Raw genomic sequence first — 144,179 nt, forward strand, 5'->3', positions numbered from 1 at the left:
ACATGCGGATGTCTTCCATGTACTGCAAAAAATGGAGTTGAATTTGAAGAGTGGTACCTAAAATTGTGGGCAAACTCTGCCCATGACAATAAATCGACCCAGTGATCTTGAGAAGAAGAAACGAAAAGTTTAAGAAATGTTTCCAATTCCTCTCAGTTTGGCTATTTGGCTGTGGGTGATAGGTGGAGGAAAACTTTAGTTTAATTCCACAAGAGGCACATAAAGCCCTTGATCTGACACTATCTCCTTGGGTAGTCCATGAAGACGGAAGATGTCATGATCAAACATTTTGGCCCACTGTGGAGCAGAAGGAAGTCCCACCAAGGGAATAAAATGGGCCATTTTTGAAAAACGTCCACTACCACCCAGTTAGTATTATGTTCCTTGGAGGGTGGTAATTCAGAGATAAAATCAAGAGTCCAAGGAACATCAGGAATAACCAAAGGATGCAAAGGGCCAATAACTTTGTTGCTGTTGTATTTATGCTGAGCACACTTGGCACAGGAAACAATAAAATTCCAGATGTCTTCCTTCATAGTGGGCTATCAGTAGGAGCGTTGTAAAAACTTAAAAGTTTTGAGGATGACCGAGTGGCAAGCAAACAAGGAGGCATGAGTCCAAGTTAATAAGTTACTATGCCACTGAGGTGCTGCAAAGATCTTTCCAGGGGGAGGAGGAGGCAGAGAAGGAGGAAGCAACTGGGTGAGAGCAAAGACAAGAGGTTCTAGAATAGGATGAACTTGAGGTTGTTTATCTTCTTCCTGTGGAGGGAGAAAGGACTGGGAGAGTGAATCAGCCCTTTTATTTTGTATGCCAAGACGAAACTAGACTTTAAAATCAAAACTGGAAAAACAATAGACCAGCGTGCTTGTCTGGCATTCAAACGATGAGCTGTCTTGAGATAAAGAAGACTGTTATGATCAGTAATGATAGTAATAGGAAATGTATGCCTTTAAAAAGGTGTCTCCAATTCTCTAGTGTCAATCTCAAAGCCAACAATTCTTGATTCCCTATGGCACAGTTTTTCTCAGCCGGGGAAAATTTATGAGAAAAGAAACCAATGGATGATTCTTTCCATCTTCAGCCACTTGAGACAATACAGCTCCCACTTCTACAGAAGAGGCATCAACTTCTAACGTGAAGGGTTTTTAAAGTTAGTTTACAAAGAATTGGAGCTGTGGAAAAAGCTGTTTTGAGGGCTTGAAAGGCAGCCACCACTGTCGGAGGCCAGCAAGATGGGTTAGCACCCTTCTTAGTGAGAGCTGTGATGGGAGCGACAATCGTAGAAAAGTTTGCAATTAATCTTCTAGAATAATAAGTGTAGCCAAGAAACCGTTGGATGGCTTTCAAGGAGTGTGGTTGGGGCCAGTCTTGGATGGCTCTTAGCTTGTCTGAATGCATTAGAAGGGAATTTCTCAATATGATGTGCCCCAAAAATGGCATGGAGGACTGTTCAAAAAGGGATTTAGAGATTTTCCCAGAGAGATGATGACTTCAAAGATGGGACAAAACCTCTATGACATGTAGGCAATGGGATTGCAGGTTCTATGAAAAAAATAAAATGTCGTCCAGATAGACTACAACAAATTTGTAAAGGGCATCTCAGAAGATTTAATTGACATAACTCTTAAAAACTGCTGGTGCATTACACAAGCCAAAAGGCATCACCAAGTACTCATAATGGCTGTCTCGCATATTAAAAACGCTTTTCCACTTGTCCCCTGTTTTGATACGGATTAAATTGTAGGCTCCACAGAGATCCAATTTAGTGAAAATGGACACTCCATGGACCTTGTCAAAAAGCTCAGAGATGAGTGGCAAAGGATATCTTTTCTCCACGGTGATTTGATTCAGCTCATGATAGTCTATGAAGGGTCTGAGACATCCGTCTTTCTTCTCAAAAAGGAAGAATCCGACCTCACCAGGAGAAGAAGATGGTCTTTTAAAACCCTGGCTAGGTTTCTTTTATGTAGTCAGAAATAGCAGCTGTTTCCAGAACCGAAAGAGGGTAGATACGACCATGAGGTGGCATCTTTCCAGGAATAAGATCAAAGCCACAGTCTCAAGGGCGATGGGGAGGCAATTTGTTCACAGATTGTTCACAAATAACATCAGCAAAATCTTGATAAGGTTTTGGCAAACAAGAATCTGGTTTAGAAATTATTTGATCAAATGTAGGAAGCTTCGGGGAAGATTCAGTAGAGACTTGTTGGGTTCATACTGGAACAATATGAGGAAAGCACTGGTGAAAAGAATTGGATCCCCAAGCCAGGAAGTGCATGGTGGACCAGCCCAGCATGGGGTTATGGATTTTCAGCCAAGGCAGACCTAAAACTAGAGCATGGGGAGTTTTAGGTAGAACCAAGAATTCTAACTACTCTTGATGTACTGTAGGCATCCTACCCAAAGTGAAACAGGTAGAGTAACTGAATATATAATGTCTCCCAAAAAAATACTGCCATCTACCCCAGAAAGAGTCAACTTGCTTGGAAGAGGAAGAACTGGAATTCCTAGTTTATGTGTCAGAGTTTTGGAAATAAAATTCCTGGCGGCTCGTGAGTCCACCAAGGTTTTAATATTTTTTGTTCGAGTCTTGAAACGAATAGACTCCGGTAGAAGACTATCCAGCAAATGGGAAGGTTTAGTTAATATGCCCAACCGGACGTTCCCAGAGTCAGTTAGGGTCTCTCGTTTCCCAAGAGAAGAGGACAAACTTTAAGAATATTATCAGGGGCCGCACAGTAGAGGCAAAGCTTGTTCTGGAATCGGCAGCTCCACTCAGCCGGAGTCAAACAAGACCTGATAATCTGCATAGGTTCCTCTTTAGTTGGTGCAAGAGAGGAAGAACATGCGGCTGGCATAAATCGATCCTTGAAATGATCTTCACGCCTTTTACTAACCTGCTAGTCGACTGAATGGAGAGTAATTGACCGGAGAGTTCCTGGAGATATTGAGCCACCTGGTGTTGTGCTGCCTCCTGATCTTCGATGCGAGATCTTTTTAATGCCCCTGCACCCTGCGATCCAGCGGCTTCCATAGGGCCTGTACAAAATGTCACGCTCAGGCTATACTGACCCTCTGCTGAGGTATTAGAAGACGTGGACCCAGGTTGAAAAAGGAACAGGGGACGAGGGGCCTGGATAAATGACTTCCTCATCCACTTGTACCAGATGTTGGATAGACCTGACCAAAGGCGCGGAGTCTAACTTACTGGGAGGTGTTCACCAGTGACCCCTCCAAGTGGGATTTGAGCTTAAGCTGCACCCAGCAAGCAAGTCGCAGCCCTTTGGTCAGGTATCCAGCACCAGTGGGAAATGGAAGAACACATCACATGGAAAGCAAAGGAAAATTATACTGGAAGTTTGTACTGGGGTGATGTATTGAGTACACACTCTGTTGATCCAGACACAAGGCTGACACAGGAGATGGCACTAGGAGATTGTACTTGGATGACATACTAAGTACATACTCTGTGGCTTCAGATGCAGGACTGGCACAGAAGAATATTATGAGATGGTACTTGGATGATGTACTAAATACACACTAGATGGCTTCAGGTACAGAAATGGCACAGGAGAATGGCATGATGAGCTTGTACTTGGATGACGTACTAAGTACACACATGGTGGCTTCAGGTACAGAACTGGCACAGGAGAATGGTATGATGAGATGGTACTTGGATGACATACTAAGTACACACACTGTGGCTTCAGATGTAGAACTGGCACAGGAGATGACTCAAGGAGATTGTACTCAGAAGACATACTGAGTACACACACCATGGATAAACAGTAGGAACAAGTCACTAGAAGCAATGGAGCTTGGGACCTGGAATGCTGCAACAGCAAGTCTTTACTGGAAATAATTACATTGTACAGGCAACTTCCTGTTGCCCAGAGCCCGGTTAAATACCCTAAGGTAGCAATCCATTGGAGGATAGTGTCAGCTGACAGCAACCAATGCTACCATTGGGTAAAGGGCTAATCAGGATATAGACTGTCATGGCTGCATTCATGACAGTAACTGCAGAAACCACATCACGGAGCAAGCACATGGATGTCCCAGCAGACCCCAGGTATAGTCCTCAGCGCGTCACTCGCCACCGTGCCTGGCGTCTGACCGCTTGGGAGGTCAGGGGAAGCCAGCGCTGAGGTGAATAACGGCTGATCCTAATCCTCAACCTGACACAAACATTTTATCTGGCAGCCTGCCACTCAGCAGATATAATGGGCATATACTGTGAGATATCTCACAGTGTACTGGCTCCGATAAATGCGCTTCTCCTTAGAGAGGGAAACATTTCCCCATTCCTTCCCTGTGAAGGAACAGGGGAAATGTCTGTCGGTTGGCCGTGGCTGGACATACGGACATCAGATACAGTCTACCTGACCGACTGATATTTTCAGATTGGTCAACCGCATACACTGTGCAATTATCTGACTGATCAGCCAATATTGAGCGGATTGGCCAGATAACTGTATTATGTATGCCCAGCATTAGTCAGATCAGGCTTAAGGGGGAGATAAATCAAGCTGTAAAAAGAGTGGAGAATAGGACATGTATAGGAAGTTTCCCATAGCAACTAACCAGCTTCTAGGTAGCATTATCAAATACATAATATAAAATGACACGTAAAAGCGGATTATTTGCTAGGGTCATTCTCCATTGTCTCTGACACTCTTTTCCTAATTGTGGCCACACTAACAACCATTAAATTATAATTCTACTGCTATTTTCAAATATTGTACTGTTTATATGTCCATGGAGAATGTTTCTTCAACACTCCTGCATGCGTCTTAGCTAAATTTAAGTAAAGAGCCTTGGACGTAAGGTACTGTAACATAAAAAGTAATGTGGCTTATGACTAAGAGTAATAAAAAAAATGTTACATTCTGTGGCAAATGAAATGTCAAATCATAAAAATATACACATTTTCTTATAAATATGGGTCATAATGTTTTCATTGGAAGATCCAGTTTGCATGTGAGCTGGCAGGGTCTGTTAACACATCACATATACTTAAATAATGGGAGGATATGTTGCGAGTGAGAGAAAAGAGGAGTGTCTTTGGAGCCAGGCTGAAATGAATACCTCCTTTCAACACAGTATCCAAATGCCTGAAGCAGCAGAGCGTTGATCTGCTCTCGGTTCTCTACTCCCAGAGATTGCCTAAATAGTTGCACACCCTCCTGTGCATGCTTTTATCTCATTCCTGCTTTTATCTTCCCACCTGCAACTGAAATCACGTTTATGACTTCCAACTGGATCATACACTGACCTATTTAAAGTAAGAGAATGAACTGTTTATTTTTATTATGTACAAAGTTTACATTTATTGTCACATTTTATATGAAAACTTTATGGAGAAATGTATTTAATTTTTATTTATTGGCTGTGTGATATTATTTTCAGAATGTTTTGCAAAAGTTGTTCATTGTTAGTTTGCAAACTCAATGTTTTTATTCCTGCATCAAATGTATCCATAGATATTTAACAAAACATAATCTGTGAGTCATTTTATTTATTTATGTGCCAGCAATGTACTCAGGCATGCCAAGGTAGTATTAGTTACTAAGTACGGGTAGGTCAGAGTTATTGTAGGTCAAGGACCTTTGCAACCCACTATATATAATAACTTTGGACTATTTATGTATTAATTTGTGTATTCAAATGCTAATTATAGTCAAATGTTATACATTCATTGGACATACCTATTATGTTTTAATATAACATTTATAGAAGTCAGAATTACTGTAAATTAATGCAAAATTGTTTTATATTATTATATTATTGAAAGCTACTTTTTAAGCTGCATATACACACAACGATTTTGTTACCAACGATTTTATGAACGATTATCTGACAGATTTTTTAAAGTGTAATGAACGATTTTTTTGAACTACAAACGATTTTTGCATATTCCCTTACTGAAAATCGTTGAGTAGACAAGTCTGACTGAACTACAAACTGCAAACTACAAATGTGAACGCGCATGAACGATTATCATTCATCGTTTGACTCAGAAAGTGAACGATTTTTTCAAACTATTATCGTTAAACGATATCGTTTAGCAAATCGTTGTGTGTATATGCAGCTTTACTGAATCTGTGACAGGTAACACATACCCAACACTTACAATTATCCAAATACAGTGTATGTAGCCATTGAGCAGTAATTAATTAGTAATTAGTATTAATTATTATTATTAGTAGTAGTAGTAGTAGTAGTAATTAGTATTAGCATCTATTTTCATTTTATTTATTTTTTAACTACAATATTCAGTGTTTTTTGGTGTTTTTGCTAAGGAAAACCATACAATAACATACAATTTAACCAAAACTAACCCCACCAGGACCATTATTCCCAAATAATAACAATATAACGCAATGATGACTGAAAAAAATGGGTACAGTCTTAATGCAATATTTAAAGAGAGGGGAATAGTGGCATATCCCTGTCGCAGGGTGGTGGTTGCTGTGTCCAACCCACAGCCACCTGACATTACTTTCCATTGGTCTCAAAAGGGGTCAAAGCCCTTCAGAAATGCCTTAAAGCAAGGTCTCCCCAATTAGTCACTTGACATTGTCCCCATTGTGAGTTGTTGATGCAATCACCAATCCCCTCACCTAAATCTCCAACACTGACTGACAAAAGAGAATCTAGCATTCTGACAAAAAGACCCGCCCCTGCTCTGCCGTCCAGACTCATTCAGAGTCGGTCGAAGCGGCCGCACGGTCGTACACCACCGATGTTCACTATACTGCGCATGCGTACAGTTTGCAATGCGCGTGCGCAAACTAGCCGCTACGATCAGAAATTTCTCTCTCCTTGAACACAGCCAGGTCGGTAGTTTGAGTGACAGATTGAGGCATTTCTGGGTGGTAACAGGGGAAGGTGCTTGAAAACGGGGAGTGGAGATCCGAACGCAGGCGTGCCTAATTATGCGGACGGTGTTTTGTGGGAGTGCATACGGTTTATGGGAGTGCATAATTAACAAAGTAGCGTCATGGTACATGTGATATGGGAGGTTTTTACACTGACATGATCGTAGAGCTTAAGAGAGGGTATGGTCAACCTTAAGCTCTACGACCAGTTTCGATGGTTGCCGATGGTCTCGTTTAATCCTTATATGCCCGGAGATGACGTGCAATGCGTACGAGAAGGGGGCGTACTTTTTTGTCTTCCGACCGCTTCCTCCCCTTGGTCGGCCAACTACTGATCCGAACTTAGGGACGCAACTTGCGAGGGAATCATTTGCATATACGGCCCCTTTTCGCGTACAACCGTGCGGCCGCTTCGACCGACTCTGAATGAGGTCCTATATGTGGCGGTGCTCCTGTCCTCTCCTGGGATCTAGTTATTGACTACAGAAAAAAGAAAGACTCTTGTTTTGTGAACTATTACAAGGAAATAAAATAAGTTTAAAGCATAACTTTTGTTAATCAAGTTAAAATATGGGTGCTTTACACGTGCATAACAGAGTAAGCCATATATGAAAAAAAAAGGGAATACTCCAATGTGGCTTGATATAACTTAAGCAAATATATGATTTAAAAGTAATATAGATCTGTCAGGAAGAAGTTTACTGTCTGTATAGCTAGTACAGCTTGTGTGTAATTGTGGTGAGTAAATTATTCTGCAGAACTTCTTTTACAGAAACATAAAAAATATTGTAACAGATAATGATAGATATTGGGGTAATTATAAATAAATTGAGCTTTTGGGGGAAATAGAGTATGTATATATATATATATATATATATATATATATATATATACACATACACACACACAGGTTGAGTCTCCCATATCCGAATATTCCGAAATATGGAATATTCAGAAATACAGAATTTTTTTGGCATGACTGAGATAATGAAACCTTTGAGTTTTGATGGCTCAATGTACACAAACTAGGTCTAAGGCACAAATTATTAAAAATATTGTATAAAATTACCTTTAGGCTGTGTGTATAAGGTGTATATGAAACTAAAAGGACTTTCATTTCTGTACACAAACTTTGTTTGAACCACAAAATTATTGAATATATTGTATAAAATTACCTGCAGGCTGTGTGTATAAAGTGTATATAACACATAAATGCATTCTGTGTGTATATTTCCAAGATATTTCATTATGGTATGCAGTTATTCCAAAATACAGAATATTCCATTATCCAAAATACCCCTGGTCCCAAGCATTTTGGATATGGGAGACTCAACATATAGACATAACAATTAAAGATGATAATAACGGTGGTAATATTTCATATTCATAAGTGTACTTTCTTAGAAGAAATATCATTTAATTATACCCAAAGTAGTCATCATAGTCCCTATATAATAGGGAATCAAAATCTCCCCATTAGATAACAGGGGTACATAGATGACCACAGTGTTTATCACCAACAGAGTATCAGCAGAGAATAAAGTTTTAATTGTGTCACCCCTGTGTAACGCTGGTGACTCATGTAATTGCTACAAAAGCATACACTGTTACAATCCTAACTAAACCGCATACGTTGTTGTAATAACAGACAAAATGTCAGGTATACGAGGATGCCATACATAAACATTTTACACATATGCTGGATGGTAATAATTCGTTAAGAACGATATTGTTGTGACACCCTCTGTGTTCATTATCTAAACAAAGTCTGTACACATATAAGTTTAACTAAAAATATGAGAGTAATCAGGGTTAAGTACAGGATCTCCTTGCTTCTAATGCCCTTATGTGTTCCTGGTAGCAGTGAACAAAAATGGTGAGAGAGCAAGGAGTCTGCCCCTGATATGGAAATGAGGTAAAGTGCAGGTGGATCTGCTGTTGGGGAAATCCTGGGTAAGTATCCTGTTAGCAAAAGCTAGCACAGGATTAGCACTTCTTCAATGAGAGTTCACTAAGAAGGTGAGTATTAAAGATTGCAGTATATGTGTGTCAGATACCGTTTACATCAGAAGGTGAGTTCCCAATATTCGCTCCTGTGGTCCAGTCCATGCGCAGATTCACTCTACTGGTCAGAAGACGCGCGTTTCGCCCCTGATTTGCTTGGTAAATTGAGTCCTGTACCCATTGTGAGTTGTTGACTTAATGTATGCAGGGCATAATCACCAATCCTCTCACTTAAACTGCCAACACTAACTATGACAAAAGAGAATCTAGCATTCTGACCCACCCCTGCCCTGCCATCCTGCCCCCTCCCCACTATACTTGCCAGTGCTCCTGTCCTCTCGTGATCTGTCTCATCCCATCTGTGGTGGGAGACATTGGAGGGGCATGTACCCCTGCTCTCACTGTACATAATGGAGATTGCAGAGACTACACTTAGTAATTTTATAGATACATATTATGCGGAAAAATAATATTGAATACCCCTAAAACATATAACCACCATAAATAAATGATTTATTGTCCAATATAAATGCCTTGATTCTGTTAATAGTCAGACATAATTCAGCAGGACTTCTCAACACTGATTCTCCTCCCTTGGTTTCTGTATAAACCTATTGTTTGTCAATTATTAAAGCAATTGACAAGGTGTAGTGCAGAATGTGCCTTTACATGAATATGATATTAACCATACTTATCTACATTTAAACTATGCTAGAAATCTTATTGTGCCCTTAGATGGTGCTGGATATAAAGTGAAAAACAGTATAAGATATTAAGACAATACGTATTCTTATGAGAGGTGTCTTTAATTGTCTTTAATCGCCCACAATCCTTTTTGTGTAGTTTCAAATAATCACAGAGGGCTCCACATGATGCATATGTAAAAAAAACATAAAAAATAATTCTTAGCAATATGGAAATATATATATGTTTCTTTCAACTTCGTCTCTATTTTAGAACAGAAGATCATAAATATTTTGCGTACCAGACTCACATAACAAAGTGTGAATCTGTATATATCTGGGTATCTTTTATCTTCCCACTTTATATGATAACCGTGCGTTTGGTCAAAATAAGTGATCAGCCCAGCGCAGAGACGGTACTGCGTACCTTACTCACATTCAGTGTACGCTAACAGTGCCTGTAATGGTTTCTTTTCAGGTGTCATTCTTTAACCCTTCCATCTTCCATCATTCAGCCATACATCCTCATCATGTAAAGAAAGGGGATGATATATGTAGCTGAACAGCGATTTAATTACAGAAGACAAAACATAAATATAAAAACAAATATGAAAGATCACGACCTGATATGTTATGGAAGTGAAGTCCGGAATTCACTATCTCCTCCAACCAGGTTGATGCCTTAAATGTCAAAAAAAATTTATATAGCCAGAGTCCCGTAACCGGGTGGGATCCAGAAGGTTGGACTACACTCCAAGCACTCCCAAAATGTGTGAGTCTCCCGACAATTGCGGGAGAGTATACATACAAGTATGCTCAGCCAGTGTCGGACTGGGGCATGAAGGGCCTACCAGGGGATTGCAATAGTAGGGGCCTACTGAAGGGGCGTTACCATATGCCAAGGTTGGTGTAACCAGTGAACAGAGAGGCGTGGCAATAATATGTGCAAATAGATGAAGGAGGAGTTAACTAACAATAGCCCTTCAAAAAGCCAGAGTCAGTTCCAGATTAAGGTCCACATGGACCTGGAGCTGAAATTGATTAAGGGCCTATTGTGTGCCACTACAGGGGGTGTGACTAGTGATGTGAGAGTGTGACAAATGCTGTGTGGTTGTGATCTGCACAGGATGTGTGGTTTGTGCCATGGGGTGTGGCTAGTTCCATGGGGGGTGTAGCTAGTGCCTACCTCAGGGTTGTTTTAATAGCAGTCTAGGCCCTGAGCAAAGCAATGCCCTGGGCCCTTACCCACCCATTCACAAGAAAAAAAAATGTAAATGGTCAATAAAACTAAACCCTTCTGCATGCCCATCAGACCTCCCACACATGCAGAGTGACTCTGTCTGACTGGTCTGAAGCCGGCGGATGAGTGAAACTGGGACTGAGGTGAGTACTCATCACCTGGTGGTGATTGAGGTTAGATTAGAAAACAGTGCACCAGTGACTGGTTTATAAAAATATCACAAATTTACCAATTGGCTGAGGCTGCAGGGAGGCGGCCCCTACAAGCTTCGGGCCCTTGGGCAACTGCCCAACAAGCCCAATGGAAGAGATGGCCCTGGCCTACCTTCAACTACTTTAATTTATAGGGGCAGATTCATTTAGCCACAGTGTTTACTGCGCAGGTAAAGCTCCGGATTTAATGGGCGGAACTATTCAATTATTATGCATTTTCCCTATGAGGTAAACCTGTGGCTAGCTTGTGTTGTTAACCCATAGATTTCACGTTAAGTGTCTAGAATCTATGGGTTGCCTCTCGCGTTAAGCCCCAGAGAGTGCATTTAACATGTTTTTTATGCATTAAGAGCACCTTCTGGGGCTTAAAGTGCAGGGTAGTGAGCCTTAATTGAATAGCTCAGGACGGAGCTTTAGCCGAAGGGTAAACCCTGCAGCTAATTGAATCTGCCCCATATTGAAGCTATAACAATAACTTTTTTGTGAACGGGTATGTACTGTATAGTCTGTCTTTCCTTGAGTGCTAGAATAGTTTAGATTAAAAGAAAAAAATCGAAGATTGCTTACTGTTTATTGCCATATTTCTATAAGTGTTCATCCCACATCCCTAGTCAATGCTGTAAATTAATAAACTAATACGCACAGTAGTCAAACACACAAGTCAGGAACTTCCAGCACTTCAGAGACAGTGCTGGCTGCTGCTGGTTCTGTGCTCTGTGTAGCACAAATTCATACCTTGTGAGCAATGGGTGGGTGGGTGGTGTTGGCACCATGGTCTTCAGAGTTGGCGAGGTAAGGGAGAGGCTCGCCACCCTAAACATTTGAAAGGCATGGCACACCGTGGACGGTCAGGGACTATGCTTTACAGCAATAGGCTGCACAGGGATGCAGTCAAGAAGCCAACGGTCAAAATGCTGACCACCGGCTTCCTGACTGTGTAATCCTGACGCCTATCATTCCCTACGCCGGGAGCCCAACGCCTGGCATACTGAATGAAGGTAGGCCGGGTGGCAGGCGCGGACAGCCGCAGGGGGGGAGGGTTAGGTTAAGGAATCCGGGGGGGAATTAGGTTAGGCACCCCCCTGGGAGGGTTAGGGTTATGCTAGGGAAAGGGGGGGTTACGGTTAGGCAACCCCGGTGGGAGGTTAGGGTTAGGCTGCGAGGAAGGAGGGGTTAGGTTTAGGCACTTACAGGGGGGATTAGGGTTAGGTACTGGGGGGAAAGGTTAGGGGAGGGAAAGGGTTAGGATTAGTGAATTTACTTACCCCATCGGGATCTTCACTGCCGGTCTTCTGCTGTCGGGTTTTGAACCACCGGGCATAGGTCCGGCGGTCATTCATACCGATCCCAGCTGCACAGCCCCTGCAAGGAGGCTGTGCAGCCTATTGCTATAAAGCACAGTCCTTGACGGTCTGTGGTTGCCACTACAGTCCCTGTGCGCACAAATAAAATAAGAAAGAAGTAAGGAGGAGGGGAGGCGAGGGGGAGGGGGGGCGCAGGGGCTTTGGAATGATTTCATGTTGCCCCCCCACAACATAAAATCATTCTGACTTCCCTCGTTGGCGGCCTGGGTTCTGAAAATAGTGGGTCCACATCAGCCACCAATTGTGCCAGTCTGACCCTGCATGAGTGTGTATGTATCTGTGTGTCTGTGTGTGTGTGTGTGTATATATATATATATATATATATATATATATATATATATATATGAAAAAAATAGAATAGATCTGTGGCGCTACTCCTTAAATTGTTCACTCTCAAGGGTAGGTGGTACTATTGGAAGTCTTTTTCCTTCTTCTAACAATATGTGTCACTATACTCCTTTTTAGCAAGCAGGTGGCAGCTTAGTCCTTGAAAATGCTGATTGGTAGGTCAGATAATCTAGGAACAAGGGGGGGACCAGGCCAAGCGCCTGATAGTGTAGTAGTTAAAAATACCATGAATTAAATGTATATATATTCATATTCTTCTACCATAGATATACTTCTTCTATCTAGCTAGATACACCATCCCTATACATCATCTATACCTACCTTATATGACTTGAATGGACTCATACTACCTGGAGGTACCCCAACAGGAATTGATCGCTGTGACTTATAAGATAAGCTACTTTTTCTTGTTTGTTTTGTGTGTGATATGTGTAGCTTTGTATATTAAAACTGAATATTTACAAAATATACCACACTATGGAAGCAAATTATTCTGCTCCAATAAGGTTGTAGCTATCTGGTCGGTGATTTCCTGGGCGATGAAACATAAGCTGAAGGTCATGTCTGACGTGGAACCAATTTTGAGAGCAATCTAATGGAGGGTATCCACTAGACGATTTTATCCCTGTCCAACCTCTTAACGATTTTCCCTTGAAGTTTCCCTTGAAATATGATCTTCCACTCTGAACAATTTGCAAAAGATTTGCACAAGATTTGCAAAAGATTTGCAAATGATTTGCAAAAGATCTAACAATAAACTATGGTCCTGATTCAGACCCACTCGCGAGCGGCTGTCCGCTCGCAAGTGGGTCGATGGTCTGCACTGAGCATGCGCAGGACGGCGGGAGCTCCGTCGTGCGCATGCGCCAGACGCGACGAGCGAAGGACTTTCCTTCACTCATTGTGTCTGATCAAAGGGGGCATGCTGTCGGTGTTGATTGACAGCACGCCCCCTTTGGTGGGCGTGCCGGGGGCGTGCCTCCCTGATGGGGGCGTTCCCAAGGGAACGCCTACCGTCAGAAGCCGGCCCACTGACATCACTAGTGATGTCAGTGGGAGTGATTTTGGCTCTGACAGAGCCAAAATCACTCCGGGCCTTGCGGTTGAAAACCTCAACCGCAGGCTCCGGCTTGCAGTGGCGATGGTCGCGATGGTCACGACCATCGCGGCCATCAAACTGCACGCTCGTATAGGCTGTGGGTGGTGACCCACAGCTATACGAGCGTCCAGGAGGACGCTCCATAATTATGGAGGGCGGCCCTCATTCAGAGCGTGCGCTCTGCTCAGAGCGTACGGCTCTGAATGAGGGCCTATGTTGTTTTAATCTGTGATTGAGAGCTTTCAGCTATAGTGGGCAGACAGTGGTTCATCGTTTGATCGTTCAGCGTGAACGATGTGTAAACGATGTGTAAACGATTTGTAAGCAATCAAGTGAAATTGACCTGCATGTTCAGTCGATGGAGGAGACGATCAAACGACCAGCGGGAGCGCGCATCGTACATCGTTAGAAACAATTACTGCACGATTTGCAAACGATGTTCAAATGATGTTTGAACGATTATCGAACGATTTTATCATTATCGTTCAATCGTTCAACTTTATCGTCTAGTGGATACCCCCCTTAAGGATTGTTTCCTTATATGCTTAACATACAAGTATATCTATGGTACACACATATGAATATATATACATATAATTCATGATATTTTTATCTACTACACTATCAGGCGCTTGTCTTTGTTCATATATATACTTATATATGCATATACATACATAGACAAATATACACATATATATAGACAAGTATATACAGAGACAAATATATACATATATAGACAAATATATGTACACATATAGACAAATTATATTTTATATATATATATATATATATATATATATATACATACATACATACATACATACATTAAAACATACACACAGCCCCAGATAAAGATCACACTCACACAGAGCAGGCAGAGCAGCACCAGATATTACACTGACCTGTGGGGATGCATGTAGCTGCCCTGTATCCATGTATTCATCTGCTTGGTATTTCCCTTGTCATACTGCAGCTCCACGTTTTTCATATGTGCCCACTCTAGTCTCCTCCCTGCTCATTTGCATTTGGAGGACTGTGAGGAAATGGTTGGAACTTGGAAACCCATGAGCTCCAGCATCCCGTGGGTGGGCGGGGCTTCGGTATCCCACGGGTTGGCTGAGCTTAATTGGCTATAGGTGGCTGGCCGGGTGCTGAATGGGAAGTGGTCTGGATCAGTGATGCTCCACCGGCCCCCATTGTTAATCTGGCCGGGCCTGATGGCAGTGAACCCCCCCTTCACAGCCCGCAAAGCCCCACCCCCTCACAGAAAGGAGCGTGGCCAAACACTGAGGGGCCCACCGGGGAAATACCTAATTCTCTGGCAGCCCAGTCCAAGCCTGTGCTCAGCACTTAAATAGTAATATAGCCTTGTACCAAAAATGAATACAGTATAATTAAGATTTCTAATACAATTGTTTTATGGTTTTACACTATATCACTTTATGTATCTTATGCTGCACTTTATGTTTGCTGGAATTCATTTCTAGAGGTTTTCAAATATCGTGGTAGGAAGTTTGAGGCGATAGACAATCTCACAGGATACATAGATAAGTCTTACCTATAATATTTACCAGGGCCGTAGCTAGGGTAGTGCGGCCGGTGCCATCGCACAGGGCACCACTGGTCAGGGGGCGCTGTTTGGGCCTGTGAAATTTTTGTTTATTATCATTCTTGCTTGTAGCTTCCTCTTATTTCATCCCTAGTATCTCCTGGCGTCTCCTATCTCTTCCCTGGCCCTTCCCCATGAAGTCATGGCCCTTTTTTGGGTGCATTATGTCCCTTTGAAAAAATGAGAGGGGCGCCAATGCTCTTTCTGGCACAGGGCACCAAAAAGTCTAGTTACGGCTCTGATATTTACTGACTATACATTTAAGTGTTGAGCACTAATATGAGCCAATTTGAGCCACTTCTACACAACACATATTTCATGTATAGATATTATTTAACATAAAAATGATATCTACTACTAAGCTTTGCAAATACAGTACATGACAGAAGAATGGGAAGGTGCAATTCCCTCCACATCAAAGTCAATAAAGAAGAGGATGGGAAGCATAAGCACATTGCTTATATATCTCTATAAGCGGGATGTAATGTCCCTTCCCAATCTCCACTTGCTACTGTATCCTTCATTGTCTCTGTTATTCCTGGATTTCCTATTCTAATAAAAGGAATCTGTAGGTTTGCCTCCCAGGCTAGCAAGAATTTAAAACCCTAGAAGATACCACAGATTCGCTTCACCACCGTATTGGTGCTCCTATTAAAGACAAAGCTGTGAAAATTATATTGAGCCTGTTTTAGAAGCAAATGTAGTGACGTCACTTGGCCTTGTGATCACGTGTGCCTTGTTTGAGGCGGACCAGGGCGTTGTTTTGGTGGATTGTGGGAGTGAACTTATTTATATGTTGAGCTGTTGGGAGGTACAGTATGTTGAAGGATTTAAAAGACTGATCATATGTGAACATTACAAATTATGTGATCAATATTTTACTTTAACACATGTAATACAATACACATACGGTATATTTTACCATCTCTATATATAAAAAATAAAGTCCCCGGTTTAGGGGTCTGTCTGATCGTTTGAGCTAATCTCTAGAAACACTGAACGGATTTGTAAAGATTTCGGTTAAGCAAGTCACAGAAATAAAAACTTGCACCAAGCTACAGTACTGTATAAAAGCTGGCCAGAGTGCTGAAACAGCAAGAGGGCATCTGAAGCTGAGGTTTAGAATGAAGCAAGCCACAGAAAAACTGTTGTGCTGTGTGAGTGACTTACTACTGCAGCTGCTGCAGGGCCAAGGGCTGCACTCTAAATGCCTCTCTGAGACAGTGAGAGCCAATCAGAGATAGCAATGTGCCCTGTTGCTTAGCAGCAGCCTAGGGAGGGGAGGGAGTCAGGGACTGAGCAGGGTCACATCTAAGGAAGGCAGAGAGTGAGAGACAGCCTCCAATGAACTCATGAAGATACCCTGATGCAGACACAGTAGCCAGGAAAGAGTTAGGGAAGGCATAGCTATCAGGAATTTGGAAAAAAAAAAAACAATCGGGGCACCATCAACTGATTGCCATTCGATGGTGGCAAACATTGGACCACCACCATCAAATGGTAAAAACACTACAATTGGAACAGAAACAGTGATAATTAGTAGCCATCGGATTCCGATGTCCATCCCTACACTGAACCTGCAGGTGGACTTAGGCCACCACACCTCCACCGTGAAGGGCTCCCTCTCCATATGTTTCCACTGAGCCACATGCCCTCGGTGAACCCATGTAAGTCAGTGCTGTTCTTGGACAGGGGCACTACAGTGAAGAAGCTCAATAGGAAGACCAGGAAATGCAGGGTGCACTGTGCAAAGGGGACATTGTTTATTGCCATGTTCGGCAACTGAGGAGCGGTGTGCATGGAGGCTATGGAAATATACAAAGATCACCCAGCCCCGGGGACATGCTGCTGATAATGCTTATGGTAGCTGTAATACAAATATCTCATCCATGATCTTCCTGCCCTTCTCAGCACAACCCAAAGGCCGGGCCCCAGCCAGCTGCAGGGCAGCAGCAGTGGGGGTTGTGGTGAAACTGGTGAGATGCAGGGGGCAGGAGTGAGAAGCAGGTGGTTGTGGTGAGATTCAAAGGCATATGGTGTGATGCAGGGGGCTGTGGTATGAAGCAGGTGAGAGAATCAGGGGTCTGTGGTGAGATGCAGGGGGCTGTGATGACATGGCATAGGTTGTTATGAGATGCAGGGGGCTGTGATGACATGGCATAGGTTGTTATGAGATGCAGGGGGCTGTGATGACATGGCATAGGTTGTTATGAGATGCAGGGGGCTGTGATAACATGGCATAGGTTGTTATGAGATGCAGGGGGCTGTGGCAAGATTAAATTGCTCCTATGCAAAGCCAGGGCAGGTCGCTCAGATAAAATAAATATTTGATTATGCAGCATTTCCAATAAAGATTGACATGCTAATAATACATTTGTATTATATTTATTTATTTATTTATTTATTTATTTATTACCAGTTATTTATATAGCGCACACATATTCCGCAGCGCTTTTACAGAGAATATTCGGCCATTCACATCAGTCCCTGCCCCAGTGGAGCTTACAATCTATATTCCCTACCACATGCACACGCACATACACACAATAGGGGTAATTTTGTTAGGAGCCAATTAACCTACCAGTATATTTTTGGAGTGTGGGAGGAAACCGGAGAACCCGGAGGAAACCCACGCAAGCACAGGGAGAATATACAAACTCCACACAGTTAGGGCCGTAGTGGGTATCGAACCAACGACCTCAGTGCTGTGAGGCAGTAATGCTACCATTACACCATCTGTGCTGCCCTAAGAAGCATTGCCATAGTTAAGGTGTATACAGTACAGTGTGGTATTCATAATTGTATAGTCAATCCCTTATATGTAAGGTGTTTAGACTACAGTATGATACTAATCACCTTTTTCAGCCCTCCTGGATAAACAGATAAACCAACCAAAGGTGGTTCATGGGATAGAAAAATACATCTTATAACAATGTTTGGTATGTGTTTATTTAACGGTTATCCATTAAAAAGTCTGCTTTGTAATTTACATATTATGCACAGTATAACTACTGACATTTTAAGTTGATTTAACATTTTCAACACAACTCATATAATAACAAACATTTTTGTTTGTTTGTGTTTTGTCTTTGGAGGTTTGGATAAAGCTGGCCATACACCAGACCAACTTTCCTCCAACCATCTAACTAGTTAGTTGGTTGAAATGAAAATTCGGTAATGCATGGGGGCAATGCAATCAGCTATTTGCTCCCAAACACCGGAAAACGGACGAAAGCTGTTGTTCAGACAAGTTTTTTAAATCAAAGATTTAACCAACTTGCTTGAATTACCTTTTTTTGTGCTTTCTGGTGTTTGGGAGCAAATTGCTGATTGTCATTTGCTCCCATCCATTACCAGATTTTCATTCCAATCAACCAACCAGTTGGATGGTTGGAGTTGAAAGTTGATCTGTTGTATGGCCAGCCAGCTTCAACCTTTCAAACTTTTAACTTCTAAATAAATCTCACACCATGGCATAGTGAGCACTCAGCAACACCAGCTAGCACGAGAAATGCGATCACTTCAGTAGTAGCACTTTGCTTGTTTGCATAATTGATTTAGAAGAACAGATTGCTGCAAAATCACATACAAATCACTTGTGTAGTGTTATAATAACTTGTTAGCCAGGATTAAAAGGTCTCTTCATTTGTTAGTAACACTGAGCCTGATTCATCACGGATCGCAACTGCAACACCGTACTCAGATCGGCTGATGTTGCATACAGTGCATGCGTATGCATCGCAGTGTCACGTGTGTGAGTTGGCATTGCGATCATACTGTAATCACTTACACAGATAAAAAGCCATCACAAATCAAGGGATGGGTCATCAGCATTTGGGGGTGGTGACTGGGGAGTAGTTGGAGAAACACAGGCGTACCTGTCCGTTTGAACGCCGGTACATGGCCATACAAAATTAGCCACTGCGACGGCATACGCAGCTTGAGTACTCACTGCGTGCGACGAGGTTAGCAATTTCTGAGTAAGGTCAGACCCATTGTGCATGAGCGGCCGATGTTCCTGATATATATGCAGGATTGAAAGGTATTACAGATGTGTGAAAGCAGTAGTGGGCGTCTCTATGCTCTTTGCGATTGCATTCATTAACATATTTTCGCAGCAGCCTGCATGCGTAAATGCAGTTACGATCGCAATAGCGATCCATAGTGAATCAGGCCCTCTGTCTCTGCCATATGCACCCATCTAAGTAATTATATGTATTTATTCATTAATGCTTTTTGTGGAATGAAATATGGCTACTTCAAGACTTTCTATAAAGGTGATGCATACAGCATTATGGTATGCGTTCAGCATCCAGGTGGTCGGGATGCTGAAGTTTACATTAACTTTGGCAGAATACCGACGCCAGTCAGAATCCCAGCACCAGCATCCCAACCGCCGGGATGCCGAAGGTAAGTAATGGGGCAAGGGGAAGGGTTAGGGTTAGGCACTAGGGGGAGAGTTAGAGTTAGGGTAAGGTTTATGGTGCGGGAATGGGGAGGTTAGGTTCAGGCACTAGGGGGGTAGGTTAGGGTTAGGCACCAAAGAGGTAGGGTTAGGGTTAGTGTAGGGAGAGGGAGAGGGTTAGCATACTGACCAGCAAGTGTTGGTATATTAACCCTGTAGGGATCCCGGCATCGGGATTCTGACTGCCAGGATCCAGACTGTCGGTATTTCATACCGATTCCCAGCATTACTATATGACTTTCATGTGAGTTAATCATACACTTGTTGCAATATCTCTGTGTAGCTAATGAGCAAAAAAATAAATTCTCTTAAGCTGGGTACACTGCTATACAATCATTGGGCCGTTCTTTCGATTTCAACTCATTCATTTGACATCGCAAGAGTGTGTACGTACCTTCCATCATGTTTGTTGGATAAAAACTGGTGGAATTGAAGGATTGCATCTTATGCACTATTTAACATTCATCCGATTCGATGGTGCCATATTGAACCAAAAGTGAAGTGTGTACGCACTTTCCACCATTCATCCGATTCATTAAATTTTTCTCACAGGTCGGATCTTTGTAAGACAAGACCCCTGGCATTCCGCACTCCATGACTGAACCTGCATAGTGTTCCAATCAATTCTGTGGTTGTGCTTACGCAGCCATGGGTATCCGACTATAATCTCATGGGAAGCCTTGAGTATGATTAAGAAGTTGATATGTTCAACACGAAGGGCTCTAATAGGTTTGGTTCTTTTAGACATAGTTCCATTAGGCATAGGTCTACCATCGATAGAGGTCAAGGAGATAGCATTATCCAAGGTGACGCAAGGAATTTATCATTTATCTGCCAAACGTGAGGACATGAAATTTTCTGCTGTTCCAGAATCCAGGAGGGCAGACACAAATACAGGACTAGACTTAATGTCTAGAGCTATGGACAAAACAGAGTCATTCTGCTTTGGGGATGGAAGTATTACTCCTACGGGCGTTTCCCGGCTTGCGGGTACAGGAAGTTACCAGGTGACCCGTGTCTCCACAGTATAGACAAAGGCTCTTTTGAATGCGTCGTTCTTCTTTAGAAAGACGGGTATGATTAACCTGCATTGGTTCTTCATCTGTAAGAGAGGGAAGAGAACGGGTAGGAGGAGGTTGAGGAAGAGGCCTTAAATGATCAGCTCTGTGCTTCTCAGCTTAGTGCTCTCTAAAGCATATATCAACCTTGGTTCAGAGGGAAATGAGATCATTAAGACTTGAGGGTAAATCACGAGTGGCTAGATCATCTTTTATACGATCCGATAGTACGTGCCAGAAGGCTCTTCGTTCCATCTGAGCTCTGATGCCAACGTCTGGAACTGAATGATGTACTGACTGACAGGACGAACACCTTGTTTCAGATTCATAATACTGGTTGAAGCAGAAGTGGTTCTTCCAGGCTCATCAAAATTCCTCCTGAATGATGTTAAAAATTCTAGGTAATTATCCAGTAGCCACAGGTTCTCAAACTCGGTCCTCAGGACCCCACACAGTGCATGTTTTCCAGGTCTCTTCACAGAATTAAAAGTGAAATAATTATAAGCACCTGTGGATCTTTTAAAATGTGTCAGTGAGTAATGAATACACCTGTGCACCTGCTGGGTGACCTGGAAAACGTGACCTGTGTGGGGTCCTGAAGACCGAGTTTGAGAACCTCTGCAGTAGCGGATCTGAACGCTCCCAGAGCACGGAAACCCAATCTAAGGCTGAGCTGGACAATAAAGACACAATATAGGCCACTTTGGTTTTAGGAGTAGGGAAATTGAAGGGTTGTAATGTAAAATGTACATCACGATGGTTGAGAAATCCATGACACAGTTTAGGATTGCCATCAAACTTGCCAGGTGCAGGTAAATACAAACGAGGAGGAACTCCAGAAGCAGATACCACAGAAGTGGAGACAGAAGTAACTGCAGGCATACTTGGAGTAGTTAGTGTAGCTTGTAAGGTATCTTGACGGAGTGCCATTTCTTGAACATACTGTCCTATTTGGTGTTGCATGGTCTCCAATCCTTCCAGATGGGAAGCCATGCCATGAATTAAAGAATGAGGTGAATCCAGATAGACTGCCAGAGTGAAGTGGAAATCCTGGTATGCTGAATAGTGGCTGAGAGGGATATCCGGTAATGCTGTGATGATGGCTGAAAGGGAAATCCAGTAATGCTGTGATGATGGCTGAAAGGAGAATCCGGTAATGCTATGATGATAGCTGAAAGGAGAATCCGGTAATGCTGGGAAAATGGCTGTGCAGGAATGGGTTAACTGAGGAGACAGGTTCAGGCAGGAGTGGGTCTCGTGGAAGGTGCAGGGCTGATCACCAGCGGAGTGCAAGGTAAGGCAGAGCGGTGCAGGCTAGGTCGTGACACTACCAGTGGGCAGCTGACATTGCTGGCAATGATCTCTCATGCACAAACTGTCTTTACAGAGGCAGGATGTTGTCGCCATCATCATCTGATACCTCACACTCATCAGTGTGTGCATCATCTTCACACAGTATAAATTTGTTCCAGCTGGAATCTAACATTACAGCCTCAGGTGACTTTGGAATTTTTGGATGTAATTGGCGGTAAAGGTTTTCCTCGTGAGGTTTGTAATTAATTTTGATGAACATCATCTTTTCCACAATTTAAGGAAGTAGCCTCCTACGCCAATCGCTGACAAGGTTCCTGGCTGTGCTGAAAACTCTTTCTGAGTACACACGGGAGGGTGGGCAGCTCAAGTCAGACAAAGCCAGTTTGTGCAAGGGCCTCCAAATTGCCTTTTTTTCATGCCAGTAGTGAAACGGACTGTCTGACATGCCTACAGTATTTGGATGCTATCATTAAAATAGTACTCAACCATTCTTTGAATGGTGACTGTATCAGATGGAGTCACGATAGAGGTCTCAATAATTGTAGGCAATTCTTTTAGACCCAACCAGATGTCAAAACTTGGTTGTATTGACTCATCTGCATCATCAGTGGGTCTTTTTTTGGGAAAGTTCAGTTTTTTTCTGGCAGAGAAACTGAAGCCATCGCTGCATCACGTGCCACTTGAGCTGACAATTTCCTTGCCAACAGCTCTTTGCATCTCTTCAGATCTGTGTCTGCTGGGAAGAAAGACACGACGTATGACTTAAAGCTAGGATCCAGCATGGTTGCCAAAATGTATTGATCCGATTGTAAGATCCTGACAACCCTTGCTGTGAAGCAAATAAAGGACTTGATCTACAAGTCCAACATGCTTAGCTTTGTTTCATCTCCTCCTTCAGCTTATCAAGCAGTCTAATTAGGGGAATTACCTGACTCAAGCTGGCAGTGTCTGAGCTCACTTCACAGATGCAGCCAGAAAAAGGGTCACCAGGGAGATTGTCATTACACTGGCAGCTTCATTGTTTATTTGTCCAGTTGCGCAGCACCGGCCCAGATGGAAAGCACAGCCTGTATGCACTTGTAATGAAATTTAGCAGCCGTGGCCCCTCGATGCCCCTCTGAATCTCGGGGCCCAGGAAAGGGGTACCCTTTTTACCCCTCTGTCACCGGGCCTGGGCGGGGCTAAATGATGCAAAAATATGTAATTTAGCCCCGCCCCAGTTGGCTCTAAGGGAAGCGGGGCCTAATGACATAGGAGCCCGACCCATCCCTGAAAGTGGCCAGCTATGTCTCCACTTCGGGCTTCTCCCAGAGAGGAGATTTAAAAAGTGGGCAAGTATGACATGTACCAGAAGGATTGTAAGTTCCTGTCCGCAGTGAGCAAATTTGTGCATGTATTGTATATGGTAATAGGTTTTTCACTGTGCAGTAGGAAGTGGCCTCATGCAAATCACCATCGCGTTTTGAGAGATGTGTATCATACTTGCCTACCCTCCCGATTTGTCCAGGAGCCTCCCGGAAATCGGTTGCTGCTCCCGGCCCCCCAGAAAGACAGGCAAGCCTCCTGGCAGCTGCTGGCAGCCGCTGACCCCGTTTGCTCCCCCCCCCCGCGCAATTGTATAAGAATCCCCCGCAGCGAGGGGGGGGCGGTGACACGATTCACGGCAAATTGCATCATTTTAGCCATGCCCCCTGCTGCACGATGCCGTAAATCTCGGCAATGTGTAGCGGGGGTGGGGCCAAAATTATGCGATCGCATGGCCATGCCCCCCGCTCCACCCACAAATGCCGGCCACATATTTTGCCGATCTGGCTGCCCCCAGCCAGAATGTCGGCATCTATGATGTGTATTCATGTGTGCATTATTAGATCTAGTACTGTATTACACAACTTTTCAAAATAAATGCTTCATCATCTTGTTATTTGAATGATATTTAATGTTGGTTTTAAATTATCTCAAATTATGTGTATTTTTATTATTTTAAGATGAGCAATGTAATGACAATTTAGACATATAGGGGTACACAATTATGTATGTACATTGCTAATGAGGAGCTCCCCACCCTGCCAGACCAATTCTGACCTCAGAGGAGCCTCCAGTGAGCATTGCTGGGCCACCCTTACCTCTGGGCCTCAGAGCAGCCAGACACCTTAAAGTGGGTATGTAGTCAAGAAACCGACGGTCAAAAAACGACCGCCGGCTTCCCGACTGTGAAATCCCAGCATGGGAGTAATGATAGGCATCGAAATCCGGACGTCTATCATTATCCACTCGCCGAAATCCTGACGCTCAGCATACAGAATGAAGGGGGGGGGTTAGGTGTAGGGTCTCCCTGGGGGGACTTAGGGTTAGGCACCCCCTGGGAGGGTTAGGGTTAGGCTAGGGGAATGGAGGGTTAGGTTGCAGGGAGGGGGGGTTAGAATTAGGCGCCCCTGGGGGGAGGGGAGGGTTAGGCACTGGGGGTGAGGTTAAAGTTAGGCACCCCTAAGGGAGGATTAGGGTTAGGGTGCGGGGAGGGTGGGATAGGGGTGCCCCTGGGGGGAGGTTAGGGTTAGGCACTGGGGGGGAGGTTATGGTTAGGCACCCCTAAGGGAGGATTAGGATTAGGGGGGAGAGGGGTAGGGTTAGCGTACTTACCTTCCCTGTTGGAATCTGCGCTGTTCGGGCTGCCGGCGTCGAGAATTCAACCGCCGGGCTCATGTCCGGCGGTCATTCATACCGATCCCCTTACAGTGTTATGCGTGTTCTCTTGATAGCTTTAAAAGTTGTTAATTGGTAGTTCCCTCAGTTTAGCTTGAATTTTGTCATGCAGAGGGTACTGTGTTATTAAAACTTATAAGGATGATATTTTAACGACAAGGATATAACAAGTTTTTACAAGTGTGAATATTTGTCCTACTGCTGCATTTATAGCATGCTTACTTTTAAGTTTTTGTTTACTTTTATGCTTAGTTTTTGAAAAATCCCCAAAAAATCAGTTTAAGCCTAGGTTTACAGATTTCACAAATACACAGGAAAATGAGCATGGTGAATTAGTGGAAGTAGTGAAACGTCACTTTACAAATTGCTAACACTTTAGGGCTGCCACCTTCACTTCTACTTGTTCAGTTTTCCCCTAAAATACTTCTGTTTAGGCCCAAAGACAGTGGGTATACGGCAATAAGTCCCTATGTCTGGCGAGCAAGCACTCCACTGAATGTTCTCAAGTCCCATATTAGGTGCAAATTTTTTTACCGCCTGTCACTGTACAAATGATGCAAGGTACATGTATAGATAGAGCCCCCCTCTCCGTCACATTCCCCTGCCCAAGCTAGCTCGTGGGTAAGTGTACAAGGGGTCTACTCTTCCCTCATACAGACTTTACAGCAAAGACACCAGGAAGGCACTGGTGTTTGTGTACAGGTGCATGATGATACTGTGCAGCACAATACAGTAGATCACATAATTAGTTAGGCACCAGCCCATCTCTTATCTCAGAACAGACTTTCTTTATTTACTCCTCCTCCAACACATGTTTTGGGCTACAAAAAATACCCATAAAAATAAGCATTAAACTCCGTTCTCCACTACAGCACGTAAGTAGTAGAACACAAACATGTCTTATCTATGGCCATCCTTATTGATTTACTTGTCTAACACTGAAAAGAGAAGATGTGGAGTTACTTTTATTTCATTGTTTGACACTTTCTAGTGAGCTCCAGTACACTGCTGTATTATCATTATCCAGTAAAGTTTTTGTTTATATGGGGCCCATTCATTGTTAGGAGCCCCTGATAATTGAGTATCCAACTTAACTAACTGAGCAGATCAGCATTGCTGCGGGGCAAAAATCAGCAATTCCCGCTATCCCTAACACTGTTGCTACAGGTAACATTGATACTTACCATTGCCTAGTCTGCCCAGTACGCATGTGAGGTCACAGATGCTCATGGCCGCAGGGGACGCAGGAGGAGGCAGAGGGATGTGATCAAATCCCTCTTTATAACCTAGTCTTCCTTCCAATAGGAAGGAGCAGGACTTCAGAAGCCAACACCTTCTGAAGATGGTGTAGGTACCCACTGGCGGGATGTAGTCAGGAAGCCGACGGTCTAAATATCGACCGCCGTCTTCCTGACTGTCAAACCCCGGCAAGGTACTAATGACAGGCGTTGAAATCCCGACGCCTGTCATTAGACCTACGCTGGGAGCCCGGCATACTGAACGAAGGTAAGCTGGGCGCTGGGTGCGGACAGCCGCGGGGGGGAGGGTTAGGTTTTAGGGTTCCCGGGGGGACTTAGGGATAGGGACCTCCCCATGATGGTTAGGTTTAGGTTTGGGGGGTTAGGGTTAGGCACCCCTGGGGGTAGGTTAGGGTTAGGCACCCCCCCGGGAGACTTAGGGTTAGGCTGCAGGGAAGGGGGGTAGGTTTAAGCACTTAGAAGGGGTTTAGGGTTAGGCACCTGGGGGGGAGGTTAGGGTTAGGCACCCCTAAGGGAGGGTTAGGGTTAGGGGGGAAAATAGGGTTAGTTATACTAACCTAATTAGCGATCAGGATCTTCACCTCTGCCAGGCTTCCTGCTGTCGGGATTTGAACCGCCGGCCATGCACCCGGCAGTAATACATACTACACCCCCACTGGCAAACTCCGTAGACTTTCAGTTTTTGGAGTTTGCTGAATATTAGACATGCTCTTCGGGCCTTTAATAATGAATGAGCCTGTTGCTAAAAACATGGGGAATCTAGCAACCACATATGTAAAAGGGCCCATAGTGATGATAAATAGGCACCTGAGATTGCGCACAAAGAAACTTCAAGATAGCAAATATTGCTCCCTCACAGCAATGGAATATGGACACAGAGAAAAAGCCCAAATATTTATATACAAAAGACCACAAGGCATGAAACTGACTCCAGGAGCAGCACTAGAGTTATCAGAGGAGGAAGCAGTCAGCAAGGCTACACACAAAGCGATTACAAATCAATATACAATTAAAACCATCATTTTATATATAGGGGCCTATCCATTTTGTTGATTACACTGCACAACAATGAAAATGTTTCCAATGTGAAAATAGTTACTTCTAATTGATTTCAGCATGCAAAAAATGAATATGACATTTAAAACTCTCAGTTAGCTCTGAGTTCCGAGATATAGCCCATTTATGACGATGTAGGGGTATTCCTAGTGAATTGGGTAGAATGGAGAGAATCTTACCAGCAATCTGCGTTCACAGGATTACCCACACAAGATAACTGTGGTGCACTGAGTGACAAGCATAGTGAGCGATTCCACCAAGACATTTCAACAATGGAACAAAGATATCAGGGTAGGTGATCACTACTGTTGGACAGTGACAAGAGATGCCCCAGAAGAGGAGTACAAGCGACAAGCAAAGAGAAAGCACCCCCATGAATAGGCCACTATATTAGATAGTACTTTCGTATGCTGTATGTTTGTTTCGTGTTCTTATTTGTGATTGATTGAATTAAAACAACTGTTATTTATTTTCTATCAAGAAAATATCAGATTATTTTAAAATAGCTTTTCACTATGACTATATTACTAATGTACACACAGTCAGAGCCGGCCCTAGCCAATATGGTGCCCTAGGCAAGATTTTGGCTGGTGCCCCCTAGCATATAATCCCACCACCAATCTTAGTGTTTATACGCTGACGCCAAAAGATTATATGTATATATTTTCTTAAATAATTCAAGTTCCTAACAGTCCTTCAATGTTTCGGGTTTATTTCAACCCTTCTTCAGCGTTGAAAAAAATCTGAAACATTGAAGGACTGTCTGGAACTTGAATTATTTAAGAAAATCTGATGTGTGCGGCTGCATGTGGGTGTATGTTGGTTTAAAATTCGCCTGCTGGATGCAAAAAGGATTTGCCTATGAAGCAAAGGGAGTACCGACTTAACAGAAATTGTGTGTGTATATGTATATATATATATTAGGGATGTGCAGGCTCGGATAGGTTCGAGTTTGCACACCAAGTTCGGATTTTTCCCTCCAAAAAAACGGAACTCAGAAAGAGGCCAAACGTCATCTTGCATGGACAAACATCATCATTCCTGGACTTTTTGGAGGGTGTTACACTGACTGGCTGCATTTCTCTGCACAGCGCCGGTTGAATGGCTGGTGCGGTCAGTAGGTAAATTGCATTTAGGTGCCGCGGCCCAACTAGATGCCCCTCAGAACCATGGGGCCCTCTCAACCTCGGGGACAGTTGTACCCCTTATACCCCCCTCACACCGGGCCTGTATGTGTGTGTATGTGTATGTATATATATATTATATATATATATATATATATATATAGTGCTATACACACACACACACAGTAGGTAAAGTTTGGCACTCAATTATCCTCCAGGAGCTGTGACACTCCTTACTATGTGGTGTATGTATTTGCATTAATACATACACTAATTTGATTACTTTATAGAGAGACATGACACCCACCTCTGATTATGAAGACTAGTGCCCGGCTGCTGCAGTGTTGATGGAGGGGTGACTGAGGTGACGGGCCTTGGATGGAGAGTCAGGCATCCCGGGAATACAGGTTTGGGGGCAGAGCTTAACGTGATTTGGGGGCGGGGCTAAGTGGTAATCAGACACGCCAGGAGGCAGAGTTTTAAAAGGCCTGACTCGGTAGGCGGGGCTTCGGGCACTCTCTGTAGTGCAATGGGTCTCCTGTAGCCAGAATGAGCTCATTCTGACCGGGCTCTCACCAGAGTCACCTGTCTGGCTGACTGCTGCACTGCCCGACCGGAGTTGTGCTCCGATTGTGGCAGTGAGGGGGTGAGAGCTGCAGAGCCATGGAATGCCCCTAGGCATTCCAGATGCCCTAGGCATTTGCTTACAGTGCTTATGCCTAGGGCCGGCTCTGCATACAGTATAGTAGTGTAGCTCAAAAAATAGAGCTAGTAAAAACATTCTGAAATCATTTTAGTTTTTCTTGACCTCAAATTAGTTATGTATGACTATTTTTAGAAAGGAAACAAATTAAAAGTATTAATTTGTTGTACAGTGTTATCAGGGGCCGCCACTGTAGTAGGGAAATTAAATCAATGTGACCCATGTTTGATGATTGGATGTCAGGGTGTACTCATCACCAGGGACGCTTTCCTTTTTCAGTCTGGCTCATTTTACAAAATGTCATGAATACAAAAATAAAAGAAAATATGATTTGCAAATGTTATGAAAAACTGTGGGCCTGATTCAGAGCCGGACGCTATTTGCGGTCGCTCGTTCAGAAAAAGGGGCTGGCTATTTAAATTAAGCGCTCGTTCTTTGCGGTCTGTGGACGCCTCTATGTCTGAACGAGCAAACGAAACATGCGCTCACTATTTTGAAAAAAACGCCCCCTGGCCGCTCACATCATACGTCATCTCCGCTATTTATTTGATTAATCGAGTACATCGAAAGGCGTCTGAACTACTTGCAGTGCTTGTGGTTGGATTTTCCTACCGCAATCATGCGAACAGTTCTGGCTAAAAGACAACCAAGTGACGTGGTCGATGACGCTGCTTTGTTAATTATGCACACCCTCAAAACGCCCGTTTTGACCATTTGGCACGCCTGCGTTCGGATCTCCACTCCCCGTTTTCAAGCACCTTCCCCTGTTACCACCCACAAACGGCTCATTCTGTCACTCAAATTAGCAGGCATTCGCTATTTTGCGAGCACACGATTTCCGACCGCAATGACTGGTTCACGCATGCGTATTACAAATTTACAACCCATACGCATGCGCAGTTGTGCGAACATCGCTCGGAGCGAACGAGCGGCTCTGAATCAGGCCCTGTGTCTCTATTAAAACACAGTCATAAATTTTAACACGTATGTTCTTGTCTTCCTCAACAATTTTGAATGGACTATCTTCATGCATCGCAATGTTTTTGAACCATGTGCCTGCCTTTATAGTACCATATTGCTAATATCAGCACTGCTACTACTGCCAGTGTCACCTTCTAATGTCTTACCATTAAACGTATCTCAAAATAAATAAAATGGTTGTGATCTTATAAACCCAAATTCAAAACATGCAAAAAAGTCACACAACACAGAAAGATCTAAAGAAACTTTATGTTGCTGTCATATTTAGTTTTTACGTCTTTTTTAGAGCACTGGATACCCATTAGCAGTGGTGAAGCAAGACTCTCTGTCAGCTGGGGTAAAACCATCAGACTCATCCACATGCCCTTATTTGCCACCAGACCCCTCTACATGCCCATTATATGCCATCAGACTCCTCCACATTACCTTATTTGTGATCAGACCCATCCATATGCCCCTTATATGCCAATAGAATCCTTACATGCCCTTATTTGCCACCAGACCAATCCATATGCCCCTTATATGCAACTAGAATCATCTGCATGTCCCTTATATGCCATCAGACCTCTTCATGTGCCCCTTATATGCCATCAGACTCCTCTACATGCCCATTACATGCCAACATACCTATCCACATGCCCCTTATATGACATCAGACTCCTCCATATACTCTTTATATGCCATTAGACTCCTCCACATACCCCTTCTATACCTTCAAACGCATCCATCTGCCTCTTATATGCCATTAGATCCATCCATATGCCCCTTATATGCCATCAAACCCCTCTGCATGCTCCATTTGTGCTATCAGACCACTTCACATGCCCTTTTTTTACCAGATTTCTCCACATGCCTATTATATGACATCAGACTCCTACACATGCTCATTTTGTACCATCAGATTACAACATATGCCCCTTATATGCCATATATTCTACATACCCCTTATATGCAATCAGACACAGGGGGAGATGTATAAATCCTTCTAAAGAGGGCAAGTGGAGAGGTTTCCCATAGAAAACAATCAGCTTCTAGCTACAGTATCATTTATATAGTACATTGTATAAAATAAAAGGTGGAAGCTGTTTGGTTGCAATCGGAGACTTTTCCAATTGTCCTCTTTAAAAGGTTTGATACTATACATCTCCCCTTCTGTGTGTAGTCATTGTCAGTTTACATAAAAATACATGTCACTAACTGTGGGAGCTGGGCTGCAGGCTCTCTCTTTCCTCCCTGCATTCTGTATCCTGTCACTCTGAACCTGCACAATATCCTGGAGACAGCCACAGTGCCACTGATCTGATTCTGAAATATGGTTATTGATCATCACCTTTCATTTTACCCTCTGCACTGCTGACTAATCCTGCCATGGCTGTGGCTTCTGGGCTGTCACCCTCCGTCACAGGACACGTGCCCTGTCTGCCCTCCCCTAGCTTTGCCCCTCTCTTGTAGAGTTGCAAGTTACCCACCATGTTTTAGGGAAAGCATAATCTTTATATCAATGTCTTAAAGTAATCCATAGTATGTGATCATATTTTATGGCAGTGCAGTACTAAGCAATCCAATCTGTACTAAATAGATCATTAAATAATCTCTACTTGGTACACAGGTTAACTAATCTGCTGAATAATTTTCTGATGTCCAATTACAAGAAATCAGATTCGAATTCCTGAAATAATAAAATCCAGTTTTTATACAATTTTGTCAATAATTCATTCCTGACTTGTTTCTGTTCCAAAAATAAACTTTGCATGTTTCTGTTACTTAGAAATATGTTTCCTGGAAGCATACCAACATAGATTCTACAAGAAGAAATGTACAGATGTGCAGCAGATTCACACACCTTTATTCTATCTCCACTGCTCAACAGCTGCAAACTTTTTTCAAGGGTGTTTTTGCAGACAAAATAAATGCCTAATACATTATAGGCTGAGGTTATTATACTGGAAAATGGTATATTTACTAAAGTGCAGGTTTTTAGAAGTGAAGACCAATCAGATTCTATTTAACATTTAACTAGCACCTTGTAGAAGATAATAGCTAGAATCTGATTGTTTGCTATGGGCAACATCTAAACTTCTCTATATATATATATATATATATATATATATATATATTTATATACATACAAAACTGTGGCACGGATTATTGGCGAGGATCAAAAATAAAAAAAAACAATAGGCGCCTCCTTGTGCAATATTTTTCAAAAGCACAGAGAAGAAAAGTAAAAAAATAAAAAAATGTGTAAATGTGAAACCAAATGGCCCCATAGCAAAAAATAAATATTTACAAACTTAGCTGGATCAGAACATTCTGTCAGGGACAATATATCCTCCATAACTTATCCAAATGCATCCAGTAACTAAAATGCTAAGATGACAAAAATACATCATAGCAAGTCCTACAATAAAATACATTTATGACAATTTCTAGACAAATTCAAACATACAATATTTTAAAATACAAAAGGTTAATCTGGTAAAACACTGAACACTGGATGCTAATAGCCATCACCATAAGTCCCAAACCACACACTTCCCAATGCATTTCGTCCTGTCCAACATTTGTGGACATAATGAAATCCTCATTGGTCTCCATATACACTGGATATTATATGTAAAACAGTATTAATAATTAACACTATAGATGATATATACTAAAGGAGAGAGCCTAAAAAAATAACTACTGTATGTATCAAACATATTTATTTTTTATAAATAACATAAGTGGTCAGGAAAAAGGTAAATATCCCATAATAAATATATGCACATAACGTAACCAGTAGGAGGCAAGAATGAGCTTTCAATATACACATCCTCCCCAGGGGCGCCGAGAGGGAGAGAGCGGGTACTAATTACCCAGGTCCGGTCTTGCTAGAGGGGCCCGGCGGGGGCCAGGTCCAGTGCCCCCCCCCCTCCCCCTTACCTTACAGTAGCCCAGCACAAGCTGCTGTGTGCTGGGCTGCAGTGGGAGACTGCTCGCGGCTGCTGAGACAAAGCAGTCTCCTATGCCTGTGAGGGGAGTGATCACACTGATTGCGTCCCTCTGGCTTTGCGCAAGGCTCTGAAGGGGGCGTGACCACGCCTCCCACAATTAGGCCATGCCCCCTCCCTGGGCCCGGCATGGCTCTCAGCGTCCCTGATTCTCCCACCACATTATTAAGACTTCTTTTCTCAATATATGCACCAGTCTCTCTGGACAAGTACATGTATTGAGTGCTTAGATCCACACACACACACAGCATATTTGGTAGGAAAAGTTGCTGCCACTAGGCATGTGCAGCATTTCCATTCCTCCATGCTGAGTGTTGGCACCACTGGTCTGGCTGCTGGTTCCGGGTAACTAGAAAATGTCCCTGTTTGAAAAGCTTATGTGGATGTGTGGCTGCAGTTCTGCTAACACTCAAAACGTACAGGTGTTCCAGAATGTAAAATATAGTTATGTACTTCTATAGTTATTTCTCTTTTATGCGGCCTAGCATTACAGAACACTGCAAAAATAGGGGTTACTGCCATGGGTGTTTCTTTGAATCAGTGTTTGACTGCGCAGGATAACCCAAAATAAATAAAAAATAAAAAGATGTTTATTTTTTTCTTTGAAATTCCAAGTGGTTACAGTAGGATATTATTGTGTAAGGGACAGTATTATCACATCTCAGATAGCAAAAGGCTGCTGTTGACATGTGACCGTGCCCATTAAAGCGCCACAAAGAATTGTTAAAAAAATCAAAAAGTCTCTTATTCTGGCACTCACCAATATGACAGCGACTGGCCCAATCACCTAACCAGGAAAGATATAATACTCACACAGCAGGAAGCTGGTACTCAGGGACTTAGTATATAAGCAGAAAAGCCTGTACACAGTTTTCGATGTTTCAGTTTATTTAACTGTCCCTAAAGACATAGGGCCTGATTCACTACGGATCATTATTGCGAACGCAGCTGTGATTACGAACACAGACCAACTGGGAAAATATGCTAATGTTTGCAATCGCTATGCCGTCGCAGCCCAACATAAGGATGCCCACTTACCCTTTATACATCTGTAATACTTTGCAAAACAGCGAAACCATCGATAATAAATATGTATTTATATTAGGGATGTGCAGGCTCGGATAGGTTCGAGTTTGCACGTGGAGTTCGGATTTTTCCCTCCAAAAAAACGGAACTCACAACGAGGCAAAACGTCATCTTACATGGACGAACATCATCATTCCTGGTCTTTTGTCCAGGAATGATGATGTTCGTCCATGCAAGATGACGTTTTGCCTCGTTCTGAGTTCCGTTTTTTTGGAGGGAAAAATCCGAACTCCACGTGCAAACTCGAACCTATCCGAGCCTGCACATCCCTAATTTATATATATACATATACAGGGCAATACTGCGGCACTCATGGGTCTTGTAATGCAAGAATGACTCCAACTCAGGGACGTTCGTTCAACGTTTCAGTCTTTGCGAATTTTATCAAGAACTGAATTTGAAAAGTGAAACAACACATACCTTTATAGCAACATAGCGTGAGCTGTAGACCAGTCCTACTTCCACCCTCCTGCCGGCACCACTCCGCAGATGACGTCATCGACGCGCGTCTCAGGCCACCCGACTTGTGCGATGACATCACGCGCTGCCGGACTGCCCCGCTCCTGGTCGACGTCACCTGACCGGGTCTAAGGCACACCCACAGGTGGCGGAAGTGCATGATCATGAAACAGGATAAAACATGATACCTATGATAAAACGAAATGGCACAATGGTAAATGTAAGGACTTGGTCCGCAATGGTATAGTCAAACACTACATGTCGAAATGGTATGACATACAGTGAACAATAAACAGGACAAACAAATGGGTGCGGAGTGCGTTGCTAAGCAACGAGGATGGACTCAAAAAAACAATGACTACATACGACACGTGACCCAAACAATGTGTACACAAACACCTAAAACATGTGCAAACCCACAAATGCTGGTGATACTCACAAACATATACACAATAAAGAATAACAAAATAACATAAAGTGGGTCAAATGACTACATGAGATGGTGGGACATGAACTGTAAAAACTAAGGGGGTGAACCCCCCTAAGTGGGGAACAAAACAAATGCTGAATTGCATGGCGACTTAAGGACAATCTCTCAAACGAGATGGATAATACATGGACAATGTGGTTACAGCACAATCCACAATGGACTGTAGTCCAAGGTTACGGAAGCAATAGTTTAAAAGGCACCACTGTGTCTGAAGGATATGGTATGGTTTACTTACAACACCTGGAGTTCTAAGGTGGTCTCCCATCCTTATACTAGCCAGGCCAACAATGTATTGCTTCCGAGATCGGACGGCAATCGGGCACATCCATTGTTGTATGATAGTAAGTATAAATTCCTAATCACACCAGAGGCCCAGTAATCCAGCTCAAGCATTCCGATACCCTAAATGTTAAATCGGGCTGTATCAGAAAAAATATGCCACTGCCGAAATAATCGGTGGTTGGACGAGAAAAACAAGCCTCCACCAATGTAGGTAAAAGAAAAAAGGGGGTATGGATAAGTAAAAGTGTAGATAAACTGAAATGAACTAAATGTAAATGTGAACACGATGTCAGAACAGCACAGTAAATGTGATGGCAGTCCACCTGTAAAAAATATTCACAGAAAACAGACAAAAGATAATGTTTCGTTGAGACCGAAAGGGGAGACAGAATTCATCCTGTGTATCCACCGTGCCTCAAGTTGAAGGAGTCGCTTATCCCTATCTCCTCCTCTCTTGGAGGTGGGAACATGATAGATAGCTTTGTAGGACAGGGTTGCTAGCGAATGTCTATATTCACTGTAGTGTCTCGCCACTGGCTGATCAATGTCTTTGCCATCCAATGCCTGTCGAATGGCAGTTCTGTGTTGAGCCATCCTCACTCTTAGAGTGCACGAAGTCTTCCCCACATATACAAGTCCACAGGGGCATCTGATGACATAAATAATAAATTTGCTGGTGCACGTCAGAATATGTCTAATCGGTTTGCGCTTGCCTGAGTGTGGATGTTCCACATCTGGTCCCACTTCAAGGTATCTGCAAGTTGTGCACCCCGTGCACCAGTAACATCCTGGTTTCTTGGTTAAGAAGTGTTCACTGTAATTAGAAGAGTATTTAGAGACATCGTTGTGCACCAGCCAGTCTTTGAAGTTTTTACCCCTTTTATACCAAATCATAACCTTGGTGTTCTTAAGCGTTGTAAGGCTAGAATCTGTATTTACAAAGGGCCAAAGCTTTTTGGTGGCTGTTTTCACAAAGCCGCTCCCGCTATTGAAGTGGTTGATGAACAAAACTGGTTTATTAGTCTTGAATCCATAAGTGTCCCTATGTTCGCCGACTACTGTCTGTGATAAAGCTTTAATTTTTGCTGTTTGTAAATCTTTCCAGTTGTACCCTCTATTGAAGAACTTATTGATGTCATCCTCTGCTTTTATAGAGTCACTGGTTATTCTTTTGATGCGCAAAAATTGTGAATAAGGTAGGCTCTTGATCAGGGAGATAGGATGTTGACTCTGTGCATGGAGTACTGTATTGCAATCAGTAGGCTTGCTATATAGCATGGTCTCAAATGAGGACCCAGTCCAAACGATATTGACATCTAGAAAGTGTACCTTTTCATGACTGCAGTCAAAGGTGAACTTAATGTGGTCATGTGCTGAATTGATATTGTTCATAGTAGTAATAAATTCATCCTGTGTTCCAGACCAAATGACCAAAATATCGTCTATATAACGCGTGAAAAATAAAAGATGTTGGTTGAAATTGCGATTCTCCAAAAATAAGGTTTTTTCAACAGAAAACATGTATGTATTAGTGAAGGAGGATGCCACATGAGAACCCATGGCACACCCCCTCAGCTGTAGAAAAAAAGAATTGTCAAACAAAAAATAATTACGCGTCAGTGTTTTTTCCAAAAGTTGGATGTATAGATCAATAGGTGGTCCATCATAGTTTACATGATCTTGAAGAAAGTCGTGCATACACCGTAGGCCTTCTTTGTGAGGGATACTGGTATAGAGTGATACCACATCGATGGTACACAATAAAAGTTTCGTGGGTAGATTTTGTAATCCATGAAGTTTATCCAAAAGGGCATTCGTGTCTTTTAAGAAAGTTGATTCCTTCATGATGAGTGGTTGTATAAAAAAGTCTAAAAATTTAGATACTACTCTGTATAAGGAACCCCTAGCCGATATGATCGGACGGCCTGGTGGAGATTGCAAAGACTTATGAATTTTGGGCAACGTGTATATTATGGGAACTATTGTGTGACTAGTTACCAGTTGTTTAACCATGTTAGTGTCTAGAGATTTATCAGACAAGGCTTTTTCTAGAATGTTATCGAGCTCTTCCTTATACAGAGCAGTGGGATCATGATCTAATCTGGTGTATACCGCAGTGTCACTCAACTGATTAAAAATGTCATCTTTGTAATGGCCAATGTCTTGGATTACCAAGGCTCCCCCCTTGTCAGCTGCTCGGATGACAATGGTGGGGTCTTTACTTAATTGTTTTAGGGCTGTAAATTCAGCCCTGGACAGATTATGATGCATTCGGGGTTGGTTTTTGTGATAAGAAGTAACCTCATAGTCTAGTAACCGAGTGAAACTTTTAATGGAGGCATTATGTGATTGAGGCTCAAATGTAGATTTTTTTCTGTAAGGGGCCTTTATGGTGTAACATACTATCACTGTCTGATGGAGGAAAAAACTCTTTGAGTTTTAAGTTGCGATTAAAGCGCCATAGATCCTGCTTCCAATGGAAGCTGTCAAAGGGGCAGGAGGGAATGAAAGTCAAGCCTTTATTAAGGACTATCCTTTCTATATCGGTGATTGGCCTATTGGATAAGTTGATAATCATGTCTTCTTTTTGTATAGTTTCTTTCCTCCTTTCCCTCTCCCCTTGCCCTCCACGTCGCGTGCGGGCCCTCATTCTTTTTGTGCACGCGTGGAAATGCCTAAAGGGGGTTTTTGTGTCAGGGGGGTGGTAGTGTAATCTTGGTCACTCTGTGACGAATTTGCCCCTGCTGATTCATCTGTGTCAAAAGTGGGTCTAAATCTCCTGAATCTGGATCTTTGAAACTGTGTGGCAGACGTTCTGCCTGTTGCCCAGGAATACACTCTTTGTTCCTGATAATCAGTGTTAACTTTTTGCAATTTCTCTTTTTTAAATTTAATTAATGCTTTTTTGTACTCATCTATTTGTGTGTTAAGTTTAGTTAACCACTGACCCGATGTATCATTAATCAGGGATGTTTGGTGTAATTCCTCAAAGTTCTTAATTATTTTTTTGTTTTATATATATACATATATATATATATATGTATATATATATATATATATATAGAGAGAGAGAGAGAGAGAGAGAGAGAGAGAGAGAGAGAGAGAGAGAGAGAGAGAGAGAGAGAGAGAGAGATATCCTGACCCAACACTCCTGCTACAAGGTGGTTAATGTCTGAGTACACTATCCATTAGAAATCTATGTATATTCATAAGGGACAGCACTAAGGTCTGCTTGCACACACTTTTCAAGGCCATACACCCACAGACATGTGAACAAAAAGATTGACAAACATATAAATGCATACAGTATGTATATATATATATATATATATATATTATATATAGTAAGGTTGGGAACGGGATGCCGGTGTTCGGGATCCCGATGGTAAGAATCCCAGCGCCGGCATCCTGACAGGGTTGATATACCGACACCTGTTGGTAGGTATCCAAACCTTCCCCCAAACCCTAACTCTCCCTCCCTGCTGCATAAACCTAACCCAATCTCCCTAGTGCATTACCATAACCCTCCCCTCCTATCGCCGAACCCTAACCCTCCCCCCTAGTACCTAATCCTAACCCTCACCATAGTGCCTAACCCTAAACCCTAACCCTTCCCCCTACTTACCTTCAGAATGCAAGCGGTTCGGGATGCTGGCACCGGGATACTGACAGGTGTCAGGATTCAGGCACCGTCATTGTGAGCGCTGGCATCCCGATCACCGGGATTTAAATTACATCCCCAAAGCAGAAACCACCCAAACATTTTTTTGGTGCCCAGGTTCACTACACACAGGAGTGAATATACAAAATACAATGATAGGATGGTACTCAAATGGGACTTAGTATATACTAATCTGAAGCTTGAGTTTGATACTCTGAAATGTCTCTGCTGAGCCTTCATTTCACATAAGTTTCTAAGACCCATTTCAGTGCCATCCTAACATTGTGTTTTATGCTTGTGCCATACTTGTCTACGCTCCCGATTCGGTCGGTAGCCTCCCAAAAATTGGGTGCCACCCCCAGCCCCCCGGAAAGGCAAGCAAGCCTCCCAGTGGCCGCCAACCCCTCAGCCCCCCCCCCCTTTCCCACAATCACAGCTGAATCGCATCATTTTGGCCCCACCCCCTGCTTCACAATGCCGGCATTGTGTAGCGGGGGGCAGGGCGAAAATGGCGCGCTCTTGTGGCCATGCCCCCACTCCGCCCCCAATGCAGGCCACACCCCCTTGCTTTGCTGATCTGGCTGCCCCTCCTGGATGGAGCAGCAAAAATGTCGGCAACCCAGGCTTGTGCTATATGCTTAATGAGCTTTGGCGTGCCATGCTTTTTCTTATTTTGACCAGCATGATATTATCTATCTATCTATCTATCTATCTATCTATCTATCTATCTATCTATCTATCTCTGTCTTTCAATCTATTTATCTTCTTATCTATATGTATAGTTCACTACCATTAAATCATTATTGACAAAATATGGCAGTATTTGCACTGTACAGTCTGTTTCTGCATTTGTGAATCAAATTATTTAATTTCTAAATTCATTTTTTAGTATATTCTATAAAAAGATAGGTAGAAGTTGATTGGTTGCTAAGGGCAACTTCTCCACTGGTCCACTATTTCCACTATATCCACACCATGCACTGTCAATGTCGGACATAGCGTAGCAATGTTTTTATACTGCATATGCATCTAAGTCCCACCACGCATGTGTGCTGGTTGTTAGCATTAAGGGTCACAGTACTGATTCAGACGAATGGTGTATGAAATGTATTGGGCGTTCCTGGGCAGATGACAGGGAGTGGCTAATCAGATGCCCGGAGATGCTGTGTCTTATAGGAGTGATATGAGGGTGTCACAGACGTTTTGCTGAAAGTGGTTACATACAAAGACTAGAGATGTGCGCTGACCCCCGTGTTTTAGTTTTGGATCTAGACTCATCTTTGCGTTTTGGATTTGGTTTTGGATTTGGTTTTGGATTTGGTTTTGGATCTGGGGTTTTTTGTTTTTTTTTTAAAGGTAAAAAGTTTTTAGAAACAGCTAAAATCATGTACTTTATGCAATCCAAATCCCGAAATTCAAATTTAAAATCCGAATTCTGAACAGTGACAAGATCAGAACTTGGATTTATGAAATTCAGTTGGATTTGGATTTCTGGAGAATCGCACATCTCTAACAAAGACGCCTCATCACTCACATTGGAGCCCATACTCAGACGGAGAATCGGTGCGACTGATGGTTGAGTCTAAAGATGCACCAAGCAGAATGTGAGCGTCTAAAGTGGGCATCTCAGTCCTTACACATTCATACGCACGGCTGTACATCAGGGAAGGGCTTTGTAACGCGCCATTAACATAAAGTCACAGCATCAAAAGAGGAAGACAGTGGTGCGCCTGAGTCTGATTCACAGACATAACATTCCCTTATGTTTGCTGTATTCATGTCTCTTTGGCATTACCAGCACATTTATGACCACTGTGCATTCAGGCCGTTGAGAGCGCTGTGGCCTAATCGCAGGAGGCGTGGCCACGCCCCCTCAAATAAAAAAGTTTAAAAAAGTGTACATTTGCAGCTCCCCCCCTCAGGCATAGGAGATTGCTCACGGCTGCTAAGCAGCAGCCACAGCAATCTCCCACCGCATCTCAGCACACACTGTGTGCTGGGAGATAGTGAGGAGGGAGGGGGGTGGCGCCGGGCCCCCGCTGAGCCCCTCTGGAAGCCCGGGCCCGGGTAAATTGTACCCGCTCCCCCCCTCTCGGCGCCCCTGTGTGCATTATAATAACATGCAGGACCAGATGGAAACAAGTGTTCCATCTATAATCTAGTTTCCTAAGGTATGGTGTGGAAATCATACAGAGGTAAATTATTAGTTGTAAATTTACTAAAGTGAGAAGTGGAGATGTTGACCATAGCAACCAATCAGATTTTGGCTATTATCTTCTAGAAGGTGCTAGTTAAATGTTAAGCAGAATCTGATTGGTTGCTATGGGCAACATCTCTACTTCTAGAAACGCTCACTCTAGTAAATATACCCCTTAGACTCAATTATTAGACTCAAAGAAGGAATTTAAAACAAAGTCACAATTTTTCTCTAAAGCTCTTTTATTGACACACTGGGCCTGATTCAGAGCCGGACGCTCTGACAGAGCGCTCGCTCTGAATCAGGGTCAGGCTTTTTTTTTTCAGAACGGCCTTCTGACCTTGACCACCCACAGCTATAGCGAGCGGCTATGATGATGGTCGCGATGGTCAAGACCATCACGACCATCGGGCTTGCGACGAGACCCTTGTGGTAGGGTCTGGTTGCCGCAAGCCCCAGAGAGCTTTCGGCTCTAACAGAGCCGAAAGCTCTCCCACTGACATCACTTGTGATGTCAGTGGGGCCGGCCCCAGACGGTAGGCATTCCCTTTTAACGCCTCCGTCTGGGCAGCCACGCCCCCGGCCCGCCCACCAAAGGGGGCGTGCTGTCACTCAACATCGACAGCACGCCCACTTTGGTACGAGACCCGGAGCGACGGAGTGCCTGTCACTATCCGAGTCTCTAGCATACGCACGACGGAGCCGGCTCCGTCGTGCGCACGCGCACTGGCCTACCATTGACCCGGTTGTGAGCGCACAGCGCTTGCGACCGGGTCTGAATCAGGCCCACTGTTTACAACTTGTATGGAATCCTTTGCTGTTTACAATAATTTTGATACAGTTTGGCTGCTGTTCATGAGAGTTTCATAGTTTCTCTTGATGTCTTCATCAGTATGCCAAATTCGGATAAGTTCTTCTATGAGGCCAGTCTTGGTGTTGATCATCTTTGTCTCGAGTTTTATTCTTAATAGTTGATAAAGATTCTCATTGGATTTGCATCTGGGCTGTTGCCTGGCCAGTGAAGGACATCTACGCTATTTTCTGCCAAAGCTGCCACCTATAAAAGACAAAATTTCCCTACCAAATTTTGAAATAGAGGACCTAGAATCTTAAGTAATACATGAAAATACCTCATTGCTTTGCAAAAAACGGTTTTACAGTATATGGTTGTGGCCAGTAAGTCAGGAAAACTATGAAATGTAAAAAACTGGCCTTGAGTCTAATAATTTGCACAGCACTGTAGTGTGTATTGATGGTAGACATAGTATCGCTGCTGAATTAATATTAGCGTTATACTCCTTGAATTAGAACTATAAGAGGGAGGATTGGGTGATTTTGGGACTCCTTAGTTCATCAGAGGTGTTGCAGTCTCGGAAATAAGTTTGTTTAACAAAAAATAATTTATTTTTCCTTAAAATTTCAGCATGCTGGGCATTTTGTTTTTTGCTACGTTGATTCAATCAATATCAACACAAGACACTGATGAGACCATTACATACACGGTAAGAACTGTAGTACAATATTTGTATCACTGATTACAGTTTAAGAATAAAGCTGCATACACACACAACGATTTTGTTACCAATGATTTTATGAACGATTTTCTGTCAGATTATCTGTCAGATTTTTTAAAGTGTAATGTACGATTTTTTTTAACTACAAACGATTTTTGGATATTCCCTTAATGAAAATCGTTCAGTTGGTCAGTCTGACTGAACTACAAACTACAAACGTGAACACGCATGAACGATAATCGTTCATCGTTTTAACTCAGAAAGTGAATAATTTTTTCAACGATTGAACGATAAACGATATCGTTATCGATAATCGTTCAAAAAATCGTTGTGTGTATGCACCTTTAGTATAATGACTTAGAAAATTACTGTCTCTATGTATGTCTGTCTGTATATTTCATGTGTCTTTATGACATGGAAGAGATGGGAGACATAGGGCCATAATGTATATATGCTTTTTAAAACTATTTCGCAAAATACACATTAAGGGCCGTATTCAATTCAAAGCGAAAAGCCGTTTGCCTGTGTTTTTTTGTGAAAATTTTGCCTGTTTTTTCTTTCTCTGTTTTCATTTCCATTCTCTTTTTGCCTATGCAAAAAGTCAAGACACTGAAATAGGCAATACTTTTTCTCCACAGAATAGCAGGTGAAAAAAAGTGTAAAATCTATATTTTGGGGTGCGGATGTTGGAAAACCACTCAAAACCCTTGGTACATCCCCCAATGGACAATTCACTCCAAAAAAGAAATAAAAAATTCCAGGAACACCCCAAAATATGCCTTTGAAATTTGGGGCAAAAATTACAAAAGTGGGGGACAACTTCAAAAACTAGTGAAATAAGCCTCTGGGGGTGCTCTAAGAAGGGGCCAAGTGTTTTTGGTATTTCAGGTGCTTGTATGACGGAAGAATTTGACTTTTCTAAAACTTCACTTTAGAGACATTAAAATATGCTAGTACCCATTTTTGAAGTACCCCAAATTTGACAGGACTACTTATTTTCACCAAAAAATACTGCTTATTGCCATTCTTCACCACTTTTGCAAGGATGCTAATAACAAGGATTTTAAACAACTTTAGTATCCCAATTAGTTTTATTAGGGCTATTGGAACACTTCTACATTAATCCCCAATATTAGTGCATGTTTTTTGGGGGGTAAGGCTGATTTCCCCAAGTATGGTTGTACTTTCCGCCTGTTCTGCATTCGCCGCTTTCCGTTTTCGCCTGTTTAGGATTGAATGCGGCGGAAAGCGGAGACGCGCATGATAAGTTTTTGCGTCCGAAACACGCGATGTAGGCGAAAAGTCGGGCAGGTGGAACTCTCTAAATTCCCACTTTGATCATTGATTATAAACATGTGACATATGTTTGCGCTGTGATTAGCCTAATTCTACAATGGATGTTATTATTTTCACTAATTTGCAAACTAAATAAACCCGGGCAAATTTTCGGCAATGTAAATTTATTAACAGGGTTCAGGTAAACAGCAGCATAATTTGCAAGACATATAAATATGTTTCTTTGTAAAACTGTGAAGACACTCAAACTCTCAAAAATCCCAATTTCGATCATGGGGCCTGATTCAGCAAAGATTGCTATTAGAATTACGCACGCAGACGGCCGATTGCTGCGTACTGCGCATGCTTATGCATTGCAGTGCGTGTGCGTGATTGCAGTGCGTGTGCGCGATCGCAGTGACCACGCAGACCCATCACAGAGTGATTGATAGGAATTTTGGGGGGGGTTGGGGAAATGCAGGCGTGTCAATGCGTTTGTATGCCGTTACAGGGGCGTGCATAAATTAGCAACTGCACTGGCAAACGCAGCTTGAGTACTCAGTGCATGTAACAAAGTTATCAATTTCTAAGTAAGGTCAGGCCTGCTGTAATTCTGTGTGAGGAACTGATGGTGCTCGATGTTACTAATGTTTATGTAGGTTTGCAAAGTATTACGGCTGTGATATAGCGGTAGTTGGAGGCAGTGGGCGTCTCTATGCTGGCAGTGCGACGGCATTGCGATTGCATTCATTAGCATATTTTCGCAGCAGACTTGCGTGCGATTACAGAGCTGCAATCGCAATAGCGATCCTCAAAGAATCAGGCCCATGGTCTTTACTCAGTTATTTATTATCATGCAATGACTAAATGTAACTCTTGGAAGAGTACCAAGGATAAACATGGAGGAGTTTTCTTGTTTACTGCTATTGTTTTAATTAGATGCCATTGGATTACACAATGATAGTGAGGAAAAGCAAAGATAAGTTAGATAATGTATAATAGCTATGACCAAAAAGAGAATCGTGTGACTGCACTCATCCCTCCCAGGGGTCTCGTAGTAAGAAAACATGTTTTCATTTAGAGAGGCTAATTTAACATTCAGCTGAAGTTGCCAAAACAGTCCACACATGACTTTTGCTGCGTGATTCCTTCCCCAGGGCTTCATCATACTGCATTGAACGAGTGATTCATATTGTGTAGCTTTCTTTTTATATTATTTCAGAATAAACACTTTGGAAAGTTTGCAAGTTCATGTGAAATTTAGGAAATGGGAAACATTTATACTTTATATTTATTAATTTATTTATTAACAGTTTCTTATATAGCACAACATATTCAGTTGCAATTCACAATTGGAAACATTAATAAAACAAAATTGGGTAATAACAGACAAACATAGAGGTAGCTTACAATCTATATTTATATGCAGAGACTCAAATTTCATGTATAGTGTGGTATATATATATATATATATATATATTTGTGTGTATAGTATTAGGGGTTGGGTATGAAATACCAGCTGTCGGGATGCCGCGGGTAAGAATACCGACAGCGACATCCCGACAGCCAGAATCCCAACACCCATAGGAAGTAATAGTAAGTATTTTCACACCTACCCTAACCCACCCTCCCCGGTGCCTAACCCTAACCTTGCCCCCTAGTGCCTAAACCTAACCTCCCCCTCCCTGCACCCTAATCCTAACACTCCCTCCCCGGTGCCTAACCCTAATCCTAACCCCGCTACCTAACCCTAACCTCCACCTAACACCCCGATACTTACCTTTGGGATTCCGACGGTCAGGATACTGGTGCCGGGATCCCGACCTGACGGTATTTCGTCGCCAGTATTCAGACCATAGGCATCCTGCACACCGGGATGTTGACTACATCCCATAGTATTACACTTCCTCTGCTATACTCTAATACTGATATAGGATGGATAAAACCAAACACACAAAAAAAGTAAGGTTCAGTAATTTTTCAAGTAATACAGACTCAGAGAAAACTAAGGCCCTCATTCAGAGCCACTCGCTAGCGGCAGTACGCTCGTTCCGAGCGATGTTCGCACATCTGCGCATGCGTACGGATCGTTATACGCATGCGCGAACCAGTCAGTGCGGCCGAAATTCATGTGCTCGCAATATAGCGAATGCCTGCTATTTTGAGTGACAGAATGAGGCGTATGTGGGTGGTAACAGGGGAAGGTGCTTGAAAATGGGGAGTGGAGATCCGAACGCAGGCGTGCTTAAAGGTCAAAACGGGCGTTTTATGGGTGTGCATAATTAATACAGCAGCATCATTGACCACGTCACTGGGTTATTTTCTAGCCAGAACTGCTCGCAAGTTTGTGGTAGCAAAAACCAACCACAAGAATAGCGAGCAGTTCATACGCTGGTCGATGTACTCGATTAATCTAATAAATAGCGGACATGACGTATGGTGCGTGCGGCCAGGGGGCGTTTTTAACAAATAAACGAGCGTATGTTTTGCTCGCTCATTCAAACTTAGAGGTGGGAACAGACTGCAATTTGCGAACTGATCATTTGAATAGCCACCCCTTGTTTTTGAACGAGCGAGCGCAAATAGCGAACGGCTCTGAATCAGGCCCTAAATGTGCACTGCAGTCACATTAATGTACTTTTGTTGTTTTGGTTTCATTGGTTTATAACAGCACTGTATATGCAATATTTCACCAGCTATTTGGCACATACAGAAGGTATTTGAAAACACATACACAGGGCACGGTATGCGTTTGGCATCCCGGCGGTCTGGATGCTGATGCTTACCTTACCGGTGCCAGAATACCAATGCCGGCATCCCGACCACCAGGATGCCTAAGGTAAGTAACAGGGTGGGGGGGGTGAGGGTTAGGTTTAGGGGTTAGGAATAGGCACTATGGGGAGGGTAAGGTTTAGGCACTAAGAGGGAGGGTTAGGTTTAGGATGTGGGGAGGGGAAGGTTAGGTTTAGGCACTAGGGGGGGGGGGGGAGTTAGGTTCAGGCACCAGGGAGGGAGGGCTAGGGTAGGGAGAAAGGGAGGGTTAGCATACCAACCACCAAGTGTCCGTATGGTAACCCTGTCGGGATCCAGGTGATCTAATTGCATCCCTCCCAGAACCCCCGTGGCGCTTGTCATTCTGTCTGGAATGGCACCCTGCAGCCAGGATTGCTGCTGCAGCCCCGAAGGAGTATATGCAGTATATACAGCTGATCGGGCGTCTTCAGGATGCCCGGTCAGCGCTGCAATTACCTGAGCTGTCAGTCACACCTTTTCTGTGTGACATCATGATGCAGCGCACTAAGGGAGCAGGGCCAGAACAGGATGCAAATGTACCCTGTTACAACTCCGCACTGATATACAAGTGTGGCATATCAAATGAATCAGCACAGTCTCCTGGTGCGTCCTAGTCACATCACATTGCAACTTAGATGCATTTTCAGCAGAAGAAAATGCCTAATGCTACCAGAGTTGCACAAGACCTGGCAGTTCAGTCACCCCAGACATATTGCGCTACATGGCGTATTGAGGCTAGAAGAGCAAGAACACATCTGTACATCTCCCCCTAGGTATTAAAATACAAAAATGTAAAGAGTTCCCACTAGCAAGCTTACAATCTATGGATAATAGGAGTTAGACACATGTTTTTAAGAGCAACATTACCTACTGGTTGAGCCAAATTTCAATTGGAAAATTTCTCCATGAGTTTATGTGATCTAGGGACTGATTCACAGGTGCAAGATAATTATATTTTCACGCAGGTTTCAGATTTTTTTTTATCTGTACCAGTGTAGGAGCCACACTGTGCATGTGCTGATCTGGTCCTGTGACAATGGGTGCAGTGCGGCAGCAGTAGTCGGGTGAGCAAAAGTCTGCACCTGTTTGGGGGAGGGGAGGGGGAGCGTTGCAGGAATCAGGGGGCATGGCTGCCCTTTTTTCTGGGTGTGCTGAAGCCAATGGCTGTACCCTCGGACGCAGTTCACTGGCCCTGGCAGAGTAGTTTTGCTGGTCAGGATGACCAGGGCTACGCAGATGATGACCACGCAATATTCACGCAGTGGATCCGATGCCATGTCTTTGGACGCAGCCAGCAGTGGGTGTCTTTTTACAAATGACGACACCTGCTGCATTAGCATATATACTCAGATCTCAGATCTGCTGTGCCCAAAGTCATAGCACCAATCTACACTGCGTCCACCTCTGAAATCAGCCTCCTAGTCACATAGCTTCATTGGTTTGGGGTAGGGGTGAGCGGGTTCGGATTTCTGAAATCCGAACCCCCCCGAGCCCCCCCGATCCGAGTCCGATCCGAGTCAGGCTCGACTTTTCCCGCCTGACTCGGATTCTGAAATCGAGGCAAAATGTCATCATCCCGCCTTCCGAGTCTCGCAGGTTTTGGATCCTATATAAGGTACCCGCGTCGGCGCCATTTTCTCACTCGGCTGTGGACAGTGAAGAGGGAGGGTGGGAGTTAGGGCTGGCTGGGCTGTGTAGTGTAGTGTAGTGTAGTGCAGAGTAGTGTTGTGCTGTGCTGTGCTGCGCTGTGCTGCTGTTGTCCATAGGGGCTGTGTCCACTACTTCAAAGTCCATAGGGGCTGGCTGGACTGTGTTGTGCAGTCAGTTGTCCATAGGGGCTGTGTCCACTCCAAAGTCCTGTGCAGTGTCCCAGTCCTAAAGGGGTGCTGAAGTGTTGTCCAGGGGGTGCTCTGTCCATCAGGGGTGCTCCCCCCAAGTGCTAAAAAAAATATATTTTTTGTGTGTTTGTGAATTGTGTGCGCAGTAGCCGCACGTGCATCAACAAAGTAGTGCCAAGCGTGCGCCTATGTCATAAGTAAAGGGCCAGCTGGCTTGACCGTTAAAGGGTGCTGTAACCCCCAAAGTACACTCCAAACCAAATAAAAAATTATTTTCTGTGTTTGTGAATTGTGTGCACAGTAGCCGCACGTGCATCAACAAAGTAGTGCCAAGCGTGCGCCTATGTCATAAGTAAAGGGCCGGCTGGCTTGACCGTTAAAGGGTGCTGTAACCCCCAAAGTACACTCCAAACCAAATAAAAAAATATTTTCTGTGTTCGTGAATTGTGTGCGCAGTATCCGCACGTGCATCAACAAAGTAGTGCCAAGCGTGCGCCTGTGTCATAAGTAAAGGGCCGGCTGGCTTGACCGTTAAAGGGTGCTGTAACCCCCAAAGTACACTCCAAACCAAATTAAAAAAAAATTTCTGTGGTTGTGAATTGTGTGCGCAGTAGCCGCACGTGCATCAACAAAGTAGTGCCAAGCGTGCGCCTGTGTCCCAAAAGTAAAGGGCCGGCTGGCTCATTTCTTAAAGGGTGGTGTAACCCACAAAGTGCACTAGTCTCCAACAAAAATAAAAAATTATTTTCTGTGTTTGTGTGCGCCTTAGCCGCGCGTATATATCAATATAACATAAATGGAGGACCAAACTTTCTCCGATAAAAATAAAATAGGGAAAGATCAAGAACCACTTCCTCCTAGTGCTGAAGCTGCTGCCACTAGTCATGACATAGATGATAACATGCCATCAACGTCGTCTGCCAAGGCCGATGCCCAATGTCATAGTAGAGGGCACATACTATCCCAAATGACAAAGTTCAGGAAAATGACCTTGAAAAAAACATTTAAATCATCTGAAGAGAAACGTAAACTTGCCAATAAGCCATTTACGACACGGAGTGGCAAGGAACGGCTAAGGTCTTTCCCTATGTTCGTGACTAGTGGTTCAGCTTCACATGACGATGGAAGCCCTCCTCCCGCTAAAAAAATCAAATGAGTTAAGCTGGCAAAAGCACAGCGAAGAACTGTGCGTTCTAAGAAGATATCACAAATCCCCAAGGAGAGTCCAAGTGTGGTGGCGGTTGCGATGCCTGACCTTCCCAGCACTGGACGGGAAGAAGTGGCTCTTTCCACCATTTGCACGCCCCCTGCAAGTGCTGAAAGGAGCACCCACAGTCCACTTGCTGATATGCAAATTGAAGATGTCACTGTTGAAGTACAACAGGATGAGGATACTGGTGTAGCTGGCGCTGAGGAGGAAGTTGGCGAGGAGGATTCTGATGGTGATGTGGTTTGTTTAAATCAGGCTCCGGGGGAGACAGTTGTTGTCCGTGGGATGAAAAAGCCCATCACGGTCATGCCTGGGTAGAAGACCAAACATTCCACCTCTTTGGTCTTGCAATATTTCTATCCAAATCCGGACAACAACTGTCTTGCCATATGTACCATATGTAAAGGTGAAATAAGTAGGGGTAGGGACGTTAACCACCTAGGAACATCCTCCCTTATACGGCACCTGCAGCGCGTTCATAAAAAGTTACTGTCAAGTTCAGAAACTTTGGCTCAGACCGTAAGCAGTCCAGGGTCACCTAAATCCCTTTTTCCTGTTTTATCCAAGGAATCGGTGGATGAGGAGGATGAGGACGACATCTTGCCTCCGTAGAACCAGTTTGTGCAGGGACACATTAATTGCCAGCTTGTTTTGTGGGGGCCCAAACGAACCAATCATTTCAGCCACAGTCATGTGGCAGACGCTGGCGCTGAAATAATTGGTTTGTTAAGTGTGCATGTCCTATTTATACAACATAAGGGAGGGTGGGAGGGCCCAAGGACAATTCCATCTTGCACCTCTTTTTTTTCTTTGCAGTATGTTCTGTTTGGGGCCTAGTTTTTCAAACTGCCATCCTGTCTGCCACTGCAGTGTCACTCCTAGATGGGCCACGTGTTTGTGCCGCCCACTCGTGTCGCTTAGCATAGTCATCCAGCTACCTCGGTGCAACCTTTTGGCCATAAAAACAATATTGTGAGGTGTGAGGTGTTCCGAATAGACTGGAAATGAGTGGAAATGAAGGTTATTGAGGTTAATAATAGCATAGGAGCAGAAAAACCCACAAAATCTGTGATTTTAGCTGTTTTTATGCTTTTTTTTAAAAAAATACAGATCCAAAACACAAAACCCAGAAACCAAAACACGGAAGGGTGGTTTTGGCAAAACCAATCCAGATCCAAAACACGAAGAAAGATCCAGATCCAAAACCAAAACACAAAACACGAAAAGTGGCCGGTGCACACCCCTAGTTTGGGGTTAAGAAGTTTGTTTGATAATAGAAAGAGAATATAGTTAAGGGTCTGATTTAGAGATGCACACGATGCCGATATTCACGGAGTCAAACAATTTATGGCTGCTGCGCGTGTGTGAAAAACCCTAAAAACCCGTACGGTGAAAGCGTTACACTATGTGTAGGCACCGAGGCACAGTTGTGATTAAGGCGCAGGGTATCAGAAATGTATAGGAAATGTGCTGAATGTTCCTGGGCGCTGACAGGGGTGTTGTTAATCAGACGCACAGAGGTGCTGCATCTTATGGAAGTGCCGCAGGTACAGACGCCTCATCATTCACATTGGAGACCTTACTCACACAGCAAATCTGCACCTACTACAGGACTGATGCAAGTTACGATGATGCGACTGATGGTGGTGTTTAAAGACGCACCAAGCTGTATTTGAGTATCAGTAGACCCTCAAACTGTCTCCGTCCTTGCACATTCATATGCACGGATGTACATCAGGGGAGGGCTTAGTATAAAGTCACAGATGTGCGACAGCCAAAAGACAAGATCAGGCCCAAGTAATCTGTTTAGAGCGCTGGTTGGAATAGCCTGAGGAGTCTATAATGGGTTTGGGAATTTACTAAGCTTGCCTGAGGAGCTGAGATTCTAGGTGTGAGGAGGCTAGAGGAAAGTCTCTTTGTAAGAGGTAATGAGTGTGGTTGGGAGATGCAGATTATGTGCAGAGGTCAAGTTTGGAGATATTTTAAAACAAGTGAATTGGTGCAATTACATTTGAAATAATATTTTATATCGGACCAGTAAAATCCAGCCAACCAAAGTAGGCATGACAGAGTACAGCAGCCATAGAGAAAAGAGATTTTGCAAAGAAAATTAGTTTAACTGTTGCAGTCAAAATACATTGTAGGGTTAATAGTCTGGCAAAGAACAGCAATAAGTTAATTAGCTTCATCTTTGAAAGATTGAGTTTGAGGTGGCGAGAGAACTTCCAAGATGAAATGGCAGAAAGACATACAGGGTCATATTTATTATCGCTGCTTACAAGAAATTATTTGCCTGAATGTATGAACAAACACATGCAGGAGAAAGAGCCCGTGCCTGTGATGTGTTAGAAGTGATGTGATCACTACCCTTCTGCTTGGGAACCCAGCGCTGCCTTTACTGCATGGCTATAATGGCTAACAACATCTAACAATGGTAATAGCTACCAGGGCCAAGCTCAGCTTAGTCAATTTGGCAATAAAGCAGCCCCTATTAAAATCTATGGGGGCTGCTCTTGTGGTCAAAAATAGAGGCCTGCAGCAGATATCTCCGAAAATCTGCTGTGGTCCCTTGTACACACATTCAGACACACATTCAGGGGATACTTACCGTATATACTCGAGTATAAGTCAACCCGAATATAAGCCGAGGTACCTAATTTTACCACAAAATACTGGGAAAACTTATTGACTTGAGTATAAGCCTAGGGTGGAAATGCAGCAGCTACTAGTAGTATCTCTCCCCTGGTACTGCCCCCAGTAGTAATATTCCCCCTCTGGTAGTGCCCCTAATACCCCCCTGATAGTGCCCCCAGTAGTAATACCCCCCTGGTAGTGCCCCCAGTAGTAATACCCCCCTGGTAGAGCCCCCAGTAGTAATACCCCCCCTGCTAGTGCCCCCAGTAGCAATACCCCCCCTGGTAGTACCCCCAGTATTAATCCCCCCCTGGTAGTGCCCCCAATAGTAATAACCCCCCCTGGTAGTGCCCCCAGTAGCAATATCCCCCCCTGGTAATGCCCCCAGTATTAATCCCCCCCCTGGTAGTGCCCCCAGTAGTAATCCCCCCCCTGGTACTGCCCCCAGTAGTAGCCCCCCCAGTAGAGAGAGATGTAATAAAAAAAACAAAAAACAAAACACTTACTTGAAACCTCGCTCCTGGTCTCGACGCTGCTACTGGCTCCTCCGCCCGCTTTGCATTGTGGGAGAGACGTCGTCATGACGACGTCTCTCCCATTACCCACTGCGGGAGCTGGAAGATGGCTCCCGCAGTGGGAGCAGCAGCAGCAGATGAGAGTCTGACAGACTCTCATCTGCTGCTGATTACAACAAACACACAGCTGCCGGCTCCGGCGGCTGTGTGTTTGGCAGTGTGTAGTGCTGACCGAACGGCGCTACACACGCGGTGCAGCTGTGTCACAGAGACATAGTGGGGCCGGCTTCAGACGGTAGGCGTTCCCACGGGAACGCCTCCGTCTGGCAGCCACGCTCCCGGCACGCCCACCAAAGGGGGCGTGCTGTCATTCACCATCGACAGCACGCCCCCTTTGGTGCGAGACCCCGAGCGACGTATTCCTCGTCGCTCGACGGGTCTCGCGCATGCGCACGACGGAGCTCCCTCCGTCGTGCGCATGCGCATTCGCACAACATCGACCCGCTTGCGAGTGTCCTTTGCTCACGAGCGGGTCTGAACGACCCCCTGTGTACGGTGCACGCGATATATCGTTACATCGGTCGCCACATGGCAAGTTCACACCATCGTATGGTGTGTACCCAGCTTTAGAGGAGATGAGAGATTGGAAGTATGTTTGCTTGGGCAGTCTCCAGAGCATTTCTGTAAAACTGGTATATAGCAGTCATTAGAAGTACCAAACTTGTGCAATGTTTTATTTCTTTGCATGAAAGTTTTTGAAAACATCATGTTCTTGTGCCACAACTGATATCTTGGCCAGCACTGAGAATAATGAGTAGCTGAAGCCACTTGATCAAGGGCTGTTGCTAGGCTTAGTTTGAGACATTGTACTGCCAGGTCAGTAGAGGAGAATGTACAAACTAGGGAGAGAAGTTATTACAGAGGTGTTGACAATTAATAGAACCGTGGGCCTGATTCAGACCCGCTTGCGAGCGCTATGCGCTCGCAAGCGGGTCGTTGGTGGCCCAGTGTGCATGCGCACGATGGAGCCGGCTCCATCGTGTGCATGCGCGAGACCCGGATAGCGACAGGCAAACCGTCGCTCCGGGTCTCGTACCAAAGGGGGCGTGCTGTCGATGTTGAGTGACAGCACGCCCCCTTTGGTGGGCGGGCCGGGGGAGTGGCTGCCCAAACGGAGGCGTTCCCATGTGAACGCCTCTGTTTGGGGGCGGCCCCACTGACATCACGAGTGATGTCAGTGGGAGAGATTTCGGCTCTGTGAGAGCCGAAATCTCTCTTGGGCTTGCGGCAACGAGACCCTACCACAAGGGTCTCATCGCAAGCCCGATGTCGCGTTGGTCTTGACCATCGCGACCATCTTCATGGCCGCTCGCTATAGCTGTGGGTGGTCACCCAAAGCTATGCGAGCGGCCAGGAGGCCGCTCTTAAAAACAAGAAGGCCAGCCCTGATTTAGAGCCAGCGCTCTGTCAGAGCGTCCGGCTCTGAATCAGGGCCTCAGATTCCTGCAGGTATGAGGGGGTTTAGAAGAGTTCAATGCCAGGAAGTGTAAAGTGGAAGAGGAGAACCTGTAAGTGACAAGGGGCGGGATGCACTACTCATTGCATTTTGGATGCAATACACCATGACACCTTCTTCTCCCCTGTAACCAGTATAATTTATTTTATTATTTTACACCCCCTCGAGTGTCATTTTACTTTATTTTACCCTTCCCCCATCCCCACTGAGGGTGGACTGATTATCAGCCCCCCCCCCTGGCTGCAGCTACTCTCTGCACTTGCAAAGTTCAGACATATAGTGCTTGGGGGAGGACTAAGTTCCCCGCCTCACACTTTGGTCCTCGGTGCATGCGTTCCAGGATATTGTATGCACGGCATTCTGGAGCACGATTCTGGTAGTTAAGTGGTTAAAGAAATCACAAACTTAACAAAACTTAGAGAAAGCAAGATCAATACAGTTATCACAATCAGTTGCGGATCTACATTTTTGGGGCCCTGAAGTTTGAACTGTTATGGGGCCCCTTTGCAACCAGCAACAAAAGGGCAACATCCAACAAGGTCCAAAGGGCCTTGTTGCTTTTGCAAGGACCTTAAGGCCCAAATGGCAGATACGCAGAACCCCCCCCCCCCCAGAGAGGTATGGATGGATGGATAAATAGATAGATAGATAGATAGATAGATAGATAGATAGATAGATAGATAGATAGATAGATATAGAAACAACCCAGAGAGTGAGAGACTGTAGATAGATAGATAGATAGATAGATAGATAGATAGATAGATAGATAGATAGATAGATAGATAGATAGATGTAGAAACCCCCCAGAGTGAGGCACTGAGTTGAAAATCCAGATGTACTTCAAATGATGGAAACATGAGTGATGGAACATAGAATTGTGGATATACAGTACTGTACAACATTGGGGAAGGAGAAGTCTAACTCCACCTTCTTGTCTGCTCCAAGTCTTAGAGATGAAATGGAGACCACTGTGTATATACAGTATCTGGTCAGGAGGAGTTCCAGAAGCCAGTAATTATAGTGTTAATGGAGAAGCATTCTGAGTGGATAGGCGTAAAAGGAGAAGCCCAAGGTTCTGTTATACATAATAAATCAAACATATTAATGACTTATGACCAAAAATATCACAGTAAGTAAATTAGTACATGATCCATAGTTAATGAAATAATCAGTCAAAAGATGGGGCTGACTAAATTATCTTTTCTGAGTTTCAAGTTTTAATGTGTATCTTTATAAAGCTTTCTCAAACCCATCTTTCTTCAGACCTCACCCATCGATCCCAAAAGAGAGATGAGTCATAAAAAACAGAAATATCATTACCAGATTCTGGAGAACTCCCGGGCGATGGCAAATAGGCTAATTCAGCTGCTCTGCAGATGAATTTATAGTGTGTTTAATAATTCTATGAGCATGTATCATGCAAATGAGTCAGCTGGATTTCAGCATTTACTTATATACTACAGATATAGGAGCATACATTCATTAATATGTTAAATAAAATAAAATTAATTAAGGTTTTCCTGATGCCAATGCTGACATTTTAATTCATTAGAATAAAGTATAATTATGGATGACTTTTAGATTTTTTTACTTGTATATGTTATCTGGTGATTTTTACTAAATGTGTTGATTTCCGTTCAAGCTGTCATCTGTACTTTCCAGCAAAGCCTTTATATTAGAGGGCATGGTTATTTTTGTTTCCCAGGCCAACAAAGATAAGCATCACTATCTCATCATGTAAAGACTTTGCTGAAAACATCTGATTAATCTACAAAGAAAATCAATGCACATTTAGTTACGCTTTCATTAAAGTTGCTTGATGGCAGCAACAGCCCAAACAAATCATGTAACCATGGAAACTGCTCATACCACTTATTCTGTAAAATAATGCATGTCTGGGTGAAAATAGTGTACTGATGTTTTCATTGCTTAAAAAGAATGGAGATCCCAGTTGCTTTGCAATGTTTATAAAATCTACCTGCCAGTAGTTGGTTGTATATGGGTGAAAAGGGGTCCTAGGGTTTGATGTGAGCTTCTTTGGCCAGGTATATCATGCTGCTGAGGATTTCCAGTCTCCTTTAATGTGGGGTTATTATTTTCAGTTCTAGGCGTTTCCACTCTGTTATTTGCTATGAGGTATGATATCATGCTAGAAAGTATAACACATGCATCATAAATTTAGTATTTAAAAACAATGAATGTATATATATATATATATATATATATAGATATAGATATACAGCAGGTAAAATAAGTATTGAACACATCATCAGTTTTCTCAGTAACAATATTTGTAATGGGGCTATTGTAATGACATTTTCACCAAATGTCTGCAACAACCCATGCAATCCACACATGCAAATAAATCAAACCATAGATGTCCATAAATTAAGTTATGTGTAATAATGTGAAATGACACGGGGAAAAAGTATTAAACGCATGAAGAAAGGAGCAAAAAGGCATGGAAAGCCAATAACCCAGCTAAAAACTATCAGTAATTAGAAAGCAATCCTGCCCCTTGTCAGTGCAAATTAATATAAGATGGTTCAGTCCCAAATGATGGCCTATAAAATGGTGTCTCATTACCAAGGTGTCACACAAGAAACATCTCATGATGGGTAAAAGCAAAGAGCTCTCTCAAGACCTTCTCAACTGTATTGTTGCAAAACATACTGATGGCATTGGTTACAGAAGGATTTCTCCTCACAAGATTTCTGAGGAGAGAAAAGAATTATCAGAAGAGTTGTCCAAGAGCCAAGGACCACTTGTGGAGAGCTTCAGAAAGACCTGGAATTAGCAGGTAGAATTGTTTCAAAGAAAACAATAAGTAATGCACTCAACCGCCATGGCCTGTATGCACGCTCACCATGCAAGACTCCATTGCTGAAGAAAAAGCATGTTGAAGCTCGTTTAAAGTTTGCTGCGCAACATTTGGACAAGCCTGTGAAAAACTGAGAGAATATAGTCTGGTCAGATGAGGCCAAAATTGAACTCTTTGGATGCCATAATACACGCCATGTTTGGAGGAAAAATGGCACTGCACATTTCCCCAAAAACACCATACCAACAGTGAAGTTTGGAGGTGGGAACATCATGGTGTGGGGCTGTTTTTCAGCTTATAGTACTTGCGTACAGAGACATTCTTGATAAAAATCTGCTGCCATCTACCAGGATGCTCAAGATGAAACAAGCGTGGACATTTCAGCAAGAAAATGATCCCAAACAAACAGCCAAGGACACTCTCAATTGGTTTCAGAGAAAGAAAATAAAGTTGCTAGACTGGCTCAGCCAATCATCTGACTTGAATCCAATCGAAAATCTACAGTATGAAAAGAACTAAAGATCAGAGTTCATAGAAGAGACCCACGGAACCTTCAAGATTTGAAGACTGATTGTGTGGAAGAATGGGCCAAAATCACACCTGTGTAATGCATGCAATTAGTTTCTCCATACAGGAGGAGTCTTGAAGCTGTCATTACCAAGAAAGGCTTTTGTACGAAGTATTAAATAAATTGCAGTAAGTGTGTTCAATACTTTTTCCCTGTGTCATTTCACATTATTACACATAACTTAATTTATGGACATCTATGGTTTGGTTTTTTTGCATGTGTGGATTGCATGGGCTGTTGCTGACATTTGGTGAAAATGTCATTACAATAGCCCCATTACAAATATATTTACAGCTAAATACATATATACAGTACAGTATTAGAGATGTGCTGTTCGGTTTTCCGGAAATGCACTCGAACTTAGGGGGTCTGCTGTGAGTTCGGAACTCGGTTTTAAAAACCGAACTCGAGTTTTGGATTGTAACTAAGGTCCACATTACATGATTTTAGCTGTTTTTATAGACTTATATAGATTTTTAGGGAATCCACAATTAAATCCAAACCATGACACTTGAGATTGGTTTTGCCAAAATCAAAACCAAAACACAATGATGAATTAGAACCAAAACCAAACCATGGTGGTCCACGCACATCTCTAATATATAGACACATAAACACGCACATACACACACACATATATGTATATATATATATATATATATATTTACTGTATGTGTGTGTGTATATATGTGTATGTATATTAATATATATATATATATATATATATATATATACAGTGCTATTTTTCAGCAGGAACAAGCTGAGCTCATTAACTATTAACTCGTTAACTATGCCGTAATGTCATGGGCAGAAAACAAACTAGATACGTTGCTAGATTTAGCCTTGGGTAACAATTGGATAGACCATGTAACAAATGATGTTTTGAGGAGTGATTTTCCAATCTGTCATATACTCTATTTGTTACCCAAGATACACAAAACCCTGATGTCTAAAGATCCCTTTGTAATTACAACTACTTTTGACACAGCAGGTCCTTCACTTAGGAAAGCCATTAAGCAACACTGGCAAGTGGTAGCATCTGACCCAATATTTAAGGAATGTCTTCCCAAGACTCCATTGATTAGTTACAAAAGAGGCCCGAATCTAAAAGACCTTTTACTACGACCAGAATTGTACCATTCACAAAGTACTGCGATGTAGTTTTCATCTAACAAAATGGGATGTTTTCGATGTACTAACCGTACTACATGCAGGAGTATGACTGCTGGAGATTCGTTTCATCACCCAAACACTAGCCGGAGAGTAAAAATTAAACACAGTTTTACATGTACTTGGGACCATGTTATCTATATCTTAAGTTGCCCATGCTCCTATGTGTATGTAGGAAAGACGATTCGTCCTTTTCGGGAAAGGATGGCAAACCACAGATTGTCCATCAGATCTGCATTGACATCTGGTGTGATGGATAAGCCTATAGCAAAGCACTTTGACAATGCCCAACACCTGCTCGCTACACTCAGATGCATGATAATAGACTGGATACCACCACCTACCAGAGGAGGCTATAGGGCGAAGATGTTGCTCCGCAGGGAAGCTAGATGGAGCTATGAATTGAATATGTTATGACCATGAGGACTGAACGAATCAATACATTTTGGGATCTTTTTGGATTAATATCTTCCTACACCATTTTCGTATATGGCCCAATAACATGTGGCTCGTGATGGAGTTGTTTTCTTCTCTTTTTTTTTTATTTTATTTTTTTTCTGTATTTAGTTTATAGTTGTTTATTATTTTATGATTTTGGCTCATTATACGGTCTGTGACCATATCTATTTATTTTTAAATTTTTATTTTTAGTCATGTTATAACATGTGTCTGTATTCTAACTAAACACTCTATTGTGCACAAAAATGTTAATGTTCACATTTTTTTATAGTTGTTGACTTGGGTGAATTATGAATATCTGGGTGTGATTTCTACAGGACAGTGTATTATTAGTGATAATACTGTGCACAATGCATATATCTCTTTGGCTTTACAATGCAGACTGTACTGTTTCTTTATGCCTGTCAGATGCTATTGAGAGAGCAGTCCTGACGCATTGGGGGATACTAAAATGTTTATGTTTGGGTTACCAAGGTGCCCCTTCTGTTTGCGTTTTACTGTGGAACGCATGTATTTCTGTTTCCTACAAGACTTGAGCTACATGGGCAGTAGTAATGTGATATATCCGGGTTACCTAGGTGCTCCTTCCATTTGCATTCCACTGTGGAGCGCCCGCACCCCACTGTGATAGATGGGATTTCCTCTATGTAGAGTGCACGACTACCTACTGTGTGGTGTTTTCCCCGATTCCCCACGGTAAGGACAGCTGACTAGGTGATTGTGCAGATAATATTTATCAGGCTATCTAGGCTTATTGGTTGTTCAGAACTACGGCTTGTTGGTTTTAAAAAATGTTGTTAATGGGTGTGCACTAATTAATGAGGGGTGTGCTCATTCAATTATGTGCAGGTATATTTAAAGGGGGTGGGGAAACTGATGTACTATTATTGTATCTCGACAAAAGTCACAGTGAGGACCGAAATATCGATTACATTCTGCAATTAATTTCCTGTGATTAAAGAACCCATTTTCTACAGTTCAAGTCTGGTGAGTGCAGCTTATTTGATTCTATGCACTTGGAGCTGCTGTGCTCTCTAAAGGTTGCTACCCCAGCATTTTTGAATACAGTGACGTGAGTGTGGACCTACAAGTACTATATATATATATATATATATATATATATATATATATATAGTATATATATATATATTCCAGTCAGGCGGCACACTCGCAATAAAACCATCAACAGTCCATGGTGCCCTCCGCAGGAGTTCCGTCAAGGAGTCCACAATATCCACAGCGTTAGCGGCGGCACTCAGGTCAATAATCAGGATAATAGAAGCAGAAGGTACACCAACGTTTCGATGTTTATTACATCTTTTTCAAGGTACAAATACATAAAACCAGCTCACCTTTATAGCTACCACCATCACCGCGTGTGTCCTACGGCGTCGCCGACCCGGAAACAGACGCCCACATATGACGTCAGTACACCCGGCCGGTAGCCATAGAAACAATATAACAAAAGCAAAAATACATGTGACCAATAGCCAGCAATACGGCTATCCTAAACACTGCTACAATAAATGACATAAATAAAAGCACAACATCAGAAACATATAGCGCATCATCATATGGAGTCAATAACAAAAGTTATTTAAAATACAATACACAAAACAGGATAATTGATCAATGATAATATAGCGAATCGAAGCTAAACTATGACCCGCCTGTAAAAAATGACAGTAGGAGATAGCTTTTGCCACCCTTTTAGTGGTAAACATTTTTCCATACGGCATAGAGTTACATGTACTACTAAGTTCATTGTCTATATGATCACGTGTCCCTGTGGGTTGTGTTATGTCGGTAAGACTGACAGAACCCTCAGGGAGCGTATGGCATTACATCACTCCGCTATTCGGGGGGCCTTGGATACGGGGCAGAGTGATCAACCTGTGGCCCGTCATTTTTTACAGGCGGGTCATAGTTTACCTTCGATTCGCTATATTATCATTGATCATGTTCCCCTGTCTATAAGGGGTGGTGATCGCTCACTTAAATGACTTAGATGTGAGGCCCAATGGATTTATAGGTTGGGGACCCTGTCACCTAGAGGGCTGAATGAATCCCTAGGATTGCATTGCTTTATGTGAAAATTATCCTGTTTTGTGTATTGTATTTTAAATAACTTTTGTTATTGATTCCATATGATGATGCGCTATATGTTTCTGATGTTGTGCTTTTATTTATGTCATTTATTGTAGCAGTTTTTAGGATAGCCGTATTGCTGGCTATTGGTCACATGTATTTTTGCTTTTGTTATATTGTTTCTATGGCTACCGGCCGGGTGTACTGACGTCATATGTGGGCGTCTGTTTCCGGGTCGGCGACGCCGTAGGACACATGCGGTGATGGTGGTAGCTATAAAGGTGAGCTGGTTTTATGTATTTGTACCTTGAAAAAGATGTAACAAACATCGAAACGTTGGTGTACCTTCTGCTTCTATTATCCTGATTATTGACCTGAGTGCCGCCGCTAATTCTGTGGATATATATGTAACAGTTCAGGAGAAATCCCTCATTGTCTGTTTTAATTACAGTAGCTCAGTCTAAGCTTTCCATGCAGTGAATCCAATAAATAGTACAGCCCTTTGTAAGTAGATAACATATAGCTCTCCAAAGGCTGTAATGCAATCAATAAAGGCTTGGAACTCCTTCCCCAAAAGTATATATAGTTACAGACTTAAATAAAGAGACAGAAGTCAAAGCACCAAGATTTTATGTGAAATGGTTAATAATCCCTTATCGATGAGCTGTAGAATAGCAACTTTGAATCTATCACAGTCTCTGGTTGTAATTACTCTCCCAAACCATTTATGTTGAAGCTCCTGAATCTTTGGATGGAGAATGAGTTACTCTGTTGCATTATACAGTATAGATATATATGAATACCTTGCATCTGGTTGACGATCTGATGCCTCAGTGCACTGAATACTGATAATATTTCTCCCACAACGTTCCTTATAAGTATGTTAGTTTACACTGACTGACCTAACCTTTGGGTAATATATCCTGTTAACTATAATCAGTGCCGCAAGGGTAGTAAGGAATCCTTTGGACTGTTTCTCCAGCCCACTTCTAATTACTGACTGGCTGCTGGATTTACAACTGCTGCTTGCAGGTGCATTGTAGGGTTAATTTACTTACATTCCCTCCGAGAACAGAAATGTTGCACTATAGATCATGGCAGGCTGAAGTCAGTGAGGACAGCGGACAGTTCAGCTTACTAGCACTGGCTATACCCTGACAACACACTGCTATCAGCCAGGCTCCTACTGCTGTCGCTTATTGATTTCTCCACTGGCACGCCTCCTTTCCTCTCCAAGCTGCGCGTCACCTCAGGGCAGGGACCGGAGGACATAGGCCTGCCCACTCGCTGATATGCCTCTTCCTCCTTTCAACACCCGCCGGAGATCAGCGATGGCTGCCGAGGTAACAGCCTACACCAGTCCACTCTGGCTTCAGGTCTAGGGCTCCCGACCACTGCCGTTACTATTCCTTACTCTCAAGCAGCACCGGGGAGTGACCCAGCCTGAGCTCACATGGGGGAACAGCAGTCTCACCCTTACCGCCGCTGCCTCTGCCCTATATCACCCTAAATGCCACGCGCCTTGCTCCTCTCCTCTCCCGCCTAAGTCACGAGCCCTGGGTCTCCTCGAGCTCCTTCTAGTACCTTCCTATACCATTAGCCCCTACCCTGTGTGCACAGGCTCTGGCCATGACTTCTGCCTCCCTGTACAAAGTAGACAAATCACATACTATACATGTCTATATAAATACATCTATACAACCTATGAACATATTAATCTTCATATTTAACTTTATATTTTACTGTGTAGCTAACTTATATCCTATACCCTAACTAAACGCTCCCTATGTTGGTTTTATCATAGATATATGGGTCCATTCCGAATTAACCTCCTGTATACCCAAATAGCCCACTACATATGTATGTATATATATATATATATATATATATATACATCTACAGTGTATATATATATATATAAAACGTAACATACAACGTAAGGTTGTTTAATAAAACTATACAATTATAAGACAAAATACTCGATATATATATATATATATATATATATATATATATATATACCATATATATATATATATACCTTCTCCAACTAAAATCTTATTCAAAGCACTAAATCTGGAGAACATACAAATAAACGTACAGTAATAAAACAGTTGATCTAGTGAACTTTGTTTTACTCCCTTAAGTGCAATGAACCTTTAAACCGATCGCTGACCAACATCTGTATGCCAGATTCGGTGGATATTACTTTTCAACAAGAAAACAAGGCAACTCAACAGGAGTATAAACTTGGACAAAAAATGTGCATGTAGTTTGGAAAATGAAAGCTTGGAAATTAGTTTTTTAAAAAGAAATGAGCAGTTACATAAGTCATTGCAGAGCAGAAATATCAGCTATGTGACTTGATGGCGCAGAGTTATGAAATATAATGTAGGATCACTTTGATTCAAAAGACTTAAATCATAAGACCTATTCGTGACAGTCAATTTTATTGGTCAAAATTGATGACTGTAATACCTGAAAAAATAATAACTACATTAATGCTCTGTTCCCACACAGCAATGCACTGACGGTTATGAGTGGGACCCGCTACGACAGCAATGCAAAGGTAACCTTCATAGTGTTCTGGTATTTTCTTGCTTGTTACTATAATACACATTGCATGCATTTTCTGCATGCATTTTTGCATTTTCTACACACACACACACATATATATATATTAGGGATGTGCAGGCTCGGATAGGTTCGAGTTTGCACGTGGAGTTCGGATTTTTCCCTCCAAAAAAACGGAACTCAGAACGAGGCAAAACGTCATCTTACATGGACGAACATCATCATTCCTGGTCTTTTGTCCAGGAATGATGATGTTCGTCCATGTAAGATGACGTTTTGCCTCGTTCTGAGTTCCGTTTTTTTGGAGGGAAAAATCCGAACTCCACGTGCAAACTCGAACCTATCCGAGCCTGCACATCCCTAATATATATATATATATATATATATATATATGATGGCGGTACTCAGGAAAGAAGACAGACTCGCAAGGTGAGTGACCAACGTTTTAATGCTTTATTGGGTCGTGCATTTTCGTCAGGATGCAAATACAGCATTGAAACGTTGGTCACTCACCTTGCGAGTCTGTCTTCTTTCCTGAGTGCCGCCATTATGGATAGATCATAATTTCTCTGCACTACATGCACAGCAAATTGGAAGGCAACGGATTTTAGGTATTTATTGCAGAGCTTGCACATGTTGAGGAGTTCCGCTTCTCTGAAGTTTCTATATAAATATATATGTTGCAGTGTTTAAAAAATAATAATAATAACCAGAGTAGGGGTCTATGACTGGTTGGCAACATCATCATCATCACGTCATTTAGGTTTAGGTTCTCTGCTTTGAATGGGTTTTCTGAAGTCTTGCTGTTTTTACTATACACTTTGCCCCCCACCACCACCACGGCCGCCCTCTTACAGAGCCAGTCCAGGGGGGTGATGAAGCGATATGTGCTAAATGGTGTCATCATAGCCCCACTCCTGCTATACAATGTCTGTTTTTTCAGCACTGTATAGCGGGGGGCAGGGCCACGATGACACTGTCCCCTGCACCTCCGCTGCACCTCCAACTTTCCTGGCCATCATGCCCCCTCTGTGCCGACTTGGCTGCCCCCTCCTGGAGGAGAGGGCAGCAAAGTCTGTAATTATGCAGTACACCAGGAGTGGGGAACCTTTTTTCTGCCGAGGGCCAGTTTAATATATATAACATTATTCGCAGGCATGATGCAGGCCACGCCCCCATGTGACGCCACATGGGGGCGGGGCAAAAAAGTGCAGGTAATTACAGCAATGCCTGGAGCATCCTTAGGATACTCTCTGTAGCTGTAAGGGCAGCGGTGTGACCGTCTGAAGCATCCGGCACTTGTGCATAGATTCTGGCTGCAGGGTGCCATTCTAGGCACTCTGCTAGCCAGATGAGGCTAGCAGCGAAAAGCTCCGATTGCCAGACCAAATGATTCCTCAGGCTTTATACAGACCAAAGGCCTGAGGTTCCCCATCCCTGCTGTACACAATGGCACAGGACTCCTATGTGACCTTTCTCCAACTCATAATATACAATAAGGGATCTTATGTTATTGTATTGTTATTGTAAGCTCTTCTGTTTTACAGATATTGATGAATGTGGAATAATGCAAGAACCCTGCAAAGGAGGAATGAAATGTGTTAACCATTATGGAGGATACTTATGTCTCCCAAGATCAGCACAAATATTGGTAAATAATGGGCAAGAAGATGCCATAGCATCACAGCCATCTGGATCACAACATACCAACAGCCAGAACACTTATGTAGACAGACCCATTAACCCTCCAGATATACAAAGAAATGTACCTAGCTCAGGACAGCTGTTGCAGTGTGCCGCCGGCTATGAACTCAATGCACAAAATTTGTGCCAAGGTAAGAAAAGTATTTGGCACACATTTTCAAAGAGTACCTAAAGTGAATGTCAAACCTCTTATCATATTGGTATGTATTGTATAGTTGCCCATGGGTGAAAATCATAAAGGCCTATTCTCATGTTTTATTACTGCGATAAAAGTTACAATGACAGCAGCCAATTTACTTTATACTAATAATACAATGCATGATAACAATTTTTTTTCCACTTCCTGTGTAGAATGGGCCTTACTGAAGGTCTGTGGTCATAATTTGCCGGGTGTGGTATGATATTCCAATATTCAGTATGTCAACACCAGCATATTGACATACTGAACGGTCATTATGTCGATATTGTACATGTCGACAGTCGGCATGTTGACATAGTGTTTAAAAAATGTTTGAGTCCTAACCCTAACATAACTTTAACCACATCCTAACCCTAAACTTAACTCTAACACTGACCGCAGACTAACCCTGAACTTAACTCTAACACTAATCGCAGCCTAACTCTAACCCTAAATCTACCTCTAGCAATAACCACAGCCTAACCCTAATCCTAACTCTAACAATAACTGCAACCGAATCCTAACACTAACTGTAGCCTAACCCAAAACCTAATTCTAATGCCGGGTACACACTAGACGATCTGTCGTCCGATCCAGCCAGATCGGACAACATATTGGGCACATCGTCTAGTATGTACCCTCATGTATGTCACTGATGATGCGCGCTCCCATGCATTGTCAGCGACATCGCCCGTCAGACTTACATGCAGGTCCGACGGGCGACATCAGCAAGGGCCATGCTGCCGAATGCAGCATGGCCCCTGCTGCCACGCTGTCACTCCCGGCTCCGGGTCCCATCGCACCATAGGTCGGCTGGGTAAACCTCGTTAAATGTGTACCCAGCTTAACACTAACCGCAGCCTGACCCTAATCCTAACTCTAACAATAACCGCAGCCTAACCCTAACACTAACTGCAGCCTAACACTAACCGCAGCCTAACCCTAAACTCTAACAATAACCACAATTTAACACTAAACCTAGCTCTAACAATAACCGCACATTAATCCTAACCCTAACACTAACCGCCGCCTAACCCTAACTCTAACCACAGTCTAACCCTAACTTTAACACTAACCGCAGCCTAACCCTAAACCTAACTCTAACAATAGCCGCAGTTTAACACTAAACCTAGCTCAAACAATAACCGCACATGCAGCCTAACCCTAAACCTAACTCTAATGCTGCATACACACGGGACGATTTTCCTGAATGATATTAACGATAACGATATCGTTCAACGATAAATCATTCATATTGTTAATTTTTATGCAGTGAACGATCAACCAACGATGCGCGTTCCCGCATGAACGTTAACGATATCTTTCATCGTCCATCCATGCCGGCCAACTTGGACGATATCATCAACTTTGCCTGTTCAGAGATGTGGCAGGATGACTCACTGAAAGATTTCTTTGAAAGATCTTTGAATGATATCTATGAACGATATCTTTGAAAGATATCTTTCAAGTCGTTGGTGGTACAGATCGTACCGTGTGTATGCACCTTAACACTAACTGCAGTCCAACCCTAACTCCAATACTAACCGCAGTCTAACCCTAACTCTAATACTAACCGCAGTCTAACCCTAACTCTAATACTAACCACAGTAACCCTAACCCTTGCTGTGGTGGTGTTCCAATGTTTGAAAAAACTATATTTTTTACAAATACTAAAAAAAAAATATATATATATATATATGTATAAAATATATATTTGGTTTTTTTTTCTGAAATCATTTTGGATAAGTTGAAATATATGTTTCTCACCTAATTCACTCATAAAAAAACAATGACAATTTCAATCGTCAGTTAAGTGGTTAAGAATGTGACCACTGTGTATATAATGCACAAGTATTTATTTGTTTGTTTATTTAGATATTTGTCTCATTTAATAAGTAATATTTCATGCTTAGAGAAACCAATATTTTGTTGTCTTGGTTTCTAAGCTACAGCCGTCTCATTGCATTTTGCCTGAAAACTCAATTATCCACCTTGTTTTTCAAACTTGTTTCCATCAATACTTATCATGCAGTGCAGCAAATTTCACCCAGAAGATGGAATTGGACAAAAACTACCTATTAACATTTTGGATTGTTATATTGCAACAAAGTCATTTATATGTTTAATTCTATCTCTTATGATAGTTATATGTTTTTATATCAAATAGGTAAACTACTTTGTCTATTTAAAACTATAAAGTAAATAATTGTTAATTAATGTAACTTACTTATACATTTATAAGAATGCAAACAGATCCTCCTTCATTATAATCTGTATTTATATACATTAAGTGAAAGATCTGAGACTGATGAGAGCCCACATAGGGTGTAGCTGTGCATGCTTGGCCCCCATGTATTCTTAAAAGAGCACCTGTAAGGGTATTGACGAATCAGCAATCGACCTTGTAGCCAGGTTCTCATAGCCCCTATTCCCCCTGCAATAGCTATTGTTCTGCCACTCTTCTCCACAGTACATGGTATGGAAGATTCACATTTTCCATTTCCATGACATTTATTGTTTTGTACATCTCCATGACATTTTACTAAATAGATTATTTTGTCTTCCTTGCTTTGTCTTGCTTGCTTTCTCCTTTGATTTTTTTTAGTCTATTATATATTTGTATATGAATAATTTCAATTGCTTTTACATTTTATATTGGTTTATTTTTATTTTTGTTGCTATTGGATGGAACGTGAAACTGTTCTGTGGATAGAGAGCCTGATTCACTACAGATCGCATTATTTCACACGCACGCAGTTCAACTGCGATAGTAAGCTAATCCATTGTGGTCGCAATGCAACTCAGCACAACATAAGGACGCCCACTTTACCTTACACACATCCGTAATGTTTAGCAGAATAGTGAAACCATCGGTAAAATCAAGCAGCATCGCCGCCTCATGCACGCTTGTACAAGCCCTGACCTTACTCAGAAATTGCTAACAATCACATTTTGTGGAATTAGACTATAAATAGAGCTGGCCAATGGCACTCAGGGGGTGATTCAGTAGTGGACGGATTTGCAAAGCTGCACACAAGTAGCTGTGCAATTTCCGTCCTTGTTATTATGTTAATGCAGCAGGAGGCGTTATGCCTCCTGCATGCATTAATGATCTGACCTGCATCAATGGACGCATCGAATAATCTGCGTGATACCTGGCCGGCTGAGTGACCATGGCCATCGCAGATGTGGGAAAGAGGCCAGGAAATCTCTGTCAACTGACACAGATCCTGGCCTCTTTCCTCCTCCCCAACAGCGGTGACACATCTGCGTTTTGTGAAATGGGGGCCACCCCTGACAGTCTGTTGCCGCTCTGCATGCGAACATGCACAGTACGGGTCCAGCGCCTGCGCAGATTCCTGACCATCGGGAATCTGCATTCAGCAGTGCACTACTGCATTGGGCCCTCAATTCCTTCTGTTGTGTGGTGCGATTGGGAGAGCAATCAGAAGACTTACGTTTAAACTTTACTGACGAAACGTGAAGCATTTTATGGCCATAGGCGGAACAAGGCTAATACTTTGTGATGCAGTTTTACAAATTTATATAGTTATATCCTTCAGCAAAGAAAATAAGCAAATCTGCCTGAATCAAGGCTTTAATGAAAAATACAGAATACAGACAAAGAGATAAAAGTATGTGTTGAGTAATTGCTGCAGACGGGCATGAACAAACCATTGCATTAAAGTTATCTGAAAGTGCAAAAACCATTGAAGGTAGAGAAAGAATTTGACTTTCAGTGCCAACTTCAAAGCCATGAGAAAGGAGTATCATGAGGTTTTCCTGATAATAAACAAAGTGTGATGTGTATGATACACTCTGAGGGTGATGTATCAAGCAATGAAAACAATTTATACATCACCCCCTGTATAAATCTTTCATGTCTTGGTAAATCCTTTAGCCAGCCTGACACAGGTGCATGTGCCTTACCTGGAATACAATACTAAATTAAAATGTAAATTAACATAGCATGAAATATAATATAATAAATACAATATTAAAAATAATAATAATAAATAATAATGGAAAGACAAAATATGATTATGATCTGGTGAATACAAGTCCCCAAAATAGATAAGATAAAGGAAGGGCGAAGAGTTTAATAAATATTTATTAGGATCAGTGCGGATTCATTTCACATTTTTAAGCAATATTAAAAATAAGTTGGTCCCTCTACAATTCAAACCAGCTTAAAATAATATCCATCCCAAGCCTTGTTGCTCTACCATATCTTCGGTGTGGCTGTGACTTTAATGGTGTGCAGCCACAGAATGAGATACTGTAGCAGTAGCAAAAAAAAGAAAAGAAAAAAAATTAATCAATCTCCTCTATTGCAGAGGTATCTAACAAGTGAGCCTACATTTAAAATCAACAGATGTAATAAACTTTATCGCATGCACTGACATATAACAAAATAATTACTACAGTATATTGATGCAAAGGAAAATTACTGTGTGAAACAAAGTTCCAAATATACAAATAATGCAGGACCTCACATAATGTCATTATTATATACAATATAATAATAAACCAATATGTGATCTTATTTCTGTATATCATTAAATTAGAAGCAAAAAGCATTAAAACCAAACTTTAGGAAATAAAAATCTGAAGTTCATAGAATAATTGCAGGTCAGTGAGGAGCATATATGTCTCGATTACATACAGTATGTGGCTAAGGGGTCTATTTACTAAGCAGTGTAAGGAGACAGAGTGAAAAGTGATAAGGTGCCAGCCAATCAGCTCCCAACTGTAATTTTTCAAACACAGCCTGTGATATGACAGTTGGGAGCTGATTGCCTGGCACCTTATCACTTTCTTATCCCTTTTCACTCTGTCTCCTAACACTGCTTAGTACATAGACCCCTAAGCCTCTTTCTCATGTAAAGTCCACTCCAGAGGTGAGCATGTTATGACATTAGTGATTTGTGCTCACTAAACTAGGTCCGGGAGTTCAATAGGAACCTTTAGCATTCGCCACGGACCTCCGCAAGGGAGTGATGGACTTTATCACAGGGAATCCACAGGTTGCAGCCCCCAGGCAGCTGCTGACAGTTTATAAATGTTAAGCAAGGTCAGTGTCACAGACAGGCACAATTACTCAGAACAAGCTTGGTCATAATTAAACCATCCTATACCCAGAGATTTAATTGGCTCCTGTTGGTACTTTGAGTGGTAGAGAAATAAAATTGTAACAGGGCATGAAGAATATCCTCTGGACACATGACAGGAGCTGAGCAGCTGGTCATTTACAGCATCCTCCTCATACTACATAGAGTCGGAGGGTACTATAATCTACTTACAGTATTTCTCATTGTGAGCAAAAAACTTACCGTTGATCGAGCCCTGTACACATAACAGAGACTCGTGTATACTGGTCTTGTTACTTGTGTATACCTATACTATTTATGATATAATGGTGCTTAATAGGCTCAGACAAAAAACATAATCATCAACATTTATATAGTGGGACTAAAAACTAATATGTACTTACCGCACTCTCAGCTATTGGTCTGTGTATTATGCACTTATTTTATTAACACTGAGACTCACAATATTGATTGAAATGAATTGTGTGATGTTTATCTATGATAAAAGGATTGATGGCATGTACTAGTACCACATAAATTAGGACACTGGCAGAAACTTATTACACTAAGATTATCACGCCACTATCATAGAAAAAGTAACTTTTCCATATTCTATGTGTATTTAAAGGTGTAATTCATGTGTGAAATTAAACAGCACACATGCACGAAGCGAGAGTCACACTTTGATTTGGAGTTGATTTTATTATAGAGTTAATCAAAACACAATGTGCACCCTTGTGTAATTACCCACAGATGTATGACCTTTTTCTTCCACTCCAGCAGTACTAAATTATATTTTACGAGCAACGTGATGTTGTGGGACCCATTTTAAAAATAATAGTTGACTCAAGGGAGTTGTAATACTCTTACTGACATCATGCTGAACAGTAAAGGACCTTCTGTTTAGATACGGTTGTCCACTCCCTTCCGAGCATTACACAGTTTAAATCTGATAATGTAAGCAGTTCAATTTTCCTCTGATTTTTGGCATAAAATAAATGGATACTTATACATGAGTCACACATAAAACGGCTTTGAACTTTCTATTTGAATTTTTATTTGGAATAGAATATGTCAGTAGCTTTTTATTACAGTGTGAGCTGAAGATGTGTATGTTTGTTTAATGCCATTTACACCGGAGGGTCAACATTGAAGGAGCTACATAGGTTAAAGTTCATCAGAAAATTACTGGCTATTTCTCTAGTAAATAATTGTTAGTTAGATGTGTAAGTTCTGTACACTTTAGATTCAAAGTTGCGCACAAGTTAATTTTACTGCTGGAGCTTGCTAATGTTAGCACTCTGCATGCCCTGGAGACATGAGTACGTATCTATGGGCAATTTGCAGTCATACGCATCTCAGTAGAAGTGCACTTGTGGCTATATGGGCATAACTGGGTAGCAATGGGGCCTTCGCAGGAAGGCTATGTTAACTATGGGCGCAATGTGCATGGGCGCACATAGGGGGGTTCTGAGTAGCTGGAAACCCTGCTCCCCTGCTCTGCCAGACCAATACCTGAGGGGGAGCAGTTGAGCGACCTTTGTGGACAGTGACATACTACAGTCACAGAGTACTTGGCTTCAGCGAGAGCAGCTAAAGCATCACAATAAATCAATTGACTGGCCCTAAAAAGGTATGTGGGGGGGTGATAGGTGAGGAACATAAGATAATAATTAATAGACAAATTGTAGGCCCAACAATATATCAAAGTGAGATATATATGTCCAAGGTGTTTAGCTTCTCTCTGGTAGACAGAAGCTGATTGGCAACCTTGATTGCCAGACCACCTGTGAGGCTGATAAACGGTGTGTCAGTTTTATGGGCAGTCTCTCACTACCTGGGGAGCAGGCTGACAGACCTGTTGAGAGACACTGCTATGGCTTTATCTAAGTGCTGTATTTAAATGTTATTTTGTGTGAGTTGGACATTAGGTGGGGGATAATTTGGTTTAGTTAGAGCTGGTCAGGCTAGGATTTATTTTTATGAATTTTGTTACACAAATAAAACTAGCTGTGGTCACTTGCATTAAGGTCCTGGACTGGTGTGATACTAATTGGCTGCTGAATGCAAACTGCACCTGTGTAACCCAGGAAAATGCACTTCTTAACCTGATTTTGTGATACATGGTGTAGAATGCTAGCATTGCACTTAAATTACAGCCATAAAATATTTAAAGTGACAGAAACCCAATTGACTTTTTTTTCTGTTGGTGAAGACTATTATATTGTGAAATTCCTGGTCGTGTCATCATCAGATGTTTAGGGGAGCCAGATTCTGCTTCCCGCCTACATCATGAGATGTCATGGGAGACATTATGAAGATATTGTCAAATGCTACAGATGCTCAGCAGTAAGCTACAGGGTGAAGCAATTGGTGATTAAGGAGGCTCGGAGGTAATAGCAATTGGTGAAGGGGATCCAGTGGCAGCAGCAATTGGCCATTGATGAACTCCAACTGCAACAACAAATGGATGCTGAGGAAAACCGGTGGCAGAAGCACCAAGACAGCGAAGCCTTACAAGAGGTGGTGCAGGTGTTCACTTTTCCAAGAATTATTGGGGAGTCAGAGAATGACGGGAGCAGCAGTAAGGCCCAGAATAATGTACTGTACCTCCTACTGAAGTAGAACATTTTGTTGAACCAGTTGACTGTGGGCCCAATTCTGCAGTGCACGCTAGTGCATTGCTAAATGCAGATTCGCGATGTTTGGGAATCTGCGCAGGCGCCAGACCCATTCTGCGCATGTGCAGAACCGGTCTGCAAGGCCGCAAGCAAACTGGCAGCAGACTGTCAGTGATTGACAGTCTGCTGCCATTTGGGTGCGGGGAGAGATCGGCGATGCCCTCCGTTTCACAAAACAGAGGCGTGTCACCACCATTGGGTGGAGGGAAGAGGCTAGGATCTCCATCGGCTGATGGAGATTTCCTGGCCTCTTACTCTAATCTGCTGCTGCCGGCTGCAGGACCCCATTAAATAAACTGTATTTAAAAAAAATACATAAAATATTTAAAACTCTAAATAAAGTCTACTCCAAAGTTCAGTTACTGTCAGGAATCATGTAACATACAAGTGGGGGTAAAAACAGTTGGTTATTGGAAGAAAATGAAAAAGAAATGAAGTTAACGAGGGTGGGTTGGGGAAATCTGACAATAGAACTTGCTCAGTGATAACTTTTTGGGGCCCATACATCAGTAATCAGAAAAAAAAGATTCAATGATTCTATTTTTAATCCTTGATTTCACGATTCTCCAATGCAACAAATATGCACACATACATTACAGATAGTTTTCAGTGATTAGCAGATACTGTACTTTTCAGCAAATAACAGATCTTATAAATGTGAAAGGCTCATAATTTTACTAGTAAATGTCATCAAATCAGCTGATCATTACCATACACTAGCAATCTACGGCCCAGATTTGTTGGTGAAATCCAACATGTTAGACAACCTGATTTACCGATTCCAATCACTTATTGGCAATCGGTGAACCACCGTACATTGCAAAAAATTTGAAACAATCATCTGCAAAACAGGAAATTGCCCCAATTGCTTGACGTTGAATGGGCCCCATAAGACATATGCTTTGAAGTCCACTTTTTGAATCACAGTAACCATACACCTGGAATGTACAGATGGACTGGTACTCACAGAGGGGGAAATGTACTAAGCCTTGGAGATCTGGACCGCGAACTGTGCTTTATCACCAGCAGCAAGGCGGTTATTCCATACTGGACACCCCTGTTATTGTAGTGCACCTCGAACAGATAGTTGTGCTGTAGGCTGCTGATCTGTGTTTTGTATTGCCGACAAGCTGCACAGCCAGGAGAGAGGCTTATGTCATCCATCAGAGTAATAACTAAAGGTACTTCTTATATAATTATCATTTTTTTCCTGTACAAGGATTAATGCTGGAGCATATCTGTGGCTGATTTAATTGGCTAAAAAATTTATTTTTAGATACCAATGTGCTTGTGGATAATTTGTGTATGGTCTACTGTCATCTGCAGTATTGGTTACTTCACTACCTCTGATAATAATGGATACAATGTTGCTCTAATCATTTGGAATAAGCAAGTGGATACATAGGGCCTGATTCACTACCGTACGCAACTGCGTTTACGCACGCAATCGGCCGATTGTTGCATACTGCGCATGCATATACATCACAGTGCGCATGCGCGAACTAGTCATTGCGATCGGGACTGCGATCACAGTGACTATGCAAACCATCGCAGAGTGATTGACAGGAAGTGCCGTTTGTGGGTTGTGATGGGGGGTGGTCGGGTGAATGCCGGCGTGCCAGTGCATTTGAACGTTGTTGCATGGGCCTGATAGCATGCGTGGAAGTTAGCAATTTCTGAGTAAGGTCAGGGCTTGTGCAAGTGTGCAAGAGGCTGCAATGGTACTCGATTGTACCATTGATTTCGCAGTCTTGCTAAATATTATGGATGCGTAAGGTAGGGTGGGCGTCCTTATGTAGTGCTGCGTATGGCATTGCAGTCACAATGGATTAGAGTACTATCACAGTTGAACTGCGTGCGTAATCGCTATTGAATTCGCAGTTGCGTATGGTAGTGAATCAGGCCCATAGTTCTTTTAAGCAGATCATACACCACTGTACCTGTCCTTTGCTCCAGGTACAAAGGACCCAATAACAATCCAAAATGGCTGCCTAGCTGAGCTTCAGGAGTGGATGAGTGCCAGTTGGCTGCGACTGAACCCTGATAAAACAGAGGTCCTTATGATAGGTCACAGGACAGGACTACAGCATAGCCAACCAACAGGATTTACGCTTGGGGGTTCAGAATTACAAAACACTAAACATGTGCAGAATCTTGGTGTTGTCCTGGATAGTGACTTGACACTTAAACATCAGGTATCAGCCACAATCAAGTCCTCATTCTTTCATCTGAGGAACATAGCCAGAATCAAGCACTTAATTCCCTCAGAAGATCTGCCTAAAGTCATACATGCATTTATATCATCACGCCTAGACTACTGCAATGCCCTCTACCTCGGTCTCCCAGCAAAAGAATTGCACCGCTTGCAGATGGTACAAAATGCAGCTGCCAGGCTATTAACCAATCAGCCAGGTTCCAGCCACATAACACCCATTCTCTACTCCCTTCACTGGCTGCCTGTCAGATGGCGAATTGTTTTCAAGATTGGCTTACTAACTTACAAAGCCCTACATGACCATGGCCCAGGGTACCTGTAACAGCTTCTGATTCCTTACCGTCCCACTCGATTACTGCGATCCGTTGACGAAGGACTATTAACAGTACCTAGAATCTCCCGGAATTCGTCTGGGAGTCAAGCTTTCAGTTTTGTGGCTCCAACCTTTTGGAACTCACTTCCCCGCACAGTTCGAGAGACCTCCACTCTAGAATCCTTCAAAAATAGACTCAAGACTCACCTATTCACCCAAGCATTTCACTAATGTCCTTTGTTTAAGCTTATTTTGTATTTTGCACTGTAAATGTAAAGCACTTTGAGTCCTTTAGGAGAAAAGCACTATATAAATAGAATTATTATTATTATTATTAAGCAGCGGCAACCCATTCAGTCTAAGCTGCAGTAAATATGTAACTTTAATATTGGTTTTTATTACAATCTTTTTGGTTATATTTATTTATAATTATTTTATTATCTATTTTATTTATAGTTTGAAAGATAAACATCAGCAACAGTCAATAACGGTACAATCTAGACGTATACTGATCTATTTAAATTGTATGATGTTTATATGGAACATTATACGGCTGTTGATTCATTTTATTCAAGTTGTTTATGGTCAAGTTGTATTTTATTCCCATCAGCATCGGTTCAAGGTTTCTAGGCACCCTAGGCAAGGATACACAATACCGCCCCTGCTCCTCCCAATGCCCTCCGCCCAACCGCTCACATGTAACTTTGACTTCTGAAAATATTTTTAGATTTAATTTTAGATTTATTACAACATAAATTATAAAAATTACACTAAAACAATATAGCAATAGCATTAACAACTTTGTGACCATCATAAAATACCAAAAGCATTTTTGTGACGGCCAAACAGTAGCTACTGAGAGCATCTTTATAACGCCCATGCAATACCTAGAGCAGTTTTATGACCACCATACTGAGAGCATTTTGAGACCGCAAATAAAAACTTTAAACAATTAATGTAATTTATATTACATTAACACCTTTACCCTCATAATAAAACCAACATAGCTTACCATTATACTTATGAACTGTGACAATCCCATCACCCAAACAAGCCCTTCTCCCCCCAGCTCCATTTACCTGCTGATCTTCTCACCCCTGTCACCCTCAAGCTGTTGTTGTCACTTGCAGCCTCAGGAAGCAGGTCCCGCGCTGCTGGTGAGGAGGAAGAAACACTGGGGAGGAGGTGGGAGAAGTCTCCTGCACAGCTGACTGGGCTCCATCTTTTGTGGTGGGAAGTGCCAGCCACCACCTTCCCTGTCCGCATTTAGATGTCCCTGCAGTCATGATGGACAGTGGGATCGGGGTCTAAGTTTAAATGGGTCGGGGAGCTCATTTATTGCAGGAAAGTAAATGGGTGAAGCAGAGTCCAGGCGCCCGCACAACATTGCCCTTATTACAGCACATGGTTCCTCAGTCATGTGACTGTCAGTGACGTGGCCAGCCTCCCCCAGATCAGGAAGGGGCAAAGCGTAGGCAGAGGTAGTGATGGATGCGGCTGGTAAGATATGTGGTTGCCGCCAATACCATGTAAATGAAGGAAAGAGACATCCTTCATTTGTGTTGTTGGAAGACTCAGTGGCGCCCCCACAAGAGCCAGCGCCCTAGGCAGCTGCATAAAGCTGTCTAATGGTAGTGCCAGCCCTGATTCCCATCCCTTCTTTTTAATTGACAGCCTGTTTCAGGTGCAGTAAATTAAGTTTCAAGATTAATTAGGCATAATGATTGTCGAAAATGATATGCTCCAAATAAAAGTAAGATTATTATGTAAAATAAAAATGCTAAAATAAAAATGCTAAAGATAAACACTTCTAATGACTAATTCAAACTATTTAACAATATTGAAATAAATAATCTATCACACCCCTTACTCTGGCTTATGGGAGTGAGCGTGAGACTGGTGCAGATACTCATCTGGGACCCCAACAGATAAAAAGAGGGTTGTGGTGGAGATAAAAAAAAAATCTATCAGAGTGGGGGCAGAAGAGTATTTTACACAGATATTGTTTAAAAATAGTAATTAGCCGTTAATTTGAACAACCTACACTGGCATCTATATTAAGAGCGAATGTTCTGTCTGTTACATTAAGGGGCCCATACACTACAGATGGATCGCCGCGTTCCTGTGATCCTGCAACCCGGCATTGCAGGATCGTTGAAATTCAACATGTTGGATTTCACTGATTTGCTGATCACGATCGAAATATGAAATTTAACATGGAGAATTTTACCGATCCTCCGACGGATCCGAAACATTGATGGCTGCCGATCGGCATTTCTGACAGGCTGATTGGCATTTCCGATCCGGTCACAGGATCGCGTGACCGGTTGCTATGTCCATGGGGGCCTTAAGTTGGGGTATATTGTGCAAAAAAAAAAAAAACATTCACATTGCCAAGGAATGTCCATTTCAGAACATACAGGTACCTCCCTTTTAAAGACTGGAAAATAATAGTGATGACTAATATAGTATAAAGAAAAAATATGTACTTGCTGCACACTTGAGCAAGCTGGAGCAAATATAGGAATGTGGATGGGACCAATTATGAGAAATGCTCCCTAGCTGGCAGTGGGCCGCATTGTGGTTTTCAAGCTTATCTGAAGATATTGCAGACGAGGTGATTGAAATAAACAGAAATAGTATTTCACAAAATGTTTTTAAATGAATAGTTAGTTACTAACATATAACACAGCAACAGTTACCTAGGCAATATTACCAGCACATCCCCCAAAACCTATTTACAACCTAGACGCCAGCAACTGATAGACAAGCAGTGCAAGTGTGCGCTTATATGTTAATAACACAAATATCAGTGGGGCAGCAGGCGTGAAGTACCCATTTTCTTGACACATGACTTAAATAAGCATAGACATGAAATAAAATAAAAAAAATCCAGGATCAACAGGATAATGCTGAAAGAATGTTAATTTCTGGAAGTAGCTCAAGAATCTGTTTATTTACATAGAAGGTTGTAGAGATTTCAGAACGTTGTTGCAGCAAGTGGACAATGTGATCCTTGCTAAGTCACAAATCATCTTTGGAAAAAAAGCACATACCATCTATTAACACTGGCTCTGAACTTTCCTCAAGCTTACAACATTTTAAATTTCAGATAAGTTTAATTGCTAAGAACTAATAACGTACTTAAAGGACATGTCCACCTTTGATGGACCAGGAGTAATTAACTAAAGAGGACCATACATCTACAGCCCAATTATCAGTTCTACCGATGCTGTTTCGCTGATCAACAATCAAAAACGCTGATCAGTAAACTTCAATTATCGCCGTTCCACCAGGGAATCTGGGAAATTCGATACGTTAAAAATCCCTGACTTGCAGATTCCAAACATTTTTTGGTCAGAACTGGGGAAACAAAATTGTCCAACATGTTGGATTTTTCCGATCCCCGACCCTGGCATCAGCAGAACAGGGACTTAACCAGATACAGGCTAGATGTATGGCATACACGTACGCAGCATGCAGCATGCAGTCTGAGTACCCAGAAACCCTTCTTGATGGGCCAAATTTGTTTTTCAGAGACAGAGACAGCCTTATCTCTGTCTCTGCACTGGATGCAGGCCACCCGAGGGTGCAACGGAGCTGCTGCTCCACAGAGAGCTCTGATTGGCAGAGCTCTCTGCACAGGATACAAGTATAGCCAAGGGAGCTGCTAAGCATGCAGAGCAGCAGCTCCGCTCAAATGGACTCCAGCGGCAAGCTTCCTCCTCCCTCCTCAGCCCTCGGTTTTGTAATTATGCTGATGTTTATGTGTGTGTATGCTGTGAGTAAATTAGGGATGTGCTGGCTCGGATAGGTTCGAATTTGCATTCCGAGTTCGGATTTTTCCCTACAAAAATCAGGTCTCAGAAAGAGGCAAAACGTCATCTTTCATGGACAAACATCATCATTCCTGGACAAAAGTCCATGGAATCCGAGCCTGCACATCCCTAGAGTAAATATATGTGCGTGTGTGTGTGTGTGTGCGTGTATGTAGTGTGTGCGTGTATGTATGTATGTTGTGTGTAAGTATGCTTGTGTGTATGTATGCTATGTGAAGGTATGCGTGTGTGTGTGTGTGTGTATGTGTGCGTGTATGTGTGCATGCGTGTGTTATGGGCCCCATAGAAGTTAGGAGTTTAAGGCCTCTCTACTTCATCTATTTCGTAGAATGACAGTGTATTCTCTGGGTATTGTAATCTGCCAGTCGGAATATACTTGGTCTGCATCCAACTGGCAATGCAGACAACCAGCAGTTCTTAACATTTTCTTAACTTCCATCTACCCAAATCCAGTAGTTATGTCACATAGATAGAGAACATGTCTCATATAAACACACTGACAAACCCTGTATATATTCTACCTTTTAAACAACACAACTGACAACAGTAGGCAGACTGCTCCTGGCTCACCATTTTTCTGAATCCAATCAAATGACCATTTCCATGGACCATAACATTGTTTTGGGGATAGAAGCTAATTTTTTAAAATGATCATTGGTGCTCACATTAACCAACCACCACTCCAATATGTCTGGAAATTGCCATGCACAGACATGGCTAGTGGCAGAGGTAGCACAGACATTGGCTTTGGGAATATCTGCAAATTACTGAGTTGGATCCTCAAAACCAAATGACAAACTTTTAATTTTGATAGTGACTGGAGTTCTTACAAATATGTTGTGAGTCTGTTCACAGTACAGTGGCACCAGATTTAGTGGTCACAGCACCCATTCAATCAAGTCCCCTATCACACCTACAAAGTCCAACCCTCTTATTAAATAATCTCCAGGTACCATGTCATTTTTATAAGTATTTTGTAACCTTCATGTGGTTAATTGAAGATTTTGTACAAATAAAACAAAGAGGGACATCTCATTTACTGTAAGTGGCATCCATAGGTAGATTGTGTAAAACAACATAGAATCAGCAGAAATTCAGCAGGTTGGTGCACAGTGGTAAGTGGAAACTTGGAATTCCAAGTCACTCCTCTCACCCAGAACAGAGCAGAGGCCTCTTCTGATCTGGCAGATGCACAGTGGGTACATGCATCAGACCATCCTTGTTCCACGAAGATGAATCTAGGAGGCTATAGCAGCATCACTGTGTCCTTACCCAAATTTTTGGGATTATGTATGTTGGGAGTTTGTGCCAAGCATCTACTATTGATTCTGTAATATAACATTTACTCCCATCAAGCTATAGGGTTGATCCTATTAGCTATAAGCCACACTTATGGCACCTTTACCAATGTTTCTATACCGTTGCAATAGCGAGATGCCCCTCTCGCACCTAAGAAGATCTACCCCACAGACTGTGCCCCCTTGTAATAGAGATCAGTTTATTTTGGAAAAAATTTCACCCCTGAAACATTTGTAGAAACTTGCCCAAATGATGACTTAAAATCTTTCTTGGCTGTGACACATAGTACTAAAGATGTAGTCATTGGCATGTAAATGTTATAAATTATCTTATATTATCTATATTTAAAAGCAGTCAGACACTTACATTCTTGACGGGACTTATGTTTTTCCCAAGCTTGTTTTGCAATATTGCATAACTCCTATTTGAATTCCATATTCACAAGACTGAACACGAGATTATAATTTTCTTCTAGAAAAGAGGAATGCAGTAATTATGAATGGGTCACCTGCAGAGAAGTACCCTTTATATATAGAGAGACAGAGAGATAGAGAGAGAGAGCGAGAGAGGGAGGGAGGTATAGCTATAAATATATAGATATATATATATATATATATATATATATATATACCAGAAACTATAGCTGATTGCTACATTAGTATTCAAAAAATAATCTGAAATCATTTTCCATTTCGATATGTTACAGGGTAGTGGTAACAAGGTAATAAGATTATACTTTGCATGATTAAAGTGCCTGCTGAAGTTATGACAAATCACTATAACTGTACTGTTGTTCTTTAATAATCTTCCACATTGATACAAAGATCACTGAAAGACAAGATATTGCAAACTAGGTCACACATATTAAATGTCAAATTAGATTGATCTGGCCATCCCGCAGTCATGATGACATGCAGATGATCAGGGGCTCATTCAATACAGTTGAACTATACTATTTACATACAGTGCCATAGACATAGATTGAGTGTCAGTTTAAGTTGTAGTTTCTTTCAATCAGAGTGAGATAACAACCTTGGGTGATGCAAGTTGTTAAGTCAGGATATTATATGGACCAAAATATATAGGTAGAAGTTGATACACCTGTAATTATCCTCCATTATCCCTGGGTACTCACTTGGTTATACTGTATGCCATCAGCACCACTTTTATTATTTATTTATTTACAGTTTCTTATATAGCGCAACAAATTCCGTCACGCTTTACAATTCGAATTAACATTATACTGGGTTGTATAAGACATACATACATAAAAGACATACATAAGGGTAAGAGAGCCCTGCTCGCAAGCTTACAATCTATATGGAAATAGGTGTTGATACACAAGGATAGGTGCTACATATTGCAAATTGGTCCAGCCCGATTGCAGATGTTCTTGGTGGGCTCTATAATCCAATCACACTGGAAAGTTGGCCTAGGGTTAGGAGGATGTTAAATTGAAGACAGAGAAGATGTGATAGGTGTTTACTATAAGAAGAGAGTTAGATAGAGAGCTATAAAAGGTTAGGTGGGTGGTCCTGGAATCTGATAAGCTTGTCTGAAGAGGTGAGTTTTCAGAGAACGCTTGAATGTTTGGAAACTAGTTTAAAGTCTTATTGTGCGTGGGAGGGCATTCCACAGGGTGGGTGCAGCCTGAAAAAAGTCCTGTAACTGCATGGGAACAAGTAATGTGCGGGGATGAGAGACGCAGATCTTGTGCAGAGCGGAGATGTTGGGTTGGAAGATATTTTGAGATAAGTGAAGAGATGTATGTTGGTGTGGTTTGGTTAATAGCTTTATGTGTGACTGTAAGTATTTTAAATTGAATACGGTAGAAGACCGGTAACCAATGGAGGGACTGACAGAGTGGATCAGCAGACACTGAGAAAGATCAACCTCGTAGCTGCATTCAAAATGGATTGTAGTGGGGAGAGCCTGTTTTTGGGAAGACCAATAAGGAGACTATTGCAATAGTCAATGCGGGAAATTATGAGTACGTGTATTAGAGTTTTTGCAGTGTCTTGCATAAGATATGGTCGAATTTTGGATATGTTTTTTAGATGTATGTAACAGGATTTAGAGACAGATTGAATGTGGGGAATAAAAGACAGTTCAGAATCAAGGATGACACTTAGGCAGCGAGCTTGTGAGGTGGGGTTGATTGTCAAGTTGTCAACAGTAATAGAGATATCAGGTTGGTAACTACTATTGGCCGGTGGAAATATAATTAATTCTGTTTTAGAAATATTAAGTTTGAGGTGGCGAGATGACATCCAAGATGAAATGATGAAATGACAGAGAGACATTCAGTGACATGGACCAGCACAGATGGTGACAAATCTGGGGAGGATAGGTAGATTTGAGTATCATCCGCATACAGATGATATTGAAAACCAAAAGAGCTGATTAGTTTACCAAGAGAGGTGGTATATATTGAGAAAAGCAGAGGACCTAATACTGAACCTTGTGGTACTCCAACTGATAGAGGTAAAAAAGTGGATGTAGAATCAGAAAAGCGAACAGTGAAAGAGCGATTAGATAGGTAGGATGAGAACCAAGAAAGGGCTGTGTCTTGAAGACCTAGGGATTGTAGTGTTTGTATGAGAAGAGAGTGGACAACAGTGTCAAAGGCAGCAGAGAGATCTAGAAGAATTAGAAGTGAATAATGGCCTTTAGCCTTGGCAGTGGCCAGATCATTTACTACCTTAGTCAGTTCTGTCTCAGTGGAGTGTTGGGAATGAAAGCCTGACTGAAGTTGATCCAATAAGTTGTGGGTGTTAAGAAAGTGTGTGAGGCAAGTGTAGGCAAGTCTCTCCAGTAGCTTGGAAGGGCAAGGTAGCTGGGAGATAGGACGGTAATTTGAGAGAGAGCTAGGGTCAGAATTTTGTTTTTTCAAAATGGGAGTGATCACTGCATGCTTGAACAGTGATGGAAAGATACCAGTAGAGAAAGAGAGATTACAGATTTTAGTTAAGTGTGGAATGAGCACAGGAGACAGAGCTTTACTGATTTGTGAGGGTATAGGATCAAGAGGAAAGGTAGTAGAGTAGGAGGATGAGAAGAGTGTAGCTACTTCATGTTCATTAGTGGGGTCAAATGATGAGAACGTGCCACTGGGTTCAGGTAGGAAATTGAACAAGACCCTGGCTGAGGAAGTGCATACCATTTCATTTTGGATATTATCAATCTTGTTCTTGAAATAGGAAGCGAGATCTTGTGCACTGATAGTAGCAGGTGGGTTGTGTGACGGAGGGGTAAGACGTGATTTAAATGTATTAAAAAGTCACTTGGGGTTAGAGGTTTGGGCAGAGATAACAGATTGGAAATATGTCTGTTTGGCATTATCCAGTGCATTACGATAAGAGTGGTAGATCGTCTTATATGTGAGGAAGTCACTTGTAGTATGAGACTTTCGCCATTGACGTTCTACTTTACGTGAGAGTTTTTGTAGGTGTCTTGTGAATATGGAATGCCACAGTTGACGTCTAAGTCTATGCGGAATGTGATGGGTAGCTGGAGCTACTTCATCAAGGGCTAGTTCTAGGGTCTGGTTCAGGTGTGATACAGCAGTCTCAGGGGAAGTGAAATTAGAAATAGGCAAGAGTGATTGTTGCAGAGAGATGGATAGTTGTTCAAAATTAATAGCATTAATATCTCTGCGGGTTTGAGGAGGTTTGGTTGATTTTTGCAGCTCACTTCTTCTATTTATCACCTAGTATGTTCTAATACCTTCCAGATATTCTGCATATTCTTATGAGCTTGAGTACCAGTTACACTAAGCTTACATTGATGTGGTGAATTTATAGAGCAGGAATCAAAACGCTAATAGGTCATTAGCTGAAGAAATGTCATTATTGATGAAGAATAAGAACCTAGGGTTGATTAAATTCCGTAGGGTGAGTCTACAATATATGAAATCCACATCATTTGTGTTCGTTTGATGGCTGTTCCTACCATAATTGGTTTTGGAACAGCAATAGGAACATAGGTTGCCCCAATGAAGATATGCTTCTGTCCTGGTGAAATAAATACATAAATCATGTTCAAAATAACTACTTCCTGTTTTGATTTTACAATATTTTTACCGTTACGTGTCAAATCAATATATTGTAATCTCAAGCATCCAGCTGTTTCTTAAATATCTCACCCTGAGTGATAGAAATGTGGCACACACACCTACACCTGAGATTATCTTCATAAGTCATCATTAATATCATAGCCTAGGGCAGCCTTTTGCTGCCCATACATGGGTAGATCTAGTCTTTCACTTGGAGTTTTACAAACATACATTAAACGAAACTCTACAGACTACTGGGCAGTGGCGTAACTAGGGTCTTTGGAGCCCAGGGCAAGTTGAAGAACAGTGCCCCCCCTCCCCACACAACAAACACTCAGAAAAATATATTTGCGCATGTGTGGGAAAAAAATGGGCATGGTCACATATCAAAGGGGAATGGCCACTGAAAATGGGGCATGCCAACATGACAAGCCACTCATTTCGTGTCACTCTGGGAACATTCCTTTCCAGTCCATATGCTCCTTACCTATAAGGTGGTTTCTCACAATGTGGAACCTCTGAAGAAATGTATCCTCCCTGGGAAGATGGCATCTTCAGTTGGTATTCACTATTCATGTAGGTCACATTGTCTGGAAAGCTGCCTGTTTGTGTAGGAATATTAAGAAGATCATCATCATACAACAGCAGTTCAACCAGACTCGTTCCCCCTGTGTAACTTCCTTCCCCCTGTGTCTCTCATCCACACAATCTCCCCCTGCATCGTCTCTCAGCACACCATCACCTCCCCATCTGCGTCATCTCACAGCACACCATCATCTGCCCACCACGTCATCTCTCAGCACACCATCACCTCCGCCCTGCATCATCTCTCAGCCACACCATTAGCTCCCCCACTGTGTCGTCTCTCAGCACACCATCACCTCCCCCCTACATCGTCTCTCAGCCACGCCATCACCTACCCCCATGTCACCTCTCAGCCACACCATCGCCTCCCCCCTGTGTTGTCTCTCAGCACACCATCACAGATACACACACATTGACACACACACTGACACAGGTACACACACTGACACACAGACATGCACACACTGACACAGATACACACACACACACTGACACAGACACACACTGACACAGATACACACACACACTATCACTGACACACACACTGACACAGACACACATCAATTGTTTCTAAAAGTCACCCATATCCCCCCTCCCGCAAAAATAATCTAATACTCACCTGGCCTCTCCGGAGCAGAGAGAGCACCGGGGAAGGAAGAGTGAGTCACTCTGTCACCCGGCAGCTCTCAGGATGGAAATGACAGTGACTGCCTGGGAGGGGCTGCACACTTCTGCTGCAGCTCCCCCTACAGTTAGCACCCGCAGGCACAGTTGCCTGCTCATTATTAGTGACAAGTCTTCTATGGTCCTGAGGCAATGGTGGGGGGGGGGTAGCGACGGTGCGGGTACGATGCCCTTGCCGGCGGTGACACCCTCTGCTGGGCCTGCCACAGCACCCAGGGCACATGCATCACTTGACCCCCTCTAGTTGCGCCACTCCTAATGGGACTTCTAAAATTGGTAAAAATACAGCAAAGAAAAGTTTTCCCAAAATTCGCCATCAGATAGATCCTTTTATTCCCAAATGGTATTAAGCAGGCACTGACCAGAAAAGATGATATTCACAACAAAGCTGGACCCTTTGGGTAGGATAGTACCTTTATACTCACTAATGAGATCCTTTCTGGCGATAGTGGAGCATGCTTCTGTCTCGGATATCCAAACTCTACTTCTAGATCAGACAGACAGGTGTAGGGGTATGTCACACTGGGGGAGATGTATCAAATCTTTTAACCAATTAGCTTATAATTGACATATTATAGACTGTGGAGACTATATATCAAGCAGTGAAAAGTATAGAGAAGTGGATCAGTGTAGAAATTATCCATAGCAACCAATCAGCTTCTACCTATCATTTTATAGAATGTATTTGATAAATGCTACCTCGAAACTGATTGGTTGCAATGGGAAACTTCCCCACTGGTCCACCTCTCCACTCTTTTCACTGCTTGATACATCTCCCCCCAGTGCTAGATAAATGATAGCTACAAGCTGATTAATTGCTGTGAGCAATGTATCCACTTTTTCTCTTTAAATGGTTTCATACTTCTCCCCTTTGTGTGTTCCTCTAAGCTCTTGTGTATGTTAAGTAAGCATGAATGCAGCAGAATTAGGGGGCCAGGAAAGTACTTGGAAGTCTAGGTCGTGCTCGTCCAACCACTGTCGGACATTTCAAGCCATGTGACATGTCGCATTGTCTTGCTGGAAGATCCCATCCGCCTCAGGGAAGGTAATCAGCATGTATCGGTGTACGTGCTCTGCAAGCATGGAGTCATAACCAAATCGGTTGAGGGTGCCTTCCACATGGATGAGTGGGCCCAGAGAATGCCATGAAAACATTCCCCATACCATAATGCTGCCACCACCAGCTTGTGTTCTTCCAGTAGTGGTTGCAGGGTGTTTGTTCTCCGATGTTTCTCACCTCACACGCCAACGTCCATCCGTTCGATGAAGCAGAAAATGTCACTCATCAGAGAAGGCAACCATTCACCAATCAGCAGAGGTCCAATTCCGATACAGCCTTTTCCGCCAATGCACCTTTGTTAGCATAGGTGCAGTGACCATCCATTTGCTGCTCCACTGTAGTGTCGGTCAGCCCTCACGCACCTTTGTAGCTGACGTCCACCTCTCACATCAATGGCACATGGTGCTCCGCAGGTTTCAAGTCGGTTATTTGCACTGGTGCCATTTGTCCAGTCACGATACACCTTCACCACAGCAGCATGCGAACAGTTCACAAACTGCGCTGTTTCAATAAATACTGCTACTCTTGGCCTGAAAGCCAATAATCATCCCTTTTTGCAACTCGGACAAATTGCCCCTTTTACCCATGACAGCAACAAGTGACACAGTATGTGTGCAGATGGCCTATCGCACACCTTATATAACCACCAAGCCAGCACATGGCACGTGACATACTTCATGGGCTATGCGCTGCCGAAGTAAAATGTGGTAGGTGGTCATAATTATGTGACTCGACTGCATATATGTATACTGTATGTGGATTCCTGTCCATTAGGAACCTACTCGTACAGTATGTATAATTTCCATGAAAAATTACTGCCAATAACCTAGACTAGGGATGGGGAACCTCAGGCCAGGGGGCCATATAAGGCCTCCGGAATCATTTGGTCTGGCCCTCTGAGCTTTTTTCTGCTAGCCTCATCTGGCATGAAGCGTACCTAGAATGGCAGCCTACAGCCAGAATCTATGCAGCAGTGCCGTCTGTAGCGTCCTTACAGCTTCCTGGAGCATACTCAGGATGCTCTGGGCATTGCTGTAATCACCGGCGATTGTGACCCCACCCCATGTGATGTCAAATAATGTTATGTTTATCAAAATGGCCCTCGGCAGAAAAATGGTTCCCCGCCCCTGACCTAGACAAATATATATTTATATGCAGATTACCAAAATGTTATCTTGTCAAATTTTAGTTTGTTTTCATAAATTTCTTGTGTATATTACTGGCTACAGACTGCTTAGAGCCAAAGCTTAATAGTTTTGTTCACCAGTGGAAAAACATCACATATAAATTTGTGTATGTACTAGTACACTGTGCGTACTACAGCATCTACCTATCTCATACAAATACAATATGTCAATTTATCACCTAAACTTTGTATACATGTTAGTCCATACTTTCCAGACTGATTATTTTGTTAAACAACTTAGGTGTTATCTGTTTATTCTTTCACTTCTTTTTGAACTGAGTGCAAGTGGTTACTCATAGAGTAAAGCAGCTTACTGACACAAAGTTGGACAGTGACATTGTATAGTTTATCATCTCCAGTTTGTATAATTTTAGCACCACCAAGTGGAACACTGACATACACTAACACTTGACAGTTTACTGCCAACAAGTGGGATACTAACACTGTGTAGTTTACTTCCACGAAATGGAACACTAACATTGTAGAGTTTGCCACCACCAAGTGGGACGCTAACATTGTATAGTTTACCCCCATCAAATGGAACACTAATATTGTGTAGTTTACCACCACCAAGTGGAACACTAACATTGTATGTTTTACCACCACCAAGTGGAACAGTAACATTGTATAATTTACCACCACAAAGTGGAACACTAACATTGTATGGTTTACCACCACCAAGTGGAACACTGTGACATTGTATAATTTACCACCACAAAGTGGAACACTAACATTGTATGGTTTACCACCACCAAGTGGAACACTGTAACATTGTATAATTTACCACCACAAAGTGGAACACTAACATTGTATGGTTTACAACCTCCAAGTGGAACAGTAACATTGTATAGTTTACCATCACCAAGTGGAACACTAACATTGTATGGTTTACCACCACCAAGTGGAACACTGTAACATTGTATAATTTACCACCACAAAGTGGAACACTAACATTGTATGGTTTACCACCACCAAGTGGAACACTGTAACATTGTATAATTTACCACCACAAAGTGGAACACTAACATTGTATGGTTTACCACCACCAAGTGGAACAGTAACATTGTATAATTTACCACCACCAAGTGGAACAGTAACATTGTATAGTTTACCATCACCAAGTGGAACAGTAACATTGTATAATTTACCACCACCAAGTGGAACACTAACATTGTATGGTTTACCACCTCCAAGTGGAACAGTAACATTGTATAGTTTACCATCACCAAGTGGAACAGTAACATTGTATAATTTACCACCACAAAGTGGAACACTAACATTGTATGTTTTACCACCACCAAGTGGAACAGTAACATTGTATAATTTACCACCACAAAGTGTAACACTAACATTGTATGGTTTACCACCACCAAGTGGAACACTGTAACATTGTATAATTTACCACCACAAAGTGGAACACTAACATTGTATAATTTACCACCACCAAGTGGAACACTAACATTGTATGTTTTACCACCACCAAGTGGAACACTAACATTGTATAATTTACCACCACCAAGTGGAACACTAACATTGTATTGTTTACCACCACCAAGTAGAGCACTAACAATACAGAGTCATATGATATACAGGGGAACTCTTACTTTTAGTTACTTGGGTTGGGTACAGGATGCTGGCACTCAGGATCCCAGCACTGACAACTCTGATGCTGGCATCCCGACTGGGTCAAAATACCAACACCTGCCAGTAAGTACCATAACCCTAAACCTCCCTAAAATCCTTCCTCCTTGCAGCCTTAATCTAACCCTCCCTCCTGCAGCCTAACCCTAACCTTCCCCCCACAGCCTAACCCTAACCCTTCCCCTAGTGCCTAACCCTAACCCTTCCCCCTGCAGCCTAATCCTAACCCTTCCCCTAGTGCCTAACCCTTCCCCCTGCAGCCTAACCCTAACCCTTCCCCTAGTGCCTAACCCTAACCCTTCCCCCTGCAGCCTAACCCTAACCCTTCCCCTAGTGCTTAACCCTAACCCTTCCTCTAGTGCCTAACCCTAACCCTTCCCCTAGTGCTTAACCCTAACCCTTCCCCTAGTGCCTAACCCTAACCCTTCCCTTAGTGCCTAACCCTAGCCCCTATCCTTAACCCTCACCCTAACCCCAATACTTACAGTCGGGATACCAGAGGTCAAGATGCTGGTGCTGAGATTCTGATTGGTGTTGGGATTCCGGTGCCGGCATTCTGAGCGCTGGCATCCCGACAGCCAGGATGCTAACTCCAACCGCCAGTATGTCAATTACATTGCAGTTATTTTTATTTTCAAAGTATACTTTTTATAACAACAATTTTTCTATATATATTGCCTGTAGGTTTCACATAATGTTGAAATTGTAAAATGATCTACCTGGGTGAAAAAAAACCATCATGGGGCTGATGCTGAGATTGACTTACACCCAGAAAACAGGCTGTGTGCATTTGAACATGTACAGATTGGCTGCACCTGATACTTGTGCCTGGTTACATCAGGAGCAGCGGGATGGGGGGGAAGGAAGTCGCTGTCTTAATTAGATGTGTCCACTTAATTGGGAACAGATGCTGACAAGCCCAGAGACTCATATATACAGTAGCTGTCAAGCTGTATCATTTGCAGGGGCAAATACATGTTGATGATGCCGGTGGCCAGCACTAGTTAGCCGCTTCAGGGTGGCTGAATGCAGATTACATTTTCTTTTATTTGTACAAGCAGAGTTTTAAAATTTTATTCAAACCTAGAAATATTTCTTTTTAAAAATGGGTATACCTGATATGTACCTGGTGCCCATGCTACTGGTGCAGACCTGCATTCATCTGTATCATACGTTGGGATGTAAATGCGTTCACACTCAGCATAAGCTCTAATAAGAATAGTACATGACAATGACTTGCTCACATAATGTGTCCGCCAGCTCTAATTTATGTGTTGATTCATCTGACAGACGTGGATGAGTGTATCACTGGAACACACAATTGCAGACAAGATCAAGTGTGCGTCAATATGAGGGGATCTTTCAGTTGCTTGTGTCCTAGAGGATATCAGAAACGTGGGGAACTATGTATCGGTGAGTACTACTGTGGTATTAGCTCAAATCTATTCTTTACAAATATAGCAATGCTAAGCACTCATAATGGTTTTTCCATGGGATGTGGATGGTTGTCTTATACCCTACTTGGGAATGCAGATTGTAGTGTGATATTACCGACTGAATTCGCATTGTGAATTCAGGCAATAACATCACAGGGATTTACTAAAAATCCCTTGCAGGGACAGAGCTTGCGATAAAGCTCTGTCCCTGCGAATCCCCTCCGCAGCCTGACCACGGTATTTTTCCAAAAAATACAGTGACAAGTGCCCACGCATGCGCTGACCGGCTGCCGCTGCTACGCCCCCCCAGTGCTAAGCCCCGCCTCCTGGCGCTAAGCCCCGCAGACCCCCCCACCTGAACCCCCCTCCCTGAATTGCACTTACTTGCATGATCCGAGCTCTAGTGATGTCCTCCATGACTCCGGTCAGCTGACATCCCATACTGCACTGGGACCTGGTCACCTGATGACCGGGCCGCAGTGCAGTATGGGAGACCAGCTGACCAGAGGGAAGACATCACCAGAGCCCCGAACTCCGGTCCCTGGACTCAGGTAAGTTAATTTTTTTTTTTACTATTTTTTTTTTGCAGTGTATCAGCGTGTGGTCTGTTTAGACCACACAGCTGATCACTGGGGATGGCTTCGGGCTCTGCTCTGCCCGTTATAGAGGAGCAGGAGTCCAGTAACCGGGGGAGACCCTGGATAACGCCACCTCCAGGTGGCGTTATTATCACAGGGCCTCCACAGGTATTTTTTTCACAATTTATTTCTAGTAAGTTGCACACCGATCACATTTCCCATTACAATTATGGGAAATACGATCTGCTTACTAAAAATAAGTGATACTTAGGGGTTGGAGTAGAATTTTACGAATTCTACTCCAATTGCCCTGTAGTAACCTTAGGTGAAACTAAAATAATGTGAAAAGGGTGTGAAAACACTCTTTTTCACTTTATTTTAGTAAAAATAATGATAATAAATAGAGCCCAATGTGTCATGTCTGTAAATGGCAAACATTGCTTCCTATTGGGTGCATAGTGGAGTAAATCACTTGGGTCTGTCCAATCCTATTAACGTAGTTAATCCAAATGCATCAGGGGGTTTGAATTCTAACAAATCCATTTTAAAACAATCACAACTGGGATTGTGTTGGAAAGCTCATGAAAGCCTGTCCTCTGACTATGGGCCTGATTCAGTTCGCTAATGCCAACACAACTGCAAATTTGTACACAGGAGAAAGCATGCAAATGTTGCAGTTGCTAGGATTAGTAATGAGACGCCGACTGGCGACTTTTGCAAAGCCAATCGACTGCGTACAAAGACACAGCTTGGTCGCAGACCATACGATTATCGGACTTCTGAGTATCCCTAGAATGGGCGCGAGAGCTGAGACACTAGAACCATTTTGACTGCATTTGGAATCGCCCCGAAAATGAGCGTGACATTCCTGCATTTGAGTCACTGCCTCCCTGTTGCCGCTGCCTGTCAAGCACACATGCAAATAAATCCTCACAGTGAGCGGCATTAGTTCTGAAAATTGACACATGCTCAGTGCGACTCAGAGTACTGATAATCACTCAAACTGCGCAAACATTGGCATTGCGTACATTTCTGACTATGGATAGATTTGTGCAATTAGGCTAAGTTTCCAGCCACTAGTAATGTCTGTTATACCTCAAACTACATTTGCACACATTCTGGTTGTGTCATTAACTTTATTTAAGAAAAAAAAAAAAGCTTGTTCACAGTAAAAGCCAAAATGTAGCTACATTCAGACAAAAAGCAAAATCCACATACAAAGGCGGCTCCATACTAATTTCAAAGAAGAATACAGATTCGATGTTATGATCACCTGAAGCACTTTGTGTAAGACTAGAGTCACACTGGTGAAGTCTTCAAGCCAATAACAGCCCCCAGTTGTTCCCTTAAGGCCCCCATACATAGTGCGATATAGCAGCCGATCCGATGGATTGGTACGATATCGCTCCTATATTGTACCATGTGTGGGCATGATATCAGCCAGTGCACACTCCCTTGGGGTTGTACATCGCACCTCCAGTTCTTACTGGGAGGGGAGTGCCGGCATAACGGGCGGTCGGCCGCACGATCGCTCTGTGTGTGGGGACCATCCGATATGTCGGCCGTCGGATTGCAAGTCCCATCGCAAGGTGCATATCGCACCGTGTATGGGGGCCTTTAGAGGTAAACACGCTCACCGGTACTTAGGTTGCAATCTGGTCTTATGCTCGGAACAGTAGATGCTTACACAGTAGTTCAGATATCGCAGGAGATGTGCTCCAAAGGTGCTGTGCAGCTGGTAGCGACTGCAGTGCTGACAAGGACTGGAACTCCAGGGAAAAGGTTTGCGGGATCAAAGCAGAAATTCTGGCTGGCAGAGATTCTTCATTACCACGAACAAGGACCAGGGTCTTACACACAAGAAATAAGCTATAACCGGCAGGGAGGAGTTAGGCTGGCTGCCTTTTAACAGAGAGGCCCACCAATCAACAGGTGCCTGAGAATGAGACTAGATTGTTGACTAGGAGCAGCTGCTGCGCTGCATATCTGCCCAGCAAGCTTGAAGAGAGAAGCAGCCCCAGTAACCCCGGTCACAGAGTTCCTTTATTTCTTTCTGTGTCTTCATTTGGTCACTATGAGAATGTTATCCAGGGCCACTTTAAGTTCCCAATCCTTCCCTGAACCTAGTTAATATTGCCATTATGTGTTTCTTTAAAGTCCAACGAGTGCCTTTCTTTGGAGATCACTGCTTTACTTATTGAAAGTGCACCACAGCCACTAACTACTATATACTGGAGTGCCACAGTACCGGTTAAGCTGCTCATGGTAAGGTGATGTCAATTATCAGAGTTCGAATGGGGCATGATAATGGGTGCCCGACATTCCATTTCTGAAGTTGTGTGGACATTCAACATTCCTCAATCTACAGTGTCATGTGTGCACTGGAAATACCTCATGGAAGGCTTACCACCCACTGTGGACAGCACAGGGGCCGACCAAGGGTGCTTAATGTTCATGACCAGCAATCGTCTGGCCAGAATTATCGATGGTAACATACAAGCGACACTGGCTCAATTCACATCCAACACAGGAGGTACCAGGCGCATTTCCATCGCTGATTGGATCCTGGATCCTAATTCAAATTGGATCCTGGAAACATGTGGCGTGGTACAAAGAGTCACATTTCTAGTTGTTTCAGGGTGATTATATGGCACAGACACCATGAGGCTATGGACCCCAGTTGTCAACAGGGCACATGCAGGCTGGTGGTGGTTCCATAATGGGGTGTGGTGTGTACACGTGGCATGAGATGGGTCCGCTGGTCCACCTGAACATGTCATTGACCAATAACCCCTATGTTGCATTATTGATGATCATTTGCAGCCCTTCATGGACTTCATGTATCCTCACAATGATGGAATACTCCAGCAGGATAATGCACTGTGGGGCTGATTCAGCATGCAATGCTGAACGCAGATTCCCGATTATTGGAAATCTGCAAATGCGCAGGACCCATGTGACTTACTCAGCTGGCTGGCGGCCTGGCACCGTACACCATGGTTGTGATGGTGATCCCAATCTGTGACTTTGGTCGCAGTGCTGGGATCGCAAATGCAGCTGGGGGTGTCATATACCTCCTGCTTCATTTGTATATTTGCAATTCTATTCAAGTTGAATGACCCCTTGTGTCATCAGTCCCGAGTTGTCCAGAATTGGTTCGAGGAGCATTCTGGAGAGTTACGATGAATGGTGTGGCCACCACATTTACCCAACATGAACCCAATCGAGCATTTATGGGATGTGGTGGAGAGGCACATTCGCTCCCAAGATTCTGCACCTACAAATATCAGGGAGCAGTGGGAAGCTATTCAGACAGCATGGGCCAACATCTCACGAGCGGTCTCCTGTCCACTTGTGGAATTGGTGCCACATCGAGTTAATGCGGTTCGCTGGGCTAGATGGGGTCCTACATGATTCAAGGCATCCACCCCATGACTTTTGGCACTTCTGTGCATGTATGTGTAATGTTATATATATATGTATGGAATGGGTATGAAATACCCATTCCATACATACCATGAAATACCCATTCCATACACGATTCCCGTCAGCGGCAGCCCGACAGGAGCAGAGTGTGACGCAGCAGAAGCCCGACAGCGCTGGAAATCCCGATCGTGGATAGGTAAGTATCCACTAACCTAACCCCCCTAACCCTAACCCTCCTTAGGGGTGCCTAACCCTAACTTCCCCCCCAAGTGCCTAACCCTAATCCCCCCTCTAAGTGCCTAACCCTAACCACCCCCTTCCCCGCTACCTAAATCTAAGTCCCCCGGGGGGGTGCCTAACCCTAAGTCCCCCCCGGGGGTGCCTAGCCCTAACCCTCCCTCCCCCTAGCCTAACCCTCCCGGGGGGGTACCTAACCCTAAGTCCCCCCCGGGAGCCCTAAACCTAACCTCCCCCCCGCGGCTGTCCGTTCGCGGCACCCGGCATCACTATGATCGTGATGCCGGGCGCCGGTCTCCCGGCGTCGGGCAAATGCGGGCGTCTACATCTAGACGCCCGGCATTTCACCCTTGCCGGGATAAGACAGTCGGGAAGCCGGCTGCCTGTTATATATGCAGTCGGCTTCCCGATTGCTTCCCTTATGTATTAACAGTTTCTTATATAATGCAACATATTAGATTGTATTTCACAATTGGAAACATTAATAGAACAAAACTGGTTAGTAACAGACAGACATAGAGGTAGGAAGGCCCTGCTCGCAAGCTTACAATCATATATATATATATATATATATATATAGTAGCTCTCAACTATTAACCACAACCTTTCATTAAGTCAATACATTTTTTAATTAGTTATTTATTGTTTCAATTATAAATTCAAACCAGACCAAATTGTATTTTGGAAAATATACAGTTTGCAAATGTTAGAGATCATCGTATGTAATGATTTTACCTTATTACAAACATTATATTTTCTCCCTTTTTTATACTTTATCCTATAAAACAGACATAGATGAATGCTCAGTGACTCCATTTTGTCAACATCACTGTGTCAATACACTGGGTTCATACTACTGCCACTGCAGCCCTGGCTTTCAGCTTTCACCCAATAACTACAGCTGCATAGGTAAGTGCTACAGTTTAGTTTCAAAGGGATGTGTTCAGAAAGAGTATGGTAAGTATGAATTAATAAATAATTATATGTACTATATGCAAACTAATCTTCCCATACCCCAAACGTTACAAAAGGCTGCACATTAATTTCACAGGACACACAGGAGTACCCTGATGCTTAAGTGTTGGTCCAATACACCTTACAAGTTAGGAAATGAAATAGAGTGCCCACTTTTAGAAAATATCTATGTATGTATGACCTACTCATGTTCAAATACTACCCAATGCCTGATTACCTGCATAGGCAAACACAAAGAGGAGGGTGTCCCCATTTGCCTGGAAACATCCCCTCCCTGGCCCATGCCATGACCACAATAGTAATAGTATAGTTACTTATAATTTTACCATAGCTGCTTGTTTTACAGGTCTCAGTATCACAAATTATATAATTAGCAATGCACCACCTGCAAATCTTTTAACATGTGCCAGCAAGTAATGAATACACCTGTGCACCAACTAGGAGATATGGGAACCATGCACTTTAAGGGGTGTACTGTATAGACCATCTATAGTGTTAATTATTAATACTGTATAACATACACTATCCACGTCAGATCTACTGCTCCCCCAGACTCCTGGACTTGTTCCAGAGCTCTCAATTCATGTGGCGTGCCCTACGGTATCCGGTCTTTAGGTCTACAGTAAAAAGGTAGATAATGTTTAGATATACAATACAAGTTAGATAGGCAATAGGTCGACAAGGTCTGAAGGTCGACACACTAAAGGTTGACTAGTAAGAAGGTCGACAGGGAGAGGTCGACAGTGCCATTATGTCGACGCACAAATGTTCAACACGTGTTTTTTGTTTTGTTTTTTAGGGTTGGGCACTAGAAGGGACAGTTAGGGTCAAGCACCTACCCCAATGGTTAGGGTTAGGGTTAAGGTGAAGATTACGGCTAGGAAAAAAAAAAAAACATGTGTCTACAATTTCTGTGTTGACCATTTGTTTCGACCTTCTTACTAGTCAACCTTCAGACCCTGTTGACCTATTGACTGTCTAACTTGTATTGTCTATCTAAACATTGTCTACCTTTTTTATTGTAGACCTAATGATCCACACCTGTGCCCTACTGCCGCATCTAATGACTTAACATGATTGCTGGCACTGTCAGAAGTGTTATATTCACTGCATTGTGTATGAGGCAGACTATAGCTGGCTAAGTGCTAATTTGCCTTCTTCAGCCATGGGCTGGCCACACTTGCTCTATAATCAAGCCTTTGGAAACCTCCCTCTAGAATTCCTGTGTTTACCCCTGACTTGCCATCCAGACATAGAACTTGTGTATGTAAGGGCAGATATTGGACCACGGAACTCAATCTTTCTAATATTATGCAGAATATAAGTTATTTATTCAGTTCTATTGAATAGAACTGTATCAATTTACACTCCTCTGCTGTGGCTGCCTTCACATACACAGCGCAGTTCCAACCACAGCAGGAGGATACAGGGTCCCAGTGGAAAGGGCCCACCCATAGGATGCAGGTCAAACAGTAGTCAAATGGGGACATTCCCTTTGATGCTTAATTTCTCGAAGAACGGATATATATCTCCTTTGATGACTCAGATCTCAATGTACATGTACACACATGCATGTAATATACAGCCATGGACAAAAGTTTTGGGAATGACACAAGTATTGGGTTTCACAAGGTTTGCTGCTTCAGTGCTTTTAGCCCTTTTTGTCAGATGTTACTATGGTATACTGAAGTAAAATTACAAGCATTTCATAAGTGTTAAAGGTTTTTATTGACAGTTACATTTAGTTTATGCAAAGAGTCAATATTTGCAGTGTTGAGCCTTCTTTTTCAAGACCTCTGCAATTTGCCCTGGCATGCTGTCAATTAACTTCTGGGCCACATACTGACTACTGGTTGCCCATTCTTGCCTAATCAATGCTTGGAGTTTGTCAGAATTTGTGGGTTTTTGTTTGTCCACCTGCCTCTTGAGGATTGACCACATGTTCTTAATGGGATTAAGGTCTGGGGAGTTTCCTGGCCATGGACCCAAAATGTTGATGTTTTGTTCCCCGAGCCACTTAGTTATCACTTTTTCCTTATGGCAAGGTGCTCCATCATGCTGGAAAAGGCATTGTTCATCACCAGGCATTGGATGGTTGGGAGAAGTTGCTCTTGGAGAATGTTTTGGTACCATTCTTTATTCATGGCTGTGTTCTTAGGAAAAAGTGAGACCACTCCCTTGGCTGAGAAGCAACCCCACACATGGATGGTCTCAGGATGCTTTACTATTGGCGTGACACAGGACTCCGGCATAGGCAAACAGGGGGGGTTTCCGTCTGCCTGGAAACCTCCCTCCCCAGCCCACACTATGACCGCAATAGAAATAGTAATATAATAGATTGTTATTAGTGCTGCATATTCTTCTCAGTATCAGGCCCGGATTTCCCACAAGGCAACCTAGGCGCTCACCTAGGGCCCCGCGAGTCCCAAGGGGCCCGTGGATGGGCCCCTTTTGACTCGCAGGGCCCTAGACAGGCTCCTTTTCCCCAAGAAATCTGTCCAGTTAAAATGCTCCCACAGGAGCACTGTGCGAGTACCGCGTGATGTCATGATGTCACGAGGACCCGCTTATAATCAGAGTCCCGCTGCGGCGCTGCTTTCTGCACTGTCACAGAGTGACTGTGCATAAGAGGGAGGAGGAGGGTTAACGGGTCCTCTGACCAGCCCCATCCAGCTCCAGCCCACCCCCAGCACAGCAGCCTCTGCTACTGACTGCCAGGCCTTCAGCTTGCCACCAGCAGTGCACATCGGTGGCACCCAGCAAGGAGCAGAGGGACAGGCAGAGGAAGAGCTGCAGAGTGTGGCTGAGTGAGACATTGACCAAGGATCCGAATCTCAGGGAATCACAGTAGCCAGACAGGTAGGTAAACTAGTGTGCTCTCTAAACTACTCTAATATAGATTGACTTATGTAGGATTTATTTTTTTGGTAGGTGGGATCTGGGAGGTGGACAGGACTGCCTTATATTACAAGCATATAGTAATATACATATGATGATCATGATATTATTAGTACATCAATCCAGGATGACGGTATTTTCATGTTAGGTACTTGTAATATACTTGTACTATAATGCAGTCCTGTCCACTCCCCAAATACCAACAAAAAATAAATCCTATAGTGTACTTTTAAAAAAAAGGGGGGGGGAGTGTAATGGTGATGACTCATCCCCATCATTGCACTCAGCTGAGCACAGTTACACACAATACTGGGCATGGTCACACCACAGCCCCCACTGCAGATGCCACCTCGCAGCTACCTACTAATCCTTAGCACTCCTCAGGCTTCTGTGTTGTATTTAATGGATGATGAGGAGTAAAACCTTAGGGTATTAGGTTTAGTTGGGGTTATAGTATTAGGGATAAGGTATTAGGGTTGGTGTATCAGTTTGGGTTAGGGTATTAGGGTCAGATTAGGTGTTTGAGTTAGGGTATTAGGGATGGTGTAGGGTTTAGCGGTTAGGGTATTAGGGTTAGAGGGAATGGTTATGGTCAGGTTTGAGCTTAGGGTTGAGTTAGGGTCAGGATTAGGGTAGGGATGCTTTGCATGAATCAGGAACGCAAATAAAGTGCTATGGATTGTTTGAGGGAGGGGGGCTCCAAACTGGTATCTTGCCTAGGGCCCCATGAGGTCTAAATCCGGCTCTGCTCAGTATCACAAATGAAATAATTAGCACCACCTGTGGATCTTTTAACACGTGTCAACCAGTAATAAATAACCTGTGCACCAAATAGAAGATCTGGAAAACATGCACAGTTAGAGATGCACTGCTATAGAGCCCAGTATGTACATATACAGTATGTCCAGGGCAGTGCTAGGTTATTTTGCTCCCCCCCAGACTCCTGGAGTTGCTCCCATGCTCTGGAATGGTGCCCACATCTAAAATAAATACGTTCAGCTCAGGCAGGATGGCCTGCTGGTGCATCTAATGGCTAATTACTGTGATCACTGGTCCTGTATATGCTGGAATTATTACACACAATACACTTTGTATGACGGTTATTAAAGCTGGTTAAGTACTAATTCTGCCCTTTTCATTGACTGGCCACACTCACTCTAAAATTAAGCATTTGGAAACCCCCCTCTGGAAATCCTGCATTTGCCACTGTCCGGACAAGCGTTTTTCCAGATGCCCCAAACAATCTGAAAGGGGATTCATCAGAGAAAATAACCTTACCCCAGTCCTCAGCAATCCAAACCCTGTACCTTTTGCAGAATATCAGTCTGTCCCAGATGTTTTTCCTGGAGGGAAGTGGCTTTTTTGCTGCCCTTCTTGACACCAGGCCATCCTCCAAAAGTTTTTGCCTTACTGTGCGTGATGATGCACTCACACCTGCCTGCTGCCATTCCTCAGCAAGCTCTGCACTGGTGGTGCCCCGATCCCGCAGCTCAATCAACTGGCGCTTGCTGGACATTCTTGGGCACCCTGAAGCCTTCTTCACAACTATTGAACCTCTCTCCTTGAAGTTCTTGATGATCCGATAAATGGTTGATTTAGGTGCAATCTTACTAGCAGCAATATTCTTGTCTGTGAAGCCCTTTTTGTGCAACGCAATGATATGTGCATGTGTTTCCTTGCAGATAACCATGGTTAGCAGAGGGATAACAATGATTTCAAGCTCCACCCTCTTTTTAAAGCTTCCAGTCTGTTATTCTAACTCTAACACTCTCACCTGACATGATGTCAGCTGGTCCTTTTATGGAAGGGCTGAAATGCAGTGGAAATGTTGTTTTTGGGATTAAGGGCCTGATTCAGAGTTGGGAATAGAGAGAGATCTCTCAACTGATCATCTTGGTGAAACCATGCTGCACTGCAGGTGGGGCAGATTTAAAATATGCAGAGAGATTTAGATTTGGGAGGGAGGTGTCCAAACTGACATCTAAAGTGCAGTGTAATAATAAAGCTGTGCAGTATTTGGGCTCTATTTACTACAATCCGCATTTGTAATGCAGATTGTAGTGTGATATTACCGACTAAATTCGCATTGCGAATTCAGGCAATATCACAGGGATTTACTACAGATCCCTTGCAGGGACAGAGCTTGCGAGAAAGCTCTGTCCCTGCGAATCCCCTCCGCACTCTAGTCATGATATTTTCGCAAAAGAATGACTAGTGCCCTGCGCATGTGCCGACCAGCCGCCGCTGTTACCCCCCGGTGCTAAACCCTGCCCCTGATACTAAGCCACGCCCCCCACAGTCGCAAAACAGCCCCCCCCCCGCGACTCTTCCTCCCTTAATAGCACTTACCTGCAGTCATCGGTGTTCCGGTGATGCCTCCGGTCAGCTGATATCCCATACTGCACTGGGACCCGATCACCTGATGACCAGGCCACAGTGCAGCATAGGAGACCAGCTGACCGGAGGGGATTCATCACCGGTCCCTAGAGTCAGGTAAGTGAATATTTTTCTTTACTTTTTACTTTTTTTGCACTGTATCAGCGTGTGGTCTGTTTAGACCACACAGCTGATCACTGGGACCAGCTCCAGGCTCTGCTCTGCCTTTTAGAGCAGAGTAGGAGCCCGGTAACCGGGGGAGACCCTGGATAACGCCACCTCCAGGTGGCGTTATTATCACAGGGATTTCCCCGGTATTTTTTACAATTTATTTTTAGTAACTTTGGTCAGATCACATATAATTATGGGAAATACGATCTGCTTACTAAAAATAAGTGATACTTAGGGTTGGAATAGAATTTTACGAATTCTACTCCAATTGCCCTATAGTAACTGTAGGTGAAACTAAAATAATGTGAAAAGGGTGTGAAAACACCCTTTTTTCACTTTATTTTAGTAAAAATAATGTTAATAAATAGAGCCCTTTGTGAACTACATGCAAAAGCAGCCAGTATTTACACTACATGCAAAAAAATGTATGTATTTACACCCCTTGCATTGCAACATGGTTTGCTCAGGTACACAGTTAAGTGCTATCTCTCTCTCTATTCCCAACTCTGAATCAGGCCCTAAGTTCATTGTCAGGGCAAAGAGGGATTTTGCAATTAATTGCAATTCATCTGATCACTCATCATGACATTGTGGAATATATGCAAATTGCCAACATAAAAACTAAAGCAGCAGATTTGTGAAAACCAATACTTGAGTCATTCTCAACACTTTTGGCCATGGCTGTATATATATATATATATATATATATATATATAAATATATATCTATATATATATATATATATATATATATATATATATATGTGCGTGTGTGTGATTTATAAAACATGTTTTTTTTTACATTTGGAAGTGTATGGTAAAGAGTTATTTATTTATACATATGTTATTTTCATTAATATTCAGAAGAATATTTGACTCCACAGATATTGACGAATGTAATACCAACAGTCCTTGTGCACAAGAATGCTACAATATGATCGGTTCTTATATGTGTCAGTGCAATCCAGGGTATGAAATGAGCAGAGACAGAATCAATTGCGAAGGTAAATAAATTCACAAATGCAATTTATTTGTGTTTTTACTATGAACAAATGTTTTTTATTTATATGACATTTCAAAAATAAAAAATACAAAATGTTCATTTTTATTTAAACATGTTTAAAATAAAGTTCCTCTTTTGTTTCTCCATTCCGCACAATGGCAATTCGACAATGCATTTGTAAATTTGTCATTCTACATTTTGCTGCCTTTATAGTCTATAAATATACTGTGGCTCATTCTGTTCTGTTGTGTGGATGGGGTATAATAATGGAGAAGTCCAGAAGAAAAATAATAGAAAGGATTCCACAAAGAATACTTACTGCCAAATTCTGATGGAGAAACCCATACAATTGCACACCCAAATGCAGTATGAGATTTTTTATAGAATTTTCTGTTTTCAAATTATCTTCATATCAGTTCTGGAGCTGCAGTTTTATGCTTTTTCTTTGAACTCAAGACATAGCAGTATGTGCATACAATAATTCCCCTACCCTAGTCGTAGGTCTGTAGTCCAACATGCACTTTCTACTCAAAATTAGCTTACATACATTTAAAAAACACAGTAAGAGCCAAACTTTCCCTTACCAAAAAAAAATTTTTATGAGAAAAGCAAAACAATTAGCTACTGCAACTATCCCATTTTCATTAGGAATTCCTCCAAGTCACACTGGGCCTACACATTATAAGAATAGCAGAACTTCAGAACTTGATTGGGTCTGGCACATGTACATTAAAGCCCCAGGAGAACAGCTGGGGCCCAGCAGGGAAGAATTGCATTGCCAGACATGCACCCAAATTTTGTGATGGGGCCTGGAAAATCCATGTTTCACCCCTATATATAAATGTAACTTTATTCAGTATTAGATCTGAAACAAAACTAAAAAACACTTTGCACAATACCAGCATGAAAACATACCTCCCAACCACCCCAACTTTGGGAGGGACAGTGCCAAACTGAGGGCTCTGTTATGCCATCCAATTAGGGGTAGCACTGTCCCAATTGGCAGGTAGTTGGGGAGCTATCTCGATTGCTTGAACAATAGCGTGCCGTAGTGAAGGCAGTATAGGAGAGTGCCAGAGGGATAAGGGGCAGCCTATCTCTGAAACACGACCCCTCCATGACCAAGCATTTCCCCCCTCCGTGACGTGGCCATGTACCCTGTCCTAATCTGCTCACCTGCAATATTGGGCTTGAGAAAATATACGTTTTGTTTTCCATTTGATTCTTTTAAGTTTACTGCCCTAAAATTGTGTTGTTTCACTGTCCTTTCCAGTGTCCTCCCCCAAATTATGTCCTCCATCAACACTGTGGAGTACTAATTTGCAAGGGTAGCATTTCCAGAAAAAGTCAAAATAGATAAAATAATTTAACACTGATTTATTGTTTCTCACAGTATGACTAGAGATAACCACTTGCCTGGCGTGGTCTCATCGTTTGCGACCACACCAGACTGCACGATTCCAGACATGGTCACAAACAATGCGACCAATCAGAAACGTACTCTGAGCAACTGCTGGCAGATTATCCTTCAGCAGCTGCCAATTGCAGAGGGACTTCCTGGTCCCTATGCATCCCTGCACCCTCCCCCAGGGGTAGATTTACTAAAGCTTCTAAAACAGACAAGTGGTGAAGTTACCCATATCAACCACTCAGATTCTAGCTATCATTTCTCTATTGCATTCTAGAATATGATGCACAGAATCTGATTGGTTGCTATGGGCAACATCACCACTTGTCCGTTTTAGAAGCTGATTGGGCAGCATGGCATGACCTCCGATCTGGCAGCTGCAGAGAGGTGCAGCTGTCGAGGAAATGTAAATCCAGCAGTCCTCAGCCTCCCCAGTGTATCCCCGACATCTGCAGACAGTAGCAGCCTACGCAAAAGTGTAAAGCCACAATGTCACGATGATGATCCGATCATCGATGGCCTGATACATCATGAATCGATATTAAAATCAATATTAATGTTACGTGTTTAAAAAAATTATTATTCATTTTTTTTTATTGTTTTGGATAAGTTTATAAATACGTAGATGTTTTTGACCGAACTCAATCTTTAACAAAAGAAAGACAATTTCTGAGCAGTATTTGGAAATAATATTAGCCAGCTAAGTGGTTAAACATCTTTAAATATCAAAAAGAAAAGCTTTCATTTGGGTATTGAAACAGACAGAAATGTAGAAGCTCATCATATATTGTAGGGCTGCCAGTTATTATGGTGTTGCAAAAAATATACTTTATATATGCACAATGCACAGCCAATTGGCAGATTAAAAGTCATTTTTTGATGTGTAAACATTTCCACATTTGAAACAAACTGTGTTGAATCATGCTTATCAGAAATTGAATTGCCGAGGCGTTTCAGCTAAAGTTGCATCTCATTAGGGACTAAACAAAAAAGGATTTAGAGGTAAACAAATTTGCGTTTCCAGTTTATTTTATTTCAACAGATAACACATGTGACATTTAAGCCATGTATAGAGATAATAATCATTTCTCTGGCCTGGACATTAGGCTTTTGGAAAAAATTTTTACAATTTTTGCAGTTTAAATAATTTTTTTAAGTTCAATACTTTTAGTTTACTGTGAGCTTCATACCGGTAATTTTTGCAAGTACTATAGGAATTATGGAATTTAGGAATATTTTCAAATCATTTGGGCCTGCCTGTAACTCTAGGGGTGGACAATGAGCGTCCCCCCAACTGTTGTAAAACTACACATCCTAGCATGCCCTGCCAGTTTTGCTATTTGCCATGCTAAAACTGGTGTAAGGCATTGTGGGATTTGTAGTTTAACAGATGGAGGGTCCACTTATTGCCCACCGGTAACCCATACCAAATATCTACTTAAGGTGGGAGCTTATTTTTTTTGTCCCAGGCAATGTCCCCATCTAATTGGCTTTTCCTGAGCATATCTAAAGATGGAATGTTTTAGATAAATGCTAGCAGGGCCATAACTAGGGGTGTGTGATGGCACCATCGCTGTCCCATGGCCCTTGCTACTGATTAGCAGAGTGCCTGAAATGGAACCCTGCAGCCAGTATTGTAGCTGCACATCCTGCAGTCTGTGCAGCCGTTCGAAGCGTCCTCAGGACACTCCGGCAGTGCTGCCCTTCCTGGTGCTGGTGGCCCCATCCCCTTCTGTGTGACATCACAGCATAGGCACAAGCACCCGGCCAGCATGTTATAATGTAGAGAAATTAAGAATTAATACACTAAAGTGTAGAGGAGAGGAATGGAATGAGACCATACAACGTTATGAAGAGTTCGGATGCAATGGACACATAAAAATAGTACATAGAAGAGTAAAACAGTGCCCCTAAAATGGTATCAGTTTATTGTCATGACTACACCTAGTATTTGTCTAAACCTGAAGTATAAGCCCCCTTGTTTAATTACAGCAGCTTTGGGTTATCAGTGTTTGGGGTTCTGCTCACATACCATGACTGGCCCCTTTAACTGGGACTGATTGGCTACACCAGGCACTCACTAACTCAGAGTGTCAACTATGTATCAACATGTGTCACCAGATGTAGGAGGGTATTGCTGCTGTTTCTGGGAAATGTGAATAACTATTGCAGCACGGTTGTGCTGGTTAATCTGGCTAATCCATCCTGTTTGCTTACTCTGGGTCAGGACTGCCGTATAGTAGGCGCAATGCTGAGGCAGGATAAAAGGTTCTATGCATGGCAGCTGGGATATGGATTAGAGTGGTGTTAATCACTAGAACAATACAATATCTTAGCAATTTAATATATGTTAATTGTTGCATAGCTCTTACAGGGTCATTTGCACAATAACTGTAAGGTAGTCGTGATATAAAGGGGATTCTATCTCCCCTATATGCACCTTATACATACATGCCCATTGGGTGGACAAGCCTCTTTCTCCCATTCACTAATACAAGGTGATCCCTTTATCTAGAACATGGTATCAGAATGGAATATACATATCGCTTTCACATTGTACTTAGTGTTGGGTAGAGGGGAGGGTGGAGGTGTTCTTTACCCAGTCCATGTGCCGCTAGTGCTGAGGGGGGGGGGCTGCTCTCAGCCTGGGTACCACTATGTCTATGCTGGAAGAATAAACTCTGATATCTCTTTCCCAATCTGTCTTCGGGTAGGGATGGATGATCAGAGAGCTCGTGTACTGTATATCTTCAGGTGGATAAGGTATCTGTGTTTGCAAATAGATTGTACATTGTACATATTGTTTGCTTTAATAGTTTTTCTAACAGAAACAAGTATATGAAAATGATTAAGAGAAAGAATGTAAATACAAATTAATTGTCAATGTTTTTATACTAAATGACTTGTTTAACAGATATTGATGAATGCAGAGCATCCAGCTTTCTGTGCCAATACCAATGTGTTAATGAACCAGGAAGATTCTCCTGTGTGTGCCCGGAAGGCTATCAGCTTGTTGGAACTCGATCCTGTCAAGGTTTGTGCCATTATGAAATTATTTATTTTTCCACCTGTGGACTCAAACTGACACAATGAAACATATACTAAAATCCCTATAATTTGCAATGTTCATTATTCATTTAAAGATGTTTTAAAAGACGTTAAAATTAGACCTGACAAAATGAATGACTTGCTCAGCTGCATCGCAGTGTTATGGCAATGTACGCAATATACGTCTGGGTTCAACAACATAATGGAGGTTCCATCACAAAGCACAAAACCAGGAACCACTGACCCTCCAGGAATTAAAATATACGAGTGGCTTACCTATTATGTGCCTAGGGCACATTTTACAAAGTACCAACTCGACCTCTCATGTAACTGATTCGGCCCCTGAGTCTTAGCAATATATTTGCCCCATGTATTATTGAATTCTTATATAAGTCCCTGTTACAACTTTTGTGTGAGTTTTTCCATGGAAATATCACTCCCTTTAAGTTCTTTATTATGTTACCTTTAAAGCATGTCCCATTCTACAAATCCTCATTAAAAAAAAAAAAAAAATATATATATATATATATATATATAGTATTCCTGAACTGCAGGAATACTACTTATGTACTGGATTGTTTCTGTAGGTGTGTGTGTAACATGATTGGCAGAAGGGATCTCCCGCCACTTAGTCTCTGCCCTGGAAGTTCTCCCCGGTTGCCATGTTGTGTTATGCAGACATGCATTAAAGTCATATTGGGCTGCACATTGTGAGTCTTGTCCTTCCTTCACTGATTCAGACAAATCTACAGTTTCTATCATATCACCTCTGTCCCTTTTCTAGCTGCATGTGCAGTTTTTGAAGTCCTACTTGACACATTTTGTTATGCAGTCCATGAGCCATTATAATTGCCCATCTCTAAATGTTTTCATTTTATTAAAGTATTTTTGGAGAAAGAGTCCCTAGAGTTGCATACATTACGCAGTAAGAGGTATATTTACTAAAGTGCAGGTTTTTAGAAGTGGAGATGTTTCCAATAGCAACCAATCAGATTCTAGCTATTATCTTATATAAGGTGCTAGATAAATGTTAAATCAATCTATTTGTTTATGTACTTTGTAAGGCGCTGCGGAAAACTTGTGGCGCCATATAAATAAACGATGATAATAATAATAATAAATAGAATCTGATTGCTTGATATGGACAACTTCTCCACTTCTAAAAACCAGCACTTTAGGAAATATACCACTAAATGCTTGAAGTCTTACTAGTGACCTATAAAGTAGCAATGTAATCTCCCTCTTCCTGTTGCTTCCTTTATAAACAAGTACTGTATTCTATTTCTATTACTTATTCTCACTGTTTGACTACACTGCTTATCATATCCTTTTTACTCTGCTATTGTTGACACCTGTATGTATACTGGGCCTGATTTTAAGTCAACATTATGTCGCACAAAGATTCAGGGCCAAATATATTATGGTGAGAGTTTAGAAAATGTGAGAGTTTAGCAGTAAACTCTTACACTATTTAAAGTCGCACAATTTAATAAACTCACATGTTTTTAGACTCAAAAAAACCCTCACGAGTTAAGCTCTTATCCAGATGTTTTACCATTTTGAAGATAGAACTCAACTAATGTGAGAGTTTTCACATTTTCTAAACTGTCACCCTATTACATTTGGCCCTCAATGTTTTTGATCTGCGCATTTGGTCAGAACAGTCATGGGAGACTGAAGAGGAGACTTGGGAGGCGTGGATGAAACTGGGTGGCTAGAGCCAGGACCTCCTAATGTATGATGTGAGGAGTTATATGAACTACAGAGAATGATAGGCCCAAAGGCGAGGACAGTAAAGTAAATGTCTTTATTGCAGGTTGTAATGGGAACTGGATATAGGATACTGAAGAGATGGGCAAAATAGGTTAGGACCGATGATGCTGGATCAAGAGTTGGATTGGTTTAATACCGATAATGATAAATCTAAGAACTTGTTTGGTTTGAGACCAATGGTGTTGAGTTGAAGAACTTGATCGGTTTGAGACCAATGTTGATGAGTAGAAGGACTTGATCGGTTTGAGACCGATAATTGAAGAATGTGTTCAGTTTCAGGCCGATGTTTATGAATTGAAGAACTTGATTGTTTTGAGACCGATGTTGATGAATTGAAGAACTTGATCGGTTTGAGATCGATGTTGATGAATTTCAAGAACTTGATTGGTTTGAGACCGATGTTTGAGGATGTTGAATGGAACCAGTATTTGGATCTTTCGGATGGGACTGATGTTTGGAGATATCGGATGGGACTGATGTTTAAAGAAGAAAGTCTCTGTGGTAAAACCAGACTGGAGTGTTAGATGGAATGGAGACTTGTAACCAGACTTGGAACTGGAATCACACGGACTGGAACTGTTCAGATACAGAGTACCTGGGAGCTCAGCACAAAGCTGTAACTTCAGCAGAAGCAATGTTTTACTTGCAACAGAGGCCAGTCAGGAAATCGAATTTACAAGGGAGGATCCCCAGGGATTGTATGCTGGGAGCAGCGCTCTGAGTGGAGGAAGAGCATCAGGTGACAGAATCCTACATGGCTGTGCCCATACTGTGATTTAGGAGGGAACTCTGGCATGCAGTTTGTGTGCCATCACACTGGGAAGACACGCTGTGAGCAAGGGGCTACGGCGATCCACTGGGACACTGAGTGGATGGGGCAGGAGTAGCACAGACAGACCTCAGCACTAGCCGGGAACAATGTGCATTGTGAGTGGACTTCTGTGCCATCCGGGAGTGATGCACAGCATGAGTGGACATCAGCGCTAGCCTGGACAGACACCAGAGGTGGGCCTCCCTGGGCGGTCAGTAGGAGGTGGCTATCAAACACATGTAGATATACGACAGTTCCATTACCCCTAGGAACTACAGTAAGATTGGCAGGAGGACTGTGCATGAACCTTGCATCAGGTTAGGAGTGAATAAGATTGGCAGGTACTGCAACACCTCCAAGTCAGAGTTAATTCTGGTGGGTAAGCAAAGTAAGGTATTGAAGGGGCCTAATTACTGAGCAAGGAAACGTCAGCATTCTGTCTGAGTCTCACAAACTGTAGGTCGGATCGATTGGTGGGGGATCTTCTTATCATAGAATGAGTGCGGCTGTTATTGTTTCTTCAATCAGGAGGTTCCCTGGATTGAAAATATTCAACCACTCTGGACCACTTCAGTTGCCAAGCATAAATTGTGGGGCAGTCTGTTCGGGTAAGCTGCAGAGGCTGGGATAGTTTACCGCAGCAGGCCTGGTCGTGCTGGAGGCACTAAAGAATGAGACTTAAGAAGCCTGTAAAAGGGCCTTTAGTCAGTGGTGACTGAGAGGCAGATGAATATACTGTATAGTGCATGGCAGGAACCAGAAGAAAGGGAAAGTAGCCAAAATGTCAACATTTACAATGTCGACATTCATTGTGTCGACAGCTATGATGACAATTTTGTTTAAATGTCAACATTGAGCGTGTCAGCATGTGCAGAATATTAACATGTGAAGAATGTCAACATGTGAAATTACAATATTCTGCAGGGGCCGGAGTGGATAGGCTGCATGAGGTTTAGGGTTAGGCTACGGGAGGGGAGTTAAGGATAGGCACAAGGGGGGGGGTATTAGGGTTAGGCTATGGGAGGCGAGGTTAGGGTTAGGCACTAGGGGGAGGCTTAAGCTATGGGAGGGGAGGTTAGGCAAAAGGGGGAGTGTTAGGCTACAGGAGGGGAGGTTAGGTACAAGGGGAAGGGTTAAGGGCCGAGAGGGAGGCTAAGGTTAGGCACTAGAGGGAGGGTTAGGGATAGGCTCTAGGAGGAGGGTTAGGCTATGGAAGGGGAAGTTAGGGTTAGGCACAAGGGGGGGTTAAGGTTAGGCTACAGGAGGGGAGGTTAGGGTTAGGCACTAGTGAAAGGGTTAGACAATGGGGGGAGGTTACGCACAAGGGGGAGTGTTAGGATATGGGAGGGGAGGTTAGGGTTAGGCACAAGGGAAAGGGCTAGGTTGTGGGAGAGGAGGCTAGGGTTAGGCACTAGGAGGAGGGTTAGTCTATGGGAGGAGGAGGTTAGGCACAAGGTAGAGAGTTTGGGTTAGGCTACTGGAGGGGAGGTTAGGGTTAGGCACAAGGGGAAGGGTTAGGTTGCTGGAGGGGAGGCTAGGGTTAGGGGTTAAGTTTAGCAATACTCACCACTGGAAGCCACCCAGTATCCCCTGAAAGTCATCCTGATGTCAATGTTAGACCCGGAACACACCACTGGAGCCATTAGACCACCATGGATGTTTTATACTTTTGTCGACATTTCATTAGTGTCGACATTTTCAATGAACACCATAACCATGTTGACATGATGAATGTTGACAAAATATATTACATCTGAATAAAGTGGAAAACACAAAAGTTGATTTTTTCCCATTTAATATATTTGCAGACATAAATGAATGTGACAGCAACACTCATGATTGTGGAGAAGAAGGCATGTGTTGGAATTATTATGGCGGATTCCGATGTTATCCAGCAAACCCCTGCCAAGACCCTTACGTTCGGATGTCAGATAAGTAAGTACATTGCATGTAAAATGTTCTGAACTGCTTTCTGCTTTCTGATTTCAGTGATGAGAACTTGTTGTACCTATATGATTATTGGAAAACACAAGAATTCCCCACCATTTTCTTCATTACATAAATAGCTTCTTTTTAATTTCCATTCATTTTCATTATGTGGACAGTAGCTAGACTGCCATTTTGGTCAGGTCACTGACTTATTAGTCCGAGAGGATAGAGGAAGTCTTTGACTTAATGACTTTTGTACAGCCCATTTGATATTCTGTTCATGTTGTCAGCTTCAGGCATTTAAAGTACAATAGACGGAAAGCATATTGAGCAAACTTGGAGTGCAAAATATATGAATCTTTAATGACATTAATCACACACACTATGGACCTCATTCAGACCCGCTCGCTAACGCTGTGCGCTCACAAGCGGCCCGATGGTTTGCGAACTCGCATGCGCACGCTTCGTTCTGCGCGTGCGCAAACTACTCTGTGCGATCGCAGGCCGCTCGCTCGCCCAGCAAAGACAGCACAGTGAAATGAGTGACAGGAGAGGCCATTTGTGGGTGGTTACGGAGGCAGGACACTGATAACGGGGGAGTGGAGGTGCGAACGCAGGCGTGCCTGGGTGTTTCAACGCCGTTTTTAAGGTGTGTATAATTAACAGGCAGCGTCACATGCCTGTTTTTTACACTGAAGTCCTCGCGGTGCTTGTGGAAGGGTAAGGCAACCACAACGGCTGCATTACTACCGATGGTGCTCGATGTACCAATGTTTTAATACACTTCCTGGAGATGACGTGCGCTAGTGGGCGTCTCTACATACGCTAATGGGTATCTGCATACACAGAGCGATCGCTCACACAGCCAAAGTGGGTGTGCTTATGCCTTGGCGAGCGATCGCTTCCCATGGCGTCACTTTGACAAATTTGCATACACTGGATGCGAGCGCTCGCATCTAGCGAGCAGGTTTGAATGAGGTCCTATATCTGCAGACATCTCCACTGCCTTTAATCATGACTAATGACATATTATGTGTTACTTTTTACTTTAAATAGAAATAACCAATACTGTTACTGATACAGATTCTGCTGAATCCGTCCATTTTAAACCCTATGAACCAATTTACAAGCTCTCTGGTTTAGTCTAGAAAGTTTCTGACAGAAACAGTTGCCAATGGCATTTAAAATAATAAGACTATATTGGGAATTGAGGGGAGGGCACTTTTCTAGGGTAGGTTTGGAACCACATAAATTCTGACTTTTTGCATATGTGAGATGTAAAATATTCTACATAATTTTGATGGGGTGGGAAATGGGAATGAAATTTGGACCATTTTTATTCAATTATCGATTTTTTATTATATTTCACAGCATATTTTTGTCACCACCTAAACCCTAAATCTTTGCAGCAATAGATAACTTTTACTATTAGACTTAAGTGATATCTGGGTTTTTTTTTTTTTTTTTAAAAAGCAAAGTATTAAATTATAATCTATACCACTGATAATTTCTTAAAGTAAGTTTTTTTGTTACTTTTTGAATGCACCTCATTTGTGCTGCAGTGCTTCTTATTAAAAATACTTATAGCTTTCAATCATGGCATCAAAAATTTTTCCTGTTATAGTTAGGCTGACATGGGAATGAGTCAACGAATATCTGTAGTCCCTACTTTTCTATTACAATTGGTCACTGGAACAGATGAAGTAATCATATAGGCGGATTGGGGGAGATATATCAAACCTTTGATCGAGATAAAATGGAGAAGTTGCCCATAGCAACCACTCAGCTTTTGTCATATTATAGACTGCTATATAAATCACAGCTAGAAGCTGATTGGTCACTATGGGCAAGCAACTGCTCCACTATATCTTTCTTGAAGGTTTCATACATCTCCCCTATACTGTAGTTACAATCTTTTCAAGAAGGATCATTCAAAATCCTAAGCCTGAGTAAACCCAGAGAGTTGCCCAGAGAGTTGCCTAGGTGAGAATCTCACCCAGAGAGTTGCCTAGGTGAGAATAAACTAGAGAAAAAGGCAAAATAAATACAAGTAATAAATAAATAATAACACTGAGCAACGCACAAAGGATGCAGAATCATGATACACAACAGACCCTGGGAACAGAAGGCCTGTTTCAGAGATGTACGCTAATGCCACACCAGGTGCGAATTTGTACGCGATGGCTTTGCAAAGGTATGCAAATGTTGCAGCCACCACGATTTGCATTGAGATGCCCACTTGCGTCTCAATCCTATTGTCACAGATCGATTATCGGACTTCTAAGTAAACCTATGATCACGCAGAATAGCCACAGGAACTAAGACACCAGAGACATTTTTATTGCGTACAGGATCACTTTTCCAAAACGGTCGCAACACGCCTGCTTTGGAGTCGCCACCTCCCCATTGCCACCCACAAATGGTCCATGCCTGTCAATCACTTTGCAAATAAATCCTCACTGCAAGCGACATCAGTAATGAGACATGACACAGGCACGTGCACACCACCAATAATCACTCAACTACTTAATCCAAGGGTTCCCAAACTCGATCCTCAAGGCATCCTAACAGTCCAGGTTTTAAGGATATCCATGCCTGACCACAGGTGAATTAATTAGTACCTCAGTCAATTTGATTTGACCACATGTGCTTAACCATGGATATCTCTAAAAACTGAACAGCTGGGGTACCTTGAGGACTGCGTTTGAGAACCTCTGGCATAAACATCGCCATTGCGTCCACCTCTGAATCAGGCCCAGAGTGAAGTTAAAGGGCTGCGACAGTCTGTGCGAGGCAGACAGTCCAATAGCTCCATCTATACAAGAGACACATGTAGTCCAATGAGCATTTACTGTAAGATACTCAGGATGAGGCTAATGGGTTTCGGCAATGGTAAAAAAAAAACCTGTTACCGATTTACCAGCCTTTCTTCAGTACATCTGTACAAGTATTGACTTAAGTTTCCAGTTTCACTTGCAAAAAATAAAACAGTGAATAAATAGAATAATAAGATCATTAAGCAGCAATACATAATGCCAGCCCTGAAGTTCCAGAAGGGAGGAAATATATACACAAGAAAACAGGTGCAAGAAATCAGGGTCATAAACTGTACGGTGTTGTATCTGCTATCTGGTCAGTATGCTTCCACCTACTGGCCAGATGGCAGAAGGCAGGATCAATATATGAAAGTGCTGCCCAGAAACAGGAAAAAACAAAATAGATCAACATAACATATATCCTGTATAAGCAATGAAACAGAATAGACCCAACAAAATGATAGATTCTGCTTATACTGTAAACTTATAAGTCAGTAAGATTTGCTATTTTTCAGCCGCTGTATCTGCTCTGCTACGAATCCACTTTGTCGGGACCAACCATACAGCATTGTCTACAAATACATGAGCATTCGTTCCAACCGAGCTGTGCCTTCTGATATCTTTCAAATTCAGGCTACTTTGATCTACTCTAATACAATTAATACATTTAGGATTAAATCTGGAAATGAAAATGGAGATTTCTACTTACGGGTAAGTCTTTAGAAAAAAAAATGTTTTAAATGTTTCTCAACTCCAATTAAGTAATGTACCTCCGAAAACTTGTGTATCCATAAACAGGACCTGCCATGCACATGCTAATATTTATTTTGTCATAGAGCAGCCTAGCAGTAGCCCAACTCTATATTCTATGGACTAGAGAACCCTTTGGCGCGCCCCCCCCCCCCCCCCAAAAAAAAAATAAACTCTGCAAAAATCGAAGAGAGCATTCTTCTGCGCGCGCATTGGTGTGGCTTCGTGACACCTCCCCTGTTTATCACTCTAGAGGGGTATGCCCAGCAGTAAGTGGATGTGCTGCTACAGTGTGCTGCTGCTCCATCGTGTCCCATGGCTGTTCCCAGATTGTAATGTGTGACGACATCACACCCGGCACCACCAGCTTTCTGGGAGACTGGCAGGGATTGGGATCAGCAGCATAGTTTGTGGATATGGCACCACCGGAGTTTGTATGTTATGCCACACAGATTCGATTCATGTTATACCACACAGAGCCCATTCACATTATGCCACACAGTAGTACTCCTTATACACATTATGGAAAACTGTAGTAGTGCCCCTTATAACACATTATGCCATACAATAATGACCCATACACATGAATGCCCTTTATAACACATTACGCCACACACGGTAATGCCCCTTACACATTATGCCACACACAGTAATGCCCCTTACACATTATGCCATACACAGTAATGCCCCTTACACATTATGCCATACACTAATTCCCTCCTGTCCCCTCCCCCTGCAACTCACCTCCCCCTGTCTGTTCAGAGTCAGGCAGGCAGACAGGCTTAGGTTGCAGGCTGCAGCTCCATGACCGGCTACTCTCTCCCCTGCGGCTGCTCCCAGTCCCAGAATGCCATGCATGACCACGACAATGTCACGCGGTATGATGTCATCATGTCCAGAAGTGGGTACCAGCATTCTGGGAGACAGTGGGATGGAGCAACTGAACATCAAAGCGACACAGCCGCATTAATGTCTGTAATGGCTTAGACGTCACCGACAGGGTAACTGCAGCCATGCCCTCAGGCAGCAGCACCCTGGGCAATAGCCCTACTTGCCCGCCCCTAGAACTGCCACTGACTGATTTCTCTTCCTTTGTACGGATGCAGATTACGCTTTTATGAGTTAGTTTAAGCTTTTTGTGTGTGTGTGTGTGTGTGTGTGTGTGTGTGTGTGTGTGTGTTTTTGCATAGACGAGACAGGAAGTTATTTACGCTGTATTAGAAAGTTTATGGCTGTTTAATTGATGCTTCATACGTTTTTATGCAAAAACTAAATGATTTACAACATAGGTGCAAGTGAGACTGTTACAGACAGTAAAGCATTTCAATGCTTGGCATACTGTATGTGCAGAAATATGCTATTTATTCATATGCTTTTTAAGAGTATTTTATGCCCATTTTACAACAAGCTCTGCATCAGCCCCTTTGGGTGGTGTCACATGGGTACCTTATATGTGAGTGCTTTTTTAGCCAGAGCTCGAATACCAATTGTCATGTTAATATTGTGGGGGGCTGTGAGCGATCATGCAGGACCTGTTCTGCACATGCGCAGGACCCCAACAATCTGAGATTGACGCAAACCGTCGGGTTTGCATACATCTCTGAATCAGTGTTCAATCAATGTTCCGTCCTTGTAACATGGGAGCAAAGAAGCCCTGAAGGCACTGCATACCACATTTCTGAACTTAATAATCACTTAAATGTTGCAGGGAAGCAGGGTTTCCCTTTCACTTCAGTCTGTAACCACTGGAGTGATACCACCTAATTTGACATCAAAGTCAGCTCTTTGCAATGCTGTCCTCTATTCTTCCACCTGATGCTCCTGTCCACAGCCATGGTATAATTAATTGCATCAAGAAGCAACCAGCAGAGTGTACTCTGCTTTTCTTTCTGCAACCAGTTATTCCAAGGCATGGTTCATAGGGGTGCGGGAGTGGAAGAGAAAAAAATTGGTACTGCTTCCCTTGGGATTAAACCACCTGACACAATGTTCTTACCTCACTCCAAGCAAAGAATGGTCCCAAGCTAATCAGCCTGAAGATATCTGTATGGTGGTGCCAATGAGCCAATAACGAGAGCACTCTATTACTATTTCTAGATGTTAATGCACAAGGGCATATCTACTGGGGTGGAAGCTACTGCTGGGCCTGGCAGCTGAGTGGACATGTCTGAGAAACCAGACTGAAACCACTACAGTTACAGTACTCAGTTTCCCACTACAGTGTCCGCTATCTGCTCAATGCTGTGTGAATGCATACACCACAAAGTATTATGGGGCTCCAAAACTAAATTCTACTGAAGGGGAAGGAAAGTCTGGTTTCCCTTCCTCACTGAGCAGAAACTGAACAGAGCGGGATTCAGCTGAGATAGAAGAGAAGCTCAATAAGGTAAGTGACGGGAGAGAAGGAAGGGTGTTACATTCTAGCCCCCCCTCAAAATTTTGCTATAGAGACCCCCAAAATTGTAATTACACCCCACATTAGTAAAGTATTAAATAGTTAAGTGTTTGGCATGTTCTGTGGGACCCCTGAGAAAACTGAAATAAGGCAATAACCCAGTTTCAAGGGTTCTATGAATAAATGTGAAAATATTATGAGAATATAACATTATTGAAAGAAGTAGATGCAAATACAGAGAAGAACAGTATCATTAATTGTCCTGTCTTTCAGCATACAAGTGGAGTAAGCGCAATGCTTGTCCTGATCAAACCACTATCTGGACCAAGAGAATACATTGTTGACCTGGAAATGGTGACTGTTAGCAACTTAATGAACTACCGTTCAAGTTCCATATTACGACTAACAATAATAGTGGGGCCATATGCATTTTAGCGCCTTGCTCAAATATTCAACGCTGGAAATAAAACAATATACTCTACAGTACATCACTCTCTATTTATAGATGATTTTGTTTGAATCACAATGTATGCATAGTCGATGCACACCTTCTTGTACTTACATTACAAATACATACTATTGTTTTGCTTATTGTCAAAATCTCCCTGTGGCCTACCATCAGTGGAGGCAGCCATTTTATTGATGGAACCAGTATTGATGAGAATACAACTAGTCGCACCGACAGGGCTGTCATCAGAAATTCTGGGGGCCGGTACAAACAAAATAGGCAGCCCCCCTCGGGGTATAAGGCAGAGTTGGGAAGAGTGGTGGATAATGTGAGTGGAGCTATAGCAGGGGTTTTGCCTCAATTGGTGCATAAAACAGGGATGCTGGGCATGGGAAAGGGGTGGGGGATGGCACAGGGCAGGGAACACTGGACGGGGGGGGCACTGGGCTGGGAAGGGTGGACTGGGGTGGCAAAGGGCAGGGAAAGCTGATTATTCTATGGGGGCAAAGGGCAGTAGGGGAAGGGCAGGGAAGACAGGCAGGCTGGCTGGACATGGGGAGGGGGCACAGGGAAGACAGGCAGGCTGGCTGGACATGGGGAGGGGGCGCAGGGAAGACTGGCTGGCTGGACTAGGAGTGGGGTGCAGGGAAGACTGGCTCGACTGTGAGAGGGGCAAGGTAGGCTGGCTGGACTGGGGGGTAGGGAAGGCTGGCTTGCTGGACTTAACAGGCTGGCCGGATGGGGAGGGGCAAGGCAGGCTGGCTGGACTGGGGGGGGCGCAGGAAAGGCTGGGTGGACATGGGGAGGGGGCACAGGGAAGGCAGGCTGGTTGGCTGGACTAGGAGGGGGGCGCAGGGAAGTCTAGCTGGGCTGGGGGAGGGGCAAGACAGGGAAGGCTGGCTGGCTGAACGAGGGGGGATGGGCGCAGGAAAGACTGGCTGGACAAGAGAAGGGGGGCACAGGGCAGGGTCAACATACCTGCTTTCTACTGCCCTGAGAGAGATTGGGCCCGGCTAGCTGCTGCGAGGAATGCACCAGGCGCCAGGCAGGGAGAAAGAAAGAGCATCAGCGCTGTGGAATTCAACTACGGAATAGGACTGGAGCCATCCGCCAGTATCCGTGACACTGCAGCCTGCAGCATTGAACTATGCCAATTACAGCTAGCGGAACGGCAGCCAATCAGGAGTGGCCGCTCCTGATTGGCTGATAAGGAGCTGCTGCTCCTGATAGGCTGCTGTTCCATAAGCCAATCACAGCTCACAGCCGGCTCCAGTACGCACTACATAGTTCAAATGCCACAGCGCTGATGCTTTCTCCCTGGTCCCTGCCAGCCACCCGATGCATTCTTCACCACTGTCAGCTGGGCCCCCTCTGTCGGGCCCGGTACTAGAGTCCCGGCAGTCCTGATGGCGGCCCTGCGCACTGACATTAACGTCCACCTCCAATTTAGCAAATCACATCAACTCACAGCACTGATGTCATAGGTTAAATCCAACTGGAGCCCTGTCTATGAGGGGTTTGTATGTTCTCCTCATGTTTCCTCCATTGTTCCGTTTCCTCCCACAGTCCAAAAACACTGGTAGGTTTAGTGGCTTCTGAAAAAATGGTCTCTTCTTTGTGTGGTAGGGAATTCAAGGGAAGGTTTATCATAAAGATGACAAGTGGAAGTGCTGTTCATAGCAACTAATCAGATTTTGGCTATCATTTATCTAGAACACAGGTTCTCAAACTCGGTCCTCAGGAACCCAAACAGTGCATGTTTTCCAGGTCTCCTCACAGAAACACAAATGAAATAATTAGCTCCACCTGTGGATCTTTTATAATTTAATTTTATAATACCTGTGAACCTGCTGGGTGACCTGGAAATCGTGAACTGTGTGGGGTCCTGAGCACCGAGTTTCAGAACCACTGATCTAGTACATTTTATAAATTTATTGCTGAATCTGATTGGTTCCTATGGTCAACATCTCTACTTATCCTCTTTAGAAGGTTTTATGAATCTGTAAACTTCAATGGGGAAGAGACTGATACAAATTATTACATAATATCACAACTGGCTACTTCATCCTCTGCAATAATATGAAGTGCCTTGAGTCCTTTTGCAAGCAAATGTGCTATATAAATAAAGAAATATAATTTCACAAAGGGATGTATTCAGCATTCCGGCGTTCAGGTTCCTGATGGTCAGTATACTGGAGCCAGAACTCATAAGAATATCAGCCCCAGAATTCCAATGGTTGGAATTCAGACCGTAAGTATTAGGGTTAGGGTTAGAGGTTAGGTTTAGGGTTAGGCACTAGGGGGATGCGATCATAATCCCAACCGTCAGAATCCTGAAGGAAAGTAGCAGGGTTAGGGGGAGGGTTAGTGTTAGGGGTAGGCACTAGGGGGAGGGTTAGGCACTAAGGAGGGAGGGTTAGATTTACGATGTGAGGAGGTTAGGTTCAGGCACCAGGGAGGGAGGGTTAGGGTAGGAAAAGGGGGAGCGTTAGGATACCGACCGACAGTTTTCAGTATCCTAACCCTGTCGGGATGCCAGCATGAGGATTCTGACCACCGGGATCCCGAGTGCCAGCATCCTGTACCCAACCCAGGGGAGGGTTAGGGTTAGGCTGCAGGTGGGGAGGGTTAGGGTTAGGCTGCAGGTGGGGAGGGTTAGGGTTAGGCTGCGGGTGGGGAAAGGGAGTTAAGGTTTCACATCAAGAGGGAACGGTTAGGTTTAGGCAGCGGGAGGGGACAGTAAGGGTCAGGTTGCGGGAGGGGTGAGTTTGGGTTAGGGGGAGGGTTAGCGTAAGGGTTAGAATACTCAACAACATGCGTTGGGATGTTGACCATTGGTCACTGTCAGGATTATGACCTCCAGGATCCTGTATCCAACCCTTTAAAAAAAATGTCTCAATTTGTAGACAGCAGTCTCATAAATATTGGTCTTGCCAACACCTTGCTGTGTGTATTTGACTAGTACATATTAAATAATTTCTATTTTTTAGTGACATACAGTATGAAATAGTTTAATACACTAAAGATCACTTCTTTATCTCATGTAAATATCTTGTCAGTAGTTACATGTTCCATTTATTTGTTTCTTAAACTTGTGTTATTGTTTGCATTTGCCGTAATTGCATAACCTATGTTTGCGACATTCTCAATTATATGTACAAAAACTGAATGAGTTTGGCTTAGTAAGCTCACTAGATTGTCAGGTATGATTTGTTTGCAGAACACAACTATTTGTCTCATAAAGGGCCTGATTTATAATTGAATGCTATTGCCACCGCAGCTGTGAATGTGCGAAAATATGCTAATGATACAGCCACAGTAACTTGTATTGAGGCACATACCAGAGTATACGAAGCTGTCAGCAATGTGTACACATACGCAGCATCGGACTCAGATCAGGCATGCATCGACTCCTTGAGTGAGTCTATGGTCGCACAGCATTGCTGTGGTACCTGTCAATCACTTGCGATTGAATCCTCACTGCAATCTTAATCGCCGCACGTGCGCATTGTGTCTGTGACACGCACAGACCACCATTGATGTTTGCTCAACTGTGTGAACATGGGAATAGCGTACAACTCTGAATCATGCCCATAGGACATGCAATTGCATTCAATTGAAATAAACAATCTGATTATGAAAAGGGCTTAGTCCTGTTATAGTTATTATGTTGTCATTAAGCGTCTCTGTATTATATTAAAAGATGCCTTATTTTAACTTGTCATTGATTTACTCTTTTCTTAGACTGCATTAGCAATAGCAAAGAACTGCAGGCTGTAGAACAATATAAACAAAACAAACATATTAAATCGGTGGAACATCAGGACATGCACTTATAATTTCCTAATGAAACCATTTACTAAACTCAGTAGAAAGAAGGTGATATATACTTTGAAGCAAGTTTCGTGCCAGGAAACAATGTCATGAACTATAAATAAAATACATTTATACAATAAGAACACTTTGTTGCCTACACACTTTCTCATTTATGAAGTGTCATCTACTTACACTGACAAACTTTAGTTTGGCATGAGTGTGCCTGATGGTCCAAGCAGTGACCATTATTGTGTGTATTTCCTCCAAAAAGTAGAAGTCCACCTAAGTGAGAAAATAGGGCCCATTCAGCGGTGGAGGAAGTGTCAATGTCAGACACAAGTGATGTTTTCAGTCTGCGCATGCATCCGAGTCGAACACAGTGCAAATTTGGGCACAAAGAGATGGAAACTCAGCGGGCATTTCCGAGTGGTAACGGGGGGGGGGGGGTGGGGGGGGGCGACTAACCAGATGCGGACGTGCCATCAGCGAATTATTTAGTAGTTGACCTGATTTTGGTGCCCATGTGCAGACAGAAATTCTGCACCTCCATAGGGCTGGTGCAATGTTCAATGATGTAACCAGTATGCGACCTGTGGTGCGTCTTTTTACACAAAGCTGCAGATTAGCGCCACAGCCAGTTGGCATCTGTACAAATTCCATCAGCTGCGTTATTACCATAAAGCCACAGTCACGTTGCGGAAAAAGTTGCAGTCACACCGGCACTAGCGTCCAACTCTGATCAGGCCCATAGTGAGCAAAAGTCAAACTTAAACCTACTATCCCTTTAGAACCACCCCTTTCATTCAAGAATGGTTTTTCCTAAAATACTGCTGTAGTTAGCCTCATTTATGGGTTAAATGAATCATGATATGCAGGGACTGTTTTTTTCTTGTGTGATTTTTGTGTGTGAAATGTGCTTCTCTGCTGAAGTACAACATGGAGGTTCAAAATTGCCACCATACTGCTCCATAAACTTTGACAGATATCTAGGCTCGTCTGTACAACTTGAGGTACAAGATTGGGTTAACGCTGGTTTTACACTGAGTATTGGACACTTTGTACTTTGTAATGAACACGCTTAGGCAGCCATTTTGTGAAATGGACAAATGGGTCTGCAGCTTTTCAGTTCACTGAAAACAAGGAGTTCTTGGTAAATTAGTAGCATGCAAGCTCATGAACTTTGGTTTATTCTACAAAAGGGCTACATTTAATATGTGTAGGCATCCAGTGTGTCTAGATTATTTAGATTGCACTACATAGATAAAAAAAAATCAAATAAGTTTGTCTGGAATATTTAAACCAATACCTTGATGTTTCATCTCAGATGTTGTAATAAACTGTTTATGTGCCCGTCTAACATACTTTTATAGATATACATGTACTATGTCTCTTTTAACTTTTATGATTCCATAATAATTTCATTAGTTGGTTTTCATGTATTGTTACTTCAATGTACAAAGTTTTTAATAAAATAGATATTAAACTAACAAAGTGATTGTGTGGTTATTTGTATTCCTAATTAAAAAAGTAATAATGTTCCTTTTCGTTTTTATTAAAGAGAACCTGTCACTTTCAAGAACATGCAGACCAGGAAATAGCTGCATGTATGCCTGGATTAGCCATATTAGTAAACCACTCCGCTGACACTGAGTGTGTCTTTTTGTTGCTCTGGCATAGATTATACTTCAGTATTTAAGTAATTTTTTTTTTTTTATGCACACAAGAAAGTCCATTGTTTCTGTCATGCTAAAAGGGTTTTTGTAGTGTAATTGTTGCCAAATATCAAATTTGCTTGTTGAAAATAAATAAATGTCTTACAATTTACAAGTGCATTCAAGTGGGAGGTACAGTAAGGGGCGCCAAGGGGGAGGGGTGGGTACTAATTACTCGGGCTTGTTAGAGGGGCCCAGCAGGAGACCAAGTCTGATATCCCCCTTTCTCCTCCTCTCACCTGTCTGCAGCCCAGCACATGCTGCCATGTTCTGAGCTGCAGTGGGAGCCTACTCATTGCTGCCGCTGAGCAGCAGCAGCAGTCTCCTCTCCTCTGCCTGTGGGGGGGAGGGATCACAATTATCACCCCCCCTCCTGTCCACAGTGTGCGGCGCTGCAAATAGGGTTTTTTGTAAGGTGGCGTGGCCACGCCTCCCGCTATTAGATCACACCCCCTCTATAGTAATGGGGCCCGGGCCGGCTATCTAGGGCCATGTGTACAGTAATGGACTGAATCTAATGCTGTGTACACACTGACAGATATATCGCTCGTTTCACTGAACGGGCATTATATCTTTAGTGCATCGGCGGGTGCATCGGCATGTGTGTACAACATCGTTCACAGTCATATCACATCTGCCCTGCAGCACAGCCGATGCCCGATATATCTTGCAGATGTATCACCATGTCTGGCTGTGTGTACAGGTGACCCGCCGACCGCCCCTACACTTGCTACAGGGACCGCCGGTGACTGACATCTCAACTTGGTGGGCAAATTTAAATGCAACAGCACAGACACATCGGCCCAATGACAGGTAAGTGTGTATGCATTTACCAATCTTTAGATAGGTCGGCAGGTCGGCCAGGGATGTACCCAGCTTAAGTCGGACTCAATGCCGATGTCAGAGGCAGTGTAGCGATTTTATTCTTCAGTGAGAGCGGTCTGCCCTACAGTTTACAAACACGCAGCCGCCTACGGCAGCTGTGTGTTTGTAATAGCAGCCAGCTAATGAGAGTCAGACAGACTCTCACTTGCTGCTGCATAGTCCACGGAGGGAGCCAGCTGGAGCTCACTAATGAGCTCCGTCTTCCGGCTCCCTCTGCAGCAGTGGAGGGCTGGGCCGGGGGGCAAGGTGCCATGTGCCCCCCGGGCCGCAGCGTCATGCAGGCCGCGGGCCGGTGCAGTCTGTGTCACTGTGACACAGACTGCACCGCGTGTGTAGCGCTGACCGGATGGAGTCCGGTCAGCGCTACACAGCACAAACACACAGCCGCCGGAGCTGGCAGCTGTGTGTTTGCTGTAATCAGCAGCCGCTGAGAGTCTGTCAGACTCTCATCGGCTGCCGCTGCTCCCACTGCGGGAGCCATCTTCTGGCTCCCGCAGTGGGTAATGGGAGAGCCGTTGTCATGACTGTCTCTCCCATAATGCAAAGCGGCCAGAGGAGCCGGTGGAAGCGTCGGGACCAGGAGCGGGAGTTTCAGGTAAGTGTTATATTTTTATTTTTTTATTAAGTCTCTACTGGGGGGGGCTACTGGGGGCACTACCAAGGGGGGGGATTACTATGGGGCACTACCAGGGGGGGATTACTATGGGGGCACTACCAGGGGGGGATTACTATGGGGGCACTACCAGGGGGGGGATTACTATGGGGGCACTACCAGGGGGGGATTTCTATGGTGGCACTACCAGGGGGGTGGATTACTACTGGGGGCACTACAAGGGGGGGGGACTACTACTACTGGGGGAACTACAAGGGAGGACTACTACTACTACTGGGGGAACTACAAGGGAGGACTACTACTACTACTGGGGGCACTACAAGGGGGGGACTACTACTACTGGGGGAACTACAAGGGGGACTACAAGGGGAGGGGACTACTACTAGGGGCACTGCATAGGGGGAGGGGACTACTACTAGGGGCACTACATAGGGGGAGGGGACTACCACTGGGGGCACTACGAGGGACCACTGCTGGGGGCTCTATATAAAGGGCAATACTGGGGGTACTGCATAGGGGGGAGACTACAACTGGGGCCACTATTTAAGGGACATTGCATAAGGGTTACCACTATTGGGGGCACTGCATGGGGGGTGGACTGCTACTGGGGGCACTGCATAGGGGGTACCACTATTGGGGGCACTATATAAGGGGTTTACTACTGGGGGCACAAGGGGCACTGAACAGGGGGGACCACTACTGGGGGCACAAGGGGCACTGCATGGGGGGGATCACTACTGGGGGCACTACTGGAGGCCTACATAAGGGTGTTCTCTCCTGTGGCACATGGGGGCACTGCATATGGGCACTACGACAGGGGGCTGCCCCTAATCTTTATTTTTACTTTACATTAATCCCATATGGACCCGCCTCCTCCCTGAAACACTTGAGGGGGAAACGGCGCCGTAGCACGCACGTTCTTCGGGCACCCTGGCTACACGCTACTCTGCCAGGGCCGCCTGCATGCATTTGCCCCCCAGGCTAAAAGTTACCAGCCAGCCCCTGTTCTGCAGCATGTGATGGGAGAGACGTCATGATGTATGATGTCTCTCCCATGCAGGAGAAGAGCAGGCGGGACTGAGCGGACAGCGGCGGTCGCGTCAGGAGCAAGGATCAGGTAAGTTTTTTTTTTTTTTTCTTTGTGTGTGTGTGTGTAGGGGGGCACTGAAATAGGGGGTGGCCGCTACTGGGGGCAATTTATGGAGGGGTGCCCACTACAGGGGGCTGTGTAGGCGTGGCCACTTCTGGGGGCACTCTATAGGGGAGGCCAATACTGGGGGCAATTTATGGGGGTGGCCACTACTGGGGGCACTCTATAGTGTTGGCCACTACTGGGGGAACTCTATAGGGGTGGCCACTATTGGGGGCACTGAAATAAAGGGTGGCCGCTACTGGGGGCACTTTATGGGGGGGTGCCTGCTACTGGGGGCTCTGTATATGGGTGGCCGCTGCTGGGGACAATTTAGGGGAGTGGCCACGACTGGGAGCACTCTATAGGGGTGGCCACTACTGGGGGCACTCTATAGGGTTGGCCACTACTGGAGGCACTGAAATAGGGGGTGGCCGCTACTGGGGCACTTTATGGGGGGGTGCCTGCTACTGGGGGCTCTGTATATGGATAGGCCACTGCTGGGGACAATTTAGGGGGGTGGCCACTACTGGGGGCACTGTATAGGGGGTGGCCACTATTGGGGGTAATTTAGGGGGGTGGCCACTACTGGTGGTACTGTATAGGGGGGACTACTACTGGGGGCACTGTATAGGGGGGGCTACTAATGGGGGCAATGCAGCTTAGGGGGATTGCTACTGGAGGTTTACTACTGGGGGCACTGCATAGGGGGGGGCGCCAGCCCATTATATTGCCAGGGACGCTTGGATCCCTAGATACACCCCTGAGCTCAAGGTTAGAGTCTGCATGCTCACTTCAGCAGCACACACAGCATAACAACATAGGGTCGCAACTAGGGGTGTGCAAGCTGTGCCACCATCAAGGGCATAGAGACTAGGGGGCGGGATCTTTGCTGATCCATGGACCCTGTATTTGGCCTGCATAGTGCTGCAGAGCTGACTGGAGCATCCTTTCATCCTGGGCCTGGCAGCCACCACCGCTCAACATGACATCATTATGTCACATGTTCAAGGGGTGGGACCATTACATGGCAGAAAATCGCCCTGTTACTGGACTCCAACAAGGGTCATTTACAAAAGGGCAAAAGTGCTGTCCTGCAAAGAGTGTTTTGTGACCTGTCTATATTGCACAAATGCATCAGTTTTTATGGGGCAGTGCATAGATTTGTAGTCGAAGATGGTTCAGTCTATAGGGGCACCACAATTTAGCATCTGCTGCTGCAGCCTCTGGGGTGGTGGAAACATTTATAGGCACACTTTAGCCAATGTGATTAAGAAAAAAAATAATATTCAGACACACTGTAATGTACCGCAGCTAATTGATCTACCGGGGGCTATTCAATTAACCTTGAAGCCACAGGCACACTAGCGCATGCATTGGGGGGTTTCTGAGTACCTAGAAATCCACCCTGACAGATTGGAGAGCAGGCACCATCTTCTTAAGCCCCGCCCCCTCGCTGCAAAATGCCGCGATTACATGACATGATGCCATAAGAATCTCATCATTTGGCTCCACCCCCTCCTGATTGACCCCCGAATGGTGGAATTTTGACGCTAGGGGGGAGGGGCCAAATGACATAGGGCCAGCCACCTGCCAGGTCCCATCCTCATCATAGGTCTACAACCCGCAGCTGCTGCAAGGTAAGTGTGGGTGTAATGTATGTGTGACATACAGTAGGTGTGAGTGTGTGTAAGGTATCTGTGAAATATGTGTGTGTAATATATATATATATATACAGCATATATGTTTGTGTGTGGAAACCCCCCTGCGATGCTATACTCTTTACTGTTTCCTTACGGAGAACGTGGAAGGGATAAGAATAGGCCACATGAAAGACAGACCAAAGGCAAGTTCAGAAAAGTGATACGATTGCAGTATGTGGCTTGTAGAATGAAAGAATTTTGTGTGTTAAAAAACTCAGCTTGAAGAAAAGAAACTCAGAGTTGAGATATTCGCTGTCCTACAAGACTACCTATTCAACGAGGCAGCCGTGAGTGGACTACAACCTGGTAAAATAGTCATCTTGCCTTCTTCCTTCCAAGGTTCGACCAGAAACATGAACATACATTACCAATATAGTATTGTCATGCCTGAGGCTAAGAGATGGTCGGAAAAGGTGTAGGAGGCTGATGAGAAGTAATATGAATTTAAAGTATTATGGGCCGGAAGGTGAGGACAGTGTCGAAGCTGGATTATTGGCTGATACAAGATCAGCTTAAAATTAGATTGAAACTATGCCATCTTGCGACTGGCCGCAAGACACCATCTTGAAAATGAGATCTGCAAGACGCCATTTTACGAATGGCCACCCAGCGCCATTTTAGCTAAACTCACACTTAAATACATATGGCGATGCTTTTATTAGCGAATGCATAATACCCCGCATGTGAACGCTGTTTATTAGCTTCGTGCGTACGCATCTGCCCCAAGTTAACCAGTGTCTTTTCCCAAACCCCTAACACTCACACACTGCGCATTCACGTAAAAGGTTCTATAGTTTAAAGGTATAAGATTCAAGTTTTATTCATTTATTACAAATGCTCTGAAATAAAGGCTATTTGGTATCTAAGGTTTAATACATGATAAGTAAGCCGTGTTTGGTGTTATAATGATCTGCACTTTCTCAACAGCTTCCCGGTATCATCGGTGTAAAGATCGCAACATGCATTCTCAACTTATGGACCGTAGAAAGTTAAAACACCAAAATGTACTTTGTAAAACCAATAGCCTAGATTTGCATGAGGCGGGAAAATGGAGATAACCAGCTGTCGGAGGCTGGTCTGTGTCCATTTGAATCAACCTGTTAAATGCCCTGTAACGGAAGCACTGTGATGGGGAACCAATGGGATCGCAATAAACCTCTCTATTGTTTAGTCTATTTTTGTGGGGGTATAAATATGTGTGTTCTGACCCCAGTCTTCATGCTGATGCTGTTGATGGAGGTTTCTTGCTGATCCCGGAATCTGGTCCCAGAGCGCGTGCGTATGTATAACTGTATCTTGGGTCTGTATAATTTTTTTGCGCTAAATTGTACTTAGATAACAGCGTGTAACTATCCGTACTTTGCTTGAATAATACTTTGTGCTTTGGAAACACATGTTCAAGGTCTGAAGTCTTTATTTTACTGTATGACTGCGTACGCAAATAGCGTAAATTTTAGAAGGTATAGGCAGGTTTTTAGAAGGTATAGGCAGGAGCGTATAGAGGTTTAAAGTCAGTATCCTTAGTTGGGGGCTTGTAGAGTGAAGTCACTTACCTATTCACACGATAAACATACGGTTATCGATATCTCACCAAAGAGTGGATAGTGGCCACACGCAATTTACCTGCAACCAATCGATGCTGAGAGATCGCTACCCGTTATCGTGTGAGTCAGGGTACGCTGACTAGAATCCAGGGACAAGAAAGGAAAAAGTTTGTTTTCCTTTGTTGATAGAATTTCACGCTAAAAAGGGGTGCCGCAGTATTGTGTACGTGGCTGAGTCGCTTTTGTGCGTGCACAGTAGAGACGCACTTTTGCGTATGCAGCTAAAGTTAAGTCATACGGTTGTGTAGTAGTCGCATTATTGTGTATGCGACTTGTCGCACAATAGCGTATACGTACTTCCGGTTGTGCTGCCACGTGTTTAAACAAAGCCGTTGAGGTTACATTATCAATTGTTGTCAATAACTGGGTTAATGTGTATTTTTCTGCGCAGGAAAAAAGTGTGTAACTGTGAGTACTTGTTTAGGGTGTAACATGGGACCTAAATGTTAAGGGTATCGTAGGACCCTTAAGTGCTAGGCGTAACGAATGGCCTAGTGACTCGGTAGCAGCTTACCATTTACTTTACACAAGGCAGGTGTATGGGTTGTTATTTTTGTTAGGGTTCGGCTTCCAGCGTGATTATAGTGTTCAGTAACCAATGTGTGTGATCTGTTAGGCTTATTTGAACACTATAATTGAACCGCATAGTTTTGGTTAGACTATGATTGTGAGCTGATGAGAGGGTGGACGAAATCAACTGGAAAACAAAGGGTACTTTGCTGCCCCTAGCAGTTGAAACGTAGTCAAAAAGGGATTTCTGAGTGGAATCGGCCTTTACTTCCGTAGGTGAGTGGAGGCATCTAGAAGTCCTCCATAGGGTTCGCGGATACACCCTTTTTCAAAGGCGTCCGCAGGTAAGTGAAAGTATCTTGACTGTCTTTTCACCAGTTTAAATTTTTATTGAAAAATGTAGGAGTTGTCCCAAGATGGGAGCCACGCAAACAATAGAGATGTTAGACAATGATGTGCTGCTAATGGAAGCGCCGGTTGGATCGGCCCATCGTATTATGCATACTAAGTACGGTGCTTATGCAATAAGGTATTGTGACGTATGGTTTAAGATAACGATGAAGAGTGTTAGGCCGTTTCCCAGAATTGGTAGTTTTGATAAAGATGTATTGAGTAATGTCCGGGATCACATCAGTCTGATGCATTCTCGAGTGAAAAAGGTAAAACATAACGAATGTTTAAAATTGTGGCAGCATGAAGGGGATGCGTGGCTTAAAAAATGTGCAAAGGACGCAAACTAGCATTGCGAACGCATTGCCAGAAAGTACACCCACAGCACTAAATTGCAATGCATGCGAGCACGTGTGGCAAGGTAGCATTGCGGAAGGTATTGCCAGTAGTTCACGCGCACCACCACCACCTTATGTGGATGGGGGTGCAGGTACAGTTATTGAAAAAACCCATAAAAATTTAACAAGTAATTTGTACCCTCTCTTAAGTAACCATAAGGAAAATGTTTATGATGTGGATAATGAGCCTATTGTCATGTCTGCCATTTCCCATGCTGTTCAAATGTTAGATGCTGCACCACGACAAGCACAAGTGGTGCCACCATCTCCATCAATAACAGCACGGGAAGTGTTAACATCCCCTGCACCCATAGAGGAAGTTGTTAATACTATACATTGCAGCAACAGACTAAACCCCCAGCCAGGTAATAAGGTCAAAGGTAGCAGTCCGGCCAGTCTGCATCCCGAATGGGAATGCGGATGTGAACGGAGTAGTGCCCACAAGGGATGTGGTAATGCATTGTCCTTGGACAAGAGCAGAGCTAAATTCCATCATGAATGATTTCCCCGAGCCCAAAAAGGAACTAGCCAAATGTCAAAGATTTTTGAGAAATTTGGGTAGTTCTCACGAGCCAACCAATAAAGATTGGTGAGTGGTGTTTAGGGCCTGTCTACCACGCAATATCGACGTGACAAAATTTATCACGGATTGTGTATTGGATGGTGACATTCCCTTAACAGACCAAGTAAACCAAGGTAATATTTCCCGCATTGTAACTCAATTGGGTATATATTTTCCAGTAGTAGTTAACTGGAACAAAATTTTCACCATAAAACAAAAAGAGTGAATCTGCAGAAGATTATTGCGACCGGGCTCTGCAGGTTATCACCCAGTACACTGGGTTAGAAGTTATTAAAGATAGCACTCACCACAGGGGAATGATTGTCACTATACTCATGGATGGCCTTAAGGAGAACCTAAAAACCCGGGTTCAGACCTCACAGTCTGGCTGGAGGGGAGTCACAATAGATACCCTCATAGAATCCGCCATAGAACATGACAAAAACATCTCAAAGAAGAGAGAGATCCAGAGCGAGAAACTAATGGCTGTCAGTATTCAAGCTCTAGAAGGAATGACGGTAACATCACAGCCAGCAGACACACCTGCACCCACACACACACACCTGCACCTGAACAGTTACACGCCCTCACCAATCCCACACCACTGCAAACACAGCCCTACCCCACTTATCACACACAGCCACAAGTCCCATACTACCCACAAACTCCATACCCCCCACAATATCCATTTCCTCAATATCCTTACCCATACCCACCACCTTTCTCTCCTGCTCAACCCACACAACAATCCTTTCCACGAAAGTGTTTTAATTGCAACCAGCCAGGACATCTAAATAAGAGCTGTACAGCAAAGAGGGTAGGACCCCCTAACCAGGGAGTACCAGGATATCCCCATAAAGGATATGTGCAGAGACCAGCAAATATCCAACAGGAACCAGCTAAAATTGTGGCAGTTAATACTTTATTGGAGAGTGGGAGCCAGCGCTAGGGGTCAGGTCATACCTGAGGTCTACAGATAGGTTAATGGGGGGTACTAGGGAAGAGCCAGTCATGATGGTTGATGCAGCTGGTACTAAATACCCTTTTCTTGTAGACACAGGGGCGACCAGGTCAGTGATAAGATCTCCCGTTAATTTACAGGTAACCAACGAGACAGTACCAGCAATGGGCGTTACAGGTAAAGTGCAACATTATCCTTTAACAAAATCCACAGAGGTTACTATTGGGCCATTGCATACTAGGCATTCTTTCCTCCTGGCAGCAACAGCTCCTACTAACCTACTGGGAAGGGATTTGTTATGGAAGATGGGATGTGTCATATATTGTACCCCTAATGGTGTATTTTTATATATCCCAGAGAGTTGCGAACAAGGTGAGGGATATGTTGGACACTCCCCAAAGGATAATGTATCACTCTACCAGTTTAAATGAAAATCCATCTCAGGTAGATCAAATGCTATCCCAAATTCCAGATTCACTTTGGACCAAGGATGGACAGGACACTGGATTAATGGCAAACATAAGCCCCGTAATGGTAAATTTAAAAGGCGGTAGGAAAGCTCCAAAAATTCCCCAGTACCCACTAAAACAGGAGGTAGAATTAGGGGTTTACCCAATAATTGAGCGATTATTACAACAGGGAGGTGTTAATAAGGTAGTAGAGAGCCAATTTCCCATAGTGCCAAATCCAGCTGTCATTCTTATGCAGATCCCACCCAATGCAACCCATTTCACTGTCATTGACCTCTGTTCTGCTTTCTTCTCTGTGCCGCTTCATCCTGACTGTCAGTACCTATTTGCTTTCACATACAGGGGTGTACAATACACATAGACACGATTGCCCCAAGGTTTCATAGACTGCCCCAGTATCTTCTCCCAGGCCCTGCACGACGATTTATTGTTATGTTCTGATTAATTTATGTCATGTTTAAATTATACTAAACTTTTGTTGCTTCACCTTTTGCACACAGGACACAAGGTTGCTAAGGACAAACTACAGCCGTGCCAATCCAGAGTAAAATATTTGGGACACTGCCTAACTCAGGGGTTACGACATCTCACAAATGACAGAATCCAGGCCATACAGAACATGACACTGCCGCAGAACCAACAGCAAATTTATACCTTCTTGGGAATGTGTGGATACTGTAGAATGTGGATCCCAAGTGTTTCTATTTTGGCCTTGCCATTACAGGAATTAGTCTCTTCCTCAAAGCCCGATCGTGTCATACACACAGAGGAAACAGAGCAGGCTTTCCTTAATCTTAAGGATAGTCTGACAAAAGCACCTGCATTGGGAATACCTGATTATGAAAAACCTTTTGATTTGTATTTTGTACGGAAGCCGATAGTTGTGCTGCAGGTGTCCTCACACGACAAAATGGTGATGCCAGTAGGCCCGTAGCATACTACAGTGCCCAATTGGACACTGTGGCAAGATCACTCCCAACGTGTTTAAGAAGTGTGGCAGCAACAGCTCTATTGGTGAGTAAAAGTGAGGACGTAGTATTGGGCCATGATATGATTGTCTATACTCTGCTGAACTCTGCCCAAACCAGACATGTTTCTTCAGCTAGGTTTACCAAATGAGAACTAGCTCTAATTGCACCTGCAAACATCACTGTTAAACAATGTAATACGCTGAACCCAGCAACGTATCTACCATATGTACAACATGATGTACAAAGGGTAGAAGGAGACGAGTTGCTGGCGGGAAGTGAGTTCAGCGGACATAATGATACACATGATTGTATGGAATATCTGAATCAGACCTTTACTGCTAGACCTGACATACGTGACACACCTTTAGAGAATGTGGATGTGACATTTTACATGGATGGGAGTTGTCATAGACAAACAGACACAGGTGAATTATGTACAGGTTATGCTGTTGTAAATGACACAGACATCATAGAAGCTGAACCCCTTGGTCCTCCTCACTCAGCCCAGGTGGCAGAGTTAGTAACACTAAAAAGAGCGTGTGAACTGGCAGCAGGCAAATCTGCTAACATTTACACTGACTCTAGGTATGCGTTCGGAGTGGTACATGATTTCAGAGCTCTATGGCGTCTGAGAAATTTTATGACAGCAGCAGGCACACCAGTTGCACATTCCAGACATATAAAACAATTACTAAAAGCAATCCAACTGCCCAAAACGGTGGCAGTAATTACGTTTATAGCCCAAACATGTGAGGATGATCCGGTGTCACTAGGCAACAACAGAGCAGATGAAGCTGCGAAATGGGCAGCAGGGTTAGAAATTAACATAACAACAGAACAAATTATGTCTTTCCAAACAATTGATATGTTGAAATTAATTGAGATGCAAAATTTGTGTTCAGTCCAGGAAAAGTCAATTTGGAAGTCCAAGGGATGTGGGTAGGAGTCCTCTGGGCTCTGGAGGGATGGACAAGGTAAGCCAGTAGCCCCCAAGGCATATTACCCCAGCCTGGCTGAGGCAGCACATGGTCTGACTCATCTGGGAAAGCAAGGTATGTGCAAATTGGTGAGAGCATACTGGTGTGCACTGTTTTTTTTTTCACAAGCAGAAAAGAGAGCAATGTCCTGTCTGACCTGCTTGAGGAAGAACATAGGGAAAGCGATCCCTACCGAACCATCCCACATCCCACCGACTGACGGACCTTTCCAGGTGATACAAATTGATTTCATCCAATTACCACCCTGCAGGAATCTCAAGTACGTATTAGTGTGCACTGACGTGTTCTCCAATTGGGTTGAGACCTACCCAGCGGCCACTAATACTGCTGCATTTACTGCCAAGAAAATAGTACAGGAGTTTGTATGCAGATACGGTATCCCTAAAATTATTGAGAGTGACAGGGGTACTCATTTCACAGGTGATGATTTTCAAAATATGTGTAAACCGATGGGTATTAATAGTCGACTTCACACCCCCTACTGACCGCAGGCCAGCGCCAAGGTAGAGAGGATGAACGGGACTATTAAAAATATGTTAAGTAAAATCATGGCAGAGACCGGACTAGGATGGCCAGAAGCATCACCGTTGGTCCTACATAGTATATGGACCACTCCTAGACCCCCTCTAAATCTGTCCCCCTTTGAAGCACTGTTTGGTAGACAACCTCATTTGATTATAAGTCCACAGGAAGACTTGAAGGGTAACAACAAGGTAACTGTAAGGTATCTTATATCAATGAGTAAACAGTTAAAACAGCAACAGCAGAAACTGAAATTGTTATCTCATGATATTCCTGAAACTATCTGTCATGATGTTGAACCTGGAGAATATGTTATGATCAGAAATTTCTTGCATTCAGGTTGTTTGACTGATCGGTGGGAAGGCCCGTACCAGGTGTTACTGACAAGTACCATATCCTTGAAGGTGGCTGAGAGAGATACCTGGGTCCATTCCACTCACTGCTAAAAGGTCAAACAACTGGTGGAGAAACAAGGCAGAGACAAGGCCGATAACGTGGATCTGTCGATCGCGAGCTTGTTCCGGGAGGATTGAAAGGTTGTAGTGAGATACCTGAACTAAAAGAAATTTGCAGGTCATTGTTGTGGCAATGGACTGGCCTGCTGTGTTCATTTTCATATTCTCTTCCAGAGTTTTCACCATTCTGGTTGGTTCGGGAATGTCTGGTTTCTGTGACAAGGGACCGATAGAGGAGATGGTAGCTGATGGCAGTGCTGATGGAGTGGAGTCAGAAGGAGGAGTGCTATGCCAATCAGGGGAGTGTCTGACCAATCTTAGTACTGTAATTGTTAAGAGAGCTGCTATTCCAGATACTCGGGGACGGTGTGAAGGTTTATCATCTGAAGATTCCTGTATTTGTGAGCTTTGTGGGTCCCTAGTTGATGAGAATTGTATCCAACGGTGCCAGCCTAAATGTAACCCATACTGGGGTGGGTATCTTTTAGAGGATTATCATAGCATGGTAGGCAAAGTATTAAACCAGACTGATTGTTGGGTGTGCTCACACGTGCCACAAGGTCAACATAATGTAGGGTTGGTGCCATTTCCGCTGAATATTACGGAAATTTTAGAACTGCAAAAAGGAAAAACATTGGATGGAAAATTCCTCTCATCCAAACCACCTCATTTCAAACTCTATCAATTCCAAGTAGATAGATGACTTTTGTGTTTAAACATAACCAACCCCAATAAACCAGGGAGTTGGGAAGTGACAGGGAATAATCAGACGATGACCTTCTCACTGAGAGCTGATAATGAGACCATGAATCATGATCTGTTATGCTCAATTAGATCTAATGGGAGACATTTTAGGTAACGGTATACATTGAGTTCCACCAAAGAAATTATTGGTAAGGTACCAGATGGATATTGTGCTAAGATAATACAACCAGAAACTTGCATGTACCAGATGGAAGATCCTGAGATAGGATTGTTTGCAAGGGAAATGTGTTTAATGATAATGATGCATACTTTTCCTTATGTTCTCCCCGATAATGTATATTTTATATGTGGAAGAAAAGCGTATAAGTGGCTCTCCCCGAGTTCCGAAGGTTTGTGTTACCTGGGAAGAGTAGTCCCAGAGGTTATGACCCTCACACATGTTGAAATGCTTGGTATTCATAAAAACACACCATCACCATATCTTCACACGCAGTATGAACACAGAGGCAAAAGAAATATGATACCTGGTGATGTGCATAAAGCCACTCAGTTAATTAGTGAGACAACTGGCTTTCAAGTTTTCATAGCACTGGATCCCACCAGGATCGCTCGGGGTACATTAAATTTTAGATATATTCAGGACCTTGCTAAATTAATAGATAATATCACCGAGATGTATGATGACACCTTCAGGTATACAGGTAGGGAATTGCAAGCGTACATGAAAGAACTGGTGCAACACAGGCTAGTGTTAAATTGTTTAACCGCTGTCACTGGAGGATACTGTGTAACTTTGGCCACCCAATTTGGAGTGAAGTGTTGCACCTATGTCACCAATGACACCAGCAACCCCAAGGAAGTGATAGACCAAAAGATGGATGAAATTCTGCAGCTAAAATGGGAATTTTGAAAGAACCACAATGCTTCAGTGGCTGAAGTAGAGGAGAATGTAGAGGAATGGGTTTCATGGTTGAACCCAGCAAAGTGGTTCTCAGGCCTAGGGGAATGGGTCCAGGAAATGATTGCAAGCATAGGTAAACTCCTGATCCTCATACTGGTTGTCATCATAGTAATTGGCATATGTGTTCGGTGTGTTCCTACTGTGGTGAAGTGTGGAAAATGTAAAGATAAGGTAAAACGAAAGAACGAAATTATGATGGTGGTCAACAATGACAATATAAATACTGGGGTAAATATAGAACTGCATTACAACCCTGGACTAGGTAATACCATCATATAATGTATTATATTTAGACTTGCACAAAATGTATTATCAAAATATTATTTTAAAAACACCTCAAATAATGTAAGTCCCTATTCCCCCTCAAGACTGCCTTTATAGGATTGATGCATCCCCACATCATTCCCATGATCTTCCAAGATCCGTGGTGTGCGTATAATGGTAGTTTTATGTCCCCTCCCAGAGACACATTATTGATGGATTAAGAATCATCTTGTGCCATCCCATAATAACATTAAATAATATATATAAATGTAAGCCTAAATTAAATTTTCAAATCAGAGTGTGATAGCATGTTGTTCGCTGTCAAAGGGTGGACTGTCGAAGCTGAGACAAGATCAGCTTAAAATTAGATTGAAACGACGCCATCTTGCGACTGGCCGCCAGACACCATCTTGAAAATGAGATCTGCAAGACGCCATTTTGCGAATGGCCGCCCAGTGCCATTTTAGCTAAACTCACACTTAAGTACATATGGCGATGCTATTATTAGCATCAGGCGATCGCAGATTTTAAAATACCACATACACACATTAATACACACAGTTGCACTGTTAACATGATGCACATTAGCGAATGCATAATACCCCGCATGTGAACGCTGTTTATTAGCTTTGTGCATATGCATCTGCCCCAAGTTAACCAGCCTCTTTTCCCAAACCCCTAACACTCACACACTGCACATTCACGTAAAAGGTTCTATAGTTTAAAGGTATAAGATTCAAGTTTTATTCATTTATTACAAATGCTGTGAAATAAAGGCTATTTGGTATCTAAAGTTTAATACATGATAAGTAAGCCGTGTTTGGTGTTATACTGATCTGCACTTTCTCAACAGCTTCCCGGTATCATTGGTGTGAATATTGCAACATGCATTCTCAACTTATGGACTGTAGAAAGTTAAAGCACCAAAATGTACTTTGTAAAACCAACAGCCTAGATTTGCATGAGATGGGAAAACCGAGATAACCAGCTGTCGGAGGCTGGTCTGTGTCCATTTGAATCAACCTGTTAAATGCCCTGTAACAGAAGCACCATGATGGGGAACCTATGGGATCGCAACGAACCTCTCTATTGTTTAGTCTATTTCTGTGGGGGTATAAATATGTGTGTTCTGACCCCAGTCTTCAGTCTTCTTGCTGATGCTGTTGATGGAGGTTTCTTGCTGATGCCGGAATCTGGTCCCAGAGCGCGTGCGTATGTATAACTGTATCTTGGGTCTGTATAATTTCTTTGCGCTAAATTGTACTTAGATCACAGCATGTAACTATCTGTACTTTGCTTGAATAATACTTTGTGCTTTGGAAACACATGTTCAAGGTCTGAAGTCTTTATTTTACTGTATGACTGCGTACGCAAATAGCGTCAATATTAGAAGGTATAGGCATTTTTTTAGAAGGTATAGGCAGGAGCGTATAGAGGTTTAAAGTCAGTATCCTTAACAGTAAAGTAAAATGTTGTTATTGTGCAGCAGTTCGAAATGGGAACTGGATATATAATACTGAAGTGATGGGCAGAATTGGAGTTGGACAGATTATGCTGGATTGAAAGATGGATTGGTTTAAGACCGATACTGATGAATTGAAGAACTTTATCAGTCGTAGACAGATGTTCATGAATTGAAGAACTTATTCGGTTTGAGATTGATGTTGATTAATTGAAGAACTTGGTTGGTGGAGACTGATGTTGATGAATTGCAGTACTGGGTCGGTTTGGGACCGATGGTGATGAATTGCAGTACTGGGTTGGTTTGGAACCGATGATGATGAATTACAGTACTGGATGGGTTGGGACCGATGATGTACTGGGTTGGTATGGAACCGATGATGGAAGTATCGGATGGGACCGATGGTTGGAGGTATCAGCTGGAACCAATATAGGTTAATGTTAGCAAGTTTCTGTGGTAAAACCAGACTGGAATGTTAGATGGAATAGGAGACTTGATAACCAGATTTGGAACTGGAATATAACAGACTGGAACCATTCAGATACAGAGTACCTGGGAGCTCAGCACAGAGCTGTAACTTCAGCAGAAGTGATTGGATGCTGCGATCAGCTGGTCTGGGAGCAGCGCTCTTGTCAGGACTCTGACTATTTCTGTACATAAAGATAAACTACACTTGCCAAAGTTTCACTGCGGTCGTAACTCTGCCTCATTGTCTGTGCAACGTTACTTTCAGGTCTTTCTTGGACACCTGCCAGATCCTCGCTGTGCCTGGTGTATGCTGTGGACCTTTCTACACTCGTGCTCGTATGCTGGTTCAAGTTCTGCTACAGGTTATCAGCCGCACTGCTGGGCTCAGCGGTGCCATTGTCAGTTCCACTGTTATTCTACTCAAGTACTGCTATTTGTTCTCCGCTGCACTATTGTCTTAAAGTTACTACTGTTGACTCAAATGGCCATTGGGGTCATCTCTAACAAACAGTTATCAACTGCACTGTTACAGTCAAAGCCATATTGGAACCCCGTTACATCTCAGGGCTCGACCCTGTTCCGGACCTTCATTCCATCTCAGGGCTCAACCCTGTTCCGGACCTTCATCACATCTCAGGGCTCAACCCTGTGCCGGACCTTCATGCCATCTCAGGGCTCAACCTTGTTCTGGATCTTCATCACGTCTCAGGGCTCAACCCTGTTCCGGATTTTATCACTTCTCAGGGCTCAACCCTGTTCCGGATTTCATCACGTCTCAGGGCTCAACCCTGTTCCGGATTTCATCACGTCTCTGGGCTCAACCCTGTTCTGGATTTCATCACGTCTCAACCCTGTTCTGGACCTCCGTCATGTATCAGGGCTCAACCCTGTTCTGGACCTCCATTTCTACCTTGAGGCCCAGGTCTCGTGTCGGACTCTGGGTATCACCCCCACAACTTTTCATTGTGCACTACGAACTTTGTTCTCACAGAGTCTCACCCCTGCATCTGTTAGTTTATGTTATGAACTTTGTGTCGCTGGGATTTTATGTTTGAACTTTGCCATATAGTTTTGTCCTTGAATAAATTATATTTACTTTTATCATTTCGTGCCAGTGCCATTTCATGAGAAGGTCATTCCTTAAACCACCTCAATTTGTACTGCCTACCAAGCCTGACTCTTCTCAGGAGTCTCAAGCATCTGTAGCCATGACAGCTCTGAGTGGAGGAAGAGCATCAGGTGACAGAATCCAACATAGCTGTGTCCAGACTGAGGTTTAGGAGGGACCTCTGGTGTGCAGCTTGTGTGTTATCATGCTGGGAAGACCCACTGTGAGCAAGGGGCTGCGGAGAATCATCTCCATGCTCAGTCACAGGACACTGAGCAAATGAGGCAGGAGCAGCACACACAGATCTCAGCACCATCCGGGAGCGATGTGCAGCATGAGCGAACCTCCAAGCCAGTCTGGACAGACACTGGAGAGGTAAGAAAGTGTTTTTTAAGGGCCGGAGCATGAGCTTTAGTCAGAACCTTCTGCAAACCATCGCTGTTCATCATATTCACATGTAATCCGAAGTGGAAAGAGATAACTGAGAATCTTAGATAGGCAACTCAGTCCAACTTCACCTGCTTATTGTTCCAGTATTTAAAGCAAAACGTGATTAGCTCATCTCTGATTTGACCAAGAAAGAAGTCTTTGGAAAGGTGATCTATTATGAGGACTGCCTCATTGCCACATACTTCTCACCCTGGCAGAAGAAGATGCGATACGTGAGATTGAACACATTGATAAAGTCATCACAGCAGAACTTTCACCATCTGACAGGACTGTCCTGTTCAAAGTTGTGAAGTCTTGCATGATTCACGACCCTCGTGGAGCACTCAATCCAATGTCGCCGTATATGAAAAATGGCAAATGTACGAAGGCTTTCCCGAAACCTTACACAGCTGTGACAAAGGAAAACTGCAACGGTTATTCCATCTACAAGCGAGGAATCAAAGGCAGAACCTTTCTTACCAAAGTTATTAGTCACTTTCTAGAAATCACAAATTAGTGGGTGGTGCCGTATAACCCATACTTGAGTGAGAAATTTCAGGCTCATATCAACTTAGAAGAAGTTCGACAGTTAAAGCAGTAAAGTACAAAACAAATATACTGTATCTACAAAGGCTACAATAGTGCGAATGTCAAGACGATGAACGTTTATCATAAAGACGCTCTTTCAAAACACAATTTGTGTGGAAATTTTATGCGGAGAACATAAAGGGTTATTGCACACCCTGCCATGCATTCCGCTGACTCCAGTGATAGCACTTTTCCTTCTACGATTAAACAGATTCCATTTACGATCATATTGTCAATGACAATGAATAAGTAAAGGACAGACACTTGCCAAAGTCAGAATATATCTGCCAGAACCAGTCTTCTCACATGGTATGCTCTACGTTGCCCTATCGAGCAAGATCAAAGGATTCTGTTGCAGTAAAGATCACTCACAAAGATGCACCTCGATTAAATGCCACAAATGGATGAACTTTAAATATTGTCTTTACTGAAGTCTCTGGTTGAATTAAATTAAGTTTACATTAGTTGCTTGATATCAATTTATTCTTTAAGGGTTTCTACTAGTGTACATAAATTATCTAAACTATGCAAATCCTTCATCCTGTGCTGTATATTGTCAATTTTCTTTCTATGCAGTGCATTGGGAAATACTTCAACAGATTTATTAGTGGAGTGCACTCTTTTATATGTGGGTATTGGAGTTCTGCTGGAACCTATCGGTTTATGGATAGGTCATGCATAGGTAACAAACCCATATACCAATTTATCTTAACAAAAAATACACTCAGAAACAATTAAATGGCGTAAAAGTCACATCTTTTTTGATTATACATTAGTGGATGGCTAAGAAGTATTGCAACCAATGACCTCCAACCAAACAAATTTATTCAATGACTAAAAAACAAATGCAACCAGGGCTGTAGAGTTGATACCAAACAAACAAAAAATGGCAGCTGCTCAATGAATCTAGCAGCACTAATCAGGTGCATGAAAGGGAGGGGTTATACTAAGTAGAAAAAGGAGGGGGATTTTAACCCCCTATTGTTCCTCAGCACACTGAATAGTACCTGCAACAATATATGAAAACTATATGGTCATAGAAATCAGAGATATTAGTTGCATGCATTTGCAAATACATGGGAAGCTGCTAGGCCACGTCACGGCTTCTCTGTCACTAGCAGTCCCTAACACTAAGGGGTTCACATCCAGGGCGCAGTGCACCCTGAAAAACGTCCATCCCAGGACCCCCCCAGGGCATCACATGAAAAATGGAAAAAGAGTGACAGTGCAGTGTAAAGTATAG

At 43.1% G+C, this 144,179-nt stretch overlaps 1 protein-coding gene across 2 annotated transcripts; it reads left to right on the forward strand.

Annotated features, from left to right (window-relative positions):
* Positions 1 to 5,117: 5,117 nt before the first annotated feature.
* On the forward strand, positions 5,118 to 119,646 carry EFEMP1 (EGF-like fibulin extracellular matrix protein 1). Of its 2 annotated transcripts, XM_088477325.1 has the most exons (11): positions 5,118 to 5,287; positions 42,695 to 42,773; positions 64,193 to 64,241; positions 65,794 to 66,081; positions 92,066 to 92,188; positions 97,242 to 97,361; positions 103,756 to 103,875; positions 108,197 to 108,316; positions 112,723 to 112,849; positions 116,175 to 116,370; positions 119,078 to 119,646. In XM_088477325.1, exons 2-11 carry the CDS (start codon positions 42,696 to 42,698, stop codon positions 119,237 to 119,239), a joined length of 1,383 nt encoding a protein of 460 aa, XP_088333451.1. In that variant the 5' UTR covers positions 5,118 to 5,287; position 42,695; the 3' UTR covers positions 119,240 to 119,646. The 2 variants fall into 2 exon arrangements, with proteins under 2 accessions (XP_088333451.1, XP_088333452.1); XM_088477326.1 differs by lacking the exons at positions 5,118 to 5,287; positions 42,695 to 42,773 and adding an exon at positions 62,813 to 63,015.
* The last annotated feature ends 24,533 nt before the right edge of the window (positions 119,647 to 144,179 follow it).

The sequence above is a fragment of the Taudactylus pleione genome, unplaced genomic scaffold, assembly GCF_031769625.1.
Source record: "Taudactylus pleione unplaced genomic scaffold, aTauple2 ptg000201l, whole genome shotgun sequence".
Lineage (NCBI taxonomy): Eukaryota > Metazoa > Chordata > Amphibia > Anura > Myobatrachidae > Taudactylus > Taudactylus pleione.

What these genes read in the sequence shown, in the direction of transcription:
- EFEMP1 (XM_088477325.1), top strand. Translation starts at nt 42,696, where the DNA reads ATGCTGGGCATTTTGTTTTTTGCTACGTTGATTCAATCAATATCAACA. An exon ending in AGACAGAATCAATTGCGAAG is followed by an intron (nt 103,876 to 108,196) that starts GTAAATAAATTC and finishes CTTGTTTAACAG; the next exon opens with ATATTGATGAATGCAGAGCA. An exon ending in ATGGAGATTTCTACTTACGG is followed by an intron (nt 116,371 to 119,077) that starts GTAAGTCTTTAG and finishes CCTGTCTTTCAG; the next exon opens with CATACAAGTGGAGTAAGCGC.